The sequence below is a fragment of the Manacus vitellinus genome, unplaced genomic scaffold (genome assembly GCF_001715985.3).
Source record: "Manacus vitellinus isolate BGI_N305 unplaced genomic scaffold, ASM171598v3 scaffold_48_pilon, whole genome shotgun sequence".
Lineage (NCBI taxonomy): Eukaryota > Metazoa > Chordata > Aves > Passeriformes > Pipridae > Manacus > Manacus vitellinus.
In genome coordinates, this window is record NW_021940593.1 from 2,246,156 (window position 1) to 2,377,486 (window position 131,331).

The 131,331-nt window shown below is 48.5% G+C and overlaps 1 protein-coding gene across 1 annotated transcript; it reads left to right on the plus strand.

Moving 5' to 3' along the window:
- Positions 1-31,372: 31,372 nt before the first annotated feature.
- COL13A1 (collagen type XIII alpha 1 chain) lies at positions 31,373-121,490 on the plus strand. The gene is made up of 45 exons (XM_018079959.3): positions 31,373-31,445; positions 32,836-33,150; positions 40,498-40,567; positions 60,425-60,432; positions 65,681-65,716; positions 66,322-66,348; positions 68,020-68,070; positions 71,900-71,935; positions 73,392-73,418; positions 74,438-74,464; positions 75,518-75,544; positions 75,662-75,688; positions 75,975-76,001; positions 77,987-78,043; positions 83,092-83,208; positions 83,691-83,732; positions 84,566-84,592; positions 85,337-85,372; positions 86,637-86,699; positions 87,290-87,316; positions 91,036-91,080; positions 92,739-92,771; positions 93,358-93,384; positions 94,013-94,075; positions 95,915-95,968; positions 96,992-97,078; positions 97,536-97,589; positions 97,800-97,844; positions 98,433-98,501; positions 99,074-99,097; positions 99,521-99,574; positions 100,117-100,161; positions 100,462-100,614; positions 101,376-101,474; positions 101,784-101,837; positions 102,622-102,663; positions 103,152-103,178; positions 104,587-104,667; positions 107,291-107,326; positions 109,111-109,164; positions 109,440-109,493; positions 110,206-110,241; positions 113,053-113,139; positions 117,264-117,302; positions 121,093-121,490. Exons 1-45 carry the CDS (start codon positions 31,443-31,445, stop codon positions 121,123-121,125), a joined length of 2,445 nt encoding a protein of 814 aa, XP_017935448.1. The 5' UTR covers positions 31,373-31,442; the 3' UTR covers positions 121,126-121,490.
- The last annotated feature ends 9,841 nt before the right edge of the window (positions 121,491-131,331 follow it).

Consider the following 131,331-nt stretch of genomic DNA (forward strand, 5'->3'; position numbering starts at 1 on the left):
CTCTTCCTGACAGGCGATCCGGGGGAGGCTGGACGATGCCTGAAGTCCTGCTGTGCCGGCTGCCTGCAGGTGACTGGTTTGAAAAGCAGGGGCACTGAAATAATGTCACCCCTGACCCTGCTGCCCAGGAAGGTGCTGGGGTTTGGCAAGGCTGGTGCTTGTGGGTCTGGCCGACACAGAGTGTTCCATGGTGCTGTGCCTCTTCCCCTGAAGACACTGCTTATTCCTGGTTGGGTTATTGCTTCAAATCACCAAAATATTGCTGTTTGCACAAGGTGCTTTTCCAAGGGGCAACTCTAGCTGCTGGCTGCTGTGTTGGGGATTTCTGCTGTTGGTCTGGTATGAGCTGGGAGTGCAGAGCCTGAGCAGGCTTCATGCACCCTGTAGAGCTCAACAACCAATGCCATCACGGCTTGAGTAGGAGTAGCAGCCTGGCCACTCACTGGCCCCACTGCCTGATGCGCTTGCTGCGAGCAGAGAAATGTGACCTGCTGTCTTGCCCTTATCCATCTCTCCTCCTCTCCTTCCCTCCTTCTGTTTCCCTTCACCTGGAAAAAAAATCCACCATCGGAGACCCATCTGGAGAAGTCTTTTAGGAGGAGAAGCCCATAAATTTCCCTCTGGCTCCCCTGACCTTTTGTTTCCCAGGGGAGGCGTGTGGTGGGAGAGGAAGCATTTTCCCCATGGCAGTGACACAGGGGACTGGAGTCTCCCCTTGCTGAGCCAGATGTTACATAGATCTGCAGACCTGGGGAAGAAAGGTGCCCGGAGCTCTGCCTTGAAGTCTAGGAGAAGGATGCTGGCAAGTGGGCTATGAAAGCTTTGCTCTGTCCTGCTGGGGATGGTAGTGGGGGAAATGGCTTCGCCCAGCAACATGTATCCCTGTCCTGTGCGCAGGAGGAGCGGTGGAGGTGAACCTGATCCCAGTATTTCCATTTCACACATTACAAAGTGCATCGTTATTCTTGGATTTGATGTAAAAACTGGAAGCGCTATTCTCTGGGGAGGAAACCTGCAGTCCTGTGTCAGCCCCGGCTGTCACAGCAGCCTGTCCCGCGGCACACACGCCTGGGTTTGGCGCAGACACTCCCTGCGGTGCACCTGAGCCTGGCCTGAACAATACCTGCTTTCTTCCCTGGGAGCCGAGCGGGGCTGCCCTGCTTCCCTAAGGGGAGATTTATGAGGTGTTCGACTGCAGGGGACACTGACACTGATCTCCCCTGCTCGAGAAGAAAGGGAAGGAAAAGGGCTCATTTTCAGTAAAGGCTGAATAGTATTTGTCACAGTGGCACCTGGCTTTATCCTGCTCTGGAGTAATACAGAACAGTGCAGCACTGGGTAATGTCTCTGCCCATAAAAGGTGGGTTTCAAAGCTAAACTCAGCTTTGATTTCTAGCAGTGAAGTATTAATGCTGGGTCAATTAATTCAAGGCTTCCTGTGTGCTTCTCATGAAAACCAGGCAAGCTGCATCCTTGTTCTTCCATTGCACTCTGCTGCCCCAGGCCAGGCAGGCTTGAGGCACTGGGCTATTACATTGCTAATCTTAATATCACCCTCCACCTGTGCTAAGGAAAAGTGAGGGGTGGCCAGACAGCTGTGAACCTGATGGTGTCACCTGGTTCTTCCCTTGATGTGTTTTTGGGTGGACAGGGCTAGGAGGTGTCCCCAAACACAGCCTGAGCAGTGGCACCACTGGTCTGCTCAGTGAGGGCATTCGACTCTTGTTCAAGTCGACTTCAGGCCCAAAAGCTACTGTTGTCTTCCAGTTGTCCCTTAATTTTGCCTTGGGAAAGTCTGGGTCAGGTTTGTATAGGGTTAGATGGTGACACCCTGCCTGGGATGAGGGCAATAAACTACCCCCCCATACTTCTCTTCCAGTGTCCTGGAGGATGCTGCAGCTCCACAATTGTTTTTTAAAAGGAGATTTCTTTGGGGATTCCCTAAGGATAGGTGCCAACTAACCTCCTCCTAAGGAAAAAAAAACAGGGAGTTTTCAGAGAATCTCAAGTGGGCAGTGCTGATCTGTGTCCAGAAGAGTTGTTTTATCCTGAAGGAGACATCCCCACCTCTCTGCAGAGGAATGACGGATGCACCCCAGCAAACCCCCATGGGATTGCAGGCTGAGAAACAAGGTAAGAGTTGCTGTCCAAGCCCCATGTACACCGCAAATGGCCTTTGCATCCTGTCCTGAGCATCTCTGAGAGAGCAGGTCCCACTAAGGCTGCATTCCTGGGGTGGCAGTGGAAGGGCAGCAGTGATTTATTTGCTGAAGTAGCCAGGAAGGACCCCCTTGGGCACGTGGGGGTGTCCCCAGCTGGCTGTGACCCCTCTGAATGGCTGTGTGGGCTGAAGCAGGGTGTCTTTGTCAGATGTATTGCTTGTGAGGGTTTAATCTACCCATCAGATCTTTACTGTGTGTTGGTCTGTGTCCTCCTCCCTGATTTTATCCATGATAGGGATTTAAAAGGCCTGGTTCTGTCCTCCCTCATGCGTGTGTCTGTGCTGGTGTATATAACAGCTTGAGGCCTGGGGGGAGTGTTGCTGGCCACTGTTTCACGGACAACTCTGCACCTGTTTCTCCCCACTGGTTTAAAGCACAATAAAAGGATATAAATACTTTGGTGACGCTGGCTGGGGCCAGCTTGGAGCTCCTGGGCCTTCAGCTGTGCTGTGGCAGGCGCCGCTCTTCAGGGAGGGCAATTTGAACCCCTCGGACTGGTGGCTTCAGGAAGGGATGGTTTAGATTTTGTTTGGGTTTTTTTTTTTTTTTAAATGGGAAAAAGAAAAGCCATCCCAACCCTGTTTGACAGATGTGTTTATGAAAATGTATATCAGTGCCAGAGGGAGGCTTCTGAGACTGCCAGTTATCTCTGTGTGGAGTTGTGGAAGTGGCAGGTTGAACTTTGGTGGGTAGCTGTGCATAGCCCAAGGGGCACTGCAGAGGAAAGGAGACCCAGGGAGTTGCAATGATTTCCCCCTCAGCCTCCTGATGGTGATGGGGTCCTTGTGCCTGGTGTGGGAGAACCATCCTGCACTATTTCCTTCCCTCAAAGGTTCTGATTTTGCAGCTGGGAGATGGAGAAGGAAACCCTGGTGCCCAGGTGTTACTTGTGCTGGTTAAAAGTTATTGGGAAGGAGGGTGTTCCTACTCCTGAAGGGTGGCCCCTGCCCTTGTCCCCTGCTCTCTCTGCAGCACAAGCCTGTAATCCTGTTCTCTGCCATCACCCTCGGTCATTGGGGTGAGAGGTGTGGGAGGATCAGCCCATCCCCAGAGCAGCAGGTGCCCGTGGCCACAGGCCCCCTCTGTCAAATGTCCTGGTAGCCCCAGCATGCTCTCACCACTCTCTAGGGAAGGAGCCTCTTTCCAGGAGATGGCAGCAGCTTTTCGGAGCTGGGACCACATTTCCAGTCTGTTTCTGGGGACAGGCAGCTGGGAGGCAGGAGGAATGAATAGTGGGGAGAGAAGACCCAGCTGGGTGAGAGGAAGAGGATGCTGGGGGAGTTGCAGTAGTGGCTGTTGTGCCTGGGTTGATGGCCTGTCGCCAGTGATGCTCAGTGCTGCCTCTTGGTACTTAAAGGGGTTATAAAAAAAGAGGGAAGAGTGACTTTTTACATGGGCAAATAGTGATAGAACAAGTGGGAAACAGTTTGAAAGCAGAGAGAGATAGATTGAATGTTAAGAAGAAATTGTTCCCTGTGAGGGTGGTGAGATGCTGGCACAGGCCACCCCATCCCTGGAAGTGTTCAAGGCCAGGCTGGATGGGGCTGTGAGCTGGTCTAGTAGAAGGTGTCCCTGCCCACAGCAGGAGGGTGGAAACAGATGATACTTAAGGTCTCTGCCAACTCAAACCATTCTATGATGATTCTCTGCTCCTGGGGGGTGGCCACTCTTACTACACTCATCCCTGCTGCTGTGGTGGGGTCATTTGTTTCCACCACCCCATTGTCTTCCCTCCACCTAGGCCAGAGCACCCAGTTTTGCTTCGCTCCTGCCCACTCTCTGCCTTGACCATTTTGCTTTTCTGTGACAAACAGCTGCCAGCAGCCCTGTTGCTTCCCATGGCTGCCCTCCTCACCCTACTTTGTCCCCACCAGTTGACTGTGCAACAAGACCCGTGGAGGGAGGGCTCCCCCAGCCCCAGCTGACACTTTCTGGCCTTGTGGCTTTGCAAGTGGCTCCAGAGACAGCTGGAGGCTCGCTGGGGTGCAGAGATATGGGTTGCTCATAAAACTCCCTGTCTCTCAGTCCTGGTGCCTCAGTGCCTGTCTGCTGCCTGAAGTGGGGAAAGATGGGGTTAACAGAGGGCTGGTTCCCAGCAGAGTGCACCACAGTCCTTCCCTGAGACATGTCCCCATGTGGTGCTGGGCTCCAGTACCGCTGTGGGACTCCTGTGTGAGGCACCAGCCACTGCTGGTGAGATGGTTTAATGGGAAATTTCTCTGGACTGAGTCAAATGCTGTTTCATGCTTGGTGAATGTGGTTTGGTTTTGTTGGAAGTCCCAGCAGAATACAACAGGCCTCAAATGCTGACAGAGAGGGACACGAAGAGACATAGGTGCTATGTGCATCCATGGGTTAGTCACTGCTGTTGTGGTGCTCTTGAGGTCTTACCAGCTCAAAGGCTTTAGGATCATGGCTTTTGAGTGTACATGTGCACTTTGTTTTTCCTTTTATAAAATGAGGATAATTATATGGAAATGCTTTTAAAAGGGCTTTGAGATCTAAGGCTATGTAAGCAGGGACTCCTAGAGTTCGCTGTGATGAGTATTATTCAGTGCCCTGCCACTTTTGCAGCAGGAGGCATCAACTTCTGCGTGCCAGGAACGAAACGAAGGCCACGACTTGGATCTTGGGATCGCTGGCAAATCCTTATGCCTTTGATAAAGAAGAGTCAAGCCCTGCCTTTTAACCAAACAGTGCAATCTGTGTGCCTTATGATGCCTTTTTTTTTTTAAAAAAACCCCAGTGAGTGGGAAGGGAGCAGCCCCCCCGGCGGCGGCAGGGGTGCGGTGGGGCTGCCAGGAGACAGTTTGCAAAGCGAGGGGAGATAAGACGCCAAGTGACAGCCGCTAGTGAGCTGCTTCCAGAGGGCAGGGTATAAATAGACAACAAAGAGGTTTGGTGTCAGAGCAGCTCTCGCACCTTTCTGCTGCCCAGCCCGGCAGGCGCGAGCAGGGAAATGCAGCTGGGGAGCCGGCGAAATCTGCCCTGGGATTTAAGGGCATATGGATAACGTAATGATGAGATAAGGCATTTATCAGCCTGTTGTGGACCTCTGTCCATCTGCAGTGGGCTTGCTCTGCAGTGCTGACTGGTCATGGCAGGTGGCACTTGGATGGACCTGGTATCTGCTCACCCCTCAGCCAGAGCCCGGAGCCGCTGGCTCCTGCCTTGCCTGCCCAGACAGCTCTTACACAAGGCTGTTGCTGTCCTAAAATGGTGTTCTGCTTGTCCCAGCTCTATCCCTGGTAATTTATGGTGATACTTGCCATGTGCTGCTCGAGATCGAGGCTTATCCAGCCCTAACCACCTCTCCTGCAAGGGAATTGGGCTCTGTGTGAGGTCCTGGCTTGTCCCCCTGCCCTCTGGTCAGCCTTGCCTAGGCTTTTCCTGCCCTATTTCCCTCCCTGGCTGGGCTGTGCTTCCCCCTCAGGTGCTGCTGTGCCCAGATGCTCAGTTTCTATCCCGTTTCCTACCTTCTCTCAGCGTAGGAACAAAACCACCAGCCTAAAGATACTGTGGCCACGATGAGGTGTTGCAACAATATTTTGTCATAGCAGCACCAGCAGTACAGTACTGAAAGAATAAGGATGGTGCACCAGCAGGCAGCAAGTCCTTTCCAAGCTTGCTGACAACTTCCAAAACCACCATAATTTTCATAGCATTGCCCGTGGCAGCACTTTGATGCCTTTTAGGCAGCTTTGTGCCTTTTGGGGTCTGGGTTTGTTTCCTAGCTTGCTGTTGCACCAGGCAGGTTTTGGCTCCCACGATAAGCACGTCCTGCCCCGAGTAGTTTGCACGGATGTAAAGTTGCAAAGCACCACCATAAAGACTACAGTGACTTGGTGAAAAGAGCAGATTTAGGCTGAAGAAGGAAAATGAATGGAAAGACGTGTGTGATGGAAAACCAGCCCAGCCTGTGAGCATAGGAGCCCAGGTTTGCGTGTGCCGGTGTAAATCCGTGCCGGCTTTCTCGGCAGCAGGGCATGGGCAGAGGCGTCTGCGGGGGCGTGTGGGGCTGCCGGGGCTTGCAGCGAGCTCAGCTGTGGGGACGCTGCAGTGCTGGGCAGGGACAGACGGGCCGACAGCGGCATTCGGGGCACAAAGCAGGGCTGCTCCCCTGTCTGTCAGCCATGTGAAATTCCTGGGATACGGAGGGTCCTTTGTGTGGGGATCAGCTGTCGGATGGCTGCCTATTTTTAGGATGGCAGATCCCGTGCTATGCAAGGGGAAGGCTGATGGTGAGAGAGGTGTGTGGGGATGCTGGTGCCTCTAGGCAGACCTCACCTGTCCTCCTGTACTGTCATTTATCCCACTCTGTGTCTGGATGGAGGTGCATAACTGAGCAGAGACTCAGTATTTACACACAGTCATGTCTGGTGACGGGTTTGGTCTACTTGCAGAAATGAAGTGGGATATGACAGCAGCACTTCTGTGTGCAGGTGTCTGATGTGTCTTCCCCACTGGCTGGCTTCAGCCTAAGCTAAGGGCAGGGACGGAGAAATCCCTGGGCCTTTTCACTTTCTCTCAGGGTTTGGGGAAAATGGGTGACCTCGGAAAAAGGTTAAAAAAAAAAGGCAACCTTTCTGTGTTGTGCTTGAGGGGAACACTGTGTGAGTACAACTTGTATCAGACACCAGAGAGGCTAAGCCAGGTGTCTGAGGATGTAGTAAATGGGGTTTTATAAACTCCACTGCTCCACAGCTGTGTACAACACCATGTATCTTCCTGTGCCAGTTGCTCTGTTCTGCGTAGATGTACTTGTTCTTTTATGTCCAGGTGTATGGAAGTGCATCTATGTGTACAAATACAGATTTGGGTGTTCACTCATCTCCAGGCATGACCTGAAAGCTTTGCTTTCACTTGAGGACAAGTCATTCATTGAGCAAAACCAGTCTGTGTAACTTTTTTTTAATCTAACATATAGCATAACAAAGTTTTTTCCACCGGCTCGCCCCGTGGATTCATCATCCACACTGGTGATGCTGAGGGAGAGGGAAAAGAGCCCATAGCTGCTCTTTTTAATATTAAATCCTTGCAAGTGCTCTGACAGAGAAACCTCTCTGCCAACAGCCTGCACACTTTCTTCACATGTGCTAAACTGCTCGAGGTGCAGCTGAATTTCTCTAAACAATAGGCATTTGTTTAAAAACATTTTGACGAAAGTGTTACAAATGTTTTGTGTTGGTTTTTTTTTCCATAGGAAGTGAACGTTTATGTAAGTGTCTTTACCTGAAGTGGCGTTTTCAGTTACATGGAATTTACACGTTCGCATTCCTTTGTTATTTTTCTTACAAAAACGTTTACATTTGTTTTGTTGTTTGAAAGAAAGAAATATTTTCTCTGGATTGGGTTTGGGTTTTTTTTGGTCCTCTTTCTAGTAGATAATAAGAGAAAATAAGTACAAAGGAAAACCCTGCAACAATCCCTCAGAGAGAGGGGAATGGTTTTAAGCTGAAGGAGTATAGGTTTAGATTAGGTATTAGGAAGAAATTCTTTACTGTGAGGCCCTGACTCAGGTTGCCCAGAGAATCTGTGGCTGCCCTGTCTCTGGAAGTGTTCAAACCATGTTGGACAGGGCTTGGAGCAACCTGATCTAGTGGAAAGTGCCCCTGCCTGTTGCAGGGGAGTGGAATGAGATGGGCTTTAAGGTTCCTTCCAGCCCAAACCATTCCAGGATTCTATGAACAATTCACCTGCCTCCCAAGCTTGTTGCTGAACATTCTGGATGCCTTTTTGAAGGCCTTTTCCTGTGGAAGGATCGTTTCTTCTGCACTCAGTCCTGATTAGAAATTTAGTATTCTTGAAAAAGATTTCCTAAAAAGGAAGACAATTGCCATATCATCTAAAGCTTATCTAAAAATACACAACCAAAGGTCTGGGGTGATCAGGGTGTAAATGTCCAGCAATGTGCTATTGAGGTGGGGCTTGAAAAGCTGGCTTGAAAAGCCAGCAGGAGCAAAAGCAAGGAAGACTATGGTTGCTTTAGTTTGCTAATTGCATCCATCACCTATCGAGGCTGGAAAAATACAAAGATAGGAAATCCTCTGCTCTTAAACTGCCGTAATTGCTGCAGCAAGTGAACCTTTGGTTTTTACCTGGTGTAACAGTTTGTTTATAACAGGAATGACAAATGCCTGTAGTGCTGGGATGCAGCAGTGTTTGGATTGCCAGACCCAGGTGGGGTACAGCTCCCTGCTCTCCTGCTCTGGTGGCAGCACTTGATGTCAGCACTCTGCTGTGTTACAGCTCTTCGTGGGAATCCTCTGGATTTGTGGAATGACAGAGAGGATGCGCTCTCCAAAGGGGCAATGTCTCAGAGGCTCCAAAGCCTCAAACTCCTGTCAGTTTTATGTTCTTACAGACTTCTGCCCCTATCCTGGAATAAACATACACATATGTACAAGCCTGGGAAGAGGAAGCAGGATCAGTACCTAAAACCTCTCCTACACTGAGCCAGGAGATCCTGGCTCATGAGTTTTTGAGGCAACTTCTGTGAAAAACAGGGCTGCCTGGGTGCCCCTTCCAAGCAGCACAGGTTAGCAGTAAAGCATGGAGCACTTTGTCAGCCTGGTGATGAAGCCTTGACATATGGGGATGTGATGGTCCTGGACTGCAGATCCCCTCAGAATAATGCCAGCCATCAAAAACAATAACGGGGGGAATGAGAAATTCAGGAAGGCAACAGCTCCTCTTTTGAAAAAACAAAACCTGAAACAACAGAAAAAGTCCCAAATCCCCAGCCTTGGTCTGGGCAAAGAAACAGCAAGGGCTTGCCAGCACCAGTGGCTTGCAGCAAAGTCTCGGGGTTTGCAGAGCGGTGGCCAAGGTGTTACGTTTTTGACTCTAAATGAGGTTAATGAAAGTTGCATGTACTCAAATCCCCGTGCGCCACTTTGAAAATGCAGGAGCTAACAGTGGTTATTTATTGATTTCATTTTGTCCCCCTGGCTCATGTGGGAGGTTGGGAGGGAGAGAGCAGCCGCCTGTGTGTGTGTGAGAAGGAGGGGGAGAAAGTGTGTATGGATACACAGAATGTAGGGCTGGCACCCGAGGAAGTTTGCAATTCCCCAGATTTGGCGATTTTTCCAAGCACCAGTTCGGATGGTCCACAGGGGGCCTGGCCTCTATGTGCCTGTGCTTCCATCCTCAACTACACAGCCGTCCTGGGCAGCTCGTTCCACCTCGCCTGCAAGCTGCCCAGAGCTGCAAAAACTGGCAGGGGAAGGAGGAACAGAGAGCCACTGGGTAAGCTTCACTCCACAGGGACACTGGGTCAGAAACCCAGAAAGTCTGAGTCATCATAAAGGTCAATTTTTAAAAATATTTCCCCCCCCTCTAATTTTTCAGAATCTCAGCCCATAAACCTCGGAGGTTCCTCAGGATGGAGGAAGGGTGACTCCTGGTTTACATGCAGCTGTCTGTACCCAAGCATGCCCAAAACATCTGTCATCGGTGGAAGTGAGCATTGTTCTGGCAAGGCTCTTCTTTCTTTGCAGTAAAGAACAAGCAAATTTGCTTATTTGTGGTTAATGCGTGTTCCAGATGGACAGAAATAATACATGACACACAGTCCCACTGTTGCCCAAACTACTGAAGCGCTGTGGAAGATGTTTGCAGCACAAAGACAAGCTGGGAAGATTGTTTAACTTACTGGTCTCCAGTTTGGAGCAAGTCCTTCAGCCACAATATAAATGCAACCTCCCAGCAAGACTAAACTTTCTCACAGAAATGAGCAAAATTCTCAGAGGGGAAGAGCTGTTCTCCTCTGTCCTCCTCCACTGAGGTGGCAGCCTTCATGACATCTTCTTGGTGGCCACTTTCAGGCCAGTGTTTGCCATGAAAGAGCAGATACAGACCCCTTGCTTGCCACTGCAGACAATGGTTTGCCCCTTGTGTCGGTGCTGTGGCTTGTATGCACTTTGTTTATCACACCAATATGCTACCTATATATGTGAATTTTTGCATGGATGCTCTTGGTGAAGCTTGGCCAATTTTCCCACCTGTGCTGTTGCTGAAATTCATGAGAATGGGGGGAGTTCCCATCTTAGTGCCCTGATACTTGTTCAATTTACCATTCCCCATGCTGAATTCAAGCTGTTTCAGGGTTTTGTGTTGCCAAATCCTTTCTCTGTGAATTTTATAGGAGAGGAATAGAGGTTTCCAGAGGAGAAAGTCTGTCTTCCTACACTTCAGTTCACCTAGGAGACCTGCTATGAGGTGAGACATCTTTTCCTGCCTTATGAACCGCCTTTCTGGCAGCAGCGATGTGGTACAAGTAGTCTCAGTCAGGGCATGAGGAACAGAGGGGACTCTGCATGTGCACCCTTTTCCTTGCTGTGGAAGCATGTCAGTGGCTTTTCTGGCCCTTGTGCCCAGTGCAAGCTTCCTCTGTCATGCCTTGCAAAAAGTGACATGGAGAAAGGGGTCACTTTTCATGTTTCAAAAGGAGCTGGGAGGAGACAGAAAGGGGCAAAGCTAAATATCATTAGTGTCTTAAACCTGCGGAGTGACAGACATGTATGATGACCCTCTGATACTCCAGCACCTGTAAAATACAATTATTCTCAGAAGTGTCCCTAAATGAAGAAGCATTCTCTTAGCTGAGCTTTACCTTTCATGCCCTGGCCCAGCACTCTACTAACCAGGGGTGACGTCCAGCCTCGCTGCCTCTACCGCTTCCAGAAACCTATTTTGCAAACTAAACCTGTGCAGTGCCCTTGCAGGCAAAGGGTTACTTGCTAAGGTGCAGCTCTGCCTGATTAAGAGCAACAGCATCTTTCCCTGCAGTGAGATTTGGTTTTTTGGAGAATTCATCATTCCAGAGCGTGACCCTGAAATAACTGCCTGGGCCGGACTTGGGATCCTGTGCATTAACCCTTTGCTCCAGCCTGGCCCCTGGGACCTACTGCCTCTTGCTCCCAGCTGAGTCCTGCCCTGTGCTGTGATCCAGGCCCCTTCTGGTAGAGAACCACAGCCAGGGTGTCTCAGGTGTGCTTGCAGGTTGGAGCAGAAACAGGGCAAAGCCTCCATGTGTCTTATGGCTTTGACCCCAAACAATACGCTGACGGCATAAATTAGGAGTTGGCTCAGGCTCACTTGAAGCTCAGCCCAGGTCTGCTTGAAACTCAGCCTAATTTTTCCTGAAAACAAAGCTGAGTGGGAGAGGAGTGCTGGGTCAGGGAGGGGGTGCTTGGCAGGTCACAGCTGCCTGAAGAGCTGCAGTTTATCAGCTCACAGCAATTATCAGCCCACAGAAGCAAGGCTGCCTGTATGTCTAATTTCTTGCCTATATGGGAGCATGCAGGTGATAGGCAAAGATGCCCTTGGCATGCTGGAGTGAGCTGGGGGTCACTTCTGGCTGCCTGTGGATCTAAACACAAACACCTGAAAATCCTCCCTGATCAACCCACCTGGGAAAATCTTGATTTTTCCCTATTGCTGCCTTTCCATGCAGGTGCTATGTGTCCTAGCTGATGACTGCACCAGCTCCTTGAGGCAGTTCTCATCTCTGGCAGTGCTGCGGTGGGAGAGAGGCAGGGAGTGTGTGGACCCTTATTTCCTAGAAATGGAGAAGAAAAATGATGGAAAAAGTTTATAGAGGGGCTTACTGCTCTCTGGGTTAGCAGCTGGGCCCTAAAATGGGCTGTAATTTGGTGGGTTGGTCTATAATTCCAGGACAAGAGCAAGCAGCAAAGCTGGGAAAAAGCTTTCAAGCTGAAAAATCAAGTAGAACTGGTAAGTTCTCTGTGTCGGTGGGCTCTGCCTCCAGGTTCCTGTTGGGCAGGGGCTTTCAAGTGGAGGTAGAAGGAAACATATGGGTGGGAGGGCACTTACAGAAACGGGGGAGCTCAGCTTGTACTGCTCCAGTGCAGAGAATGGATGCCCAGAGCTGTGTGAAGGGTGCTAGTGGGATCAGGGGCTGTTGTGTGCTTGGGGCAGAGGGGTCCAACAGTGCTTTTTGGCAGCTCTTGCCTCAGTAAAGCTCCTTTGGATTCCAGGCAAGCAGTTTCCACATTCTGCTTTCTGCAGTAATTTTGGTTTTATTGCCTCAGGGAGAGGATTCCTGCAAACAAGTGAAACACCGGCGGGGGGTGATAAAAGGTGCAAATTGAACTGGCCTCATGCAGTCCCTAGGAAGCAGCAGTGGATGAAGAGACTTCCCAGTCTTTTACAGCTCTCTCTTCTTTGTAGTAAATTGGGCTTGAGGTGTTACTGTAAGGAAAACAATAATTTTTTGATGGCTCCATTACGGTTGTGACCATCCCCCGTGGAGAGCCCTATGGACTGGTGTTTTCTGTTCATTACACCTCACTTTGCCAAGACCTGGTTTCCTGCTGGCAGCCTCATATCCTCCATCTTTGTTTTCTTTTATTTCCCTAAAAAAATAGGAAGGTAATTATTTTTTTTCTTGCACCCTTGCTTATCTCTCCTTACCAAGGGAGGGGTGCAAAAGTGGAGGGCAGCAAGGAATCTTAGAGCTCTCACCCCTCATACCTATGGGCCCCTTAGATCTAGCCTTTCCCCTTTTTTTTTCTGGAGGAAGATTTTGGGGAGAAAAAAGGAGGGAATGAAAGAGAGGACCTTCTACCCATCCCAGGGTCTGATGCTGCACCACATCTCTGGCAGGAACCACAGTCCTAACAGGGATCTCTCTCTGCTTGCCTTGGGCTTCTCTTCAGCATCAGGTCCTAGCAGATGCTTTGCAGACTTTCCACAAATGTTTGGGAAGAGAAGCCAAAGTTAGGCTCTTTTGGCAGCATTTCCACAACAAATCCCTAGCTCCCAGGGAAGATGGATGTTATTAACCCAAGCTGAGTCCATGGAGGGGTCCCCAGGCTGGTGCCAGGGGCTGCTGCGGGGGGGCTCGCCTCCAGCCGGCAGTGTAAACTGGGGAGGGGATAAAGGCAGTGGCTCTCCCCCATCCTTGCCAGCTCTTGTTCTCCACAAAGGGCTGAAATCCTGAGTAGCAGGAGCCCCCCCTCCCTCCAGGGCTATCCACTTTCCATTTAGTGGGATTAAGGTCAGACTGTCCGCCCCTGTTTGTCTGGCCCTCCCCAATTTGGCAGGGCTCCTTGCTACTCGATTCTTCCCTTTGAAAGTCCGTGTTCAGCAGTGGTGAGGGGCTTCTGGTTTTGGAGGCAAGAATGTCCTTACTGAGCTATGTCCAGGTTTCAAGGCTAACATTAGACAACAGGGAGGTGACTCAGTCCTTTTGATACATGCTTCCATGTTCCCAGCTGGTGTAGGAAATAAACAGCAAGTGGTTAACATCAACAGTAAGACATATAGAAGAAAATGTTGTCCTAACAACGTTAAATCTATGGTTTAAATTGGGCAATGACAGGAAATTTGGAATTAAGAACGGACGCTTGTCTCACGCTTCTCCATTTGCCTTGGGAAATAAAAATAATTCAGGCACAAAGTGAATGAAATGGCACTGGAAATGCCATATTACTGCATTTCCTGGCTTTTATGGCAGAGAATGAAGAAGGAAGAATAAATGAGGTCTTTTGTGTCCTTCAGTCCAAAGTGATGGCAAAAAAATCCATCCAGGTCTCAAGAGTCAACAGAGACTGAGACCAGTGTTACTCAGTTTTATCATTGTGTTGTGTAGCCATGACACTGGAGAGGTTCTTGCTTTTGGGGGCAATTATTTGTTTCTTTTAGTTGAGCAGCTTATTGAGTTATTTTTGGTTCAGCTCCACTGGGACTACGTGGATGCCAGAGAACAGGTTCAGTACAAAAAAACCCTCTCACATTTACTGAGGTACAGAGACTTCTGAAGGACAGGAATATTTCCAGATCAAAAATAAAAGTGAAGCTGTTGAAGTTCACTTGTGGGTGCTGTCTGGGCAGAAGGTCTGAAACTCTTGCACTATTAAAATAGGTCTGTAAGTCCTGTGTGTTCCTACAAAGTCACCTTCTGGTGCTCTTGTTGATGGCATGGAATGTTTGTTCAATGATCAGCTTCATGGAGGTTGCAGAACAAGAGATGTGGGATAAGGACCAAGAAAGTCAACTGAATGACTGAAAGATTTAGCAGCCTTTAACTATTGAGTTGTTTGGGTATTTCTGGAAGAACCTGCTGGTCCAGAGGTGTTAAGAAACCCTGTTGACAAAAAGGTAACTTCTGTAGACTGGAAATGCCTCATTCATAGTTCAGCAGCTAACTTGGGAGGTCTCTACTAATAGCTTGGTTCAGAGGATGTTCAGGTTTTTTCTCAACACCTAAGAGTGGGGAAAAATCAGGTTTGAAAAGGATGTTGGCTGGGTCCTGGGTCAGGGATGCTGTTTTCTCCCTGTGTCTCAGCATGGAGGAGGGGTTGATGAGTCTGGAACACAGACAGAAATACCAGGAAGGCCTTCAGCCTGGAAATGAATCGTACATGTTACATCGTTTGCTCTTTATCCTCTTTTTTTTTTTTTTTTTTAAGAACTGTCTGTGGACATTTGGAGATTATGCTGTTAGCTGAACGAACAAAAGGGATTAATGTTGGGCTGGTTCATTCTTCCACCCTCCACCCATCTTGGAATTCATTACCATTCATTGCCACTAACCAAAATAACATGGGGACCAGCCGTGCACAGCGCAGCTTCCTGTGTCCCAGTTTCCCCATAGCGGCAGGCTTGTCCTTGGAGACCACCAGGCACACAAGGGCAAGGGAAGGAAGGAGTCAGACTTCCCCAAAACAGCTTGGTCACGCCAGTATCCCAAAACACAAGGCTAGCATCCGTCCTGATTCCTTTTTACTAGAATCAATAAGGGCTGAGGGATGTTAATTTTATCTTTGCCTGTATGTATTTAAATGTGTGCGTGTGCACACATTTAAATGCACATATGTCTATGGGAAAGGCCTGAGCTTGGCCTTGTCCCACTTTTGGGCACAATGTCAGTTGAGTTATTACCAGAGTCTCCTACAGTCCTGAAAACAACCTTCCTGTGACCTGCTCTCCTTCCTGCCAGAGTCAACTGGAGGAGCCACCCCGAGGGTCCTCTCTCCTGCCACCGCATATTGGAGGTACCAGCCTGAATGAGAGCAGGTCATGGAAGAGTAGCTGTACATTTCCAGACGCCAGGAAGGATGAAAGCAAACCTCCTTCCACCAGAAAGCAGCTAAATTCCCTGGAAGTGCTACAGAGGATCCAGCCTGTCCTGAGTGTCCCACTTGCTGTCCCATAGGTGTTAAGCCCATGTCAGAGTTCCACTGGTATCTGCTGGCAGGGAGCACTCTACCTTTGTGTGGGGTGGCAGATGGGATGTCACATCTGAGCCTGTGGGTGTCTGGTGACATAACTCCAGGCAATGTATGGAGACAACCATCTCCCTCTGCCATCAAGCAGAGGGAGCAAGCAAGGGAGCTGCTCCTGCATGAGATGAATCACTCATGAGCCCACCAGAACCTCAGGGAGATCCTCAGTGTGTGGATAAGTCACATTTTTGATGTGTAACACCAACTTTCACCCATGCTGACCCCACCTGCAGCTGAGCTGAATCGTGACCAAGAAGGCAGTGAGGTCCTGGAGAGCAAAGCCAGCACCCAGCTCCCATGCTGGCATGTCATGGGGATGCATTACATCCCCTCCAGCACTGGGGGCTGTGGTAACCATCCTGCAACACTCACCACTGCAAACATTTTGGTATGCAACTTGAAGTGGTCTGGGAATTCGGCTGCCTCTGGGCCATGGTGTCTGAAACAGGGGTCTAAAAAATTGGTGTGCATGCACTCTGTGGCCGCTCAGAAAATGCTGCCAAATTCCTTCCTCCAACTTGCATGCAAACAAACCACTAATTTCACTGCCAGTTGAATGTGCATATCTGAGGGCAAAATTTGGTCAAAATCCTTTGAGCAGAAGTTTTGGCATAATCACTCAGCAGAAAAAGGGTGGGAATTGCAAGTGGCATTTTGCAGAGAAAGAAGAGAGGAAAAAAAAATAGAAATCAAAGCATTGAAAAGCTTTCCAGTAACAAAACTCTTCTCAGTCCTTTAAACAGCACAATAGCTATTGATGGATAAAAAATAAAACAGGACGGCGTATCCTCTTGAATTTATTCTGGTCCCACTGGGCAGTCCTTGGCATTTTTTTTGGAAGAAACCTTTGATTAAACATGTCGTCCAACGTGGAAAGACACAAAGCATGTCATAAAAGCAATTTGTAAAATGTTCTGGGAGACACACCAATGCTGTCAGGGCTGGGGAGCTGCTTAGCTTCACTTTGATTTACAGATAAATACAGTGTGTCTGGGGCTCCCAGTTGCCGACTGCGCGGGCGAGCTCCCGATTACGTGCTGTGTTCTGACTCTGTGGGATTAATTGGGACCACCGGGAAGCGTGGCAGCGAGAGTAACCTTCCTGATTGCATCTTGGTGTAAGAAGTAAGGAGGAGAGTTTGCGTGGAGAGGTGGGGCTCAGCTTCTCCCATCATGGGACTGGGGACATTAGAGTAAGATGAAAGGTAAAGAGGATATTGTAAAATTAGGATTTTCTGGATGTTCCCACACAGGCAGAGCTCTGAGTATTGAACATGGCTGTATCTCCCTGGTTTTTAACTGTGATGCATATTTTAGTGGTTTTGGGGGTTTCTTCTGGGAATTGAAGTGAAGCACGTGGCCAGTTGAGATATTTTGTTTTCTGTGGCATGATGAAACCCATGTGAGGACATTTGCCCTTCAAGCCCATGATTCAGGAAAGCAAATGTTGGAGTGGCCTAGAGGGGGCTGGGGGGGACCTGGCTTTTATAGATGGGGGGCTGGGGGTGTCCATAAAAGAGGGAGGAGGTTTTCTGGAAATGCAAGTGCAAAGGTAACTCATGCGGAATAATTAACTGGTGCTCTTATGGTTGTTAATTACTGGGCTTTCCCTCTGGAAATGTCAGGCACTTTTCACAATGCTATTGTATTTCAACGTAGAGGCTGGGACACAGCGGGAGTGTGCTTCAAGTGTAAATAAACGTCAGCTTTTGGTACAGGGTGAGTTTGGCAGAAAAGCTGTTCTTGTAGGAGCAGGGAAGCCAGGAGGATATGCCATGGAAAACAGCTTTGTGCTGAGGCCTGAGAGTTTTTGGTGTTGGCTATTTTGTTTTGTTTTTTAATATGTCTCAGCAAGGTTATGAAAAAGAGTACAAGTGGATCTGCTGAAAGATTTGTAATATTGAAGAGAAAACCTCACGTGCAACAGATGGAAAGATAAGAAAATACACTCTATGTGTGCATGTGGAGAACAGGGGTGAGGTGAAATTAGCTTGTAAGAGCAAGAGTTACTCATAGGTGATACTTCACCACCCCATCTTATATCACTCTCGTGGTTCAGGCCAACTCTGCGCAGGAATGTAATGGTGTGAGTCCTTGCCAGCAGAGAGGAGCTGTTGAGTTTTTGTCCAGGGCTCGGTTTCTGAATCCAGCTCTAAGTGCTCCTTGATATGCAGCAGGTCTGGATCCTGATCTCCACCTTACTGAGGTCTCTGATTTTTCTAGCCCTGATCTTCAGCTTGCAACTCCTGCCTCCTGCTCCTGGTTTTGGCCAGGGAGGTTAATCCTTGGCTCTCCAGCTTGCATATGAGTGCACAGCAGTGGGGATGTGCGTGTTGCCTCTGTGCTTTTTGCAGGCAGCAGTGTTGTGATGAGGCCAGCATGGTATTTGCTAAAGTTACTGTTCCTGGTTTGGCTTCTGCACTGGTATCCATTGTGCTAACTGTGGGAGGGATTCTCCTTGTTTGATTTCAGGCAAGGAAGCATGCAAGTGCAGATAAGTACCTTTTCCTTATCATGCAGAAGTGAGCAGAAATCCCTGGGAAAGATGAGAGCTCATTGCAGGAAAACATGAATAAAGCCAAGACAGCATCACCTTATGCCTCTTGCTGCCAGCAGGGTCTACTGACCTAATACAGGAAATTGCCAACAGGGAAGAGGCATTTTGAGGGATGCTTCTGGTTTCCAAGGCTTGGGAAGTAGTGTGTGAAAGCACCTCCTCACCCCCAAGGCAGAAAACCACCTTTACCGTTGTACCGTTTCTTGAAGTCAGGAACCTTGGAGGGATTTGTCAGTGGGTTGCTATTCCAGACAGGTTTCTGCAAAGTTTCTCTACTTCTTACATAGATTCTCTGACCCCAGCCATAGGGACTCTCCTTGCTGCAGCTGGAGCAGGAGCAGCCATGTGCAGGGAATGCTGGATGCCCAGGCTTTGCCACTGGAACCTGAGGTAACGGTGCAGGCACTCACTGCCTGCCTTCCCCATGGCTGTTCTTAGCATCATCATCAAAAACTGAGCAATGACACCTTTTCTCATCCCTTCTTCCCCTTTTTTTCCTTCTGAAGAGGCTCAAAGAGCGCGGGTCCCTTCTGTGGGTCTCCTCTCCACCAGCTCACCTCCCTCCCTGCCCTCAATTGAAGACAGCTGCCAGGAAATATTTTTGGTGTTTGGCTGAAGTGAAAACACATGGAGGTGGGGGGGAAATGAAAGGCAGCCTTTACAACTTAATTTCTGTCATTTCGGGAAACTTGGGTTGAGGCAGGGAGAGCAGTATATCGAGCATCGAGTGTTCGTGTGCACAGGGTGAGGCGCTCAGAAGATGGCGGCTTTGTCTGAGGTGAAGTGCCACAGCCCTCAGTGGTCCCTGTGAAGAACTGGGGCTGCTACTTGAGCACAGACACCAGTTTATCCCAAGCATCCAGACCACCAAGGGTGAGCATGTGCCCTCTGCCCAGGGCTGTCAGTGGGGCTGAGAGATCTTTGAGGAAAGGCAGGAATGCCCAGGGATGATAGTGAGGTTGAGGGGTCTCTGTGAGGGGAGGTGGGAACTGCCTGAGGATGGCAGAGGGGCTGAGGGGTCTCTGTGAGGAGACGTGGAAACTGCCCAGGGATGACAGTGGGGCTGAGGGGGTCTCTGGGAGGAGATGTGGAAACTGCTCGGGGATGGAAACAGTGTTGAGTGGTCTTTGTGGGGGATGGCGGGAACTGCCTCAGGCACAGCCAGTTCCAGCTGGTTCTGGCGGCTGCGCAGCCCTCACAGCCTGTTGGTGTGGTGCCTTGGGGAAATTGAGGTAAAAACGGGAGAAAATGCTGGAAAACGGAGAGGAATAAGGGGGGGGAAAGTGAGGAACAGCCCAGTGAGCACTGGGGGGTGGAGGAGGAGGTGGTGGTCCTCCCCTGCCTCCTGTGGAGACGCCATGAAGGGGCAGGTCTGTGCCCGCCATCTTCTCCCTGTTGTGCTGAGCGCGATGTGTGGTGACAGCTGGGCAAACCGCTAACAAAAGCACAACCTGAGCTTCGGCTCAATGTCATTTAATACGAGGAAAGAGGAGGAACAAGCCCAGAACCGTGAAGTTTCCATCTGTGTGGGCTGTTGGGTTTCAGAATGGACAGACCGAGGTGTCTCAGCTCAAGCCTACCGGACACTAAGTTCATGCTGCTGAGTTCCACGCGCAAGGCTTTTTTTTTTTTTTTAGTTCGGTTTCCTCACTGAAAGAGTATCAGGGGAAGTGTTTGTGTGGGTTTTTAGTTTCATGGCACTAGATGCTCTGATGACAACCCAGGTTTAGTGCTGAAGCTCACGGGTTTCTCTTTTCATGTAAAAAAAACCCATAATGGTTCATTTTCTAGGGCAAGAATGTGTTTTGTCTACGTAAGGAGGAAGAAAAGTTGCTTTGGCACTTGCAACTGATAATGTATTTTGTGAGACAACCGGTTTTGACTATAGGCTAGATTTGATAGGTTTGTGCAAAGTTAAATGAAGATAAGATAATTTTATTGCTATTGTGATGTAAACCGAGACACAGCTCTGCCAAGAAAGGTATCCCTCCCTCTGGTATATTGTAAACTCACATATAGTTTATGAATGTGCAGATTAGCCAGTTTAGGGCTAAAAGGGGATATTGAAGACTACTACTTTGGATCATTCATTGTGGTTTTGTCCTTGGGAGGGTGGGAGAATGAGGCAGCTTGATGGACTGATATTGCTGTTACAACAGCATAGCTTTTCACCAGAAACAATATTTAACTGCTTACTGGCTGGCTTCAAACTGAAAGAGGAGAGATTTAGATTAGGTATTAGGAAGAAATTCTTCCCTGTGAGGGTGGTGAGGCCCTGGGACAGGTTGCCAAGAGAAGCTGTGGCTGCCCCTGGATCCCTGGAAGTGTCCAAGGCCAGGTTGGACAGGGCTTGGAGCAACCTGGGCTAGTGGAAGGTGTCCCTGCCCATGGCAAGGGGTGGAATGCGATGATCTTTAAGGTTCCTTCCAATCTAAACAATTGTGGGATTCATTCTGTGACTCTATGCACTTCCAAACACCGCTCCACACAACCCTTGTTTGGTAGGGTAGCCCCAAGAAATCAGTCAGATGAGGATATTTATGAAATAAGTTCCCTGAGAGAAGGAGCTTTTGATCCACAACGGATGCTTCTTGAAGTGGAGTGGAAAAAGGTATTAGACTGCTGCTGCAAACCTGCCTCTGTCTATATGAAGGCAGAGCAAGAAGAGAGAGCTGGTGTGTGGCAGGCAACAGCTCAGCATTAACAGATTGATAAATATGCCTACTACTGAGAGGATACCACTGACAGAAATTGCAGACAATTAGTATAAATAGTGGAGGTGTGAACTCCAAGCCAGGCTGGGATTTTTCAGTGACTGTTGCCAGCAATGGGCTGTGAGGACTCTTGCTGGTGCTGAGACACATCTGACATAGACACAGCAGCATGGCTGGCCAATATGCTTTTGTCAAAAAAACATACTTTATTTTTCATTATTTCTTTCTGCATTTGGGTATTTTTTTTTTATCAAAACCATCACTGTTTTCTTTCATTTTTCCAAAGGCACCAAACAAACAAGCCTTTAAAGTGAAACAAGTCTGAGTTTTCTTTTCCCTCAAGAAATTTGTTTTCCATATTTTCAGAAACCAGTTCTTGCTAGTCCCTGCTGCTAGGCCTCCCAGGCCTGTGTCAGGGGAGCATCAAAGGGGACAGGGCCTGGGAGGAGCTGTTTACAATCTGAGAGTTTTCAGGACCAGTTTTGGGTTCACTGTGCTGCAGTTTCCACACTTTCCAAGATGCTAGTTTTTGGGGAGAATCGCCTAAGTTTGGCTTGGATCTTACTGTATAGCTGCCTAGTCCTTCAGACTTTTCAATTTTTTAATTTAATCCAGTGCAGCAATTGAGTATCAGCCCTGGAACTCTCTTGCACACCTGCAGTGATTGCTCATAGTTTAACATGTCAGTCCTTCTGCGTATGTTATTTTTTTCATGTCTGCTTTTGCACACATTATTTGATTTACTCTGCAGAGAAGTCCAAGGACTTGGCCACAGCAGCACAGGAGTCCAAGGCAGAGCCTGTTAAGACCACAGTGTCCTTTGTGAACTCAGCCAGGAAAATATTGCAAGCCTGCAAATATCCCAAACAAACAGAGGGCAGTTTCAGAGAGATGTGGGCAGGGGAGTGAAACCAAAACAAACTACTCCTTTAAAGTAATATATGGCCCTGGTCTTTGCTGCTGTGGACTCTGTGTAATTGTTTGGGCCGGAGCTGAAGTGGCTGTAAAGTGCAACCACTCAGATTTGATGGTGGTTTACACTTCTTTGCTAAATGTGCATCCCTACAAGAGGTACTGGGAAATGGAGACTCGGGAGATGCGTGGGCACTGTTAGGCTGTGCAGGGGAGACCTGGCAGCAGATCTGCTGGTCTCTGCTGGGTGTTGCTCAACACCTTGGCTCTCCCACACAAGAAATGTGCCTGGCTGAGCCTCTCCATCCAAGCCAGCCACTGTGGTCTTGTTCTTGTGTAATGCAGTGCTCGCTGTGAGGCCCATCAGGCCTGAGTCCACCCAAATGCTCTTAGCTGCAGCACTGGCTTTTAGGTGTGGGCTTCACAAAGTCTTCCAGGAATGATCTTGCCCATCCACAGCATGACTGACATTCATCTGATCTTCTTTGCAAGCTCTGGTTGCCCAGAGATGATGGCCCCAAGTAAGCTTGTTCTCAACCTTTCCCCAAAAAGCTAATTTCAGTCCCATGCATGTTGCTAGGCTGACAGAGCCTCTGAAAACATGAAGACACTTAGGAAGGGCACAGGGCATTGCAATGGGATGGTTGTTCTTCTATCAGCTTCAGAGCATTAAGAGTGAGGGAGGCTTACTCATTAGTGTCCCTATGGGCTTCTCAGGTCTCCCTCAGCACCACTCACTGCCTTTCCCTGGACGACACATGGCACATGTCTCTTGGAAGTGTGAGTTGAACACGAGCAGGCTTTTAAATACTGTCCTGGTGACAGGAGCCTTTCCAGATGATGATGAGGATGTGTTTGTGGGTACCATGAGGTTCAAGACTTGCAAGGTAAGGGTTTGATAACTCTGGCTTGAAACTCTTTGTGGTTGACGGTTTATTCATCTTTTTTTCCTTGACCCTGGTCAGCAGTTTATCTTAAAGCAACTTATAGTAGCCTTGTTTCCCTGCAGAGGAAAGGAAGCAAGACTCAATGAAAGGCATTCACTGGTCACCAAAGGCCACCAAGCAGCAGAGTGGCATACGTGGGAAAAACACCAAGTTGCCTATCCATCAGGCCACACAGCCCTAGAATTATATGTGCCTTGTAACAGAAAGGCTAAAAGGACAAAAAATGTCCCGGGGACCGAGAGGAAGCCCCAGACTGTCTATCTGAGCTCTTGTGTGAGCTTACACCAGCCACTGCTGCAGATGATGGGTATCTTCAATGCCGTTTCCCTACAAGCGGTCAGCCCCTGGCATTGCACCTGCCTCTGAGATAAAGTTTGTTCATCTCAGCCTGAGCTGCTGTTCCCAGCAGCTCCCCAAATTGGACACATGGAACAGGGCAGCTCAGAGACCTGCTCCCAGCCACATTTGGGGGCTGCCTCAAGGCACTTGCCACCTCACCTCACTAGCCCTCAGTGAAGCAAATGATAGCTCAGGCTTGTCGCTGTCAATGGCAGCATTTTAACACCCTGTGGCTGTCAGCAATGTGAGTGTCCCATGTGTAACGTGCCACTGGCCAGACCCTGGCTGTAACCTAAACCAGGGTTGAATGTATCCTTGATTCTGCCCTGGCAGGAGACAAGAGGATCTTGTGCTATTCAAATGCAAAAGCAGCGTGGTGTTTGCTTTCTTAAAATTGTTTTTGATTTGGGTTGGTGTTAAAACAGGTTGAGCAAGCCCAGCAGAGAGAGTCACTCTTGAAAAAGGCAACCTGAAAGGACTTTCCCAGGGAGACCAATCCCTAATCCGGCAGTTACAAAGCTGCTGCAGCTGTCGAATAGGCTTCTAGGAAAAACAACAGGACAGCGAGGCGGGGCTGAAAGCTGAAGTGATACAGGTGATGGAAAACAATGCTGCCTCACCAGGAACTGAAGTGACCGTTAGCTGTAAAAAACCAAATTGTATGCCAGGGCATGACTTGGGACCTGAATGCGCTGGGATATCTGCTGGTGAGTGCAACTGGGTTTTCCATCTGGAAGGCATGACCCAGAAGCCAATTTAAAGTACAAATTAGATATGTCTCCTCCCTGAAATGCAATAAGGACAGGGTGGTTATATAATATAAACCATTCTTGGTAATTTAGTGGTCCCGAAACAACAAACAAGCCAAGAGGGGAAAAAAAATGGTTTGCAGAAGAATTCAAACCGAAAGAGCTGGACTGAGGAATTCAGTCCATATGATCCGGCAGAGATGTGTGCTGCTATTCCTGTACTTCTTGAAAGGAAACTGCCACCAGATCCTCTGCTATTTTCTGTCCGCAGGGCCCTACTGATAGGCGTGATATTTCAGCCTCCACGCTAACCCCCCATGCTCCAAATGTGCAGGGGCAGTTGTGTGCTCAGCCCAGCAGTGTTCTCCAGTGTGCCCGTGACAGGCAGCTCTTTCCTTGCTGATGCACAGCAGAGCCCTCAGGAAAGGCAAACCTCTGTGGATCACACGGGTTGTGTCAGCTTTGCCCTGATCCATTGCAACATCCACTGACATGGGCAGGATGGGCATTTCGGGAAGAATGTCTTCATTGAAAAGGGTTGTCAAGCGTTGGAACGGGCTGCCCAGGGAGCTGGGGATCTCATTCCTGGAGGTGTTCAAGAAATGACTGGACATGCACTTAGTGCTGTGGTTTAGCTGGACAAGGTGGTGATTGGTCATAGGTTCGACTCAATGATCCTGGAATTCTTTTCCAACCTAAATGATTCTGTGATTTGCAAGGTGGGTGGTGGGCAGCAATGCCTCCAAAGAAGGGGTTCCATGCTCTCTCCCTGCTGACCCCTTTTTAACAGAGAAGTGTATTTTATTCACTGCATTGGTAGCAGCATATGGCCAAATTAAAAAAAAATATAATATTTTGAGCCTGAAGGAAGTGAACCACCATTTCAGGTGAATCCTTCAAGGACCATTGCAAGGTGTGTTTACTACTTAATATTGGTCTACTAAGTATATATGCTTTACTCCCTGCTGTTTGAAATCAGCAACAGGCCTCTCAAATTTGAAGCAGGTATGAAGCACTCACACAAAGTGGATAGCACTGGTTTATTGAGGAGAAAGAGGAGGAATGTTACAATGCATCAAGATGCAGTTTCAGATGCCTGTGGTAAAAATGGGGGGCTTGGCTTTGCCGTGTAGAGACTTGAGTTTTGTGACCAGAGGACCAAGCTCTCCCCTCTTCTCATTGGGACCTGTCACAATGGATTCCCTTTTTCTGGACTGGCATAAATCTGGAGTGACCACACTGACGTCAAGCTGCCGTGAGACCTAAGTGCCAAAGACTAAGGAGGCTAAAAAGAGCTTTTTTCCATTGACTTTAATGAGTCCCAAGCGAGAAGAACTGGACCCTTTCTCTTAAAACAAGTTCATTTATTGGCACTCAGCTTCAGACATGTCCCTTGGGTGCCGAGCCTGATGGGGATGCAGAGCACTGACACTGCACATCCTGGAGCACTGCAGCCATTGTGTGAACTGGTCTTGCCAAGTGTGCCTTAGGGATGGAAAAGCATCTTTCCATAGTCCCCTTGCAATGCTGCTAAAAGGAGACAAGCCCCTGGTAGCAGGCAAAATCCCAAAAAGCTGGAAGAGACTCCATAGGTGGCTGAAGGTTTGCTGATAGAGCTGCTTTGAATAAAGCAGGTTAACTACCCTGCCAGGAGGGTTTACATCAGGTGCTGAGAAAGCAACTGTGGTGGGAGCCATGCTGCTTCCTGACACCATCAATCTGCTTCCAAGGATGGCAGCTCATGTCCTTCCTGCTTTGCTTTGGCTTTGCTCTCCCTCACACTGGAGTGCCGGGGGGATCCGCAGGGAGCTGCGGCGTGGGAGGCAGAGGGCGCAAGTGAGGGCTTTGCCCTGCGCAGGGGAAGCACCGGCGTTGCAGAAGGACATTAGCAGTGCTCCTTGTCTCCTGGCTTTCCTCTGCGAGCAATTTCCAGGGAAATTGAACCCGACTCCGCTCCATTAGCCACTAACCTCCTGTCCGCCGGGCCTGTCTTTTGCATTACGATGGAGCAGAACTGTTTTGCTCGCTGCTGTCAGGGTCTGAATCAGCTTTGATAAAAGACCAAGTGCTGGAGTGAGAGGAAGTATTTACCCAAAGTTGTTTTCAATTTCCTGAGCTTGCTGTATCCATTCTCCTTCACTTCTGGACTCCAAAACAATCAGTCTTCTAGGGGAGCCTCGCTTCATTATTTTTGCTTCCCCTAGTGCAGTTGACACTTAGTCTGGGTTTCCCAATCCTCCCAGCTCTGATTCATTAACTTCAAAGTCCATACAAAGCTGCTGCGGGTTCCCCGGCTGCTTGCACAGGGATCCCCGCCTGCCCCGGCACTGTAGGGCTTGGTTTTCCTAGACAGAGCTGTGACACAACTCTGCCAGCCTCTGCACATGCATGTGGCATCTGGTCTGCCCTGGGCAGGATTTTGGGGTTTCCAGATCACCCTATAGCGTGTTCACCCCACGTGTGGGCTGGTTGTCCCAGGTGGGTGGCAGCTTGAGCCTCATCTGCATCTGTCAAAGGTGAAGGGTTATTTTAGCGATGTGTGTGGAAATAGGCAGTGGAGGATTAATGGAACTCTGTACCTGGCAGAGGTGAGGGGGAGGCAGGATAGCCCAGCTGTGCAGTGAGGCTAGAGGCATTCAGCAGTAGCTTCACACCAAACTGTTTAATGGTAAATCCAAATGCAAATCAGTGCTCTGGCTTATCAGTGCCTCTCGTGCCAATGCACCGCAGGGAGCACCTCGGTGCACCAGTAACTAACTGAGCACACAATGCCTGAGCTTGGCCTTACCAGAGGGAGGTTTTCTGCTCAGCAAGGAGCTGAGGGGGAGTTGCTGTTGGGAACAGAGGAGCTTTTCTCCAGAGTCCCAGCCTTGTCCTGGAGAACATTGTGCCCTACTGATTTCCTGCCTGAAAATCTCACCCTTATTTTTCCACCTGGCTGAGCAGATTTTGAATGTTCAGTCTGAGAACCTCTTTGCTACAGCTAATGCTTTGTACTGCTCTAGCTGTGCTGAGAGCCTGTAGTGGTGCTCTGCACCAGGGGTTTCCCAGGTTCACCAAGAGTTTCCAAAGCAGCTTTCCCAGTGTAGGCACATCTCAGTCCTGAGCAAAACACATCTCCCCCAGGCTGCTGTGGGAATTTTTAAGCTTGCAGCATATTGGAGAATAGTACTGTAAGGGTGGAGGCTTTTTCTTGTCTTATTTGTAGCAATGTTGTTCCTTTTAATTTACCATCTCTTTCCCACCCAGGTTCTGCAGGAACCAAGATAACAGCGAAAAACAGGCTAGAAGAGATGACCTTCTCTGCAGACTGCAGCAGCACTGAACACAACCCATTAAAAATCAGCTCCAAACACGGAGGAAAAAACCCAACAACAAACAGAAAACCCCAAACCACTGCTGAAAAGAAGTAAAACATCTCCATGTGAAATGCTTCTTGGCTGTGAAATGCTTTTTCTGTGAGAAAAAAGTTCCTTCCGCCATGAAGAAGAGTGCAGAGCCTGGTTTGCTCGGAGCCATTCCCCTCGTCATCTGAACAAAAGGTGAGAGGTTAGTTAAAAACACAGGGAGAAGCGTGGGCAACTTAACTGTGTGTCCACCACTTGCTGCCTCACTGTCCTCCTGCAAAGCCTTCCCTCTGCGGGGGGTGCGGGAGAAGGGCTGGCCTTTCAGAAGGATTGGCCCCAAACCGTGCACAACCCGGGTTTGCTTCACCCTCCCTTGGAGGCTGTGAGCCAGCCTCTGCAGGAGCTGCTGGTGGCTGCATTCCCGCCCTGACGCAGCCCAGCTCTGCTCGGTTGTTCTCACACAGCTCCGGGGACAGGTTCCCAGCACTGCGGCTGCACGAAGCCAGTTTGGCTTTGATGGGAGGGAGGCAGCAATGAGCTCAGGCATTTCAGGGTTATGAAAATATAACCCCCCAACCAGATACTACGAACTCTGTTTCTTCCCTACTTTCCTTGCTGCTACCAATGCTAGGAGTTCATATTGTGCAGTGAGCCCCTTTGTTTTGTAGGAAACCAAGTGATTGAAAACAGCCATGATATTACTATGCGTGGACAGTACATTTTTTCCATGTATTTTCATAACTCTTTTCCCAAAGGATCAAATGTGTCTTTATTCTATAACTCTACAATGGGTTAGAGCAGCTCCTCAGGCGGGAATTGTTCTGCTCCATAGGCTACTTAATACTTCCTATAAACAAATGCCAAATTGGGTAGGTAATACTCAATATTACTGACCTTCCTAGCAAAGTATGTGTAGCTGCCCATTAGAGAGACAGGGGTGGAGATACCTATTGTGAACCTAGGGCTAGAGATGACAAAATACTGGTTGTGGGTATTTCTTTTTTGTTACTGTTGGGTTGTTGATTTTTTTTGTTGGTTTTTTTTTTGGTTTGTGGGTTGGTTTTTTTTGAGTTGTTTGTTGGCTAATTTTTTTATTTTATTTTTATAAAAAGCAAGGGTGTGTGTTCAGCTGCATTTCCCACAAAAGAAATGCATGGAAGCTTTGATCTCAGACCTCTATTGTAACTTAGGCATCTCTGCTACCTAAGCTAAAATCTATCTAGTTGAGTTTCACAATAATGCTATAGGATGTATTTTTAAGCTTGCATTTGCCTGCTTGCTTTTGTCCCTAGTTAACACTATGTAATTCTCTAAATATTGTCTAAACTTGAACCATGACATCAAGACTCTTCATCAGAGCAGGACCTTCACAGTCCTTGGGATGGGAGGTTTCCACTCTGCCCTTTGAGAAAGAGCTGCTTGGGGCAGACAGGGCACTGGTGGTGCCCCATGGGGACCCTAGACCAGTGGCAGATGCTGCCAAATTGTTGTGGAGGTGACATTACCCCACCATAAGCCTGGCAGTCTCTGGGACATAGAGCAACTTAGGATGAGGGAAGGTCTGTGGCAAGGAAAGGAAAAAAAACCCAACTAAATCTCTCTGCCTCAGTATCCTATTTGTGTGAGAGCACTATAGCTGTTCTTCACAAGGGCCTTGAAAACTGATGTGAGTTTTTCTATTCCCCCACTGCTGTTTCTCTCAAGCAGCCCCCCTCAGACATCCTACTCTCACTGCCTTGCCTGGGAGGGACACGGCTGCGCTCGCCTCGGCCCCTTGCAGTGCTCCATGTGAGCAGCATTGTGCAAAGGGACGGTCTGCAGACCATGCACTTCCACTTGCAAGAGTCCTCCCCTGGCCTCGTTTTTTTACTCTCCTCCCTCCTCGCCTTTGCGCTCAGAAAACATCTGTTTCCAGATGTTGTTCTTGAGTCTAATAAACGCAGCGAAAGGCCTTGAGTTAATATATTTACAATAGCTGGAGATGTCGGCTGCTAGTTAATGGCTCATCGAGCACACTAAGACCCCCACGTTTCCTGGGCAGGGGGAGGACAAGAACAGAAAGGAAAAAGAGAACTGGGGTGGGGTTTTTCCTCCCTAGTAAATGACCTGAAAAGGGGAAGTTCTCCTCAGACAGTTTTGGAGGTCGCTGGTGGGATTGAGCACACAGCCATTTCCATGCAGTTGGCTTCAACTTCCAGTTAGTGACAGGAAGGGCACATTATTTCTTGAAGGAAAGGTTGTGCTTAAAGCGAAGGAAGGTGAGGAAAGCCTGCTGCTATTATCCACCCCTTTCCAGGCCAAGTGAAGATGAGCTGTAGATACCTGGCAGGCTTGAACTGTGCTTATGGAAGTAAGAACCTCATCCGTGCGCAGCCCTTCTATTTCTGGCCTGTGGCATGGCGTGGTTCATGTCCACAGTGCCTACCTTGGGTCAAAGAGGGTCTGTTGCAATGATACCACATTGTGCCCTGCCTTACACATTGTGCCCCTTTATGAGCACTGTGTGTCCGTTGCAGAGCAGTGCTGGGCAAACTTTGCCCACGTACCAATGCCCCCTAGAAAGCTGAACTGGCAGTGCCAGCAACAGACTGAGCAAGCCAGAGGCTTGCCAAACTCTTTGTCACTGATCAGTTGCCCCAGTGCCATGTGCTAGATGGGAAACTCTTTCTCTGAACAGAGGAATTCAGCTGCTTTGGGAGGTATATATGGTTATATTTGCTCCAGATATCATTGTATGTTTGTGCTGAGGTCCATAACCGCCCCAGAGGACCTCCTAGAAGTGGCGGAAGTGTGTGGTTACTGTCCTTGTAAAGAATTGCATCAACCTCCCTGAGGAGAGAGGGATACAGCCTCAAGCTCAGCATATCGAAGGCGGTCTAAGAGTCACCGGTTAGTGAAATCACTCCTGATTGTAACGGAGCATCTGCTTCTACTCAACGAGCCTCAAGAGACACAAACCTGCAGGAGGTTTCAGGCCGGCACCCACCTCCTCGGGGGCTGTGGGGAGAGCTGAAGGCTGAGCTGTGCTCACCTCCTGGAGCGATGACTCCACATGCTGGGGCCCGTCCCTGGAGGCAGCTCGTTTGTCGAGCAGCGCTGCAGACGAGACATGCGCGGTTGGCTCAGGTTCGTAGCTAAATTAGTCCATTTGTATTGGCATGGGATGACAGGGCTCCTTAATGCCTCATGGATAGAAAAATTGCCCTCCTGCACATCTGCAACTAAGGCTTCCGCATGAAACCCGGCTGAGTGCGGCTCTCCAGCCTGCGGCATCCATGACATACCCCCTAAATGAGCTGATCAGCTGGAGAGGGGCTGGTGGGGAGTCATTCAGCCGATGCTTGTATCTGGACAGCAGGGTCTCTATCACAAATAAGAGCGAAAGAGCAGAGACCTCTCCTCAGCCAGTGTGGGGAAATGAGATGTAGACACCCAGCAGATTTCCGTTTTCAGCTTAGAGGGTGGCTTTTTGTGATTTTAGTGCTTAGACTGGTATAAAGGGGACATAGAGAGAGACAGCCTGAGGTGAAACAATGTATAGCACAGGCAGGTAGCTGCAGTCATCAGTAGCTCAACCTCAGTCTTAGTGTTCTTCATTACTCTCTAGGATGCTCAGCACCCCAGTTGCCAACTGACATTTCCCCGATCTCTGCTTCCCAAACACTGCATCATCAGCCTCTAAGCATCTCCTCTTCATTTCTTGCTGTCTGCTTATTTTTTGTGATTGCAGATGGTATCTTCGGTAACTCCATGGACCATGGTTTACCTCTGGAAAAGCCACAGCCTCAGGGACTCCTTTTCCTTTTGCAAAGAAATTGGCTGCTAACGTAGGGAAGAGACCGAGCAGGGGGTAGGAGACGGGGGTGGCTGCGCCTTCCGAACAGACACCCAGTGTGTGCCAGGTCTGTGGGTAACACGTTTCTGCCCTGCTCATATGAGAAACTGTTGAAAGGCTGCAGCCATCAGAGAGGTGTTTTCCATGCGTGCCGGAACAGCAGCGCAAATTGGAGCAGCGAGATGACAAGAAACCTGCTAAAAGAAATAAAGAAAGGATTTCCTGCCTTGCAGACACTAAAGCCCCGTTTTGGGAAGCGAGTGGCTGTGAAAGGCATGAGGCCATTCAAAGAATTGGGGCTGTGTGCTACCGGGTCCTCCAAGGGTTTGTCTGGTGGAGGAGAAACAGCTCATGCTCGCGTTAACCTGCTCCCAGAAGGTCTATTTCTTCCAGCCCTCTGAAACAGAGACCGGGCCAGAGATGAATATGAGTTTTCTCTGCCAGTAATTTCCAGCACAGACTGCACGCAAAATCTTCATTTAAAACGTGTAAATGACAGCGAAAGAGCCACAAGGGAGCCAGATTTTAAGAGACCAATTTGCTGCCTGGGTTTTAAGGACTGTGCACCATGGTGAGCCCTGTGCTGCTTTGCTGCTGAGCGTGCTCAAGGAAGGGATCAAAGAATGGACAGACAGACAGGCAGGGGCTCAGCAGAGCCTGCATGTCACCCTGGAGGATAAAATATTGTATGTTATGCTCAGAAAAATTGGGAGAGGTGGGCCTCCCTTGCTCCTGAAGAACAGAAAGAGACTTTGTTTCCCAGACGCGTGGCTCGGAGCTGCCCTACAGCACGTTTTAGGGAGACTGCTCCCTGCCAAAGAGGGTTGTCTGTCTGGTGCCCTGCGCCCGCCGGGACACGGAGGAGATGACGAGAAGCTCTGCTTCACTAGAGGGCCTCAGCAGATTATTTCCTCTGAACGCCCTTGGCAGGCTGTACCCCCAAATCAAGCCCCAAAAGTTCCCCCCTTGCACTGCAGCTCGCCTGCCTGGGGTGTTTCTCCCTGTTGCCCTTCGCTTATTTCTTGCAGAGCCCTCAGCTGCCAGGTCTTGTTTCCAAATGTTTCCCTCTATTTCTCACCCTGCCTGGCTGATCTCCTCAAAATATCAGGGTCAAAATACCCCGCCGCTGGTGCCTCGGGGATGCCCCAGGATCTGCGTGAGGGACGCGACAAGGCTTTTGCATCATCCCATAAAGTGCTCTCGGCTGCGGGGAGGAAAGGAAGACGCAGGCTGGTGTGAGCCCAGCCTCTGCTTTACAATCTCTTTCCTGCCACTATAAATAACCTCGGCGAGAGTCACTTCAAAGGAAGGGCTGGCGGCGGAGAGGTGCTTTGGGGACCGAGCGGGACAGGGGCGTCCCACTGCCCGATCCCACCCCGGCGCTTTGCATAAATAAATAAATCATGCAGCAAGGGAGAGGTGGAGAGAGAGGGCGAGCAGAGGAGGTTACTTTGGGAAGCCGCGCAGCTCGCTCATCCCAGCCCCGTAGTTCGAAGGGAGTGTGTCATGTTACAGGGGAGCCACGATCAGCCAGAGCACAACGTCGCCAGAGCAGCTGAGAATTACCTCTCTCTAATGGGGACTTTCATGTGCAAGCTCCTGGCCAGTTTGCGAAGGAACTGAAACGGGCAGCTTAGAAGGAATCAAAAACCCCCCAGCGAACCAAAAGACAGAAACACAGGAGGAAAAACAAAAATCTTGATCAGATTATTTTTCCCCCTCGCACTCTTTGCTGCAGTTGGATCTCTTTTTTTCTGCACCTCTTTTATGTGTGTGTGGTTTGTTTTTATTTTTTTAAAGACCCCCCACCCCCCCATCCACTTTTGTCATTATTGCTGTCATTTGTCATTTGCTGGCACTGGGATCCTCTTGGATGCTCTTTTTCTGTGCCTTCTGGATTGTGCTTCTCGGAGTAGGAGTGAGGCTTTCTTTATTCTATTTATTTATTTATTGTTTCTCAGGACAGGGAGGGAATGTTGGAGGAGAAGAGCTGGAAAGGCGTCGACGAAGCAGCTTTTGACAGGGGGTGTGTGACTCCCCCCAGGACCGGCGATGGGGAGAGATGCTGCCGCCTCCCTCTCCTGCTGGGCTCGGGGCTGCCCGGCGTCTCCCTGCTTTCTCTGGTGCTGAGCCTCCTGCTGTACTTTCGGACCTCCGATCTGCAGTCCCGGGTGTCCCACTTGGAAGCGGACAGACCCACACAGCTCCCTGCCTGGCTCTCAGCAGACCAAATGGAGACGGCTATTTTGGGAAGAGTTGACCAACTGCTTGATGAGGTCGGTGTCCTTTCATTTTGCATGTATAGTTTGCAGTGCTGTAGATTTTAGGCACGTGCATGCTTGCATAGTTGTGTTAGCCGTTTTTTTCCCCCCCTGCCTTAAAAACCTATCTCTGCACAAGTGATGCTGCTTCTAGGTTGAATTCCCTGTGTCTCCAGGTCCCTCCCACCTCTCAAACTCACCTGGTGTTTGCTTCTCTCTTCCCTAGCCCACACTGTGGCTGAACCCTGCACTTTGCAAAGAGGAAAACCTCATCCCTGGTCCTGGCAGGGAGGGAAGAGGTTAAACCTGGGGATTCAGTGTGTGTCTGAGCCCCAAGAGAGGGAGAGACATGGCACATTGCAGCTAGGGCTTCTATGGGAGGAGGTAATTGCAAACACCCCAGTGTTATGATGGGCTGGCTTTGCTGCTGTGCCAGCCTTGACCCCTTCTACAGCTCCTGGCTCAGGAAAATGAGGCACACTGGCATTGCCAGGATGGCTTCTGGTACTGCCAGAGCATCAGTGCAGAGCATATGCCTGTGTTATGCCTGCTTGAGCCCCATCCAAGCTCCACTGGACCCTGTGGGTTTTCCTCTGAGGATGGGGGAATGCTGGTGCTGGCTTCAGCAGGTCAATAAAGAAGCAGATTTTTGTTGGTGACACCCTTTACTCTGTTGGTGCTGCTGGGGGCTGTCTGGGCTTCTCTACCCTCTGCGGGATGAGTATCCTACAGTATTCCTTGCCTTGTTGGGCTTTGAAGCAGTGTTGACATGTCTGGGAGCAGATGGTGGTTCATGTCTCTGAACTCTTCAGATGGGTCCACACTGACCTGTTCCCACAGCTCTGGGAGAGGCTTGGGGCTGAAATTCAGGGCTGGAGCTGTTTCCACCCACCTCTCATTTTCTCTGTTTACTCCAGCTTTGGCTTGAGTCATGCTGGAGAGATCCCTGGGGCTAGCCCAAAAACTGTTTGTGTCTGAAAAAAACCCCTCTTGTGCTGCTACTGCCAAACGAGGCGAGGAATGGAGTGATCCGAGTGGTGGCTATAGGGACCTGCCTTGGGCAGTGCTGCCTGGTACCTGGGGTGACCTCGGCCCCCCTCCTGCTTTCCAGGAGCGGCAAAGGTCTGTGGTGAGGAGTTTAAACCTGCAGCTGACAGGCTCGGCTTCTGTTTATGAGTCTTGTGAGAGCAGTCCCTGGATCGGCTGGGGTTTGCAGCCAAAAGCTGTGAACCTCGAGTTAGCAAACAACGCAGGAGCTGAAGGATTTGGTTTTGAGTTGTCTCTTTAGATGAGGAATAAGGGGAAGATAGGGTCCATGGGGTAGTACCCCACTTAAAAGAAGGTTTTTGAGGAAACAGAAGCATTACAAGTGGCTGGAACTCCTTCCTCACTACCAGGCAGGGGATAACGTCCAGCGATCCCCCTGTTGCTGCTGGCATGAGTCTGCTGGGAAGTCGCAGTTTATCTCTACCAAGTGATTTGAGAAGTGCTACAGGATGCCTGCCGGGAGCAGTGCCCGAGGCCGGATGGCCCCCTGTGTCCTGCGGGCTCTGCTGGCCACGGCACCTTTCCGCCTTTTTATAGCTCGGCTTAGCGAGGAAATGGGGCTCTCATGGTGCCCGTGTGCCAGGCAGCGCCCCTGTTTTCTGAGCAGCCCCTCCTGTGCCCCTGGGCATGGCACAGTCTCCCTCGCAGCCGGTGTGGGGAGCAGCCGTGGAACAGGAGCGATGGCTTGAGGGGCCAGCACTTGCTCCCGGGTACCACCAGGGTTAACAGCTCCATGCTGGGTCACAGCTTCCAAAAGAGCTTGGAGGAAAGTGCCAGAGCCTGTGGAGGAGCAGGGATGCCTGGCCCAGGTCTCCTGTCCCTTTACACCTGGGAAGGGCTGCTGCCAATGGAGAGAGGAGAGCTGTGCCCCCTGGGCAGGAGACCTTCCCCAGCTCCACTGCCCACTTCCCCTAGGCTCCTAAACCTCAGGTCTCCACACTCAGCCAGAACCACTGTCATGGGCCAAGTGGCTCGAGGTCCAGGGTGGGGGTCTGCTGGTGGACAGATGGTGAGATGGCATATGGGGCTTTTGCTTAGGAAAGAAAAACAAATCCCCCTGGTCCTCCTCTTCATTGTGTCTGAAGTGGGGCTAAGTGGGATAGGTCTGGCTGGCAAGGGGCAAGGATGGAGAAAAACGGGGAAGATAAAGGGGAGCAGGAAAATGATGGGAGAAAAAAAATAAGGAAGGCAAAAGACTGTTCTGAGCACGACTGGAGGAGAGGGGCTGTGAATGGGCTGCTGTGATGGACGTGAAATTCATTCCCCCCTGCTCAGACCCTCGCTGCCTCTCATTGCCACATCCTCACAGAGTTTTCTGGTGTTTCGACCTTAATGGGTTTCACAGCTGCCAGCTCAGTGTTATCCATCACAAAATAAAACAGCAAAGCTTAAAGGAACCCCAGCTTTGGAAAAACCTGGTCTGAGGCAGGCAGGGAGGTGGGAGGTAAGGGGAGCCACGGCACAGGAGCACATTTCTAGCTCTGATGGCTGTGAAGATCAGCTGGAGAAAAATGAAGAAGCCAAGTCTGTAAGGGCTAATATAGAGGAGCTCTGAGGTTATGCTCAAAACCGGTACTGCTCTGTACTCCAAGCTGGAGTGTGTAATGCTCTCCAGTCAGTGCCCAGGTGTGCCCTGGATGTTCCCAAGGGTCTGTGAGGGACACCATACAGAGTGCAGTGAAAAGTGCAAAATGCCAAAGCTCTGTTAGGTGCCTTTCTTCTAGACATGCAAAAATAAAGCAAACTGGCAGGGAGAGGAGATGAGTTGGTTTGCTTAAAATGTTAATTTTAAGGCAGTTGGTGGGGGTGTTTTCTTGATCTTGGAGCCTGGTTTTTGAGCATCACTGGTGCTGTGTCAGTGTTTCCATCTCAGTTCAGGAGGAGCAAGGAGAGGGCGGCAGATGCTTTCCCAGAGGCAGCCTGACCAGTGCTTCACTTGCTACTGTGTAAACCTCTTGCCTGGTGTAGGCGAATACCCGAGGGGAATTTCTACCAGACACAAATTGGCTGGGTTTTCCCATAAAAACATCTGTGCAGAATGGGCCAGAAATAGATAGTTCAGGGGGAACTTTACCTTCACGTAGGAATTCCTCTGCATTTATGGGACATCATAAAATCATACAAAGAGCACAAATAAACTCATATTCGCAGGAGAGGCAAAGCTTTCCAAAGAAGAAAACAAGGTCCTTTCCCATGCTGGGTAACATTTGGTACTATTTCATTTGCCAAAAGCTCATCAGGGTGGAGAACAGGATGGATTCAGTGCTGCTGCTAGGAAAAACAATCCCCGAATTTGTGAGCTTGTAGAGATAGAAGTGTGTATGTGTAACACAACAGCAGGTATCCTGTGCAGCCTGGAGGAAGGTCAGCTGCCCCTCTGCACCGTGGTGAGCATGCTCAGCTTCTCAGGGGTTTGTGTTGAAGGTATTTGTGTGACTTTAGTGATGCTGAAGGGATTCAGGGACTGTGCCCGTGAGTGGGGAGGGAGCATCGATCCTCACTGCTTTCCCAATAGTCTCATTTTGCTGGGATTCTTTCCTTACTTGTGCAAGCAAAGGAGGGACAGCTGAAAACTCCCTTTCCCTCCCAACTTAAAGCTTTTTTTCTTCTGCTTTTATTCAGTATCTCAAAGCACACTGCTCAATTCTACTTCCCAGTGTCTGCAAGCTTGCTCTCAACCTGGCCTCCATCTTCAGCTTAGCGTTTTCCATCCCAAAATACCAGATCTATTTTTTCCTTCCAACTTCTCTGGTAGCTAAATCCTGCTTCTTTTCAGCTGCTTGCAATCCCTGCACCTAGATGGTGTTATTTCCAAGCTTTTTGCTCTATCTGGGAGGACTCCCTGCTTGCTTTTGCTCTGGGCCACATGGTCCCGTGATTCCAGGAGCTGGGCCTTTAAGAAAAAACAGTGAAATTGGAGATAAAACAATAAGAGTTAACAAAACCACCCACCCTTGAAATCCCCCTGATGGTTGTAATAGATTATCTATTTAAGATGTGTTTCTTTTAGCTGTTGGAGATAGTGGTGGGAAATGATTTCACCTTCCCTGGGTGACTGCAAACAACTGGGAATGCTAAAGAGCTATTAATCTGCCCCCTTTGAAAAAGTGCCCTCCCTCTCCCCTGATCTCAAGTGCCCCTCCAAAACAGACAGGCACTTGCAAGGTTTAGGAGACCACAGCCATGGTCCTTTAATGCCAGAAGAGTTCTTGCTTTCTCTGCTCTGTCTGCCCTTGTCAGCCCTGTCCTATCATGCTTGCAGTAAGTTCACCCACGGGAAAACCCCACGCTGGCTTTACTGCCATTCCCAGCACGTGTGTCAGCCCAACCCTCCTTGCCTTTCCCTCTTGCAGACAGAGGGTTTCCCCCTTTCCTTGATGCTCAGTGATGTGTGATAGCTCCCTAAACACACAGGGGTGCCCAGTCGGAGCTGGTCAGCTCTGGCTCCAGCGCTAGCGAAGGCTTTTTCAACCACGTTCCTATGTGCAGAGGGAAGGTGCAGCTGTTATGTCACTGGAAAACATGACAGGCAAGAGCAAGCTGGCTCTGCTGACAAGGCAATCCTCTCCAGAGGAAGTGTTTTCAGCGTTTCTGCCAAGGCAAGAGGGAACCAGTTCCTGCTCTTGGTGTTACATGCTCCAGGTATCCCCCAGGTGAAAAAGCAAACCCCAGTTCCCAGGAAGGAGATCACAAAGCCTAGACTTCCAGAGCCCCACCTCCTTTTAATTTTGCTTACACAAGTCAACCTTGCCCTAAAATTGAATGGTTTTGTGTTGCCTGGGAATGAAAGTTTTCCCTTGAAAACACAATTTTTAGAGGGAAGCCCATTTGTTTTGCTGTCCTGAGCAAAGGCAGCTGCTTATGTTGGACCAGGCGATATTTTGTACAGTGGTATGAGGGAAGCAGAAAAGGACAGAAAATTGTTTTGTTTCACCATCTCAACCTAAAGTTGAATTGAGGTCTCCAGAAGCCAAAGATTTTTTTCTGTGTTTCAGTCCGTGTTTAATAGACTGTGCAGGAAACTGAACTCCAGGTGCTCCTAAATTCCTGGTAGGGTTTGCCTCCCGCTGAAGGGGAGCAATCCCACGGCACCACTGCCCTTTGTATTCCCCAGGGATGTGCAGAGCTCTTGGACTCAAGGGAGGCACCAAGGATGGGGAAAATGCTAAATGCCGGTGAGTGCCTGATGGCTGATGGTCATGGTGCACAGGGCTGTGCTCCCATCCCTGCCCAGCAGCTCCTGCCCTTCCTCCTGAGGGGCTCCCCATCCTTAAGGCTATTTCAGTAGTCCCAGGTCTTTCCAGGACTCTGACCCTGCAGATAAAGTCTTGGGGAAATGTTATTGCTCCGGTTCCGTTCCCGGTCATGCTGAAGTCCTGCTGGGTCATCACTTCCCTGACAAGTCCAATTGCTGCTCTTCTCCTTCTGTGCTGGCACGGCAACCCAGCCAAGGCTTCTTGCAGCCCACCCAAACTTGGCCCTTTCCCCTTAGCCCCTCCAGTGCCTCTGCACTCAATGGGGCAGCGATCTGTTCCAGGTTTCCTTGCAGATTTCTGTCCTACAAAGGGTCCTGCTGCAGCCAGGGTGTTTGGATCCTTACTGGTTAGGAAATGGCTTTCTGCTCCTGCCTTTGCAACCCATCATCCCTCCCTTGTGCTGAGGCCGATTCCCAAACATGGGAAAGCCACCCAAATGTGGCGGTCTGATGTTGAGACATTTTGGTTGGCATGTGTGTAGATGGAAATGGGAATGTGTATGCCTACATACCAGTGTGAGTATCCAAATAAAGGCTCCTCTGTCCTGTTTGTGCCCATGTTTGACCATTAGCACAAAGTGATTCAGTGCTGCAGAACAGAACTGTGCCATCGGGGAGGTGGCAGCTACATGGGAATGTGCCCAAATGCAAAGATTCACATATCAGTGCTTTTAAACTGAGAAGGTAAACACAGATAAAAATGCTCTATGGAAACTGGCAATTCTCACCTGAAACCCCCTCATCACCCTGATATCAAATCAACTCTCTATCAATGTTTCAGCACTGAAAATACTCAATTTCTAGTCAGTCACAACAACCCTTACTGCTTTTGACTTGCAATAAGGAAGCCAGTCATTTCAAAGTGAAAAAAATGGAAGTGTTCCAGCCAGTTCTGCCTTCCCTCATCCAGGCAGAACCAAGTTGCTCTACTTTTTTCCTCTCTAAAAGGAATTTCCCCCTAACTGATGTGTTCTTTCAGGAAGGTGCTCGATTACTTGTGAAAATTAAGTCATTTCTGTATGATCCTGGGCATGGGCTTCTGTTGCACCCACTACTTCTTTTGGAATGTTGGCCCAGTTGTGAAGTAGGTCAAACAACAGGAAGGTGTAACTGGGATGGGAAGCTGGGCTTGAGGGTTAGAAGGGAACAGGGAGTGAGTCATTAGCGCAGGCAGCCCAGCAGCTCAGCCTTCTCAGATCATCTCAAATCATTAACCAAGTGTACTTTGCAGGTATTAATGAATAACTTCTTTGGGTTGATTTGCATTTTCTTTAATAAATTACAGCTATTTTAATACAGTCTATGAGGGGTGGTGGGGATGCTGTCCCTAAAGCACATTTGGCTCAGGACATGGGTTAAGTTTAATGACATTTCCAGTGAGGGAAGATTCGGTGACCTCAGGTGGACTCTATTGGCCCTTTAAGAGATACACAGGTGGGCCCAGAGAGCAGGAGACTGACATGCTGGCACCATTAGAAATCCAAACTCATGGGAAATGAACATTCTGATGCAATTTGACATTGTGGAAGCTCTTGATAGCTTTTGTTCTGTTCTGCACTTGGAGAAAAGTTAAGTTTCACAGCCTCTGAAGGTTTCAGGAGATGCTGTTGCTGTTCTCAGTTCACCTTCAGCCACAATATTTTGGTGGGACCCTCCTGTCCATCCAGGTGTCTCCATGAGCATAAGGAGCCACAGGGGGGAAGAGTACCTGCTTCAGATCCTCGAGTTTTGTTTGCTGAGTGAGTCTGCTGAGAAACGCAGCTTTTTCACAAGGACACAGTCACCAATTTATTTGCCAGTGCCAGCTCTTGGTTTTGTAATGCCTGTAAGGACCACATTTGGAGGCCGTTACGAAACTCCCTCAGCCTGCTTTTAATCAAACTCCACATTTCTAGTTAAATACTGTGAACTTTAATGCCTTTCTTCATTCCCAAACTGTTCTGCCCTGTCTTTCCCATCTCTTGGGCACCACCCCCCCCAACTCCCACTTTTCCAAGAATTTGAGGCTTTGGTTTCAATGGTATAAATTAATCCTTTTCCTGTTTCTCCTCTCTTGACAGAAATTGAAGTTTCACTTGCCGAGACATCGAGAAGTTCGAGACACACACCAGCGATGCAACTGCCCGGCAGGTAGGGATGTGGGGAAAGCTGGCACTTTGGAAGGACCTTTTTTGTCCACATCTTATTGAAGGCTTTTTTAATGCTGTGTCGTGTATGAGTGCAAAGTTGTGCACGTTTGCATAACAGTGCGCTCTAGATATGGGAATTCGATGTGGAGGGGTGCGCAACAAGTTTGGTATGTGCCTAAATACCAACAGGTAACAGGAGCAACAGGGCAAGTGTCAAACGTCCAGATAGATTCTAGACAGACAATAAAGAGAGAAAGATAAGCTCTAGAGGGCAAATATTCCCAGTGATTTTAGACATCAGTGTTGAAGTGGGCAGAGTGGCTCTTGGGGAGGTGCATCCTTCTTGGCTGGTTTTGGAAGGTTTGAGACATGTAGGCTAGACCCAACACCAAAGCTGAACAGATGGATTTTGGTGAGCCAGAATGCCTCTGGGATGAGAAGATTTGAATTCCTTCGTGTTGTACCACTATCTGAGGCATCTTGCAGAATAACAGCCTTCTGCTAGAACTGTTCATTTGTGAGGGGGTTCAATGAAGTGGTCACTCGAGGTCCTACTTGTATAACATACAGAAATATTATGGGATTGCTTAATTGCATTATGTTTTTAATCATGCTAATATCAAAAGGCTCTTTGAGACACATCTGAAGTGGTTTCAATACAATAAGTGACAAATTGCTATGGAAAAAACATTTGTGAATGGCATTTCATTCCATGACTGTGAATCATTCAGCCTTCCTCATTGTCTTTTGATGCATTGGACTGTGTAGAAAAAAAACAGAGAAGTGCCAGCTACCACTCACATCCTCAGCTGAATTTTTGGGAGAGTTTGAATTTGTATATCCAAACTGGGTATCTGAAGCTCATTTTGCAAAGAAAGAGGCAGGGGAAGTTGTGTCTGGACGAGCACATGCAAGCAGCATTTCTATTTTCTGTGGTTTCTCCTTTGGTTCTCTTTGGTGCCCAAGGTGAGGTGTTTGACAGTGTCTGGTGGTACACATATCAAAGTGTATTCAAATATAGTCAGCAGTGGGATAATGGTGGAAATTATGGGGGGTTGTCTTTGCTGTAAGTAATGTCTCAAAATCATTGTATTGAGACCTGTGTAGAGACATAGGAGGCAGTCTCTTGCCACATTACAATGGATTTGCAAGGTGGCAGCTTGTGAAAGCAAGAGGTAAAGTTGTACAGGTTTATAATGGAAAAGAACTAAAATCCAGGATCCAGACTTGTAGAACATTGGAAAAAGCCTGATTTGACTACTCTGGATCAGGACTGTTGGACTTCCTTTTAGTCCCAGAAAGAAACAACTGGAGCTATTTTAGTTTAAATTTAAAAGATAGTACAAATGAAATGTCATCTAAGTGCCTATTCTTCTAAGTATCTATTCTCTAAAGAACAGATCAAAACTGAGCTCAACTGTTTTTAAATGTCAAACTTTTTCCTCCAATGGGAACACAAATCATAGCCCTACTCCATTTTCAAGTTCTTGCCTAGACTCGACGTATAAATGCCATAAAACCACAGGAATGAATATCCTCCTGGTGTTTCTGAGCCAGCTTGGAGAAGGAAACTTAGAACTTGAATGCAGAGCAGAGAAAAAAGAGATTCACTGATTTTTGAGGCCATCTGAATGTGACCCCCTGCACCAGGCATGTGATAGATGAATTGCCCAAGTATTTCAGCATCAAGGTCATAATACTTGGTTACAGATACCCACATCCCGTGGGAAGGCTTGGCAGCAGTTGGTGATGGATTTCTCCTAGCACTTGGGTGCCCACTCATCCAGTTAAGCTCATAGTATTGCTGAATGACAGCTTTGATTCAGGAGGACTGTAGTATCATCTCACTCATAAAGGTTCAGGCTGCCTTTTTACCTGTTAAACTTGCTCATCTTCATCAAATATTCTACAGGTACGGGTACTGTGTGTAAATTTTTCCCCCACCCTGTCACCTAATCTGTCGAGGGAAATGAGACCACGGTCTAAAGCTGATGTTGTGGCAGGTGAGGTCTTGATTGTCTTGGATCAGTGCAGAAATGAAGGCACCTTCAGCCAACTGCTGTCTCTTCTCGGACCCTTTGCTCCAGGGTATTTCCCTTTGGTCTCCAGGCCAATGCAACACAGGCCACCTGAACGCACTGTCCCGCTGTTTCAACGTGGTCTCTCTTCCAGCCCGAGACCTTGGGAATCCTTTTCCCCCTTGTGTTTAAAATGCCCCAGGGACCATACAATGTGACTTTTGCGGGAGACCAAGGTATTCAGAAGCGTCAAGATGTTGCAAGACTTGGCGCATGCCTGTTGCTTCTCACTGGCCCACTTCACTGCCTATAAACACATCGTACTCCTCAGCAAAAATAAATGTTTATCAGAAGTGACATTTGAGTTCATCCCGAGCTGCGAGCCAGGTCCCTGCATGGCAGAGAAGGGGAAAAGGAAGACAAGTTCATTTGCTGACCTGTTCAGTGCGGATGTGGAGGTCCAGGGCAGTGTCACCCGTTGGGCAGTGTCACCCGTTGGGCAGTGTCACCCGTTGCCATAGAAGAGCTTCAGAACACAGGGGGATGTGAATGTAAATGGTTTGGAAACGCTGGGAATAGGAGAGCAAGAAGGTTGTGAAGTGTGTGACTGTGCTGTGGATATCTGAGTGTGTGTGATAAGGACTGTAGGAATAACACGGTCAGGAAAACAGCACAGCTGTATTTATAGCAAACGATAAGGAAATATAAGTTTCCTTTGACTGGGAAGCTGCTACTTCAGATCACTTGGGCTGGGGGTGGGTGTGGCTACCTGTGACGCCTCGCTCCTTGGCATTGAGTTTTTTGAGCTCAGGGGTCACAGTGGGCTTTTCCAGCAGTGTCTTGGCAGGGAGGACACAGCCTCCAAGTTTAGCACAACCTTTCTGGGTAATTAATCATTCGGTTCCCTCTGTCTGATAGGTAACCTGCGTGATTCCTTCTGTCCCCACTGTCTGCCAGACTGACCTGGGACAACTTTGCACAGGTTGGGAAAGAGACCCTAAGGCTCAATGGTAGTAATGACTGTAGCTATTCACCACCCCCAGAGCCTGCGCCGTGCTGGGGCCAAGTGTGGGGAGGGAACTCAGCACAGGTTTGGTCTGAGGTTTTTGCATGCTAGGATGAGACTGGGGGAGGTTTTCTGGGGCTGAGCAGATGCTTTTCCATATGGTATGTGGATGTGGTTGAGAACTACCTGAGGCTGGAGGATCCTCTTACAGCCAACTGGCCTCCCTTGATTTCTTCCACATAGTAACAAAACACTGTGAGGGAAAGCATTGTCTTTCAAGTTGACAGAGCAAAAAAATCTAAGCTTTCTGTAGATTAGGTCTAATCTAAGATTTCCTTAGATTTTTTCTTATATTAGGTCTAATCCAAGATTTCCGTAGATTTTTTCTTAAATCAGGTCTAATCCTGATCCAGTTACATATCCAGACTGTGTCTGCCTGGACAGCCTCAATAGCCAGAGATTACACCAAAATCCGTTCCCACAGCCGTCCTGGTGGAGGTGGGTGCTTGTGTATTTTGTATACTGTGACTTTTTATTAGACCTTTCCCATCATCCTCTCTTCAGCTCTGATTTTCACAGTCCCCACGTGGCTGTTTTTCACTCTGCTGGCTCTCTGCTCCAGTCTTCAATATCCCTGGCTGCTTTCTGTCTACCCCCACAATGCTTGTTTTGGTCCAGTTTCTCCTTGGGCAGGTTAGGAGCCTGCGGTGCTGGAGGCGGTCAGCCATGCAAGCAGGGAAGCAGCTCGGAGGGATGCCGAATGACTTTTCCATCTCTCCCTGTGGCAGCGCTCGCGGGCAGAGGAGGGACCTCGGCTGCAGGAGGAGGCAGCTCCTGGGAGCTGGGACTGGCAGTTCAGAGGGAGGTTGCACAACCCGCCCACAAACCGGGCGTACCTTTTGCTGTTACAGGGGCTTGGAGGATGGTGTGGGGCCAGCCGCAAGGATTTTGGCAGTGAATGGCAACTGGGGTATTCTCGGGAATGTCTGTAAGACTTTACAAAGGAATGTCCCCTAGGCATTTCTTCTGCAAAATTCCACCCACGTTCCCTGTCTGCCCCAGCCTGGGGCACAGGGAAAGGTGCTTGGCCACTCTTCAGCTGCGATTGACCTTACAGAAATTACAGCAGGAGATACTGCAACTCAAAAATGTTGCTGCTGTTCCCCTTCTTGCAGGGAGGCCTGCAGAAGTCAAGGTGCAGTGGTGGCCCCAGTTGCACCCGGGAGACAAGTGCCACATGCTGTGCACACTGGATCCAGGCATTCTGGTCTCCCCCTTGGGCACCCCCCCGTCCATGCTGTCCTGACCCCTCGGCACACTGGCAGCTGCTGGAGGAGCCCAGCAAGAAACAGCGTAGGGCATCAGTGGGGCTCTGGCTCCCACCCAGGATGTGTCACCCAGAGCCAGCAGGGCCAGCTGACGGGAGGCCGCAGGATTAGAGGCATATCCTGACCCCTGCCTGGCCCCATAGGCAGCTGCAGAGGGAGGAAAAAACGCTGGGAAAGGCAGGATTAGGGGTAGTGGGGATGGCTGAAGCAGGGGTAGACCTCTGGGCAACATGGGCTGAGCCTCAGCTCCGCAGCATGCAGGCAGAATATTGCATCCAGGTAGATGCATCTGTTTCTCCCTTGGGATTCATATCTTCTCCCCAGATGTCTCTGTGGAGATGAGCCAAAAAAGGGGACAGTGACTGAGTCTTGCCTGCTCCCCACATCCCAGCTGACATGCTCCTCTCTTGACAGGTTGTTTTCATGGCTTTTATATTTTCTTGTTGTCATGTTTGACATGATCCTTTTTCAGCTTGCTGGGGCTGCTTTGGCAGATGATAGAATCACAGACTGGTTTAGGTTGGGAGGGACCTAAAAGATCATCTCCTTCCGACTCCCTGCTGTGGGCAGGGACATCTTCCACTAGACCAGATTGTTCCAAGCCCTATCCAGCCAGGCCTTGAACACTTCCAGGGATGGGGCATCCACAGCTTCTCTGGGCAATCTGTGCCAGTGTCTTAATGCTTCTCAGGGGCTCCCGTGAGATGAAAAGCCTGAATGCTCTGGTGAGCACTGAGAGGTGGAGAAGGTGTTTGGGATCCCTGGCGTGGGGTGAGGGTGTGGAAGCTATTTAAACAGCAGCAGCCATGAGCCGTGTCGGAAGCTCTGGCTCAGAGCCATGAGGAGCATGAGGTGGGAGGATGCAATGAAACACCCATCCCCATGGCCCTCCTGTCAGGAGGTGCAGTGAACTAATTGAAATGATACAGTTTTGTGTTTGACCCCTTTTCAGGATGGTAAATCAACGTGGCTTCCTACGCTGACCGTGAAAAAGGTGTTTTCAGCTTTAAAAGTGTCTGAACACAGCTTTTTGACAAGTGCTAACAAAAAAAATTGGAAAAGAGGACTTTTATCTCAAGCAGCCACTCCTTGCCAAAAGCTCTGACCTTTCTGATTTGCCTGTTTTCCCTTGAATGCACTGGCAAAGCCCTCATGGCCAGGCTGGCTGGAGAGCCGGGATCTGGAGGGAGCAGTGCCCGGGCTGCTGCGGCACCACCGCAGCCACAGCAGCGTGGTGCTGTGTCAGAAAACGTGGTTCTCTGGCACGCCATCCTCATGGCACAGCTGGGAGAAAAACTGCAGCATAATCATTGCTTTAATAGTACTCCTCCTTTTTCCCCCCCTTTGTAAGACATCTCCCTGGGAATTCCCTGAAATTTAAATATATTCCCCCATCCACATATTTTGGGCCCTCCAGAGTATACACACACTTCAGCCTGGAAGGTTGTTCATGCACCCTGGACTGCTGGCTGTATTTTTGGATTGGGGTTTGTTTGGTTTAGACATACTGTTGTTTCATTTGTTTTGAAGATGCAAACCACACAATGAATTCCACAGATTCTGTGAGCAGTTATGAATAGATGAGGATGAACAATTCAGGAAAAAAAACAAACAAATAGTTTGCTTGGTCACTTAACTCTCTTTCTCTGAACATGTAGGCTGCTGTGCTCTTGCACAACTGCCTGGAGCAACTCGAGGAGTCACCCCCACCTTGGCTCTTGTCACCTGGAGGTTGCCATATCCATGGCTGAGGGACAGTAAGAAAGAGGAAGCCAGGATGTTCCTTATGCCTTTAAGCACCATCTCATCCAGCTTAGTCTGTGTATGGGATTTAAGCTGACTTTATTAAGGAGTGTTTAATTGATGTTAATGAACCTGCTGTTGTTGTCTCAGTGCAGACTAGGAGGGCTTGCATATGCCATTAGTACAGCTGTGAGCATGGCCTGGGCTGGAGGACTTAGAACAGCCCTGTGGTGCTACCATGCTGATGGAGTTTGGATGGCAAAAACCTCGGCCTCTCCCTCTTTGTCTTTGGTTTGGATGGCAAAAACCTCGGCCTCTCCCTCTCCTCTTTGGTTAGAAACAGCCAATGAATTGAAAAGGGTGGGCTCTGAGGCACAGTAATGGGCACAAGTGCTCAGCAAGAGAGAGGCCTGCTTATTCACACTCGTCTGCTTGTTGGTATGATTCCTTCTTGCCATTCTCAGGCCTGTGTCTGGGACACCCCAGGGCTCCTCTCTTTGTCCTTCTATGTGTCTTCTCATTTTAAACTTTTTATTTTAGTTTTTATTATTTTAAGCTGGCTGGAAGGTGGGAGGAGTTTGCTCCAAACACACAGAATTGCTGTGGGACTTTTTCTCTGGCAGCTGAGCTCTGCCCAAAGGTGCAAACAGGTGAACCTTTATGTTCAGGCGTGCATGAGTCCTGGTGGCAGAAACATTAATTTTAATGGTGCTTGTATATTATAGCCCAGGTGTTATATCCCAGCCCTGTATAAACCTTGGTTGTTCAGTACAGCCATCTATGCAAAACCATAGATAAACTAACCTCTTCTCTAGGCAAGGGTATGGTGCAGAGAAAGACATTGAGGATTAAATGCACGGGAAGGAGATTTCAGAGCAGATACCCACCACAGTGAGCTCCAACTGGAAGCACAGACTGAGGCAGGAGAAAAGCATTGTGGTTGTGCTGATTTTTATCAGGTAATGGTCCCACTGTGACCTTTACTATCCCTATCCAGCTGTGTCCGAGTAACAGATCCAGTGGCCCATGGCATCCTGCATGCAGACCAGGGCCTGACAGGTTGCCTGTGGGGCAGCCGGGATGCATGTCAAGGGCTGCAGCAGGGAGCTTCTGCATATTTGACGGGTTTGTGTACAGATGTTTGGTAGAAGTGTTTACACCATTGCGTGCCTTGTGCTTACAATGTATATGGTACATATGGGCATAAATCAGCGCCTTGACAAAGCAAGGCAAAAACATCCCAGCTGGCTGAGGAAACCCGAGGAGCACATTTGCTGCTACTGTACGGCGACGGCTTTGATTGAGCACGAGCGTGCTACCGGGGTGGAGGATTTTTCCCAGGCCTGGGCTGTGTGCACATGGCCGGGCTGGTTTGCGTCAGCCGCTGACGCACGTCCGGGCGCCCGCGACGCGGGCCTCGCGTGTGCTGAGGCCTGGCAGCGCTTGCGGCGGCCGGGGGAATGGGCGAGCCCGTACGACGGTCACGGCCGCCAAGCGCGGCGGCGGCGCGGCGCCCGGTGGCGGCCAACCCCTTGCGCAAAGCGTGGGCGCCCGCCAGCCGGCAAGGAGCACCGAAAATACCCGGCATGGGCCAAGGGGGACGTCGCAGGTGCCAAGTGGCTCACTCCAAAGTTGCTTGTGAGGGGACTTCGTGCCAGCGCCAGTGGGACATGCTGCCATGTGCTTGAGGGCAATGGGGAAGTAAAAGGTGGGCTGCTGGCCTAGCCAGTGGCAGGGGGGGGCTGCTGGTTTTAGGGTTAGGTGTCCCTGTGGTGGGGCAGAGAGGGGCTTTACGGTGGGGTAGAGAGGCTCGTGAGGAATCCTCCTCTCCAGGGTGTATGGTTTCAGTGTGGTGATACCCTCTTGGCTCTTCCGGGCATCTGCCCACACCTTTTCCCTGTGGAGACCAAGGACCAGGCTGATTCCCTAGTGCCCAAGGGTGTCCCAGGACGCAGATCAACAGGAAGAGTGGAGGAGCAGCTTTCCTTCCCCCGGATCGTCTTTCAGCCCTCGTGCCAAGCTGAGGCCACAGGTACGCTGACGGTACAGGGGCAGAGGCAGCCTTAAAAAGGGAGAGGTTGCGTCATGTGGGGCTGGGCAGGCTTTGGGAGGCAGAAACCTCATCTGTTAAACACATACCGCCCCCCCTCCGCCAGGGAACATTCAATCCTCTCTTTGATGGACGTCCAAGAAAATACTTCTTCCACATCCTAAACTTGTTAGCACCAGTTAATCATCTTAACCTTCTTCCCCTCTGAACGCACACTCCAATGAGTTTCCCATCGCTGGCAGCTGTTAAAGATGCAGCAACGCTTTTCTCACCGACCTTCGCAGGCGAGTGTGCAGCCATTAATTATTGAACATCCAGGCTGATCCCAGGTGGGAGAGCAGAAACCCATGTCTTCTGCTGAAGGCTCTTCAAAGTGACTGTCCAGTGCGTCACTTTGAGAGTGGATGCAGTTGATGCAGCTCTCCCCTTGCAGGAGCTGGACCAAGTCTCTACCCCTCTGGGTCCTGCCTCACTGACATTCATAAGCATAGTAAAAGAGAAGCCTGGAAAATATTTGTCTGCATTAGAACAATGCTCCCAGATTAATGTTGCAGAATGCCAGCAGCATGACAACCAGAGAGTTGGAGAGATGTGCTCACATGAGGGGGCTGTGCCATGCAGCTGGTGAGGGGAGGGGGGCTGGAGCATGACACCTCCTAACTGGGCATTTCCATTTCATCTGGCTATTTCTCCCCTTTCCTGTATGAAAACCCCCTTGTTGCCCATTGCATGTCTTTGATTTTGCCTCCAAAATAAGCTTGTGTTTGAGATAGAGGAAAGGTGACTCCTCGGTGCATCCATCCCCTCTGCAGTGCCTGTGGCTCCAGGGGGGCAGTGGTGCCCTTTGATGCTATCTGGCTCTTGTACACGTGGGACTGGGAGGCAGCGTGCTCGCACAGGCTCCCTGGACCAATTCACCCCCTCACTCCTCCCACCGGGGCCGCGATGATTCCTGCTCTGCTTGCCCATCCTGTTCCAGCCTGGCTGCTGCAGCTCAGTGTCCGTTTCTTCCTCATGTAATGTCTTGGGTGAGCAGCATCACAGACGGACTGTGCAAGCAGGAGGTAATTAAATCAGCGTATTCCCCAGGGAGGGGAGGCTGATTAACAGCACATTTTCCCCACGCCGGGGGGCTGAGACACACACGGGCAGCAGTATCAATCGCTTGCCTCACTCCTCTCCCTTAGGATGTCTGGTTTTTTTTCTTTTTGCTTTTCTTTTTTCCCTTCTTTCAAAGGGAAGGTGAAGATTATATCAGCTGAACTGGAATCTGAACTGACAGAGCTTTGTGCGAGGGACTTGTTTATTATGATTTGGTGTTGCTCCGGGCAGTGTGTGCGCCTCACTGGGGACCACCCAGCTATCCCAGCCACACCAGGCTCCCCTTGCCATGCGGCTCAACCAGCAGCAGGTAGAGGACCATGGGGCTGCTTTGCCTTTGGGAAGGGGTCTTACAGAGGCCAAATTTGATTCTGGAATGTGGCACTGGGTGGATGTGGCCAGATCCTGGTGGCTGCTCTTTTCTTGGCCTTCGCCTCTGTCATCTGCCACTGCTGTCCAAGGGAGGAGATGTTGCTGGAGGCAGTGGCAGCTGCTGGGAGTTCTGTGTTGGCCTCGTCCCTAAGCTGAAGCACACAATGGGCTGGGATTTTTTTTTATCCTTTTTTATTTAGTTTTTAAATATTAGCTTCTTATTAGAGTAATTTTGGCAGCAAAGAGGGAGTAATTATGTCTCCCAAAAAGGCAGTCATTACCTACAGATTAACTTCCCCTTAAACCCTACTATATACAAGTGCCACACAGATGAAAGAGGGGTTGAAACCCCAAAAGCAGCCCACAGAGCTTATGGGTCTTTGGCACTGCCCTGGCCACAGCGAGGAGCCATGTCTCAGCTCTCTGCTCACCAGGAAGTGAGGTACCTGGCTCGGACCTGTCAGAAACCCAGGGAAAAGCTGTGGTATGGCAAGGCTGTTTGCCATCCCCTGTGCAATGGGATCTAACGTGGGCTTAAAAACAGAAAGAAAGGAGAGGGGGAAAAAAACCCATCTATTTTTGGAAGATGTAGCCTCATGTTTTTTAGTTTATCCCAATGTGTCTAGGGATCTTTTGCTTATGGATGACCTGAGTGCTTATGGAAAATGCTTTTTTTCTGGGAAAAAAGGAGGAGATGGGAGTTATCAGGTGTGGTTGTGCATAGTTCTCTCCTTGAATTCCAAAGCCATCCTGGATAAATCCCCATGCTCTGTTATTGCACTGACCCCTATCTTAATGGGCAGAGTCCTGGAGTTTCTTGGGACAGTGATGGGAAGTGCCTCTCAAGTCCTCTAGGAAGGGAAGCTACAAACATGTGACTCTTGGACTGGGGGCTGGTGTGGTGCATGCACTATCCCCAGCCCCACATGGTTTAGCATGCATTCAGCCATTCCCCCTTGCTCTACATGGGTTTCTCCATGTGCCTTTCCCCTGCAGCAAACTGCTGCAGACCTCAAGTCCTCATTCCTCCTCTTTGGTCTCTTTTGTTTCTAGAACAGTGAGGATTTCCTGTTTTGGTAGGACTTGGACCTCTTTAGTGGTGGCTGAGAAGCCTCAACAGTTATTTACCAGGTGTAACACACACCCCATGTACTTTGGAGAAGTTTCTCTCTAAATGTAATGCCCTTTTCCCCTTATGCCCTCAGGGCCTTTCCTTTTGTCTGGGAGGAAGAACTTCAGAGTAACTGGTTTCTAAACTTGCTTGGGTTTCTTCCAAGTTATTTTTTCTCTGCCGCGGGGAGAGGGGAAAATATGTCTTTTCCATTTTCATTGTGCTCTCTTTTCTTTTTGAGATTATAATGGGATCTCTCACTACCTTAAAAACTAACAACCTATATGCCTAAATAAGAAAAATCTTTTAGTCTCAAACAAGATGGAGGTTCTGACAGAGTTTAGCAAACTTATTGAGTCAAATTTGCCATGTTGAGAAGATGAGAGAATACAGGTGCCTTCCAGACCGTGCTCTGAGGGAGACAGCATTGGTTGGGGTTATTTTTTGCCTTTCCAGTTCGATGGCTCTCTCCACAGTGTGTGCTCTGCAGAGCATCTGGTTTTGGCACTGGGGGCGGCAGGGAAGGGATCCGCACGCTCAGTTCATTCTAGGTAAGGGGAGCCGTGAGTCCTTCGTCCCTGTGAGCCAGTGCGGGTTGTCTCCATATGTGCAGCTGTCCCAGCCTGGCTCCCACCAGGCAGAGCCCAGTGCTGGAGTAGCCAAGTGAAGCCAGCCTCCCCGAGTTCGAGACGTGCTAAGAAAGCATCAGCTAGATTTGGATGAATGAATGAATACTCTCCTCTTCCTGCGCCATAAAACACGCTGAGCAAACCCACTTAGGCTCGTAAACTCCATCACATTTTTCCTTTTGAAGGGACTAGCACCAGCCCCACTCTCCTCCACATGCTCTGTTTGGAAGCAAGGCAGTGCATCAGGAAGGAGCCTGAAGGAAGAATTTATGGTGTCTCTAATTAGTCAGTTTGTTCCATCCTTGAAGAAGAGGATAACGAGCGACAGGGATGCATTGCTGGCCTCTGGAGGAAGAGTGCTGTGGCTTAGGCTCATGTCCAACTGCTGATAGGGTAATTAGTGGTAACTGGGAGCTATCAATCATCTTGGGTGGAAAAATGTCTGGGCGAAAGGAAAGACCCTCCCAAACATTTTCATAACTCAAAAGGGTGTGAGACAGGGTCTGGAAGACAGTACTGGCAGTCCGTAAGGTATTTGAGGAAGGAGTCTATTAAAAGATAAATTGAACACAATGGCCTTTTGTTCGTCCCTGGGTAGGTGACAGAATTTGCTGTTATAAAAACTGAAAAGTATTTTGGAAGGAGGAAGGAAGAAGAAAAGAGTTAGCAGATGGAAAAGAGGGAAGAATAACAAGAATTCGGGGGAGAAAAAAGTAACAGCGCACTAGTTATTAAAATCAGCTGCTAATTGCAAAAATGATATAGGACAAAAAAGAATTATGCAATTTGACAAGTAAATAAAACATGTCATTTGCATTTTAAGTGCATGATCAGAGAATTTATTTAAATAATTATTAGATATAGTAAGGTCCAACTTTCTACTTTTCCCAGACAACCACATTATGAGAGAGATTTCAATTTTCAGCAGGAAGTAAAAACGCCATGGATTTGGGTTTTTGCTTTACCCAGTCATGATTTACTTTGGCCAGTTTTCCCCTGTTGTTCCTTCCTAATTCTGAGGCTCTCTGAGGAGTAGGACTTGTGCAGGGCCTGGCCGAGTGCTGAAGAAGTGGCCAGCTCCTCGATGGAGGAATGTCAGACTCCTCCTGAATAACCAACTGCAGTTTTCAAACTGGTTTGGATCTCCAGAGTTTTCAGACACCACCTTTTTAGTCCTACCATGGAATAGGATGTGTTAGCGAATGTAGGGTGGGAAATGCAGAGAGATTATCAAACATCTACTCTGCCAAGAGTAGGGTTTTGTTGGAGTGGTAGCTCGCTGCACTGGCACGTGTGTCTTCAAGCTAAGAGTTGTGAGGTGCTTCTGGAAATGTCCAGATATTTGAGGTGGATTTCAAAAACACAGAAGGAGCTGGAGAATTGGTGGGGTAGTGCCCCTGGAGAGCAGGAGCTGGGGAAGAAGTTGAGGAAACTCAGCAACCTGGCAGGGAAACTGTTGGAAGCATGAGGAGCTACAGGAAGGGATCAGCTAAAGAAAATAACGAACTCCTCAGCAAGCTGAAATTCAAGACAGGACAAAAGTAAAGCTGAAAGGATTTAAAATGTATGGGTATGCAAGATGAAAATCTGAGAGCCTAGGGTCAGGTAGGACTGTGAATGACACTCGAGAAAATGCTAGAGTTGTTTATTGTGAGTGAGAAGGAGACCTTCCTTCTCACTGGAGCATAAATGCCAGTCACACCAGACAACAAGGACACCAACTTCCTGAAGAAGTCTCTGAGCCTTTGAGGGCTTGTGAAGGACAAGTGACATGTCAGAACACAAGGGCAAGGCAGAGGTGGTGACAGGGAGGAACTTCGTGTCCCTCTGTAAGACTCTGCAGATAAAGTAAATAGACAGTGTGTCTTCTGCCTTCACCACGTTGTGTGCTGTTGACTCCTGCAGTGAGCCAGAGACCAGGTTACTGTTTGAGAACTACACTTCAAGGTGCAAACGGGCCACTGACGGGGAGCAACGAGAACAACCAGGTCCAGAAAACATGGCTTCTGCAGAGAGACTGAAAGAATTAGGTTTTGTTTAGTCTAAAGGCAAGGGAAGACTGTGGGGAACAGGACAGCAGACTTCAAACGTGTAAGAGGTAACCGCGAGAAGGAGGGAAATAAAAAAATCTGTTCTTCAAGTTTGCTGTGCATCAGAGGTCACTGACTGACTTAAACAACAACACTGGAAATTTTGGGTAGTCTCTAAGAAAGATAATAAATATGGTCTTATGAATCAGGACTTGGGTATCGCCTGGACTGGATCACTAGGGAAGCATGTAGTGTCATCATCCCCAGAGGACAGCAACAGGTTAGAGAAATATTTGCCCAAATGGGTTAGGTAGAGGCTTTTTATTCCTTTGGTTGCTTTGAAGATGTTCCCTCCTCGATTTCGTGTCACTGTCATTCCACAGGAATCCTTTAATCTCTGTTTGGTTTGCTCAGGGGAGGCAGAAGGGGAAGAGAAAGGGGATAGTCAAGAGCAGCAGTTTTGGGCTGGTGGTTTGCTGTAGCCTGGGGGCACGTGGGCTCTTCGGCAGAAGGTGGTGTAGCGGAATGAGCCTGCCACCATAAGGTTTCAATTTACTGTCCAGGGGTCCGCACCGCTACTGGAAAACCTTGAGGGGGCCTCCAAGCATGAAAACCCACTGGGGGAGCTGACCCCGGGGGTCCTTCTCTGCTTTCTGTGACGCTAAGTGCTTCAGCATGGCAGGGACAAATGCGATTGTTTGCTGCTTGGAAAGAGCTTGCTGACCCACGGATGCCTGCCCAAAACGAGCATTGCTGCCCAGCCCTGGCCATCCCTGCATCTCTCCTCTGGCAGTGCTGGAGGTGCTGTACTTGTCCTGGTGCAGCAACGCTGTGTGGGCCATCTGCTCTTGACCCTTTCCTGTCCTTTGTTTTCACAAGGGGCTCTCCCAGATGTTTGTCAGACTATTTCTGCTTGCCTATTGTTGAACCCTTGTCTTTAAGCACTTTAATCTGCCTAATGGGCTGCCTGCTGTTATGCCAATGGCCCCAGTTATCCTCATCAGATTCTTCTGGCTCTGGAGGCCCACTGACTGCCATTGTCCTTACAGACATTTCTTAAAACAAGCAGAGATGCTTGGAGATACACTTGGAATCTAAACTAAACTCCACTATCAGACCCTCTCTCTTATTTTTGAGACTGCTGCCTAATCATGTTAATTTTGCTGTGAGGCTCCACCTCGGTGTTCACTTTGTTCATGGCATCCTTTGGACTTCTCTCGGTGCTCTGCTTGTGGCCTTCTCCTTGGCTTGGACTGGTGGTGGTGATGGTGTGCCGGGATGCTCAGAGTGCCTGAGCAGCGACTTTTATCCTCAACAGCTGCTGATATTAACTGCCGAGTCTCGGTGATGTCATGGGTTTGATTTCGGAGGCGAGCTTGAATGACTGGCATAACCTGGTGCCTCAGCTTAGCGTTGGTCAGATTTTTGGCAGTGAAATCCTGTAGCCCTTTTGCTGTCCAACATTGCTGCAATCCTTTGAAGAACCTCTTGCCACTCTGCAAGGGTGTAGCCGAGAGGGGAGTGTTCTGGGGACGGAGGGGCCTGGCCTTTGCAAGGGATTCGCACTCTCTGGAGTGAGTTATAAACTCAGATTGGCTGCTACTGCTGACAACACCTGAAGCAAAATTTCTGGAGGTTGTGCTTTGGGTTGTCACTGTTGCTTAAAATTTTTCTTATTATTTTCAAGATTTTTCTTGTCTTTAATTTCCCCTGCAGCTAATAATGAAGCTCTCTGAGTTAACGTCCCTCTGCCTCCCCTTGTATCATTTGTCCCCGGATGGAGATGGGGAAAATGGCTCTTCATGGCTATGAGTACTGTGGGTGTGTTGTTTGAAAACTGTAGTGTGGCCAGTCTCTAAAACAGGCCCAAGCCACCATTTGGGCTCCATGCACCCAACTGGGGTCTGCCTGCTCCAAAATGGGATCACTCTGCACTGGACACCCAGGGATCCAGGCCACCCTGGATAAGGTCATGCTCAGGCCACTGACATTTTAATCAGCATTTCATAACTAATTGCCTGGCCACAGCTATCTTATTATCAATTAACATAGTCCTGAATGTCAGGAAGTAACTGTATCTCTCTAACTCGCTAAGGCTGCCTTCTGGGTCTGTGAAATGGCTGGATTTCCTCACAGGGATGGATTACATGTTTACATCTTCCCTGCTGCCAGAGTGTGTAGTGCGGATGACCCAAGTAAGCAACAATAATGTCTTCATGTTCTCTCTCTGTCCTCCTCATCTTGTGTAAGCTAAAGAGGGGGGAAAAAAATCCCTTGTGTGTGAGCTTTTGGAGCAGGCTGGAAGACACCCACATTGCAGGCACTGTACTGCCTGAATCCAAGAAATTAGAGAGAAAAAAAAAAAGCTCCAGCATTTGAGAGCCTTTTTAGAATGGACATTTTTCCAGACAGCAGGAAATGCCCTTAAATGGATGGGATCATTTCAATGATCCTTTTGGTCCAGAGAGCATTGCTGTCTCTCAAGCTGGAGGATATCTCTGCCATCAGCAGAAGGTCTCTTACCAAACTGACCTGCTCCAATGCTCCAATCTTTTAACATCTGCTATTTTGGAACACGGGACTTTCCGGATTAGGATAAATATGACCCACTTAACAAAACTAAGCATCCCCTCTTGTGAGGCTGAAGAGAGTACAGCATGGAGGGTGGCTTTTTATCTCTCTGTGTGGGTGAGAGCAAAGGGTTCCTTATAGTTCTGTTTTCGTTAGTCACTGGTTGAACGGGCCATGTGGAAGGTCAGGTGAGGAGAGGGCTCTGTGGCATGGCCTTGCTGTTCATCGCAAGTGTGTCCCTTCTGTATCTGCAGTAAGGTGGGTTTAGCCTATCTGCAGACTGTGGCTGCCCATTTACTCATTTGGGCTACAGGGAAGGCAGAGCTGCTTTAAGGAAAGCTTGTCTGCATAAAAACCAGAGCAACTGAGAAGGGACAGTGCAGATGGTGCTAATTTCCAGAGGCCATATGTTTGGAGGGACCCCGGGTACCCCTACAAGAATTCTTTGTTTTCTCAATGTTCAGTTTCAAAGGTGCTCTGGGGGTCTCCTCTTTGCAGGAGACCGCTGCTTCCTCCCACTCATCCACTCCCGACACGTTTGCTCTGTCCCCTCCTCCGTCCCCCGCTGCTCGCTGAGCCCTGCAGCTGGATAAACAGCGATCCAGTGCTTACAGCCCTCCGGTGCCTTCCAGCGAGGCGCCGGCACGGAGAGAGGCTTCCTGAGCTGCCCGTCGTGGGCGGACGGCCGTGCTCAGCCCGCGTGCCAGCGCCAGCATCGCTCCAGGCCCAGCAAGATCAGGTTCAAAACACATGGCATCTGGAGGTGCTAATTGCAAATAGGGGTTCTCTGTCTGTGCACGGCTGAGGGATTTGGTGGTCTGGGAGCTCTGGGTCTGTCTGCTGCCCGGGCTTAGCTATGGAATGGGCTTAGAAACGTTCGCGGTAGCTTTGATCTCTGCTCTGTTGACTCATTGTCCCTTCTCTGTTGACTGTTTGTATGGAAAGGGGATCTAGCTCTTCTCCTGTGCAGCACCACCACTATCTCACCCCAAAAGAGTCTGCTGTAGGGAGAGGAGGAACGCCCAGAGGCGTGATTTGTACTTGTGGCTGTTGATAATATTGGCTCCTGGTTGTTTGTGGAACTCTTTGGAGTTCACCACCATCAGGAGCTGGCCCACTTGGGGGCAAGCAGGCCTGTTTCAACACAGCTGCCCCAGTCCGGCTGGGGATGCAGGACACTGGTGACATGAGGGACAACGTGCAGTGGTGTTGTGGTGACTCTGTTGCAGTTCAGGTGGCTTTTGTGAAGGCTCCCATGCAGCCTGGTGGACTTGTGAGTTTGCCCCCTTGGCTTACAGAGTTGTCAGTGTCCCTGACCAGGCCAGACCTCTGGCCAGGGGCAAGTCCAGTGCACTGCCCAGGAGAGGCTGGCTCAGCCTGGCCACCAATGGTTGGAGCAGTTGGGGGTGGAGGTGCACATATCCCTGTCCTCCTTTGCCAGCTACTACTTGTTTTATTAAGAATACACTTTAGAACCTCTGCTCCACCTTCTTGTTTATCACTGGGACAGAATATGACCAGTGCATTTTGCTGGAGCTTTATTTTGCTTTGTAAAATCCCCAGTGCTTTGCAACAGCTTATCCAGCAACACCTCCTTCCTCCCCGCTGTCTTTGAGACATCTTGCCTCCTCCTCTTCTCCCTTTTCCTCCTCCTCCAGCCCATGTAAGATGATGTTGCTTTTGGAAATGACTCTGTCTGGGGGCTTCGCTTTCTCCTGGGTCACATGGACGATCCCGGCATTTGAAGCCCAGTCCCTGGATGGTCTCTACCAATTGACTTATTGCAGCCAAGACTCTGTCCCTGCAGCTCCCTGATGTGTGTTTACACAAGACTGTGCAGTCCCCCCTTCACACAACCATTAATTTTATAGAGGGCATATAACAGAGATGGGCCTCCACTATGCCTCCTGCCTTTGATCTGTGTGGGGTGTGTGGCCTGGTGGGCCCAGAGCTGCCGGCAGTGCTGATTTACTCTGCTCTGTGGACAGAGCTTCTGGAGCAAACAAGAGCCTATGTTTTCTCGCAGTGGTAATAGCAATACCGTTACAGGCTGTGCTGCTGGCTGGGTGTGTTGGGGCTAGAAGGGCAGGGATGGCTCAGGGTTTGCTTGTCTTTAAGTTTTTCTTTTAATATTAGCTCAGTAGTTTGGCTCATGCAAGTCGTGAGTGCCCCAAGCCCACGCAGGCAGGTAGGCGGGTTATTAAGGGTCTGCAGTGTTACTAATGGAAATAAAGTCCGTGTATTGGCAAGCCATAAGCATTGACCTTGTGACAGGGCGCTCACTCTGAAACAAAATCTCTCCAGAACAGTTCTCTCACAGAACTTCATTGTCATCCAAGCCAGACTCAGAAAACTTTCTTTTTTTTTTTTTTCTCCCAGTCTGGCATAAATTAGGATTCCTGGATGTGAGTCTGACCTTGCCCTCCAAAATGAACTCTCTGATGAGGAACCCTTTTGTTGTTTAGACTTGATGTACCAAGTAGGACACTGACCTCAGCATGAACACTGGTTGTGGGGCAATTGCCAGACCAACCAAATCTGGGTCGCCCCTGAGATCCTGTCCTAAATTTGATTGGAGTTGAGTTGTTGAGCCTTCTGGCTGTGAGTGTTGACCTTAGCTCTCTCTGTCAGTCATCACGAAGGTGCTAAGCTTTATTATTTTTTAACCCAAAGGTACCCTTTAGAGGTAACCTCTTCTAAATGAACCACGATGAAAGCTGTGTCTAACAGTGGCATTTGACAGGGCAGTTTTAGGTCACCAAAGCTTGATAGCCAAACCATTTGCTGAAGCCCCTGGTATGAAAGAGTCATGCTAAGTGAGAGATTTCCAATGTGGAAAACGTTTGTTCATCCAGAGTCTCCGGTTTCTTTTATGGACTTTCAGCCAGGGGCATTTTCAGGATGACGACGTATTCCGCAGGTGCTCACTGTGACATCCGCCTCCCGTGCAAGGAGGAGGCTGCTGCCTGTTATCTGTCAGCTCGCCTGTTATACTGCTTAGCCTTAATTCTTGGCACTCTGTATAGAGAAAAAAAAAAAGAAAACAAGAGTATCTATAAAGTATGGAAAATGTAGAAGCCCCTGACAGTTGTATGGTGTGTCTTGCTTCTCCCACAGAGAGGAAACCACAAAATAGTGAGTCCAGGGGTTTCTTTCCACACACACAATATCTGTCAGGATTTTGAAGAATTTTCTGGGAACTGATGAAAGAAGCGTGTTCTTTAAGCCCTGATATATACTGTACAACTGTTCTGTACAAGGGAGTTGCAGCACTCCACACTGGCAGGTTCCAAAAAGCTTTCCAAAATAAAAGAAACCCCAAGGACTTAAGGGAATTTCTTCCAAGAGGGCAGATTGGCTTCTATTGGAACATAGGCAGAAGCAAAGGGGAAAATTTGCTTGTATTAAAGAGAAAAGATACCTGATACGTTTAATAGCTGTAGTTTCCTAATTACCTTTTCACACCTTTGCAAGATCACCAATGCTGGTTGGAAGTGCACAGGAATTTTAGCAGCAAAGGGGCTCTTGCCTCCCTAGATTCAACTTTTTCAGTCACCAGGGGTGGCATGGATGTGAGGTGGAGTCACACAAGTAACAAGACCCCCACTCATGTGTGCTGAAGGACCAAACCTGTGTGTAACAGCGTCAAGAGCCTGACTTGCATGGCCTTCCTGACACAGGGCTGTCAGAGGCTGCCCTGCACTCAGTGATTATTAGCAGCTGCTAATTGTGGGGATACTTTAATTAACAAGCAGAGAGTTGGTGAAAGTGCATCAGCAAATGGGAGCAGCCTCAGGATCAACCCCAAAAGATGGTGCAATGTTTTTATCTAGTCCTTCTGGTTAGCATTTATTACATTAAAATAATTAATGATTGTTAATTTTTTTCCTCTCTTTCAGGTCCGCCTGTAAGTACCAAACCTCTGTGGTTTTAGAAGCTGTTGACACAGAGTTTGTGGGGCATGAACTGATACAGTCTCCTGTCTGTGGTGTCTGGTGTGGTAGTCAACTTTGCAGTCCTGGTACCCTGAGATCTCCCAAACAGCAAGTACTGTGGGTTGTCAGGATCTATACTGGAGTGGGATTTCTCTTGCCTGCAATTCAGCCTGTGAGGGGGAGATAGAGTGAGCCAGGGATGGGGACACAGCAAACCCATGGGGTACAGGTGTCTGTGTGTTACCAGTTGGCCCCACATACTCCGGGGGAACCGCCTGCATGTGCTTCACATGCACTGGGTGCCACACACTGAACAAGACGTGTGTGCAAAAAAGGGAAAGACAGATCACAAACACATGGCAGGAGCTGAGCTGGAGGGACTTGTTCCCTGCTACTTCACCCAGGCTGGCTGAACTGCTGAGCTCTCAAGTATAGCTGCACAGCTATCAATTTCCAAGGAAAAATTGTGTTGACAGCTTCCTTTTCAAATGTTAGCTAATGTAAAACCTCAGTGCAGATGATTTAGGCTTCAGGAAAATAGCTAGGTTATTGCAGAAATTTTCTTGTAGCTCTTAAGAGACCCACAGTAAACCAGCAGCAGCAATGCAAGGACTGAGGCCATGTATCTCTCAGGATTATAAAGAAACACTATATTGTCTCTAGCACAGTCCTTCCAGGGGAAATGGTTTATATTCGTGTACAATAGAGTGACTATAGTGGGTTTCTGTGGAGGAACATGAGAAGTTAAACATACGGTAGTCATCTTTTGTCTGTTCATGCAAAAATGTCTTAAACAGTTTGCAGATGACGTTCTGAGGAGAAGTAGTTGCTGTGCACAACCTATTTTCTTTCCCATTTCATCAAGCTGAAATGCTATAGACTGAACTCCCCCAGATATACGAACACAGACGTATTTAATGACAACAATCTTCCAAAAAGTTGCACCTTCTAGGCCAAAAGGTCTGAAAGTGTTTCACAGCTGGAAGCCCTGATCCACACAAACCTTCAGCTTATCCCAGGGGCTTTGAGGATGAGGACAGAAGTGGATGTATTTCAGCATTAACTGTGGGGTTTTGGGAAGAAAGCACTGCTTTGGAGGGGGCTGCAAGTGGAGTCCATCCATGGCTGTCCCTCCTACTCCAGCCTGGGCAGCCAGACGTTGGCATTAAATAGACGGGGCGGGCACAAAATTGGTGGTGGTGTTGGTATGTCTGTTATTGCTGTGAGAAATTAAAGAGAAATTAATAGCTCAGCACAGACATCTCCTAGAGAGCAGTCAGTGCCTTGTGGGGTGAGGAAGACGCACGCTCCAGGCTTCCTCTGCAGCACTAAGGGTTAGAAACCTAATATTGTAATGAGAGATTGAAGCCTGGCAGAAACACATGAGACCACCAGAGAAGTGCTGACATTATTTGCTACTGTATCCTGGCTTATTGTGACCCCTGAACCTGCCTCCGCATGCAGACTTCCAGGACAGGCCATAAGGAGTGCTACAGCCAATGGAAATAATAAGAGGAAGTCAGGCAGACTGAGTGTCGTTAGCCAAGGTGGAATTTGTCCTGGGATAGCAGCACCCTCATCTCATTCAGGACCTCTTGGGTTTCTGATGGCTGGTGAGCGAAACCGCTGCGAGCGAAAGTTCACCTCTGAAGAGCCAAATGGAATCCTCCATGTCACCATAGGAAATATTTTCCCCCTCATATTTCTTGTGATTAAAATGGGAATGGTTTTATGAGCAAACAGACCTGGGCTCCTGCCTGGCTGACTGTCATATGCATTGTTCTGGAGAGCAACCCCAAAGTGCCGACCACCTCACATCTCTCTCCTGTTTTTGTTTTCCATCTTGCAAAACACAGCATGCAGTGTGGCAGGGCTTAGCTCTCAGTGCTGGTGTTGGCTTGAGTGTGGAGGTGGGCAGAAGTTCTCACTAGAAATGCACTGGGCCCTGCTTGTAGTCTAGGACAAGGAGGAGAAAAGCCAGGGAAGTGGATGAGCAACATCACAGCAGCAGAAGGGGTGTCCATGCTCTCCTCTTGCCCAACTGATGCTCCCCCCCTTATTCGTGAAGTCAGTTGAGGCTTTGGTGAAGGCAAGGGCAACCCGCAGTCACGTAAGATATTTGGTGAGATTGAGACTAAAAGGGGCAAAGGAAGGAAGGAAATTATGAAATCGTGCAATAGTCCAGAGGTTTCCAGACTCTTTCACTGTCTGGACCACATCCGAAGCAGAAGATCCTCTCATGGACATTTTCTCTCCCATTTCTGATCATGCAACATTTCTGTGGCAACTGCAGCAATTCCATACATGAAAAAATAATATTTAGCAGATGGAAAGTAAGGAAGAAAGTCAAAGCCCTGTAATTAGCTTGTTCTCCATGGAGTTGCAGATACCTTCAGAGCCCGTGCAGAGAGCTGTGGGCAGAGCCATGCCAAAAGGAGAGAAAACTTCACAAGCAGGAGATTAGGAAACCAAAGCAATCAGAGCTGATGGTCAAGGAGCTGTGGAGAGTTTTTTAACCATTCTGTTTCCTAAACCCTTCCATGTGATTTCATCTCTTTATCAAGCCCTCCCTTCAGAGTTTGAAGGTAGTTTTTGCTGTTTCTGTGTATTTGTCCCAGGGCCTCACAGAAAGGCCTGGGCTCCCAGTAGGTACTTCATTCTTTCCGTCTCATCCCCTCATTCTCTCTGTCTGGCAGTACTTTGATCAGGAGGCCTCCAGCATTCATAAACTGGGAGAAGTAAGTCTGGCATAGAAAATGTGCTGTGGAACAGAGTATTGCAAACAGGACATGGCTCATGCAGAACAGGGACTGCAGGAGCTTTGTAGGACCAAACCTGAGGGTAACATAATCCCCATGAGCCCTCCTATGTGTGGGAAACACTACTTTTGAAGATACCTTTGTCAGCTTCAGAGTCTGGTTGAAGAGGCAGGGTGTGCAGTATTCTTGCTGACGGGACTTGCTAGTTGCAGCAAGATTTAGAAGGCCTAAGTCACTCTGGGACAAATGCAAAAGTCTGTAATAACAGTATCTGCATCTGAGTTAGTCATGAGTGAGGAAGGAGTGTGGGTTTTGGAGTTAGAGCTGTGTGCTTTCCTGGTGATGGCTCCCTGCTCCCCAGGCTGCTGCTCACCTGGAGACTGCACGAGTTGCAACAGGCAGTTTCCTAATGAAGGAAATGCAAACTGTGCTGCTGGCTCTCCCCTGGACTCAGGACAGAGGCTGCTTGTTGCCTTTCGTGCTCCTCTAGCTCCAATGTGGGAGCTTCAGGTGGCTTTGTATGACTTTGTAACCAACCTACGTGGTATCATCCACCCACGAGTTCTCTTTCCTGGCTCCCTGTCACAGACAACCTTTCCTTATAAACATCTGGCATTTATTTGCTGTCCTACTGGGAGCTCCCCCTTTGCTGTTGTTGCTCGGAGGGCTGTAATGCTGTGCAGTCACATACCAGATACGGTGCCGTCATGTACCACTCCGACACCAGGTACTCACGGGAGACCTGACACGGCTCAGCCCTGACCTTGGGCTCTTCCTGTTCAGGCACCAGCCACAGCAGAGCCAGGAGAAATTAACTCAGCTTTTACCTCAAACCACGAGGGAGATCAGCCTGGGCTCAGCTGTGGAGGAAAGCAGCATTTAAGGGACTAAAAGCAGAGGAAAGCTCAGCGTTACGTTTTCCAGCAGCCACAAAGGAATCCCAGGGCAAGATGCTGACACCAGGAGTTTTGCTCGCTGCTGGCACACAGAGATAGGCAAATATTAGCAGGACTGAGAACCCGCCTAAAACCTTGGAAGAAAGAAGTTTCCCATAATATGTCATGGACAAAATTTAAAATCAAGCAGCTGTTTAGCGTTTGATCCATCTGCAAGGGATGCTTTTGCAGAGCATGTATTGCTCTTCAATTTATCAAACCATGGGCTGCATGGGAAGGTATGCTCCCCACACCGAACAGCTCCACAGAGGGAAGTGGCTAAACTTCCACCAAGGAACGGTTTGATCCCAGGCAATAATGTCGGAGTTTGGGTTGTACAACCAGAAGAACCTTTGTGTACACCCAGAAAAATGAATATAGTGAAGTGCCTTCCCTTTCCAGAGATTTCAGAGTATGTTCACATGCACCAGAGCTGAATGTGGGGGAAGGCATGAAGAGGTGGCACCGATGAGGCCGGTGTCTCCAGCTGCAGAAACCAGAAAACCAGGTTTGTGCCCACAGACACAGTCAGCCATGGGCAGGAAAACTCTGTTTTACATAAGGAAACCCCAAACATTGCTGGAAACAGAACTGAGAGATTATTATCATGTCATTTTTGCAAAATATAGAGCAGAAGCTGCATGACTGCTGAAGCCATAATCATCAAGATCCTTTAGCAATGAGCTGCTGTCTTCCAGATCTGCACAGCCTTCAGTTTTGGTGACCAGGAATGCAGAGGGGGGTGGTTTGTGTTTTTTTAATTGCATAGTTAAATTTAACTGCAAGAGGCAGCGAACTGCCTTGTAGGTAAGTGGCTGAAGAAAATTGCCACCGGTCCTGTGTTCATGTGTTTACGAGGCTCTGTCCAGTGTCTCCTGACCCACAGTCATTCCCAAAACCACTGTTGGGATCGTTCACACCCTGACAACGCACTGGGAAGTAACTCAAAGGGGTAGAGGACACTGAACACAGCTGCTCGTATGTCTTCTTCCAGACATGCTTTTTCCTGTGTCAGCTTGTGTTCTCACATTTTTCTGTTGCTTCTGGACAGGACTGTATTTTCAAGTCTAAGAGAATTGTGTTTCAAAGTGATAACTCTATAAATAAGTAGCTAACACCCAGCTGACTTTGGTCAAGAAAGAGAAAAACGTGACAGTCGGCTACTTCAGGAAGCCAGTTCCCAGGACCTGGATTTTATGAAGTGTTGGAAATTGGGATTACACTTTGTTTGACTGGAGACTCTTGTCCTTCTTTTGCCACCTAAATTGCAGTGTGTGATTTCTGTTGTGAGATTTGCTGGTTTGTCATATATACACATGAACTGGTGGCTCATACTTGTTCTTAAAGACAGGTTTGGGCACATGCAAATGCACTTTCCTCTCTTTAACTTTCTTTCTACCCCTCAAAATCCCTCGACACTTGCACCACAGCACAAAGCTGCTGCTGTGGCACACTTCATTTGTGCTGTTTTATAACCTTGCTTTTGGTTAGTTACCAATTGCCTCTGATTTTGCCTTAATTGCCAGGGAGACAAAGGTGCGATGGGGATCCCTGGGCGGCCGGTAAGTCAAAACCTCTTGTGTGTGCCTTATCCTCCCCATTCTCTTCCAACCCCCAGGATTTGGCAGGGGGAGCTTTCAGGATGGTCCTTGGCAGGTGTCAGTGTTCTCTCTGAGCCCCACATCTGAGGGGCTCCCCTTGTTGCAGCAGGGTGACCAGCCCTGCAAGCCACACACGTGCCAGGAGGGGTGTTTCCATTCCCTCTGCTGTGCTATCCAGGTCCTCCTCTGGTTCAGCATCCCCCTGGTTGGGTGCCTCCTGCTCCACCTCGTGCGCTGGCCAGGCTTGCTAACTGTGGGCTTGCTAACACGCACCCCTGCCTGCCACCAGCAGCTGCCCTTTCCAGATAATTGTGCCCTGAGTGAAGGGGACCATCCCCTGCCTGGCTCAGGGCTGTATTTTGGAGCTGCTCCTTGCTCGGGCATCCCATGATGAGGATGGGGAGGAGGGGTGGGGCAGGAGCTGAGGCCACCCTGCTCATCCCAACCCCATAGCCAGGGTTTTGGGGTGGGAGAGCGTGCCCCTGCCGCTGACGCCTGTGTTTGTCTCTCTTTCTCTCTTCCCTGCACCCTCTTGCATGTGGCTGCGGTGGGTGCCACTGACCCAGGGACTAAAAGGGCAATCTGGAGAGAAGGTGAGTCAGCTTCTCATAGCCTGTAGCACCCCTAGACTCTAGGGCCTCCTCTAGGGCCAGCCCAAGCTCCCTGGTCACAGTCATGGCCACTGCAGTCAGCTTTGGGCTTCCACACCCCCAGGCTGCCCCATCTTCCGTGTCAGTGCAAGTATATTTCCCAAATTCCTTCCAGGCTACTCAGCCTCTGAAGACGCTGCGTTTCTTGTTTATGACAATTTACTAACAGCATAAGAGCCAGCGGGCACACGCAGGGCTTCCCTCCAGGCTTCCTGGGTTTTAACCATTGACTTTCTTCCCCACTGGCAGCTCTGCTTGACCTAATCAACCTGCAGCTCCCCTCCACCTCCCAGGTTAGCCTGATCCCTGGTGCAAGCAGGAGCAAGGAAGAAAATGGCACAGCATGCTTCTATTTCTGACACAGTGGGACACCATCTCAAAGACTGCTTGCTGTGTAATGAGTTGGTGTTTTGTGCCCACAAAGAACTGGTGGTTTGCAAAGCACCCTACTGCTGGCCCCTGTTTTGACATTTCAGTGTTAGCGTATTTCCCCCAGAGCTGTGAGTACTTCCCACCCGTGAGAACAGGGAAATGGAGGTGTTTGGGGTGTGTGAATAACTGAGTAACAAGGTGTAGGAATTAGGATAGGGATGAATATTCACCTGACAGGGGCATCACCTGTGCGCTGCCATACCAGGCCTATTTGCTCCTCTTCATAGTACATAGAGAGAAAAATACAACAGGGAAGGGTAAGGTAGGAGAGAGATTCTCCTTCCTTGCTTTCACTGCTTGCTCATTGGAGCCAACCAACATTATCCAACAGACTAAGATTTCCCCACCTGAAGCCATCCTGCTTTTTCTCTGCATGTCCTTGCATTTTTCTCTGGCGAAAGTTTTCAACATGAAGGAACAGCAGATACATACAAACAAACAGTGGAAAAAATCCATTGTCCCTGCTTCCCCAAAGCACTCTGTGAGAGCCCTAGGTCCTTGGCAGGCCACAGCTTTGTTTTGCAGAGAGCTCTGCTTGCTTGCAGGCTGCTTGGTTTATGGGATGCTCCATCCCAAAGATCCCCAGCCCTGGGCACTTCTGGAGCTGCCTCTCAGGAGTACACTGTTTTCCAGAGAGAGGGACATGTCTTGCCCATCGCACGCCGTGGGTGGCAAGGAGCTGGAGAGGCAGCTGTTTTCTTTTCCAGCAAGCACTTTGCTCTGTTTTCATCCACATCTCAGCTGAGTTTGAGAAGTACACAAGCTGCCCACAGCTCAAATTTCCCTGAAGCCCAGTACCTCCCTCCTCCTTTTCTTTCTTCTGCAGGACACAGTCCTCCTGGACTCACAGTAAGGAAACAGCAAGGGTTTCAGGCCATCTTTCACACTTGCAATGGGGCAGAACCTCTGTTTTGCCAGAAAGTGTTTTATGTGTTTATAGTTCTCCTTGCTGTGCAGATTCCATTTTCTGGCACTTCTGAGCGGCTACAAATGACATCTCTTTTCTCCTAAAGTGTGAGGCAAGAGCCGAGGGAGGCCAGAACAGCAGCTGCCCCATAAGCCCTGAAGGTCTCACACCTGAGGCACCCTCATTTAACCCCAGTCTTGACAGGAGTATCATTGTCTTTGTATTTTCCTTTCCTCCTTTGCTCACTCCCCTTCCTCTCCCTCGTGTCTCTGCAGGGTGCTCCAGGAGAAGCCGGCATGTCTATCATCGGGCCCCGCGGTCCGCCTGTGAGTGGCTTTTTCTCTCTATTTTTGGCTGATGCAGGATGTGGGCAGGTTACTGGGAAAGACTGAGGAGGGGCACTAAGACACAGCATCAGCTGGAAAGAGCAAAAACCCTGTATAATGTGGTTCCCATACTGAGCCAGCCTTGGTTTTATACTGCTATTATATACTATATATAATGAAATTACAGCTCATTCTCCAGAACAAATAAGGAAGCCTTTCCTTGCAAGGAAACCATATTCCTGCATTTAAAAGGAAGAAGCATCCTTTCTTCTTGCAACAGGGCTGCTACCACTTTTGCAGAAAATGCCTGGCTGATCTCAACCTTAGTTTCTTCAGCAGGGGACAAACTCCCTGATTTTGATGAAGGAGCAGGATCAGAGCTAAGCTGATGAGTGGAGAACTCACAAAGATGAGTAGTTTGGAGGTCTTGCCAAGTACGCAAAATCTTGAAAACTCTTTGTCAACACATTTACTGCTATCTGGGCAGTCCCTTAGCTGTCTGGGGCGATGAGGAAAGTGCAGGCAGGATTATGCATCCTGTTCCAGCAAAAGTGTCCCTGCAAGGTGCAACGAGTCAGCCAGACAAAGCTTTTTGCAAGGATAAGGTCATAAAAAAAGACCAAGTTGAAGGGTTGGAGTGTGTTTACGTGCCCTAAACACTGGGTGTTTCTTACACTGCGGTTCAGCTGGCAAGCCTCTGCTTTTGTGAGGGTGCAGCCAGTCCTCTCCACTCCATCCCTGCACAGCCTCCACCAGAGATTTCCATGAAAAAAAGACCTGGAGATTCAATTCTCTCCCTCCCAGTGGGCACTTCCGATTTTGATTAACCTGTGAAGAGCACCATCCTTGACCTGCAGAGAGGATGGGCCGCTGGAGCCTTTGTTTCACAGCAGAGGTCAAGTGAGAGAGACCTAGGCAGTGAGAACACTTGGCTACATCTGGCTTTCCAATTAACTTTCCAAAAGCCCCATGGCAAGTGTTTCTAATAACAAACAGCTTTGCCGGTTCCCAGACCCACCTGCCTGGGATGCTGGAGTTTGAGAAGTGACAGAACCAAAACTCAGGACCCAAACAATATGCCCAGCAGATGGTCCCTGGCCATATGTCCAGGCAAGGAGGAACAGCTGGCAGGTCTCTCAATGCCAAGATCTGAGCAAGACCACCCTGCTCCACAAACAGCAGATTTTGGAGGGTAAGTGTCCTGTGGATTTTGCTGTTTCTCCCAGGCTGTGGCTCTCAGCCTTCTGGACAGTGTAGTTACAATAATCGGAGAGAAAAGCCATCAGTCCCTGTCCATGTAGGTCCTGCAGAGAGAGACAGGCATCACTGTTTTCTTGAAGGACACATGCCTGGTTTGCAGAACAGTTTTTAATGTCTGCTTTGGTGCTGCTGCCTTTGCTGTGGTTTGGGAAAGTGCAGAACACGTTGCATCTTCAAAGCAGCAGAAATGGCAAATGGTATCTAAAATGGGGCTTTGCCTACACCAGTCAAAGCCCTGATATGCCAGGACTGGCACAATTCCACACTTTTCCCGCTGCAAAGCCTACTGTGAAGATGATCCAGTTTCCTGGGGAGCTGGTGATAGGTCAAAAGGATGGCTGAGCACTGAAGACAAACACGGAAACCCTGGCCAAGGGGCCACTCGGAAAGACGTGGGATGACAAATAGTTTCCAGATTTTTGTTTGGAGGTTGAAGTTTTTGCTCAAGCTCAGAGCTGCTTAACTTCTGGCCAGAGAGGGACAGTGCAGCGATAGTGGCAGAAACAGACAGTCTCCATGATTTGGCAGCTCCCAGGATTGCATTCTTCATACAATCAACATTTTAAAAAGAAGACAAGGAAAAGCAGCCACCCAACAAAAACAGTCTCTTGGAATCACTCACTGCTGAACTGTTGTCTTGGCGTGATACTGTGCAAATCACGCTGCTGTCCTCCAGAGAAAGAGGCAACAGTCTGTAGTCTACAGAGGAAGCCAAATTGCACCATTTCCAGGTTTTTCTCCCTAATTCTTTTTTTAGCACTTCTTGTCCGGGGAAGTGTCCAACCGGGAACCAAAACTAATGAATTGTGGCTAGGCTCTTCTTGCTTCTTGCCTTTTCAGAAGCCAGCGGTGGACAGATCCTCTAATTTATAGCCTATCTTCCCTCCTGGTCACTGGCCAACAGGACCAGGTGGTTTTCTATGTATCTTGCAAAGCAAAGCTGACCAAGTTCAACTCTGCAGAACTAAAAAGCCAGTGCAAATGCGATAAGTTCCTGCTAGCATTGTGTACAAAACCAGAACTGCCAGTGCAACATGAGGCATTTTGTGGAACGGGCACATCCCTCAAACCCTGCAAAAGGACTGTTTGGCCCCATCCTCTGCAGGGTTAAACATTCACTGAGTCTCTCTGCAGATAGAGGGAGGAGATGTAACCTGAAGGTAAAGGTTTCCCCTGCCAGTGTAGCTCTGAGGTCTCTCCCAAAGGATGCTTATTGCTTCACTGTGGCAAACCTCAGTCTCACAGCCCAGAAAGCCCGTTCCCTCCTCCCCCTTCCCTTCCCTCATCACCACACGGGATCGCTCTGGTTAAGGCAGAGTTGCACACTTGTTTATAGCTCTTTCCTGGGAAACCCTTGTGGGACTCAAACAGTCCAGTTGTGGTGTCTCAAATTGCTGAAGAAAGCATTTTCTTCCCCAAAATGGGAGAGTACATAAGGAACCTGGGCTTTTTGGCATCGTAGCATAGCTTTCAGGGTAGGCAAGATGCCACAGTGGTCACCTGATGAGCATGGTACAGGATTTACCTCATCCTGCTGCTTCCATCTACATGAGTGCTTCAAAATCTGCTGAAGTCTGGACCATATGGACCATAAACTTCCTGACTTGGCTCACACATTTTTTATTTTTTATTTTTTTTTTTTTTTGAGATTGAAAATCCCTAAGTGAAGTGGTATCTTTACTGGATACCCACAAATCTACGGTCACTGTGACCTGGGGTGTCACAGGTCCCAAAAACTGAAGAACTGGGAAAAATTAACAGCCAGGACATTTTCTTTTTTGTCTGTGTTTTTAAGTGGGTGATGAAGAAGCTGCCAAACACATCCCAAGCCAGTGTTTGCTGTACCTGATCCCAAACTGGTAGCCAGTTCTGGCTAGCTAGCAAGAGGTGGGGAAAAGACTTGGTGCTCATGTTCCTCTCATCACACTACCTAACTCTCCTTTTTCTCTTAGCTTTCAGAGGACCAAAAAAAACCCAACCAACCAATCAACCAAAAAAACCAACAACCAAAACCAACCAACCAACCAAACAAACAAACAAAAAAAAACAAACCAGAAAAGAAAAACATCATCTCCAGAATTATTTGTGAGGAAAATGAATGTGCTGGGACTTGAGATTAGGGGAGGAGGAGAAGGGGGATGGTTGTGTTTAGACACCAGTGATCTGTGAGGCTTGTCTTGCACAGAGCAGCACCCTGCATTAAACGCCTCCGGTTTATGGCAGCAAGAATTGCCATAAAATGAGCTCAGCCTCTGGAATATACTCCAAAAGCCTAGCATATGGGCTAGGGACACCCATTTAATTAATGTAAAAACTTCAAGGAAACTGCTTGCAGTCCAAAATGGAGCTGCTCCAGCATTTTCTTGGCCCTATACAAGCTGGAGTGGGGATGAGAGATTTCCCCTCCTTCCCAAGACACTTTCCCCTTGGAGGAGAATTAGGTGTCTCTTCAGAGAGTACTAGGATAATTGGTCAGAGGCTGGAGGAAAGGCTCTGTAGAGAGTACTTAGGGTCTATCAAAATTCATTTCAGTTCCTCTAAACTGCTGTCTCTGTTTCATCCTTCCCAGGGACAGCCTGGAACAAGAGGTTTTCCTGGATTCCCGGTAAGTGTAACTGTTAATTTATGAGGTACGGGTGTGTGATGTTACTAGGAAGCCTCATTAGTGCCTGCTGTATCTCATCATTTCTTCCTGAAACCAATTACCTGATCTGATATCACTGGAAAAAGTAATTCTTTCTTCATTTGTTTTTCTTTTTTTTTTTCCTTTCAAGTGATACTTAGGGGGGAAAAAACTCCAAACCACACAACTCCAGAAGGAAATTAATTTAAAAAAAACCCCAAGTGTTAAAATAACATAGGTGAAGCCAGATCTGTTCGATAAAAGAAAACTGTCCTAAGAAATATCCCCCAAAAAGAAAATAACCCCTAGGTAGATGAAATTCCAACCTTAATTGAGCTTTTAGGTGATATTCCAATAGCAGGAAGTGCCTGGGATCCAAAGGGGGCCCTACATGGTCAGGGTCAGCTGGGGACTGTGCTGGGCCGAACACCCTGGTCATGCCAAAGGGAGAGTACATAAAACATGAGAGGGAATTCTTCTGAAACACTGTTGCAGATGGGCAAGGGAACAGAGAACAAGCCCAGGAGAGGACAAAGCAAATTTCATTTCAATCCTACAGCTGCTGGCAGCACTCTCTGAAGCACTGAGGCTGCTGGAGAACTCAAACCGTTGCTATTTATTCATATGCATTTATCCTGGACAACTAGGGAGCCTAAGGCAAACACCCCCCACACCCCTGCTCCCGCCAGGCAGCTCAGCTGCTGCTCCAGGACACTGGATGTGCCAGAGCAGGTCTGCGGGGGGAGACTCTCCTGCCTGGAAAATGGGAGGAATTGGCAGCCTCTGAGCTGTCTGACCAGGCTCCGCGGCTCTGCCCTGTGCTGAAAGGGGGGGCTGTGAGCTGCCCCGGGGCTGAGGAGAAGCAGATCTCCCCGGGCCGTTGTGGTCTTTGGCTTTTGGAGGAGCAGAAAACAAATCAGCCCAGCTCATGAGAAAGTGCCGAGTGGGACAGCGCTCTGTGGAGCCTGTTTCTCATCAAACAGTACCTTCAGCATGTGCTGAGCTGTGTGTCACCTCTTCCCAGGGACACTTTTATTATTTTATCACTTGCAAAAATGCCTCTTCCCCAAAGGCATATGCCCTTTTAAGTTGAAGTCTTGAGAAAACTGCTGATTTTCAACTAGTTTACTGGACACCGTAGGATTTTAAATTTTGAGGGCTTTTTGCAAATTGCCTATGAATCCCTCCTCTCTTCCCTTCTTGTGTCCAGCATTGCTGCTGAAATGGGCTGACAGTGAGCAGGTCCCTGCTGGAGCAATTGGGAATCTGGGCTTGTACTCAGTGGGCCAGGTACCTGCCAGGACTCGGCCAGAGGGCAGGGAGAGTCACCTCACCTCACCCCAGTCCGTGCAGTCTCATGGCACATGGTGCTTCCTGGGGCAGATGGACAGACACCCCGGGAAAAGCACTTCTCATCATTTTTCCTTTTTTATTTCAGGGCCCTATTGGCTTGGACGGCAAACCGGTAAGCAAACAACTTCTCTGCAGCTTCCTGTCCTGCCTCCTGCTAGGTCCCACTGCCCTGCCAACCTGTGTCTTATACAGTATGCTTTTAAGGGGACTATTTTGCAAAGTCATGCATGTGCATGGATTAAAAGAAAATTAGGAGATTGGCAGGTAGGAGGATGCCACAGATGCCTTGGGGGGAGATGCAGGAGTCGGGAGAACTCGGGAAGGCAGAGTGTGGCCTCTCTTTTATAGATCTAGGCAGATCTATAAAATAGCACGTCACAGGGAAAGCCTTAGCAGGCACTCCCAGCCTGAATCAGACAGCTGCCTCAGCCAACAGCTTCCTTTGAAGTTGACCCTACAGCATCTTTCTCTTCACTGCTTTGCTGAAAAGAGCTGCAGTAGAAGAGGGAAGGATCCTAAAGATCTCCATGAGACCTCCATGCTGTCCTTAGAGCCTCCTCATAATCAGCTTTGTAGTAGAGAAGTAGAGAAGTTCTTCCCATCCTTTGGAGAGCCAGGTGCAAACACAGCTACTTCCCCATGAACCCAGCAGACATGAAACCCACAGCTCCATGTAGCAGCCACACAGCCAAGTTCCCCACCAACTTCCTCTAGCCATGCTGCAATGGAAAAGGAGCTGGTAGCTCATACCTCTGGCATCTAATTTCCTGCAGCAGGATCCTGTTTTTGCCACGAGGAACATGATCCCCAAGAGAGACCCAGCAGCCTCTCTCTTGTACTGCTCTGTGGGTACACACTGCACCCAGCAGAAGCTGTTCTGCCAGCCCGAGGGGGGCTGAACTGTGTCCCAGCCATGCCCTGCAGAGCCTTTTCACCCTGTATTCAGCCCCCAGAGCTTTGTTCTGAGCATTCTGCATAGCAGGGAGTGGTGTCCTCTTAGTTGTGTGAGCAAAGCTCGGCGCTGCATCCCCCTTTGGAGGTACCTCCCGAGGTAAGGGGGAAGTGGGGTAAATCAACATCTTCTAGTGACTGCGGTGGCCGAAGCTGATGCATATTTTCCTTCTTTTGCAGGGTCATCCTGGACAGAAGGGAGAGATGGTAAAAATATACATGTTTGTCTGCAGGTGATGGGTAGGTTTGAAATGATGTTGCCTCTCAGCTGGAAACAAGCTCATAGGCAGGGTAGCAATCTTCGTTCAGCTGATGCATGAGCTGCATCCCTAATTCTGTAACTTCATAATAGCAGTGCTGGGATGCACGGCTGTAATTTTTACATTATGGCTATCAGATTCATCATGTCACAACAGCAACTCTCTAGTTATGCCTGGGATGTGTTTTCCTTGCACTTAGCAATTATGTTCTTTAAATATATTCTGGGAGCTGACATTTTTTGTGGTTGGCCTCATAGCAAAAGTAAAAGTTGATGGAAAGATTTCTCAAAACCCATCTGGCAGCTTTCAACTTATCTAACAACAACCAAAAACCCCCATATTTTTTGTATTAAATGTGTTTCTCCCCCCCCTTGAAGCTCTGTTTCATATGTGCATCATTCTTAAAATGCATTTGGTTGAAAATGATAAACTTAGGCCGCACTTGATGGAAGCCCAAATGCGGTCTTGTTCCTCTTGACATCTCTGATGATGAAATCCCAAACATGAGTATGCCGAGCTAGCAGCTCTGTAGTCACCTTCGCTCACTGGAGTGCTGAATGTTTTCTTCTGCTAATTCTGTTTTTTGAGCCCGAGTGTCAGTACACCCCTCTGGCAAGCACATGTTGAAGATCCCTGCTCCCCACTCCCATTGTGCAATCCTAGCTCAGGCTTCAGTCCTGGCTGCTTCTGGTTCCATCCCAGTGCGTCGGCCGAGGAGCCGCGCTGTCAACTGAGGTCCTGGGAACAATAAGGGTGTGTTTTCCTGATGATTTTTCCCCTCTCCTTTTAATAATTCCCCCCTGCAGTGCAGCCAGAACATGTGTGCATTTTTACTCCTCCAGAGTAACAAAAAAAGGGAGCCCAGACTTCTTTTGGGAGTTTTCTCCACAATTGTTTTTAAAAGCTGAGTTTTTCACCTACTCCATACACTGAGAGTTGTTGTCTTCTTGTCACTGTAAATGGGAAACCATCTCATGCTCACATATGTATTTCTTTAAAGGGTGCTGCAGGTCCCAGGGGACAACCTGTAAGTATCCAAGTATCCCATCTCATCCCTATCCCATGTCTCCCCCAATCCCTCTCCCTTGGCATTCACTGAACTCCTTAATTTACTGAGGCCTATTTCGTCACTTTTCTTTTATAGGGACCCCCAGGACAAAAAGGAGAAAAGGTAAATTCAATGGGAGACATGTTAAGAATTAAATGTAAAGAGCAGAAGGGACTCAGTGGACTTGGTGCTGCTTGGTCTGACTTTGGCTGAGAAGTACAGCAAGAGCAGAGGGCTCAGGGGATAGGTGACAGGAGGAAGGCTGTTTGTCAGGTGCAAATTGGTATAACTGCACTGAATTTGATATAGTCACAATGATTTACACCTTCTGGATCTGACCCCGTGTGCCTATTTCAGTCCCCTCTGTTTGTGGTTTAAACTCTTTCCTTTTAATCCTGTTCTTTCACAGGGTCAGTGTGCAGAGTACCCGCACAGGGTAAGTCATTAGTGTTATTATCCTCTGTCCCGTGCCTTCCTGCATGTTAATCCTCCCTCGTTTGAATGGCTTTTTGTTGTAAGTAGAGATCGTCTCATTAACAAGATGCGTCATCTGGGCCCCGAGGGCAGCGCTCGGCTGATTGATGTGTTTCACAGAAAAGCAGCAGATAAGGTTTTCCAGGAGGGATGTTGGTTCTCCGGTCTGTTCCTGCCCACCGGGGCTGACCCCTAGATATCTGCTGTCATTGCTGCTTCCTGGAGATTTGTGCTGGAGAAGGGAAGGTCTTTGTCCTCACCCCAAAACCCAGTGAAACCTGAGGTTTCTGGAGAAGTAGGGGTCACTCACATCTTGTGCTGCTGCACCAGCTCCGTGCTGCTTCCACAGCCTCTGCGGTGGTTGTGTGGCCAGGAGCAGTGTGGGGTTTGCAGACCTGGGGGAAACTATCATCATCCCTTCATTTTTTCTTCTCCCTCATGGTGGTTTCACCCCTGCATAGAGGCAAGAGGCTGTGCTCCCTGACCCACCCACAGTGCTCTGGCTGGTCCCTGTGCCGGTCCCCAAGCCTGGGGGACTTTCTGCCTGCAAGGAAGAGGCTGAGAGGGAGGGTTGATACCAGCAACCATTTAATGAAAGCCAGGATGTTGCCCCACTTGCCTCTTCATTCTGGCCTGGCCAGCATCCACAGCCAAGAGCAGAGAGAGTACATCATAGGGTTTGAGGGGATTTAACCAGTTCTAAAAACAACCAGAGTGCTGAAAATCCACTGGAAATGCATTGGAACGACATCATATGAAGTGGCTGGAATTTGTAATCTGGGTGTACAGGGAGACAGGCTTAAGAGCTTTCTGTTTATTTTTGACGGGCCCCTGGATAATTAGCTGGGCTCTGGTCCCTGGCCCCGAGGGAGCAGGGCTGGGATGCTCGGAGCAGCAGAGCCAGTGGAGAGAGAGCTTGGCTGGCAGCAAGGGAGAAGGGAGCTGTGCGTATGTGCCAGTCCCGGTGCAATAACAGCCGGTCAGCTGTGTTTATTTAGCGAGCGGGCTCACGAGATTGTTATGTTAAAAAGAAGCTAACAACAGTGCTCACCGAGCATCGTCCTGGGTCATGTTACAGCCCTTGGCTTCCACTGTCCCCAGCGCTCAAGGTGAAAAGCAGTGGCAGACCCAAAGCAATACTGGGAAGGGAGATGCAGCTGCTGCATCCCTGGAAGTAGCCTAGGCTCGGGCTTGGGGGCAAAGGCACGCTGGTTTGGTGGCCCGGATTGTAGGGTGACACACTGCACGGCTGTGACAGCGGGAAGGGGATGGGTGCAAAGCTTCACATCTTAGCAGTGTTTCCTTGGCTCTCAGGGAGGTACTTTTGGTTGCATGAGGCAGCAAGTTCAACATTTTCAAAAGCCTATGAGTTGTTCCAAGGCAGAGACATGCTCATGGGAAAGGTGACTGTCCTCAAATCAACTCAAGAATGGGCTGTGCTGAAGGCTCTGGTCACAGACTGTGCAAGCTCAGGGAGCCAGAGGCACAGACCAGTCAACAGAGGTGCAGTTCTCTTTCTTCCTCCCTGAATGAAAATTAGGATGTTGTAAAAATGCTACACAGCTGACTGAATTGCAATTTATTCTTGCTTTTCTGTTTGACAAGGTTCTTTGTCAGATGTTCTGGGCGAGGAAATGAAAACCAGCATCCTGAAAAACCAGGGATGTTGTTTCAGTTTTGTTTCATCTTTGTTTTTGTAGGAAGGAAATACAAAGTCAGGCTATATGCCTTGGCTCTTGTTGTAGTTTCCTATTTTTTTTCTGTATAAGTCTGTATGGCCTGCACTGCTGTGAGGGACGAGCCCAGGCATTGGGGTGAGATGGCCACTCGAGCTGCTCGAAGTGCTGCTTTGGGGAAGGGGGGACGAGCTGTGCTCCGTCTGCTCTCAGAAATGCCGTGTGTGTCTAACTGACCCCGTTTGTCTCACGTGTCTTCACTGTTCCCCAGGAATACCTAAGTACCACCCTTGCAGCCCTGCGCTCTAACCAGATCCTTACGCTGAAGGTTTGTGGGTAATAGTCTGATGTGACCCAGTTCTGAAGCAAAGGCATGAGGATGTGACTCCAATATTGCACATTGCCTTCTGAAAAAACTTCCCATTGGGACACAGAGGAGGCAGGGCAGGAGCTGGGTGGGAGAGCCTTCAGATTTCTTCTCTAAACTTTCCCACTTGCACCTGAATCCATTGCTGGGTCTTGTCTCGCCTCTGTTTTTTCCTCCTTATCCTTTTCAGCATCCTCCTTCTGCTTCTCTGTGAGGTGCATAATATTTCAGATACCCTTCAGCGCTTGAGGAGCCAGTCAAAGCCAGCTCAGCTGGCTCTCCGGAGCTATGGGGCCTCCTGCACTGTCTTTTAGAAAGGGATAGAATTGCCTTTGGATAAAATCAGCCCAGCTGAGTTTCCAGCAGCACTGCTTCTGGAGCGATAGCTTGTGGCTGTCAGGATCGAAGCATTCAAACACAACCACTTGATCACAATGCTGCAATATTGGGTTGCCTCTTCTCTTTGCAACAGGACTGGATCCTTGCTTTCACTGCGCACAAGAAGGACAATGTTCAATGGGATTAAAGTGCACTGCTTGGAAGCGTGCGGTGACTGTGGTGGGAGACGGGTGGGCACACCTCTGGGATCCGAGCACACAGCTCACACGGGGAATGGCGCACGCGGGCACGATTTTGTGTCTGAGCACAGAAAGCCTCTCCCTGTGTAAATCAAGAGCAGCTTCAATGGAAAACTGATAGCAACAGGAAAGTGGATCAGGCCAGAGGAGCATTCCTGGGCCTGGAGCCGGCACGGTGGGTGCCAGGCTGACAGCAGCGTGCATGCAAGTGGAAACTGGATACAGCAGAAGGATGAACAAATGCTCCTGAGCTTTAGTGCATTTGATTTCTGTGTGTCCGGGTCAGCTTTGTACCCTAAGGCAGCATTCCTGGCTATAAGCAGTCAGAGGGTGATGTTACTGTTGAGCAGAAAAAGCAAAGCACCGGCTACCAAGGCAATGTCCTTCTGCAGAAAACTGCCATTTGGATAGTTGCCCCAAATCTGATGATGAGAAATTAAGAGAGACAGTTTCATCACTGCAGATCTTAGCAGAGCCAGTGGGGGTATGTCTTGCAGTGAACAGTGCCTAAGGATATCAGCGGAGCTGAGTTAAAAACCCCCTGGGTAAGCTGTGTTTCTGAGCAGAGGAAGCTGTAAAAGCTCTGTACAGTGGGAGCATCGAGATGGTGAGTGGCCACCCTGCACTTGCCAGGCTGGCACTGCCAGTCCCTCTGTGAGCAGCGTGGGGAGCTCAGAAGTCTGCCCGCAGGTCCCTGTGCTGTGCTCATGCTGGGCTTTATTTTCATGGCAATCTCTCTGTTCCCCTCTTCTCTGTTCTCTCCCCTGGCTACTCTCTGACTCTTGGTGCCCTAATGGCCTCCTTTGCCCTGTGACCTTCTGGTTTGATCTTCTTCAGCTGTTGCCTCTCCTCAATTCAGTGCGGCTGGCTCCACCTCCGGTCATAAAGAGACGCACTTTCCAGGTAGACTTCTCCTCCTCATTGCCTGTTTCTAAGCTTATCCTGATGCTTGCCATTAATCAGCTTGCTACCTGTCTTTCTTCCCCTACAGAGGGGTTTCCAAGAGTTTCAGACAGAGCTGAGGGACTTTCTTTGAAGCAGAGGAAATCTTTGATGTGATAATGTTGCTAAAAAGAAATGCAGTGAAGCCAGTTTTTTAAACTGAAAGAAATGGGCCATGAAACTGTTCTTAGGGCTGTCGACAAGCAGCCTCCTCCCTAAAGGAGTCAGTTCCTGCATATTCAATCTCCAGAAGAGGTTAGAAACCTCTTGCTGAAATGCAGCTAATGTCTGTGAAATTTAACTGAGATGAATGAATAGGCAAACGCTTCTTCTGAGGACTAGTCTAGTCTGAGGCACTTGGGAAATGTGTTTAAATAAGCTCTTAGAATGGTTTCATTAAGTTGCATTAAATCTTTGTGTAAACACATTTATTTTTGTTTCCAGGACCATAATTCATGTTTAGTTTATTTTGGGAATTAATTCATAAAGCGAATTACGGACATATGAATAGTGAATAAGAGTGTCCATAGTCAGAGTTCATGTGGCTTTTAATGAGCCCACTTTAAGCTCCCTCATTCCATCAATTGGGATTAACTCTCCGTGTGGACAAACCGCTGTACTTACCCCGTGAAGTGTGCTGGGCACTCTCTATTAAGTGGCTGGGTTTTGTCACCCTGCTGCCTGTCTAGACAGTTGGATGCTAGCAGGGAACTGTAGGATGCAATTAGAGACCTTTACCATGAGGTGCCCGGTCCTTGCCCAGCGCTGGACAAATCTTGACCTGACCAGTTGAGCCTGTGCTTTCAGTTCAGTTTCTCTCGATTCAGCATTTGCACCACACAGAGCCCCATGGCTTGCACTGTTTGCCCTTTAAAGTGACAGTCTGGAGAGCCAGGCCAAGGACTGACCTCTTGGGAAGGCTTTGAAAGCTGAAGTTCCTCTCCAGGATGAAGTGGGAAACTTGAATAGCTGCCCTACGTCCTGTCGTCAGCCAGGGCTGCAAATTCCCTCTGTCCGCAGAGGCTTTAACTTCACCGGAGAGTTTTGCCATGATCTGTTTTGCTGTTGCTGTTTCGTTCTCCAAGTGCAACAGAGTGTAACCCGCCCCTACAGGTCTGCCAGCACCAGGCAATTTCAGGAGCCCAGCGTATGAATACTAAGAAAAAAAGTGAGGCTGCAAAATGAATGTAGTGCCAGTGCCTGGAAAAGAGGAAAGCCATGCTGCTGCCTCTGAGCACATCAGCTCTGCCCAAGGGCTGGGGCTTAGCCGAGAGAGGGGCTGAGCAGGGTCCTGTGTGAGGAGGCTGAGCAAGAATTGCAGTGCGGGGGCACAGTCAGGGTGGTTGCCTGGCGTTTAAAAGAACTGAAAAGTAGCTACAGTCAATGGCTAAAAATATAGAATGACAACTGAAGAAAATGACACCTGATCTCCCACTTACTGTATCCACCTACTGTCTGGTCAGCTCTGTGGGGGTCCTTTTGTGCTGAACACATTAATAAGACTATAATGATGTGGTAATAATGCTTTGTGTGTTTAGGGATCTGCGTGGACGGGCACTCTCCTCAACAAAACACGCTCTAAGACAGCAAAGCAAGGGTGATGTGAATGGGAGTTTGGGTGAGCTCCTTCCAGCTGCTCCCTATGCTGGGGCAGGGCTGCTGCTCTTCCCAGCACCTTGTCCCCTGCCAGCACCCCTTCCCAGCACTGTGCTGCATTAGTGCCCTAAATCTGGAGCATGGACTGGGCTGGCAGAGAGCAGCTGAGGTGGGAATAGGAGGGAGAGCCAAAGTGAGATGGGCAAAAAGCCCCCTTTGCCTTCCCATGGTGCACCCATGCTGGGGGTGCTGTAAGATGGAGTGGGAGGGAAGTATCTGAAGTTGGAATGAGAGGTCAAGGCATGAGGAAATCTAGGAATATACTCCAGCGTCCTCCCAACATCTTCATTAGATCCAAAATTACCTTCCACATTTAAAAGCTATGAGACCATTTACAGGACAGTTGAATAGCACTGAGTGTGGAGGATAGTGAAGCTTAGGAAAGATCCTGTGTTCCCTTGCATGGGCCATAGGATACACTTAAAAAATGGGGGAAAGTGAGGATGCCCCCCCTGCCTGGCCCAGCAGGCTTCCCAGTGTGGGCTGTGGGTCCAGTGGTGAGGAGCAGGAGAAGAGCTGTGGCTCTACACATGACTGAGCTTCTTGTGAGCCTGGCCCACGTGTTGGAAATTTTCTTTTAAATAAAGCTCATGGAAGAAGGGATGAAATTTGCAGCTTATTACTTTCATCTATCATTCTAAATAAAGCAAACATCCCTGTATCTGCATGTTTTACTAAAGGCAGCCAGGACAAACAGCACACTTGGTAGGAACACATGCAGGGCACAGATTTCATGCGTCCTCCTGCAGTGTATAAGGCTGTAGAGAGGATAAATGCAGTGGAGACCCAACCGCACACCTAGTGATTTTTAACTGAGAAACAGCCATGTTTGATTTCTGGCTTCCCATGGATCCACCAAGTAGCATTTTTCAAATTTAACTTGGATCACTAACAGTGATCACCGTCATGCTACTTTATCCAGGGAGGGGAGCCTGTGAGACGAACAGCGCAGCGCGGGTGCCACAGTGCCTCAGGATCTCGCTGGATTCATCAATTATGGATCAGCAGTCTGGTATTCAAACGTGGCGCTTCCAACCCACTGTCTCCTCAGCGCCGCTGGGTCCCACGTCCAGGTCCTTGGGGCCAGATGACATTGCTGAGGCATGAGCCACAGCCCCCGAACGGCTACTGAGGGCCTGGGGAGGAACCGGCTCAAACGGCCCCGTGGCAGAGAGCTTAAAATGGCAGGTGGCTCGGCAGCACTGCCTTGTTAAATCTTAGAAAAACAGGCTATGCCTGGTGCACATGGGCCTGCCTTGGGTGGGCTCCAGAAATGCCATGATGATCGTGTTATTTTCTTTTGGGTTTGCGGCATTTCTACTTTTGGTCCTTGGCAAAACAGAGGGAGTGTTGTCCAACAAATATAGCATGGGGGAAAAAAATAGGCTGAGGTAAGACACTGCGGGTTTGCCTGGAAGTGCCAGTGTGGTCATGGGAGGCTTTGCTTCACATGTGACTGTCAAGTGCTTTGGAAAGCCTCCTCAGAGGCTCAAGAGACGTCGGTCTTTCGCATAAATATTGTACTTGACCGACTCAATGAAGAAAAAGGTCTCTTTGGACTGCTCTGTCATCTATAGATCCCTTTAGAAGAGAGGTCTGATCAGGCAGCTTTGGATGTCTTTGCAAACCGTAGGGTGCTGGCTCCTGCCACCCAGGCAGCCCAGCCATCCTCAGCAGGGCTCTCCATCACTCTTGGAAACTTCTCCTGGCACTAACCTGTGACTTGCTTCTACCTCATCTGCTTCAGCCAGGCTGGTCTGCCTTGAGGCCTTGGGGTGGTGGTGTGAAGGGTTTGCTCTGCCAGCTGATAACCTCTTGCTTTACAAACCACAGGGTGAACAAGGACAAGCGGGGATCCAAGGTCCCCCAGGGCCCCCTGGACCACCAGGGCCCACTGGACCGGCTGGACCTGAAGGAACCCCAGGACGTCCTGGGCCAGTTGGACCCCCTGTAAGTCCAATTACTGAAAAACAAATTCTTCTGCTTCCCCTTCCCCTGGGGCACAGGCAATTTCCTCTGGCCTCTCTTGCCTCCGCTGAAGCTGAGATAGTCACGGACAGGAGACTTGCAGAGGATGTGGATGTGTGGAGAGGATGAAGTTCCCAGGAAGGAGGGGAGCGGGAGGGAAGGCGGAGGTGTGCACAGGGCACTGCTGCTATCTGGGCACACAAGGGGTGACACCAGGCTCATTTCCTCCTTCTCAGACCCTGCAGAGGGCCCCGGAGAGGAAGTAACACGAAGGGTGTAATTGTTGTGCTCAGAACAGAAACCTGACTGATAAGAATCCCTGCCACCCCTTTGAAGTCCTGTCCCTGCTCTAGCAAGCAGCCAAGGAGGGAGAGGACAGAAGCACCATTTATAAAGTCATACCATTGCTAAATGGCAGGGGACAGGGCAGAAAACCCTGCTAATGTACCTCTCTTTTGTAACAGGGCAGAGTGGGAGAACCTGGGAAGCCTGGCAGAGACGGAAAGGTGGGTACCAGGAATCAGCTCCGTTCCTGGGAGCTGAAGGGGGAGACATGGCACACTGGCTCTGCAGCCTCTGAGGAATGAAAGGAGTTTCCATCTCAAAGAGTTTTCAAGGCCTGCTAGCAGGACAAGCAGGTCTTTTCCCCAGAGGCAAAAGCACCTCTCCACATGTAGTACCGGAGTCAGGGATCCTGTAAGCATCCTATTTCTCTCTGAGCTCTGAGGAGCCAAGGATAGGATGGCTGAACACTTGAATTGCCATAAGCAGGCAACATCAAGGGTGGTATAGGCATCAGAGCATATCTAGAGTAGTTTCCCCCTTCTGTCTGCTCACATACAGCTCTGCCACGGATATTTTGTTTATTTATATTTACATACACACATATCTGGTATGTTTCATGGTTCATATCAGGTTTGCTTATTTCTCATTTAAAGACATGAATGGTTTGTTTGTTAATATATTCTCTCTATTTAGCTGCAAATGCCTGATTTACTCCAGAGCTGCACAGTGGGTACAAATTTCCCAGGCGAGCCAGAGAAGCAGAAAAGGTTCTAGAGCGTAATGCATAAGGCAAAGCAGCTCTTTGGTTTTCAGATTCAGCTTGATCAAACCTGGGGAGATGGAGCACTACAGACATGGATTTATTTGAGTGTATGGGTTAAGACAGTATTCATCTACATGAAGAATAGATTGGGGGTGTTTGAGCTCACCAGCATAAATCATCTCTGTAAATCATCTCATTTCAAACCAAAGCAGCCAGCGTCTCCTATCACCCTGCAGTCCATGTAATGTCTACGTTTGCCAACCCCAGTGTCTGTTTTGATTTTATCCACAGGGCTTACCTGGGCCTCCTGGACCAAAGGTGAGACATCTCACCTCATTTAGAGGTGTAGCACAGTGATAAACGGGGATGGATACTCCTGGTGAGGACAGATGTGTACATTTTGACGGATGGAGGAGGGGAAAGGAGGTTACATCAAATCGCTGAGAAAGATTTCTGACCCAGCTTAGAATTGCCTTTGGGGCCCAGCCCGTGTGCTGATTCATGGGTTTTGTCCAGGCGACACGTCTGAGTTGCATCTTGACTGAGCCAGGCACGCCTCATCAGCCCCTCTTGCAAAATTGTTTGCCACACACAGCTTTATTGGCTTCTTCCATTCTCAAAGCATTTCCCAGCGCTTCAGGAATGGATTTTGCAATGCTATTGTTAACTCCGCCACGGGTTCCCATTTATTCACTTGCCAAAGTGCGAGGAGGGGGGTGGTTGTTGTTGTTTTTCAGCTGCAGCCACCCACCCTAATTAGTTTTTATCTGAGATATGTAGCCAGGGTGAGGAGATGGGAACCATGGAGCTGGGGCACAGAGCTGGCACGTGTTATCCGGCTGCCAGGGCTTACTGTGCCTTTCCTGCCAGGACTCAGCCCAGTGCAAGTAATGGTGACCCGTGGGTTTGAAGGGTCAGGAGCTCAGTGGAGTTGCTCTGAGCAAAAGAGGAATTTCTCCCCCTGGAATGCCCTCCCACCCCAGCAGTAAGTAAGGGAAAAGAGCAGAGATTTGTCCTTCTCGGGCCAAGCCTCACTTTCTTTTGTCTTTTTGCCTTTTGCAGGGAGAGGCTGGGATTCAGGGATACCCTGGCAGAAAGGTAAGAAGGGGAGCTCCAGTGCTGTTAAACGAATTAAGTGCACTGATGCCCTGTGGAATCATGGCTGCAAATCAGTGGACTACTCTGGAGCCCTCTGTGGAGCTCTGCTCCCACTGGACATGGGGCTCTGGCAGGCCCACAGATCTCTTCCTGTCACCCACATCAGGAGAGCCTGGGCCCAGAGGTGTCTTTAACTCTCCAGCAGCTATGAAACAGAGTCCCCGTGTGTGTGCCCCTCTACACCCACATCCAGGCTGAAATGCAGGTCTTGTTTATCCAGACCTGAACAGGAGGCTGGAAAGGGCCAAATCCCTGGCTGTGTACTGCTCTCTGGAATACAGGAAAGAGTCCTTAACCTCCTCCAGGTTAAGAGGCAGAAGCTGGCAATGTCCGAATGCCTTCAGCAGCAGCTGATCAGCAGCAGGGTTGTCAAGGCTGGAGGGTGTAATGAAGAGACAGAAAGAGAGACAGGGGAAAGACACAAGGAAGATCAAAGGGGAGAGAGAGAATAAAGAGATGTTAGCTGGAGAAGGGGAAGGTGAATGTTCCCAGCAGGCAGGAGTCCTGTGTCCCCTGTTATCTCCACCTTGCTTTATGGGTGCTCTGCGAGTAAAATGGCAAGACCTGAGAGCTTTTTAATTAGATCTGTATAAACTGAGAAGTTTTTGTTATGTCAGGAAGTGGAAATTATAGCCCCTGCAGACCACAGCCCACTTCTGCAGACAGACACAATTTATTGCCCCTTCTCCCGGTGAACTGTTGGATTTTCCATTAGGAGCCCATCCTGTTCTGTGTGCGCTGGGCGGGCGGTCCCGGCAGCGACCTCACAGCGAGGGCTTCTGCTACCAGCTCCTCTTACACAAAACCACTTGTCTGGCTAATTTACTTCCGAGCAAAGAGCCTGCACTGATCTTGGAGGAATGAGCCCAAGGTTGTGACCTTTCTCTGGGAAAGGTGGAAGGAATAGATGAAAGTAGGGGAGCAAATCCTAAGAAAAGGGAAAAGAAAGCAAAATGTAGGGGAAAATTGTTAACTCAGATATAATACAGGATACGGGACCACTCCCTTCCCGACATTTCACACACATCTTTTGTGATGCAGAATGGCGCTCCTCTCCCAGAGAGACCCAGGTGGTAGGTTGGTGTGTGGGAGGCACCTCAGTGTGGGACATCCCTCTCACACCTCTGCTGATCTTCCTGGCAACCCACAGTTCCTTTTCTTGCTGCTGTGTTTTCTCCTTCCTCCATTTTCTTCTCTTCCTCAGGGTGAGGTGGGCGAGTCAGGCCTGCCCGGTGCCCGTGGCCTCCCTGGAGCCTCTGGCCCCAAGGTAACCCTTAAACTCGAGTCAGTGGGGGCATCTCCCAAGGGCAGATAACTGGCCCACAAGGCTAGAGTCAACTAAAGGATGTCAAAGGCTGGGGACTGGAGGCAGTTCTCTAGAGCCCGTCATGAGCCATGTAACCAGGAACACTTGCTCCTGAGTGGGGAGCCTGGGCAATTGTTGGCCAAGGTGATTTCATGCTATCTGAACCAGTACCTGCACAGGGTTTCATTATAGAATAAAACTGACCCAGCCTTTAGAGGCTTTTGCACCAGGGTTGAGGGAATGGGCCATGAAACATTTTGACGGTTTCTACACCCAAATCATGTGGAAGAACATTAGTATGGGTGACCTCCAGCATCTACTCCAGAAACCTAAACTGCCTTGCATTCCCCGGGAGGGGTGGGCTGCAGCCAGTGCTTGGGCTGGTACCGTGTTGCTGTCAGGAGAACCAGAGGCCTGGGGTTGCATTATCACACCCCTCTTTTGGCTGCTTTCTCTCTGTCCCTCACTGTTATGATTGCTTGCTCAGTTACTCTTTATGTTCACTGTCCCTCTCTCTGTTCCCCCCCCCTTCTCTCTCCTTTGCTGGGCAGGGTGAAAAAGGGGACGCTGGCATAAAGGTAGGCATGAGGAATATGTTTCTCTAAGGCGCGGTAGATCACCTGGGAGATAGATACTGCTCCTTGGGCTGATGGATTGCAAGGGGAAGTTGGGTCCGAGGCAGCTCTGTGGGGTATTTAATGGAGTGCACATCTGTGCTCTGATTAACCACAGACAGGCACTCTGAGCTCAGGCAATAAAAGCAGCCTTTATCCGTTCGGTGGAATTCGATTCTTACCAAAGGCATTTCTCTGACTATGAAGCTTGCTAGTGATTTGTTACATCTCTCTATTTGATGGGCTAGGTTGGGGTTTCCTCATAAAATCTGGTTAGCTGACGCATCAAATCCGCTCAAACTCTGCAACTCAGGCTGAGGTTTGGCACCAGGCGTTTCTGTCTGTTTCTGGACACTTTTTACAGGCTCATATGGTCTGTGCCCAGATGTTATCTATTTGACTGAAATTTACTGTACCCATATATTTAAAGTATATTACTCAATGTAGGCTGTGCTTAAAACATTACAACATTGGCTAGTGTTCATGGCAGTCAGAGCACACTGTGTCATTCCATACATCTTAAACATCACGAGGAAAGACCGGTCCTGTAATACTTGGAAAAGCATTAGCTGTGACACGTACATTTCAAGTATTTAGTGCGTGGCATGCGGCTCATTTATCGTGCAGCACATACACTTTCTATATCTTTTCCATCTGGGTGGATTATTGTTTGAAGGGAGAAAAGGCCCCTTCAGAGGTTACCAGGGATGTGTAACGTGGAGTTTAAAGAAATGTTCTTAGGGAATGCAGGATCTGGGTCCTTAGTTGAATAGAGCAACAGCAATTGTCTTCCTACAAGAAAACTATACCTCCTCAGAAATACTGAGATGCCTGTACAGTCCAAAGGTTCCCTGTGTTCATCTCCACATCAGTGTAATTCCATCAAGCACAAAGGCATCGCTCCTGTTTGTGCCAGTGTGAATAAAGGTGGAATTGCACTCAGAACTGATGTTTTGGGGCTCAGAGTTTGTTTTCATCTCTCCTGTTAAGCAGAACTGAGGGACTGAAGTCATCGAGTGTAGCCTGGGGGGAAGGAAAGGCTGGAAGGGGAAGTTGGGTTTCACCCCTGCTTATACTGCCATGTTTCACTGCCAGCAGACATCTGCTCTGCTTGTGCACATCTAACCAGCCCTTCACTAGATCTCTGGCAAAGGGAAGTCTCCAGGTATTACAGTGATGTCTCAGGGCCATCCACAGGCAAGAGCCTTCCCCCACTCAGGGTCATGCTGGAGACACACTCTTCCTACTTGGCTCCTTATTCATCCCACGTCGCAAAGAGCAGAGATGAAACCGGAGACACTTTTTTGTGATACTAAATTGCTGCTCCAAAGGGGCACCTCCCCAGACCCAAAGTGGCGTCTTCTTTCACACACAGACTTTAATTTGGTATTGTCAGGATCACTTTTCTCTCAACTTCCTTTCTTTTTGCTCAGAGGAGTTGAAAGGGAAGTGCAGAGGTACCCTTAAATCAGCAGCCAGACCTCACCCAGTAGCAGCTCTTGAGCGTCCGACAGCACGTGCATTTGTTTTCTTTGGAAATTGCTTCTTTCTGTTGTCTCCCACCTAAGAGGATTGATTTAGATTCTGGAAGACTTTTAATGCTTCCAATGTTGGATCCAATTATCTGGGCTAGATTCTAGCTTCTCTTAGCTTTGAGGAGCCCTGGACAAACACTATTATTCATGGTTTAGCTGTCATGACCAATTTTGCATGGGATATCACTGCTTTGGCTGGCAGTGAAGAACATCTCAGGCCTGAAGAGGTTTGCTAGCTTAACACAGAGCCGGTGCTAATTTAACCACCTCTCCCCACCCAGTGACAGATGCAGCACAGTTTAGATTCTCTCTCTGTGGCCTTGTACTTTGATCATGTAAGGACCTAAATCTGTGTCCCATAGAGGTCATTAGCCAGTGACTGTGATCACCTGGGCCTCTTGAATGAGCATTTGACTCACTGCCCCCAGCCTGTCACATTCAGCTTCACTGATGTTTTCTTTTTTCTGAAAGGTCTGTAGGATGAGGCTTTTTGTCATGCTCTGAGGAAGAGGAGCAATAAATAAAGTGCCCACAGCCTTGCTATATAACCCCCTCATAATCTGCCTCTCCCCTCACGGAGCAATAAGGAAGGGTGTCTGCTTTAATTGGGAGCTAACGAGCTAATCAGCCTGGGGCTTCACCGGCACCCCGTGGGGATAAAGCTGCTCACACCAGGTGGAGGGTAAGCGAGTGTGAGGGGAGAGGTGCAGCCTAACTTTTCGGGAGAAACGGGAGAGGTGTTTCCTAAGTCGGCGTGAAGCTTGCGAGAGCTGGGAGATGCTGCTGATTGCCTTCCTGGAGCCCACTGGGGACTTGTGGTGGGTGTTTTGCCTTTTGTACCCACCTTTGGTGATGTTTCCGAGCTCTTGGCTTGGCTGCACCGTTCCGGTGCTGCTTCTGATGGGCTGCTGCTGTCTGGCTACAGCGCCCTGTGCAGCTCGGAGGGCACCGGGGGATCACAGAGGGATCAGCCCAGCGGGTGCTCGCTGCGCTACAATGGCTTTCAAACACATAAGGGTTTAAAGATGTTTTGGAGATGTTTTTCTCTGGCTCCGGGATTTCATTCTGCTCTTCAGTGGTGCAGTGTCACGTTTGCTGCTCCCACTCTCTAATTAGCTCTAGTGCCTGTGTGATCCTGCCGGTGCCGGGGCAGTGCCAGCGGGCTGAGGCCATCTTCAGAAAACACAGGGTGGGGTGGTTGCTCTGTAACTTGCCCCCTGTGGGGGGTTACCCTGCTGCCTCTCGCTGAGGGGGCTCTGCTTGTGCAGAGCTAAATAATTAAGCATCTCTTCAGGCAGGCAGTTCTTCCAGGAAAGTCTCTGGGATGAGGAATTACTGTCACAGTCAGGGCTGCCCTGTGGGACAGCGTGGGTGTCTCCCAGCAGAAAGCGTTGGTCTTCTTTGCTTGATCTCACTTAAAAAAACCAGAGAGCATAATTGGGAAGGACAGTGAGAGAGTGGTCCCCATTTTCCATTACAAAGCATTTGTAATTATTGCTTTACAGCTGAAAATAGGGTAGTTAAGTATGTTGTACAGGGCAGGAGGTGCTCACACTGCCTCGATTATGTGTATTATGGTATTAGAAGGTATTTTACAAAATATAGTTCACAGGATGGCACAATTACAAACAGTGCTTTTTAAAAAAGCATACACATATATCCCTGCTGAATAGTCTTTCCAAGCAAGGACTAAACACCCAGAACAAAGCAACAACAGCATGCAGATTGCCTGAAGAGGTTTTATTTTCCAGTTATCACCAGACAAAATTCAGGTTAACAATACGAAGGCAAGCCTTGGATTCTCTGCTTCTCCAGATAAGTTTGTTTATCCTGTAGTCACTGCAGACTGACTCCCTGTGCCCCTGCAGTATGCCATGCCACGTGGCAGCAGGATACAGACAGAGACTGTGGCACTCTAGTGGGGTTGGTCATGCTATAAGCAACAGGCTTGAGAGGTGCCACTGAAGGGAAAGGTCTCTGGTTAGGACAGTCGGTTGGGTGAGAGTCAGGTGGGGAGAACGGGCCATGTCTCATCTCGCCCAGGAGGGTTTCTCATCACCTGTGCCCTGGGCACTCTGCACGGAGCCCTGAGAGGACTCATCTCCTGTCTCCTGCTCTCTTTCTCTGTGTGTCTTGCTCTGCTTCCAGGGGGAGAGAGGCATGCCAGGGCTGCCAGGAAGACATGGCTCTAAGGTACCTTGTAACCAGAGGAGTGATGCTTGTCTGCCTGATCTCACCCATAGCACTCGCCTGTCCCTGATGCACAAGCATCGCCTGGAGTTGTGTGTGTGTCCGTTAGTTAGTGACTGTCCTCAGCTGAATTATTTCTGCTTCTAAATTGCAAAACATAGGGCCTAATTTATGCAGGGGATGGTGGGGGAAGAAGTGTTTTAGCAAGCAAATGGCATGCCCAGTCCAAGGACGACTTGCAGCATCAGGATCTTAATGCTTTACGCCAGTGAGAGCGGCCAGTGCCAGTAGGGAATTGGTGTTTTGTAAATTGGGCGTCCCAGGTGACCGCAGCAAATGTGGGATCAGCAGGGCCAACCCAGACTAATGCAGTGGTGAATCAGGGTCAGTGTGTGAGCAACCTTGCATGTCTGTGCCTTGCAGTTTAAGGATAAATACTAGAGAATAACCTCATCCACACTCACTGCCATCTGAAGGCCGAAGAGTGAGGAACAGGCATCCCACCTGCACTGCAAAAGCCTAACCCAAAGCTGCTTGCTGCACGTTATCCCTTTTCATGGCTCTAGCCTGTATTCACTGAAACCTACTGACCCTGAGACAATCTGGAATGCTTTTTCCCCCCATTTATTGCATAGAATCCCTGATCTCCATCTTCTGTCCTTGTGTTTTTTAGCTTTTGTCCCCGATTTCTGTTTCAGAAAGCTGAGAGGTATGATCCTGCTGCTCTCTGGCTCCCCACTCCTCCTTGTTTGAACTTTTCCAAGCTCTTTTCACTTTCAACTTGGCTCCCAGTCCTCCTCTCTGCCTTGTGCTACATCCCAACTCCTCACGTTTCCTAACTTCTAACACCATTTCACTCCCTGCCCTCTCCTTAGTTGACCCTCATATTTGTTTTTGTAACTTGACCTTTTTGCCAGGACCTAACTACTACTAATACAGGGCATTCAGAGATTTCAGAGCAGAGGGTTGATAGGGAGACCTGCTTTTTGCATTAGTGCTGTTGAGGGCAATGTGGCAGTGCCTATGGGAGCAGCTGCTGGGGGCTCCGAGGCTCCTGTCTGGGATGGCAGGGCAGGCTGGACCCCACTGTCCTGTGGCGGTGCCTCGCTCTGCGCTGCAGAATGACTCCTGAATGGCAGATGTGTGGCTTCAGAGCTCTCCTGAAAATGTTTTACTGCAGGGTTTGTCTTCTGTGATAAAAACAGAATGATGGGAAATAGCAAGGCCAAGGCTCTGGGGTACGAGCTGGCCTTTCTCAAGATGCTCGAGCTGATGTATCTGGGCTCAAGCACTGAACTGGGGGTTTGGTCCTTAGTCTGTCTTTGCATTCCTCAGTTAATTTGACACTGTTCATCTTGTTGGCCTTTGCTTCATTTGCAAGACTAAAACCAGGATGGGGGGTGGAAATCTGGTTGTCTTGACTGGGTTGTGCTTTGGAGGAGCTTTCTGGAATGCAGAGCCACTGCCACAGGTGAATGACCTGCGCAGGGAAGGAGAGTGTGTGCTGTGTGGTGTTACAGCATTACTTCTGAGTTGTGGAAAGGAAAAGATGTGGATTTTTGCCTTTTTAGTTCCACCTGACTGATGCTGTTTTGCTTTTTAAAATTTTGTGTCTGATTAATTTTCAAACAAGGTGTTCCTCTCTTTCCTCTCTCTGCCAGGGCGCTCCTGGGATGGCCGCTGCAGGGATGAAGGTCAGTTTTACACTGCAGTGCCTTGAGTAGGGCACGGGATGGGGTTGGGAGAGCGCAAGGCGCTGGAAAATGGTCGGACAGCTCCCACTAAAGGGAAATATCAGAACTGCCATGCCTTTGGCAGAGGTACTGGACCTGTCTCCAGCAGCAGCCCTGCTACCCGGCACCGCTCTCGCAGAGATTGGTGAACTCGGATCATCACAGCCTCCCTCAGCCACAGCTGCACCCGCAGCCTTGCTCTGCCCCTCTGCACGCACAGCTGGGAGCAGGCAAATTCCAGGAGATGAGTCTTGTCTTACTATGCTCCCTGGTGCCTGGTAAGCCTCTTGAAGTACTGCAAGGTGATTACTCAGTTTTGTAGAAGCCATTACTCTCAGGTTTGCTGGTTTCTTACAGCAGCCTGGACACTGGCTAATGAAGATAAAACAAACTCCAGGCACAAACGTCTGCACCTAAAGCATTCTTGTGCCCTTATTTACAAGCCCAAAGGCCCCACAGATGAAGGCTCTTTACTCTGATAGCTCTAGGAGGATTTGTACTCTCTCCTCTGGCTTTTCACTTTATTTTCCTGTCTCTTCCTCACCAGGGCGAGCCTGGGACTCCAGGAGAAAAGGTACTCTCAGAAGGCTTTACTGTGAGCCTGCACTTCTAGTTGGTTTGTGTATCTTTATTTTTTTTTCCCTCCCGGAGCAGCTGAGGGATGGCTCTGTACTTCCCAGTGCCCAAATCCAGGCCCAAATGGCACCTGCTGGTGTAAGCAAAATGGTAATAGGATACAGGAATACCAAGTGAGAGAGGGACTGTATTGCAAACATTCCCTCCCTCCTACTTCTGTCTGTGTGGGTGGGAATACCCTCCTCCAGCTGCCTGCCTCCTCTCCTCCCTACTCCACAAAACATGCACAGCATGCTTTGCTTAGTGACTATGTTCCCTCTGTCCCTTCCCCATCCCCTTCTGCCTCCCAGGACTTCTGATCCCACCAGCGGCCTTCCCCTGTCCCTGAAGGGGGCTGTTCTGCTGTGCAGTGTCTGCCCATGCTCTCAGTGTAGCCTGACCTGGTCTGAGTTCCTGGGGCAGGCACAGTACAGAAGTACCCCATCCATGAGCTCTCCATCCCTAAGCAGCCACTTTGGCTCCCTGGGAGCAGCTGGCCCCTCTGGTTTGAGGCTGGCTGGGTTGTGTTATAGCGTGTGACAGCCACGTAACAGACACATTCTCTGTCTCTTTTCTTCCCCACAAAGGGAGCTCCTGGAGTCCCAGGGAGGATGGGCCCCCCAGGTTTGCCAGGGAAGAGGGGGCAGCGGGTAGGACATTGTGTGTTTGGACTGGGTGTCCTGGCAGTGCCGTGCTGTGTTCCCTGCGAGCGGGAGCTGGCGGGAGCCTGCTGCGTGTTGAATTATTGTGCTTGCAGGGGATTATGTGTCCTTTGCTGGCTCTTGCCCCCTTGATGAAGTGTGTTTGCATGTTCCCGCTTGCAGGAGTGGGGGGCTGGTGGCAGGCAGGGCAGCATGAGATGCCTGGGATGTAGTCTTGTCCTGGGAATGATTAAGGACAGTGCCGCCTCTTTTTGACTCCAGAAATAACACCCTACAGAGGGATTCAGTAATCTGACCTCCCTCCTCAAGAAATCTGCTGCTTTGCACCTTAGTTCTGGCAGCACAGGATGTTTTCAGTAGCCCTTATGGACATGTGTATTCAAAATTAGTCCTTGAATGAAAAGTGGGATACTGAGGCAGAATCGGGGATTCACAGAGGCCTGGGACAGGATTAGCCATTATATCTCTACAAAAACCCCAAATGCCCAGCCTTTTCCTTGGGTTCTGCAAATGTTTTTACTCTTTCGAGGGATAGAAACATTAATTTATGGCAGCAATGTGCACTCTCCAGCAGGGGAGGAAAGCTGTGGGGGTCTTACAGGTGGCTGGAGGCCAAATTACCTTGGAGAAAGGGGTCACTGGGACCCCTAGGATTGCCTGAAAAAAGGATTGCTGCTAGCTAATTATTTTCCATGGAACCACCAGTGCATGTCTGTTCCTGCAGCATTGATGCTCTAGGAGTCTCACTGAGACTCACTGCATGTCAGATGGGTGCCCTTGAGTTCTGATAAGCAGTACCAGCCTCTGCAGGCAGAGACAGGGCTCCAGGAGCCATTGTGGAGAGAGCTGGGCAACATGTGGGGGGAAAGAGGGTTTGAATTGTTCTGTGTAATCTGTACAAGTTGCTAAGTCTTGGAGGTGTGAGGGTTGAAGGTAAGAACACACCTTTCCCTGGTGATGCATTTGAAACATCTTTTCAGGGTAACAGAAACTTCTGATATCTCTCTCTGTCGTGGCAAAATTCGCACTCCCAAACAGGACACTGTGCCTGGAAACCATGGATTTAGCAGCTGGATGGAATGGGGCTGAATAGAACTTAACTTCAGCATAAAGACCACTAATTGAGTTCCAATACTGAAAATATGGCCCAGCTGTCATGGTGAACTAAGCAAAGCCACTTCACCAAGGGAGTGCTGGGTGCCCTCCATTGTTCACTGCCCGTGGCATCCTCTGTGGTGCCTCACACAGCCCAGCCTGCAGCCCTTGCTCTCCAGGCATCATCTTACACCATCAGCTGCTGTCTTAACCACTTTTGCTGCTCTTGTCTTCGCTGCTTTTCACGACCAGTGCGTGTCACAGAGCTTGGCTGCCAACTGAGGCGCTGCACTGCCTGTTTTTTGTAAGAGCACGATGAGACTGGGATTTGGAGTTAGGGAAGATGAGCAAGGCATGGAGAAAGTCCTGTGTGCCAAATAAAATTTGCCCTGGGCAACAACTTCTCTGTAAGTATAGAACAGGGAGATCCTGGGCTGAAGAACTGTCAGGGAAAAGGGTTTAGCAGCCTAGAGTGATAAGGAAGATTCTCAGGGGGACCCTGGATCCCTTTCCCACTCACCTTCCTTTGGAGAGAAATGACAATGATGTGTAGAGATAGTCAACAGGAAGGAAGAAAACATTCACTGCTGGAGGATGTCCTGGCTGTGCCTAAAATAAAATGCCTGGGGAGGGGAAGGAGAGTTTGAAACCAGGAGCAGCTCACCCTTTGGCTGCTCCTCCAGAATGAAGAGTCTGCAGAGGCAGCCCTGACCGTGTCTGCTTTGCCAACAGGGTGAGAAGGGACGAGCTGGTGACCCTGGGCTTCCTGGACTCCCTGGGCCGAAGGTTTGTCTCTTCCCTGATATTTTGTTTTTGGTGGGACCACTCTCCTCCCCTTTCCTTCCTCCCTCCTGTGTGGCACAGCTCTCGCACTCTTAGGTGACTGTGGCAGCGTGTTCCGCAGCACTCAGCTGGATGTTTGTGCCCCAGGGACGTGAGGGGGCACACAAAGGATGCCTTTTGGTGAGGAATTCCATGCGCTCATGCATGGGGGAGAGGTTGTGGTCCTGGGAATGGGACCATGGAACCACATTCCAGTAACTCCTTGTTAAAAGCATGACCTCAGATGTAACGTGGCATTTCAGCCTCCCTCCAGCTCCAAGATCCTTGTGTAATGAGATGGGCTTTTTGGGAGCTGCGCTGCTGTGCTCTGAGTTGGAGGAGTAGCCTTGTGCTTGGAGAGACCCAGGGCAGGTCAGCTAAAGCTAAGCCTTCAAACTGGCTTTTTCCTGGTGCTCTGAGGTTTCTAGATAGAAATCACACCTTTCAAATCAGACTTTCACAAAGTGCTTTTCCTTTGGGCGAGGGGACAGTGCATGGAATGACAGTGGCCATTTCAGGAAGTGATGTAATGGCAAAGGTTTCCTGTTGCTGCCTTTTTATCTGCTGTGTGCAAAGGATGTGGTGTGCAGGTCTGACTGGCTAATGACTACAGTTCCTGAGAGAGACATGGCAAAGGAAGCCACTCTCAGGTGGTTTTACCAGCTCAGTTTTAATAATACAACACAGTTGTGTTCAGGCTGGAGGCCAGGGATGAGGTCTGTGCACAGGCCCTGGGTGGTAAGTGCTGAGCAGCCGCAGGGATGAGGATACCTGTGGCTGCTGGCAGGGCTTGGCATGGACCCCTGGCAGGACTGGCCTGGTTCCTGGCCAGCTCCTGGTTCTGGAGCAGTGCCTTTCTGGGCTATCAAGAGTCCAGCTGATGGACCTTGTCTCGGACCATGGCTCTTGAAGCCAGCAGTTTGGCAAGTGAAATTAGAGGTGAAGAATCTGATCTGTGACACATGCCTTATTCTTCTTTGCAAACAGGGAGAGAAGGGAATTGCTGAGAATGCCTTGGTGGGAGCTAAAGGAGAACCTGGCCCTCCAGGTCTGCCTGGACCCCCTGGACCAAAGGTGAGTGATTTTTTTCCTTCAGGGACTTGTGTGTTGTGAGGGATTGTGCCCAGCACAAGGTGTGTAGAAAGGAGCAAAGGTTGCATTCATCTGTGCCCACCTCTGATTACCTGCTGAAGGGGTGTCAGGTGCTGCAGAATGTTTTAGTATTGTTGTTCTAAATGCTGAAGGTGATTTGTGAACTGTGTTTCTGGAAGGAAAATACCCTGCCTGTGCTCAAGTAACTCCCCTCTAGGCTCTGTGAAAAACCAGTCTGAACACTCCCTCTGCACTGGGTGGAACAGAAGGGCTCCTGGTGGGAAGTCGTGGCAGGAGATTTTGGCTTCCCAAGGAGAAGGGGGCACAGCAGGGGCGCTTGGCTGGTGCAGTTCTTCCTCCTGGAAATGCAAAGCCAAAGTGAAGTCACCCCTGGTGCACACAACACAGACCCATTCCTTTCCCTTTCTCTTTCTGCCAGGGAGAAGCTGGTGACGTTGGCCGGCCTGGTGCTGCAGGGTCACAGGGAGAAAAGGTACAGAGTTTCTGCATAAACCAGCTCCAGGTTCAGAGGTTCAGTAGCTGCAAGTTTGTTCCTACATGTACAAAATTTACTGGAAAAGGAGAATTTTTAAATTAAGCTGTCAAACCCTGACTGTTCCAAAGGACCAGCAGAGAATGATTCCTGGAGTTTGAGCAAGTGAAGGGGCAGGCTCTGTTTGACAGCATGTTCTTCTTGTTACAGGGGGAACGTGGTTCACCAGGAGACCAGGGACCCATGGGCCCAAGGGTAGGTGTTCCTTTACTAATGAGGAGTTTAGGCCCTTCAGAGGGGTCTGAGGATAGTGGGACCATACTGACAGTCCAGATTGTGTCTTCCTGTCACTAAAATGCTCATAACTGGGCAATGGCTGAGTTTGAGACAGGCCATTTATTTCTCCACTCCGTCTCCCACCTCCACATTAGAAGGAAAAAGTCTTCCAAGCCATCTCAGGGTGGCTTGTTTGTAGGAGGAGGTGGGTTTGGGCATCCCAGTCTGAACTCAGGCTCTTGGCCTATGAGAGAAGGGCAGCAGGAGGGTGCTTGGTGCGTGCCCGAGTCCAACAATTGGTCAAAAAATCCAGTTCCTGGATTCTGGCTTCAACTGTACCTCTTCCCAGACCTGCCAGCTTTGATGGTCAAGGCATGGAGATCTGGGCTGGGCTGGCTGCACTTCTGTAGTGTTTCTTACCCTACAGAAGCTTTCTGTAATAAATGAAGAACTGGACACTCATGAAATGGGTCCCTCTGAGCCCCCTTTTTCAGGGTGAACCACAGCTCTGAGCACCCCAAGGGAAGGGCAATCCCAACCCCTGGCTAAAGAGGTGGTACTTTGCAGGGCCCCAAAGGAGAGCCTGGGAAGGACGAAATGATGGACTATGATGGGAACATCAGTGAAGCTCTCCAGGTGAGCAACTACCCTCCTGTCCTGTGAGGTGACTGCTGGATGCTTTACAGTTTTGCAGGGGATGCAGACAGCTGGGAACAAGGTAGATCTGCTTCCTCAGCAGTAGCAGCAAAGGGAAGCACTTGGACTATGTGCCATAGTCCCCTCCATCCCACAGCTCCCTGCATGTAGTGTTTTTGTCAATACCTGGGCACCTTGCTGGGCTGATGGATTAACACCAGTGGGTGTAGAGGTCATGTGAATCCCCTCAGGAGTGGCCTATGGTGTGGGATAGGTGGTGAGTGAAGGTCACCAAAGCTTCCTGGGAAGTGTGCGCTGAGGATGAGCAGTGAGTGAGTGGCTGTGCCCAGCTCTGAGTTAGCCTGGGTTCCACTTTGGAAAAGGGGAAATTGTAGAATAACAGCTCTGTGGGACTCAGAGTGAGGGTTTTTTGCTCTTGTTAATTCTGTAGGTTCCTTGCTCACTTAGGCCAGTGTTACATTAGTGCAGAAGAAACTACCTCCAGGAAAAAGCTTAGTTTTCTGATAACTGTTTTAGTTTTTAATTTTATTTTTTTTCCTGTGTTTTTCTAGGAAATAAGAACTTTGGCCTTGATGGTGAGTTCTGGTCTTTGCTGTGGGGTTTTGCACGAGTAGCCTTATGCCCATCCTAGGCAGAAGGCCTGACAATTTAGATGCAGCTAAAACATTTGGCCTTTGCTCTTGGGAGATAAAGCTGGGGCAGCTGACAGCTGAAGGGAGAGCTCATCTTGCCTTCTGATCTTGAATTCTAATCAGGACTTTGATCTCTCTGCTTTAAGACATAATACATGCTGCTGAGAACAGGGAGTGCTCAGAAGGAGCAGGGAAGAGCAACTCTGAGGACTCTCCCCTGCTTGGCTTCCCAGCCAAATATGATTTTAGGAATCCCTTGAAAAATTCCCTGTGATTTCCCTTTAAACTCCAGAGAGCCTTTGGGTTTCAAAACACAAAAATAAAAGCCCTGTTGATAATATGAAAATGAACTTTTTCTTTATCTAGGGACCCCCAGGACTTCCAGGTGTGGCTGGACCTCCAGGGCCACCAGGACAGAAGGTACTGGCTCAGTTCAGCACTTGCAAAGCTTAAGGAAACAGGAGTAGCCGAGGAAGAATTCCCACCCACAGCTCTTCCCTGTGCCCCTATCTCCCTGTCCAGCGCTCTTGAACTGTCCTGCTGGTCTCTACCACTCCTACTCATGCACTATATCCTGAAAATCTCTTTTCCCACAATGATAATGCCTTATCCGAAAGATGAAGAATCCTTTCTACTTTCCCTCCCCTACAGAGAGCGGCTTGTGGGAACTGCACTCTGTGGGATTGTGTTGGTTGGGGACTGTGTAACAGTACTGGGGCTGTGAACTGGCAGTCAGGATCAACAAGACATGGAAAGTGCTCAGGCAGTCACACAATGTATTGTTTCAGCAGAGGCTTCCATGCTTTATTTTCTGTAAAAAATAAAAAACCCCGGGTTTTTCCACGCTTTTTCCCTGTGATTAGTCCCTGCAGTCATTTCTGCAATGCCTGTCCTTCATTGTCACCGTGAACGAGTCACAACAGCTGCTTTCAAACTGCCAGAGTAACAATTCTGTGTTTCAGGGTGAAATTGGCTTGCCAGGTCCTCCAGGCCATGATGGAGAAAAGGTAAGGCATGATGCTCTTCCCTTCAGTGGCCTTACCTGGAGTCAGTGTGTTCCACCTCTGTCACTGACAGAGCACAGTTGCTTTTCCCACAGGGGAGAACAGTATTTTGCTTGACAAAAGTGAGCATTAATGGTTTATCAATGTCCTAACATTTGTCATGGCAATGCTACTTTGTCCTGTCTCCAAAGGGCATATCCATGAGGGAGAGGATGAGTGCTGGGAGAGGCTCTGGGCCAGGCAGGAGTAAACTTTCTCTTATCTGTAAAAACTTCACTTTGTGTTGTGTGAATTTTTTTTTAGGGACCACGTGGCAAGCCTGGAGAAATGGGCCCCCCTGGCCCTCACGGACTGCCAGGAAAGGATGGACCCCCTGGAATAAAGGGAGAGCCAGGCCATGTCGGGGTCAGAGGAGAGAAGGGCGATAAGGGAGAGCCAGGACAAACAGGCTCACCGGTGAGTAAACCAAGGCCTCCCAGACTACTGGTGGCTACCCAGGTTATGGGCAAGGCCCTGGGACTCCTTGGGCACCTCCGAGCCCCTCCGAGGTGGGTGCTGCTGTGTGAAGTGTGACACTACAGAAGTGAGATCCTGGCATCTGGCAGATGTGCTGTCCCTGCTGCCTGCTCTGCCCTCTGGGCCCTGTGTCACTGCCTCAGCTTGCTGCCTGGCGTGTTGCTGGCACTGACTCTGAGCAAGGAGGCTGATGCACCAGTATGCTCCATCCTGGGAGGGCACCTGCATGGGGTAACCTGTGACATCCTGGCCACTAACAGGGGCACAGTGCCCGGGCTCCCAGCTTGTCTGTTACAGCTTCTGTGTCCCCAGCACTGCTCAAGGACAACGACTTCCTGCCTCTCTATAAGAGCACTAGGATAAAACTCCTGCTGTCTCAACAGCTGGCTGTTAGGGAGTGATTCCTAGCATGGACTCCAGCAAGCTGCATAACCACAAGCAGAACATGGAGGCAGGAAAGCAGTGCCCCATCCCTGCTCAGGGGATGGGCACATCCACAGTGGCAGGAGGATGTTCAGCCATTTGCTCATCCACTTCCAATACTAGTGAAGCCCAGCATTTCCCCGGGCACCTGATGGATGTCTGGGGTTTTCAGGGAGCTCTTGGGATGGCCAGAGCCAGTCTTGACTCCTGCAATGATGTCTTGTGTGTCTGCCTGACTTAGTCTTGCAAAAAATCCACAAATCTTTCTTGATCCATAGGGTCTAGATGGCCCCACTGGAGAGAAAGGCGAACGAGGTGACCAAGGGATGCCAGGACCATCAGGATTGCCGGGTCCCATTGGACTTCCAGGATTGACAGTAAGAATGGGAAGGACAGGCTGCTCTTTCCTGCTTGGTAAAGAGAGAACAGCACAGAGCAGCACACAAGGGTTCATTTCCCAAAGTGCTGAGTATCCTGGGAGACTCAGAGCCCTGCCCTTAATTAGGTGTCACAGAATGTCCGTCTGGTCTCCAGCAGCAGGCAGGGAATGTGGAATACACGGTCTGCTCACACTCCTCCTTGAAGGAGCTGCTGCTGGCCAGCACATGGGTGGTTCACAGACGGCTTCTGATGGAGGGAGACTCCAGAGCACAGCCAGTGGTGACAGGGTCTGTTGTTGTGTGCAGGGAGAGAAGGGTGAGCCTGGGGAACATGGAGACAAAGGAAATCCGGGAGAATCGGTAGGTCACCTTTCTCATGTTTCTTCTGCAATCTGGGCAGCCAGGGAGGGACGATTTGTCAGCAGAGCTGCTGGAAACAGGCACATCCCACCCTCTGGTGAAACCCCCTCACTGAGGACAGCAAGGCCTCATCTCCTGTGGCTGGATCACCAGCCACCTCTAGCTCCTGATGCCCCCCTTTCCCTGACACAAGAACAATCTATCTCACAACCAGCAGTCAATAAGGAATGCCTGGGGTAGAACAGAAGATCTTGGAAAGTGTAACAAATATTTTCCTCAGCATTTGCAGTATAGGGGTTTCCTAGCAATACTTGCATATATATATACACACATACATTTAGGGTTTTTTCAGTAGATTTTAGGGTTCTTGAATTTGCCCACTCTCCCCTCAGAACTCACCCCTAGGTTTTAGAATGCCCTGCAGCAAGGAGTCCCACAGGCTGTTGACATGTGTGGAGCCAGCCACCTTCTTCCCTATCTTTTGCTCTTTGACCCTGTGCCTCCTCGCGTGAACTGTGGTAGAGCAGTGAAAGCAGACGTTCCTTTGGCAAAAACCTCACTGCTTTCTTTCCTCCTAAATGTTTGCAACTGCTGCATAACCCTCCCCAGCGTCCTGCTGCTGCTTCCCAGTCACTCTGTCTTGGATCGCTGCTGCTTCCAAATGCAGTCCTTAGGGGGAGTCCAGGTTTCCCAGCCTGGCAGAGATCTGCTGCACCTTGTGCCCTGTCTGCCTTTGTCCCTAGGGCAGCACATTGACGGTGACTTCTCCTGGTTTGCTTTCTAGATATCTGGCCCCCCCGGACCCCAGGGTCCTCCTGGACCTCCAGTAAGTTTTGAGTGATTCACCTCAGGAGCAAGGCACTGGGCATGGGGGGGATAGAGTGGGAAGTGACTGGGGAGGATTCTGTGTGGAGAAAACAGGCAGAACCAGTGCAGTGTTGAAATGGGAAAAGTATCACTTCCAAACCCACCCCCAGGGTAGGTCAGAGCTGTGGTGGGCTGGGTGGGCAAAGAGAGGGGGTTATGTTAGTCTCAGATGAAAGGGAAGACAGTAGTAAGATGGGATGATGGGATTAAAGGGATCAACTGCAGAAATGGTCTTAACAGCACACCTGGCCCCCTGCCAGGGTGTGCTTGGCAAGAGCCTTCTCGTTACCAGATGAGAACAGTACATGAAGTGCCCGTGACACAAATAAAGAGGCCTCTGTGCCCTCAGAAAGCGAAAGCTCTGTACTGAACACTGAGCTGGGATACCTGGAGTTTAAAGCCCATCCTGAAACATTACTCATGTCTTGTCTCTCATCCCAAATACAGGGTCTTCAGGGCCTCCCAGGACCTAAGGTAAGGCTGCAAAATATTACATCCTGAAATTTAACTAAAGTTGTCGTAGGTGTTAGAATTCCCTTCAGTAACAACTTCCTAGTGTTCAAATAGTACTTTTCTTCCATCTTTGTAAGAGGACAAATCCTTCTGGATGTTTTCTTGAAGGAATTAGCAGCTCTCACTTTAGGGCCCAAAGAACTGATCGTTCCCTCCAGTTTTCATCCAGAGAAGTGGGAAGTCACTGGTCCATGGAAATCTTCCCATGAGAAAACAGTTGAAATCTTTGCCTGAAGGGTCAAGATCTGTACAGCAGGATGAACGTACATCATACATCTCTAAGTAACTGACCTGTAGCTTGAAAGGAGCCTTAGAATTACCCTGTATGTTCTGCTGTAAAGCACTCGAGAACTTCCCTGTCCTTGGTGGTGAGAATCTTTTTAATCTGTCTAAATGCTCGGCCCACACTATTGCTTTGCCTGCTGTAAAACAGCTCCTAGACAAAAAATAGTTCAAGGAAAGCTGCATCTTTCCTCTGAAATTCTGGGCAAAGATTGGAAAATGTGGCCAACATCTTAATTGTTCTGGTTATCCTCAGTATTTGGCCACCAGCACTGTTTGGGTGCTGAAGGGGATGGTGTCCTTATCCTGATTCTCCTTTCCTCCAGGTGTTATTACAGACACAGTAATCCGTCTGGTCTATAACTCAGTAGCCACTGCTATCAGGTGGCTGGGAGACTTGTGTAAGAGACTGTGCAAACTTGGTTCTTCTGACACTTCTGTCTCAAAATGCAACCAAAATAATGTCTTAAAATGCCTCATGAACAGGAATGAGGGGAAAGAAGCTTTGGGTTACACTTTGAGTTTATGAGAAAAAAATTATTTAATGTATTGTGTTTTGTTTACTATTGCTATATAGTTCATAATACAGAATTTAAAAAATACAGTTGGGAAAGGAATGATGAAATTATTTTCCCCAAATGTTTAAACTGATGCCTTTACATTTACAAAAGTCTTTGCAAAGATGACTTCTGCATGATTTTTCTCTGAAGCTTGTAGACACCTGTTATTTACTTTCAATCAATCCACATCTTAAAATGTAAACCTGCCCTATCAGATAACTTCTGGTTATTTGTCTATAAATATATATACAGCAACAACAGCAGGGAGAGCAGCACAGGAGTGAGCCCAGTTCCCCTTTCAACATCTTTACTCACAGGGCCTGAATCTCCTCCATCTGCCATTAACTTAGAACAGGTGCTCACACAGGGGGAATTTGACTGACAGTGGTTTTCTTCAAATTGGGCTAAAGCATTACTCTGGTGCCTCTTGTATCCCCCCTGCTGCTCCGGGGCTCTCTGAAGGGAGGAATGTTTGTTATATAAGTGCTGTTATGGTGAGTTTATTTTCTGCTCCATCCTTCCTTTAGGGGGAAGCAGGGATTGATGGAGTGAAAGGAGAGAAGGGTGCCCAGGGTGAAAAAGGAGACAGAGGGCCACTGGGATTACCCGTAAGTATCCAGGAAGCAAACAGCACTTTGTGAGCCAAACTTGTGTCAGCTGTAAAAAGATCCCTCAATAGGAGACGCATGCGGGGATTTGATATGTAAAGACAGAGAAAGAGATGGTCTATAAATAACTGTGCCTTTGCTCTGTACAGAGCCTTCAACTTTGAGATCGGTTGAGTAGATCAGCCATCACTTTATTTCTTCCTGCTTCTGGGAGGATTGGGAAAAACAAGCAGTAGCTTTCCTGGGGGTTCTCTGCACTTCAGGGCAAAGGGACAAAGCCAGAAACAGAAGTCAGAGATGTGGAAAAGTAAATGCCTTCCCAGCCACTTGTCAGCTGGGCCAAGCTTTGTACAAAGCGTGGTGGTTCTCAGTGCACCCAACTTCTTCAATAGCCAGAACATTCCTGTCACTTCTGCTGTGGAATCAGTGCTTTCCCTGCCCTGGCGTGTCCCTGCTGTGCGTGAACTCAGTCCTTTTAGCCTGTGTTAGTGCACTGCTTGGCAGCCAAAGGAATTGAGGCTCAATACATCACAGAGAAATTGCAGGAGCTTTAGATACAAACCTGGGGACTTGGTGAAGCTCTTGGCTCACATCTGCTAAAGCCCACTGTGTGAGCTGACAGCTGATAATGAGTCCCACCCAGTTGCTCCACTGGCCCCAAAGCCCTCTCCTCATAAAAAGCACTGGTGGCACAGTACACCCTCTCCCTTTCCTGAATGCCCTGGAATGAGCACTGCAGAGTGCATCTCATGTACTGTGTGACTTTGTTGTCCTGTGTTTGACCACTCAGATCCCTTGTCCCTGACTTTGGCTGAAATGTGCGTGTCTTTGTTTGTAAAACGTTTTCCTCCTTTAGTTGTGCTGTGTAGCAATTCCCTTCCAGGGCCTGAATGCATCCCCACTGAGTCTAGGCCCCCAGGTGAGCTCACATGACTGTATTCCTGTGGCTCCAGGCAGAGCCAGTGAGGAGAAAGCAGTGCTTTGGGAAGGCCACAACAACCCCCTGCAGCGCTACAGGCTGGGGACAGAGTGGTTGGAGAGCAGCCAGGCAGAAAGGGACCTGGGAGTTTGGATTGACAGGAAGCTGAACATGAGCCAGCAGTGTGCCCAGGTGGCCAAGAAAGCCAAGGGCATCCTGGCCTGGATCAGGAACAGTGTGCCCAACAGGTCCAGGGAAGTGATTCTGCCCCAGTACTCAGCACTGGTGAGGTCACACCAGTTCAGGAAGAATATTGAGGGGCTGGAGCACATTCAGAGAAGAGCAGTGAGGCTGGGGAAGGGACTTGAGCACAAGTCCTATGAGGAGAGACTGAGGGAGGTGAGCCTGGAGAAGAGGAGACTCAGGGCAGACCTCCTCACTCTACAACTCCCTGACAGGAGGTTGTAGCCAGGTGGGGGTTGGTCTTTTCTCCCAGGCAGCGATCAGCAAGACAAGAGGGCTTGGTCTTAAGCTCTGCCAGGGGAGGTTTAGGTTGGATATTAGGAAGAAATTCTTTACAGAGAGGGTAATCAGGCATTGGAATGGGCTGCCAAGGGAAGTGGTGGATTCTCCATCCCTGGAGGTTTTTAAGATGAGACTGGATGTGGCATCAGTGCCATGGGCTGGGAACCATGGTGGTAGTGGATTAAGGGTTGGACTTGATGATCTGGGAGGTCCCTTCCAACCCAGCTGATTCCATGATTCTGTGATTCTATGATCAAATGCAGAGGATTGTGCTGCAGTGAGAAGACAGAGCCCAGTCCCACGAGAAATAGAAACAGAAGCTTTCTGTATAGATGGTTATTCCCTCAAGGCTGTGGGGTATCTGGACAGGGGAAGGAGATCCGTGTGACAGTTTGAGAAGAAGATGCCCCAGCAATTGTCCTGAGAAGCTCACCAGCATGGCAGGGAATGTGCTGGCTGCTTCTCCTAGAGCCCCATTAGCCCCCAGGGTCCCTTGGCTTCTCATGTCACTCTTCCTGAGCTATAGAGAGGGGAGGGCTCAGAATTGTCCTCTGGGAAATATTTTGTGTTTGGATCAGCACTATCAGCTGGCCAACCAGGAAGCACAGTTACTGAGCTGCTGGTAAGATCAGACACTGTGGACCTTGTGTCCCACCTCAGAGCCACTGAACTCTGTTCCTAAGCTTTTTCATGCCTGATTCTGTGTGTCTTCAGCCTGTAAAACTAAATGCAGTGCCAGACAGGTACTGAACTATTTCAGACTCTGTAAAATCGTGCAGCTGGATCTGTTGCCTTTTCCTCTGTGACTAAGGGCTTGACATGATGCCAGAATTTCAACAGCCTTGGGCTTCTCTATGGCAATGCAGGTTCCAACTCTGCTGTCACATTGTCCTTTTGTGTGATCTGTCACAGAACAGCTGCTTCCCCAGGAGTTTTCTTGGTGGCATTGAGAGAAGGAAATTTACCCTCTTTAAGAGGATCTAAAAGTTGCGGGTCAATGTTATATGTATTCAGTGTTTCTGTGTTTTTGTTGGTTTGCTTGTAAGTACCATCACCTGTCCTTGAGATCTTAATTTTTGTTAATTGCAAGCATATGTTTGTCTCAAGTCACTGCTTCACTCACCTCTCCCCTCCCCTCTCCTCCTGCCTTGTTTTTGTGAACCCTCCCCGTCTGTTCAGGGTGCTTCAGGTTTAGACGGCAGGCCTGGACCACCGGTGAGTTCCATTTCTCCATTGCCCTATGTTCCTCCTCCCCAGTTCCATGATTTGTTTTGTGTATTCCAGCCCAGTTCTAGTTTACACCAGGAATAATTTGTTCCAAAGCAGGCTTGGGAGGGTGGCTAAACTTAGACTGGGGAGTGATGTCACACACTTATGTTTTTTGATGCTATGAGTCTGTCTGGATCCTGGGATCACAGCTGCCTTGTTCCACTTTGCCTCAGTAACAAGATGAATGAAACCTCTGCATGGTTCCATGATGTTCTGTTCTCCTGTCCTCTCTGTCCTGAGGGATCTCTGTCCTGTAGTTCTCCGTGGTAGCCTTGCTTGCTGCCTTTACACAGCAGGAGCTCTTCAGTTTTGTCTGAGGTGTAATAACGCCGGAGCGTTTTGTGCTGTGAGCAGGAACGTTTGTGTCAGCTGCTCTGACTTCTGAACAGAACCTGAATGGCAGCTTATACACTCACTTGTTTGGGGATGTTGTAGATTTAATTTTATAGAGGTGCAAGGGAGACCTCAGTGTATTCCAAGGCACTGAGTGATGCCGAAGTGCAGGCAATTAAGATTTCCATGATTGTATGAATTCAAGGAGAGCCCGATTTTTCTTACTTCCTTCACTGCACTGAAGTTGTGTGCTGCACGAGCTACTCCTCCACTTGTATTCTGCAGATCTTAACTTGTCTGAAAACCTCTCCTGATCCACATGAATCATCCTGCTCACATTGGAGGGGTTACTTCAGTGACTAAGGATTGCAGGCTGATGTTAAAAAATGCAAACCCCTTTGCCTTAAGGCTTTTAGAAAAAGACTTCTCAAGCCTTGGTTCTTCCTAGGAGGCAGGTAATATGCCTCAAAAGTATCCCTTTATTGAGGCTCCATGATGGAAGTGTAGATCCATACCTGTGTGGTTAGCAAAGTGTGGATGGAGTTCAAGGAGTCTAGAAATAGAGTTGGAAGTGCCCAAATCCTGTTCTTAGCCAGAAGGACTATTGCTGAACTGCTGCACTGCTCACATTAAAGATCAGCTTTGGCTGGTTCATTTCCCAAAGCTTCAGCAAGTTTCAGGAGCACTGGGAAAGAAGTTTGGTATGCTGGTGGGAGATGGCCCCTGTGTCAAAGGGTTAGGAACAACACTGGGTTTTCCTGTTGGCACGACTGGGAGCCTGGTGGAGTGACAGGAATGGCAAAGAGGGAACAGAGGGACTGGAGGGTACCCCTCTTAGTTCACATCTCTGCCTGTGCACCCCTGCATTCCTCGCTGCACCACAGGGTCTGTCACCTTGCATGCACAACTCACTGGCTGCCTGCCACCACGTAACAGGATGCTTTCCATCTTGCTCAGCTCTGCTGATTTGGGGGGGGAGAAGGGAAAATAAGGAAATAAAGGAAAGGAGAATTGCCTAACATAATTCTAAATGGCCTTTATTCTGCTACAGCTTTCAGCCTTGTCTGATATGAACTAGAGAGAAAGAAATCCTGTCTGTGGAGTTGGTAGAAATGCCTGCTGAAACAATTGTCAAGGGAAAGCTTCAAAATTAAAAATAAGGCTCTGTACAGTGGTGCTGGTGTGATCTAACTTAGCAGTTCCCATGTTGTTCAAACTGCCTGTACCAACTACTTCAGATCACCACCAACACTGAAAGCTGTAGTGGTGTGAGGTGCCCTCCACCACCAGACTGTCCTTCCAAGCTGTGCTTTGCCTCAGGGAGCAGCGGTGTCTCCTGGTTTAATGAGGCCCTTGAATAAAAGCATCCTGATGTGTTTTCCTTCCTACAACTGCAGGGTACTCCAGGACCAATTGGGGTTTCAGGACCAGCAGGACCAAAAGGAGAAAGGGTGAGTTTGCTTCAGAACTGACTGATGCTCTGTAACTTCTCTGAAGATGTGACAGCTCTTGGAATAGAGGAAATCTAGGCTTTTCCAGAGATGGAACTGCCCTCTCCTTGTGCATACAAGACTCTCAGCTGGGCCTCTTTGATATTTGAGTACCTCATCCTTGGAGGTTTTAGGTGCTTTGAATTGCATCCTTTGCTTTTTCTTCTCTAGTGCTTTGCTCCCTGTTTGTACTGAGTAGGAACGTAGCAATTTCTACTCTTTTGTCTCCATTTCAGGGCAGTAAAGGAGATCCTGGAGTTGCAGGACCAATGGGGCCAGCAGGGCTTCCTGTGAGTATGGGCATACAAGGGATTTATCTACAGGGCCTGTATCACTGACAGCTGAAGATGCTGCAGTAATCCAGTGTTTGCAATCACAGCTGGGTTGAGTGTAACTCCAGTTACAAACCTTTGCTCACTACCGGAGCGACAGAAAGAGCTCAAGAGCAGTGACTCAGAGGGAGGAGGAGGAAGCTGAAGGGAAATTGTTAATTCACCTTGGTCCTCAAGCTACCAAAAGAAGCTGAGTGGGGCTCCCAGCATAGGTATTTTAGTCCAAAATGCTGCTTTGGAGCACATCTGCTTTCACAGCCTGGCTGGGAAAGCCCTGTCCTGCCATTGCAGGGACAAAAGCTGCCTCCAGTGAGGTTAACAAATTCCACTGTTTGGGATTGCTTTTGGAAAAACGGGGCCAGTGTTGGAACTCTAGTGTAATGTAATCATGAAGCTGCTTTGTTGCTTAACACAAAAAAGGGAGTTTGCTGCTTTTATCAGGGACTGCCTTCTCTAAACTAGTTTGTTTTTTATCTGATGAACCCTTAGAGGAGTAGTGCTGTTACGGCCTGGATGGTCTGATGGAGCGGAGGTTGTCTGCTGGAAAAGTTTTGTTTGTTTGTAACATAAGTGGAAAAAACCCCAAATCCCTGAGCACACATTCTTCTTTTTGAGTGGGAATACAGTGGGACCTACTTGTTTTAAAATATTTTATGTTGATGCATTTCAGGGTTTACAAGGTCTGCCTGGTGACAAAGGAATCCGGGTAAGTTACCAGGCAAACTTCTTGTATTTAATTACTAACACCTTTACACAGGGACAGCCCAGTTAACTCTGAGCACCTCTAGTAGCCAGCATGTGTTTGTCTGCTAGACCTTCACACAAGTGACTTTGCATACCTGGATTTTAGAAGGTGATACCTGTAGCTTGTCCCATCACCTAGGACATTGTGGCACATCTGCCTGAAGGCTGAAGGAGGGATTTTCTAATGTGTTCATTGCTGTCACAGCTCTGTTCTCACCAAAGCATGGGACTTCATGTGTAGTTCAGTTAGGCCAGAGTGGTGTGCTTTAGGAAATCCTACTTATCTGCTTACTGATGTGTGTGAATTCCCATGAGAATTAGCTGAGGTGCAGCCACAAATCTTATTTTGGTACTTTTAAATTCCCCCTGAAGCATGAAAAAGAAGGTTGTCCTCTAGCAAACACTCCTCCAGAGAATTTGGAAGATGGAAATTTTGAAAAGATAAATTAAATTTGCCTGCCTTAAAGAGTCAGACATGAAATCTCTTCAGGCACTACCCTGAATAGATATGATGGTGAAGAGTTGGGTCAAAACCAGAAACATGAATGGCAGACTTTCCATTGTACCACCTGTGTTAATAGAAAGATAAATATTACCAAGAAGTGTATGTTGAGAAGCTCCTTCTTTTTCATCAGGTTTTCTTGCCTGTTAAAGCTCTGAATCTTTTTGATAAAGACACTTGAGAGCTATAGTTGAATATAATTTATATTTAGAAATACAAATGACTTCTGGATTTGAGTCTTTGTAAGATGACAATTGTCCTGATGTCAAGCAGTTCAACATAGTACAAGTGTGTGTACTCACACAACTCTTCATATGACTCTGGTATCACCTGAATTTATCTGAAAACGTAAATTTTGATAGTGCATGTGCCCATGTGGTGATTTATATGGGTTTGCTTTTGATACATAGTGAGTCCTCCATCTGCAATGGATTTCTGACCTTACTTTGCACAGAAAGGGCAGTTTTGTAAAGAAGCAGCCAACTGGCATCTTAAACTAGGGGAGAAAGGTTCAAGGGAGCCCCAAAGTTCTCCCCTTTTTTAATCATTGCATTTCTGGCTTTGCTTCTTAACTTCCTCTTCCCTAACATGTGTTTTGTTTTGTTTGTGTGGCTTCTAAACAAAAAGTAACTTTTAATTCCTAGACTTTTTCAGTTGGTTTTTAAACTGGGTGTCTTAGTTACAGAAGGATCTGTCATTAGCTGTAGATGGGATTTTTCTGAGCTCTGGCATAAAAGCAAGTGAAACTGGGAGAAATTGCAACTCCTTGTAGAGGATGAGTTCGAAAGCATGAGTGGGAGGTTGTGCTGGCCCCTTGAAATGTGCATGCACTTTGCATCACTGCAACCCATAATTTGCAATGATGAAAAAGTTTGAGAAACTTGAGTCTAAATGGGCAAGTGTGATATTTTAGCAGATGGGATCCTAGAAAATACCCCTTTTCCCACTGAGTAGAGGGGATTCCCCTTACTCCTCCAAAAGTCCCAGGCAATTTGCCAAAATCCTGTCTGTTCCTTTAGGCAGAGCAGGGCTCTTTAAACCCCAGAAATGTTCCTGCTGCCCTCTGCTCCGAGTGGGAGACGAGTGTGTTGTGGTTGTGCCCAGGGTCGGGGTGGGAACAGGCAGAGTTTTGTGTAACCCAGCTGAAAAAGTGGGACCCCTGAGCTCGTGCTGCCAACCTGATGCCTTCACTCTTATTTTAATGCCTGTGTTGTTTTTTTTTCTTGTGTGTATGTGCCTCTTCCTCGCTCCTACAGGTCCACCTTTGTCCCCTTTATCCCTCCATCCTGTTCCGCCTTTCTTCCTGGTTCCTTCCTCCTTCCTCCAGAGCAACCCATGGCGCACTTTTCCTGGATTATCCTCTCCATTCCTGCGCTTGGCTCTGGGTGACTTCTCCTCACTGCCTCTCCTCTCCCATCCATTTCTCTTGCCAGCTTTGGGTTTAACGCCTTTTTTTTTTTTTTTTTTTAAAAACAGCAGCCCGTGCTGTCTGACTTTATCCCTTATTTCCTTAAACGCTCCCCACAAGTTCAGAGTTCAGTTCCCTGTGCAGCAGCCCCTTCCCCTGTTTCATGCTCAGCAGCTCTGAGGATTTTGTGTTATACTGGCAAATACCATGCTATACCCTTGTGCTGCCAGGTAAGAGGGTCAGGGAGCAGCTGCTGCCCTGTGGCTGCTCTAGTCCCTGGTCTAACAGGTTTTTTGGGAGAGCACTACTCAGAGCATCCTAAGGGGCATCCAGGTTGTATGGACTCTCAGGGCTGAGTACTTCCTTTATTTCCTGGCAGAGAGTTCTCCAAGTGAGACTTTCGTTAAGAATGAGAATTCAGAGTGGTAAGAAAAGCATCTTAGTGCCATCCCAGAGGTGGAGTGGCAGAGGAGGGACCTTCCCAGCCAGCTGCAGATTGAGATGAGGTGGCACACTGCTGGCCAGAAGGGTGTTTGCCCATCCTGTGTGTCTGGGGTCAGCATGTTCCCTGATGTACCTCTCTCTGGAGTGTGGGAAGCCCCAAGAAGTCCTCTGATGATCCCTTTGATGCTGAGCCCTCCCAGTCTGTCAATGTGGGACTGCAGCCACAGCCAGTGTGTTTATGCAGCTCAGTTACAGCTTAGCAGCTCTTCACTTAACATCTCAAACAGAGATTTTTCTTCTTTTAAAATGTTTCCTAAATGTTTATCTTTTTTTTAAACTATCGCTGACATTTGTTTGAAATGGATGATCCTAAAGCTTTTGTGTATTCTTTTTTTCTCGGACTAAACTATTATTTACAGGGGGAGAGGGGCAAGAAAGGCTCTAGAGGGTCTAAAGGGGATAAGGGAGACCAAGGAGCGCCTGGATTAGATGCACCCTGTCCGTTGGTATGTTCTGTTTCATCAAATGTATTGTTTTAAGATGTGTTGATGGGGAAGACAGAAGGAAATCATAACATAAATAATGGTCTTGCAAAAGTACAACACTTGGATAAGGCCTGGCTGGGTTCCCACCTCAGCCTGTGGCAAAGCTGCTTTCTCCAGAGGGAGAACCCCTGATCCTCTGAGTGACCAGGCTGCTGAGTGACCACGGTTATGTTCCTTCCTCTTCCAGAGTCCACTGAGGTTTGGGGTACATGGGGGTGTCCCATGTGCTGGGAGCCCAGGGCTTTCTCCTTTGTGGATAGAGCCCTGTCTCCTTTGCTGCCAGTTGCAGCTCTTCTCTGAGATGGTCAGTGTGATCCTGTCTACGAGATGGCAAAACTGGAATGCTGGTTCCCCTGCCTCGGAATAAGGGCCAGCTGATGGGACGGCCTGAGAGCACACGGGGCACTTGAGCTGCAGCACCCAGAGGAAAAACAAATCTCACTTATCCTAAATGGGATGTGTGTCTGTCAAAACAGATTGGCTACAAATCTAGGCAAATTAATAAATATAGGAATATGTGTACACTTTTATCTAAATTCATATGCTGCAGCGAATTCTGCCAAAAATCTGTAGCAGTGCCACAAATCCCAGGAGTACCTGTGGATCATGCAGCTGGAAATCCAGCTGCTGGGTTTCCTAGTGAGGATCAGAGGAAGGGATGATTCTGAAACTGAGGAAACGCCGTTCCCATCCTCTCAGCTTCAGCTCAGAGAAGCATCTCCTGGCTCGCAGATCGTGGAAAATCCAAAAGGAAACTGCTGGTGCTGCTGATTCTCTAAGTGTGCAGACAGCTGTGTGCTGGGTGTGCAGCAGAGTGCCCTGTGAGGGTCCCGGTGGGGGCTCAGCCACCCCCGTGACACGGAGCTGGCGGTGACTGAAATAACAACAGTGGTTGATTTCATGAACAGGGTCTCCGAGGTTTTAAAGGCGAGAAGGGTGAGCCGGGGTTACCTGGGCTGGACGGCCTGGATGCCCCATGCCCATTGGTATGGCCTACCTTCCCTTTCCTGCATGCTCGTTTGCTTTTTGGGTCTTGGGTGCTATTTCTGATACCTCCAAATAGCTGCATGCCCTAGAAACACCTGGCAGCTCCTTCCTTACCTGTCTCCATCCTCCCTTCCTCACATTGCTGCTGTTAGAACTAGGCCCTTCCCTTCATGCTGTGATTCCCAGCTGCTGCCAGCACTACTTTGTGGCGTGAGGAAAAATAGTGGGAATGCAGATTTACTTACAACTGCTTCACTTCCTTTGTCTTCCCTTTGGCAACTTCCACTAAATCAGCCTGTGCAGACCCAGCTCTGCACTGCCTTTACTTCCTTGCAAGGAGCTGTGATGCTCGTGTCCTTCATTAACTCTATTTTTAAGTGCTTGTGTGTGGTAGGCACGGCCTGACGTGGCTCTGTATTGCCTCAGTCACCCCCTACAATAAGATGACTGAAAATAATAGTTATCCTGTTAGCAAGCCCATGTGAAACATATTAACTGGACACTTAGCCTCCCTGCGAGATAATTCTTATTTATGACTCTCCCCAGAAGTCCAAATTGTACTCATAGTGGCAAAAAAACTTGCATGTTTCCCAATATCCAACTTAAGTATTAAAATTATTATTGTACTAGTGCCTGATCTAGCCCAAGTGCTGTAAGACAAAGGTCTTGAGGAACACTTAATCTCAACTGATTTCAAAGTGTCCCCCTAAACATCACCAATTTATTAGTTTTCTCTGAGATTTTCTGAAGATGCAGTGTTCAGGTGAGGTTTTGGCTCCCTACAACAGTCTCAACATCTCCATAATACACAGAAACTACTGCCCTTCAGGCCTATTTGGCATGACAAAATTTGCTTGAGGATGGTCTGTCTAAGCTCCCTTAAGGATGTTTGATGCCATTTACAAGGGATGGAAGATCTGTTAGTTCAGCTAGTTGGAAAAATGCGTCCCAAAGCAAAAAGCCACATTTAATTTGGAAGGTTTTCTTAGTTCTCCCAGGGAGAAAAAAAGCTGTGAAATTGCCATCAAAAGCCTTTGTTATTTGAGCTTTGTGAAGAGCTAACCAGTTTTCCTCCCAGCACCCCCTCTGTTGGGCACTGCTGTGTCCTCTTTGGGGCACTGACTCTTGCAGTGGCCACTGGTAAAGTCTCAGTTGCTGCTCTGTAAATTCTGGGTAGTGGAAAGAAACTTGGGCCAGTCCCACAGGTGAAATCAGACCTGCCCAGAACGGCCCATAAAGGAGGAAAACCACAGAGCCATGTGTTCTGCCTCCTGATGGTCATAGCCAGGTTACTATGGAGTAAGTTTTGGCCAAGTAAGGCACCTGATTCCCAATCCCTGTAAGGATTCCACGGGTGCCTGGCAGACCACCCCTCTGTTTGTGTCACTGCTCCCAGTGAGGATTCACCCCACATGGCCATGTTGGAACACACACTTCTTGTCATTCCTATTTTTGTTAAGGGAAACTTGCCAGAAAATCTGATGAAATGCAGATGCCATTATTTTTTTATATATAGTGTTCTGGCATGCGAGCTAGCTTGGGAACGTGAATAAGCATGTTTTTGGATCCAACTAGGTTAAAAGCTTAGCATCCAGCTGACACATCCACGTTTGTAACTTATGGAGGCTGTGAACTAACGCTTTGCACATCTGAGATATGTGGAAGGAGATCCTTGATGCTAATAAGCATGTCATGTTTCCGTTCTCAGCACATTCGCCTGCAACAAACACTTCCTCGTGACCCTGGTCTTCCTTTGATCCCTAAGCTGTAACTCCCTGGCCTCCCATTCCTTCATACACCTAACTTCCCATCTCCTCCTGCGCTGCACTGCACCAGTCATTCCTACCACCACCAGTGTACCAATGGGAACACCGCAATATGCCCAGTAATTGACTGGTAACTCCATATTTCCACATGGGGGGAGAAGAGGAGGAAACAGCAAAAGGAGACCACAGTCCAAAAAATGCATTTGAAAAGCAATATTGTTGTGGCAACGTTCAGTTCGTCAGGCCCCTGAAAGTGCATCTCTGTTAAATAGTTCGTTTCTCAGTATACTACTGTGCATTTGCTTTTCTGTTTGTATTGGTTTTGGTTTTCCTGGGGAATAGTGATAGCCTATAAATGGGCCACATGGACACAGCACAAGTGTTTGATTTCTCATGTCAGAGATGTATCTCCTTACCTCTGACTTCACCTCCTGCTCAAGAGCACCTTAGCACTGACATAACATCCTGTTTTCTCCTGTCAAACAGGGCTTCACAGAGATGATATGAGTGGCAGCCACTCACAAAAGCCTTTCCCAACCATGGGGTCTCCATCTTTTAGTAGCACCGCCCTTAAAGTGTCCAACCTTCTTCAACCTTAAACAAAAATTAAAAAATAATAATGACAACGACACACCCACCTGGGGCTGTGCAGCCCAAGACGTCAGGGTTGCAGAGGTGCTGGGGAATATTCACAGAAATCCCACTGCTGTTATTAAGCCCAAGACCGTTTTCAGGGAGTCAGCTGAGACATCCTGAACCAGCACAGGCGCTGCCCAGCTGCTTACCTTCCTAATTTCTCTGGAGTGGGATCTCCTCAGAGGCAAGAGGGGACAGCTGGGCAGGATCTCACATGACAAAGCAAACCCTTTAGCAAACAGGGCAGAAAGGAAATGGAGGTTTTTTATAGACCCTCCTCAGGATCAGAGGTTAGTGCTGACTCTGGGGTTTGCTTATAACCTCAGCACTACAGAGCCAAGCATTAAGACACAGACCCACCACCTCACACCTTCCACTGCCTTCCTTCTTCCTTCCTTCACGGAAGCCTGGATAAACTATTCCTTGAGGAAGAACGAGAACAAGCCTACAGACCTCATGTGCGTAAGTCCCTTGCATAGCCTGAGGCCTCTGCCCTCTTCAGTCCCAGCCCTTGCTTCAGGTTCTTTGAGCCAGAAGTCCGGGTCACTCCAAAAGGCTGAGGAATATCTCAGACTATTCCTCCAGCCCTGATTCACACTGTTTGTTGCAGGTGTTATAGTTAACCCACGTCTTCTTTCCTCCGTCTCTGCACTACTGTCTGTGTCTAAACTGCTGTTTCATCCATCTCTTTTTCAGGGGGAAGATGGGCTTCCAGTTCAAGGCTGCTGGAATAAGGTAAAATAATCTTGGAAATGCTGCTGTGCTGAGTTGGCAGTGCCGTGTGTTCTGCTAGTGTTTTCCAGTGAGTCTGTTTAATAGCAAAAGAGGTGTGGAGGCATGGATGGGATTTCCAGGACTGTACCCCTGTGCTGGTTTAAAGGTAAACCAGCAGGGGAAATGAACTCAACTCAAAGGAGAGATTATAAATCAGAATAACAATTTAATAAAATAATACAATAAATACGATTATACAGACAATCAGTTGGTTTTAACCCACAAACCCCAAATGTATAACCCAGCACCCTGAGGCATGAACAGAGTGGTGTTCATTGGCCCCCCTGAGTCCAAAGTAAAAGGAGAGGGAAAAACCTGTTGGTGAGGGTGCTGGTGCAGTCTGGTTGAGAGCTGTGATCTGCAGTCTTCCTCTGAATCCCACGAGTGGTTAAAAAAGTCCCAAGAGTCCAAGATTATCTATCCTCCAGCTCAGGCAGGAATGCCCAGTACCTCCCTCAGGGCGGGGAGTTTCACAATGGGTGCAAGGAAAGGAGCATCCTCCTATCTGGAAGGCCTCTTAACACCCAGTTTATAGCCTGAGGAGTCAGGCTGCTCTGGGCAGATGGTATAAATGGTCTATTGATAACAGTTTTTGGGAAATGGCATGGAAGGCTATAGAATACACAGTTTAGGGTTACACCCATACAGTGATGAACCGGTCCCAGCTGTTCTAACCAGGACAACCGCTGAAAAGCAGCAACCAAAACTCCTCCTTGTTTGCTATCACGGTACAGCTCTATCTGCTGCAAAGGAGGGAACTATATGTGTGGCCTTTGAGCTGCCTGGCCCCAAAGTGCTCTAATCCTTACACAAAGATGAGATTTCCACATGGATTCCCTCAGACCCCCTGGGGTCTGGCCCACCTTCAGCACCTGTTGTGGGTGTAAATGCCAGGTCCTCAAGCTGCAATGGTGGGAAGATGGTGGAGGCAGAGTCAGCCCAAGCTGAACCCCCCACCCTCAATCAGGGAAGTGGAAAGGATCCCTGCTGAGATTTCCATTGCTCTTCCTCCTGGAGCCAGCTTCTCTAATGCTGTCCTTCCCTCCACGCCCTGTGAGCTGGCATTAACACTTGGTATTGAGTTGTCACTAACACTCGTTTATGTTTTCTTTTGCAGTGATGATTCTAACCTGGACTGGCCTGTGTGTGTTACTGTACATAGGATATTTATTTTTATACAGTGTTCTTCTCCAAAATGCCAAAAGTTATGCATTTTTACAAATTATCAAAAAGCTGCATATTTTTTGTACAGAAAATACTAGATTTTTTTCCCCCTGTTTGTCAGTTCTCTGTATGATTCTATGTCTGCATTATGCTTGTTTTGTCATGGAGTACAGCTGTAATATTTACATGATACTTGTGCACACATGATGAATATAGGAACTTAATAAATTATTACATTAAAGATGCCCGAAGGAACTGCCCTGTATAGATTTAAAGGTCATTTTCATTTTCCAAGCTGGGTCATTCAAGAATATTTCAAAATATTATGTATTTTTTATTAAAGTGAAATATAAACAGTTTTGCTGTGACTGAATTAAAGTGTTGCTGAAAAACCTGCTGGTAGTCACCGTGCACTGGGAATGTAAAGACTCCATGATTTATAATTATCCTCCCATGGGCTGGAATAACGCTCATGACAATGAGCCCTGGCTGGCAAGAAATTCTAACCCCTTTCTAAATTGTAGGCATGCAAGTAACTCAGTGAAAACCTCATTTAAAATGAAGCATAACGCAGCATTCCTCGATGATATCCTAATGAATGTTTGTTAGAGAAATCAATCCACATGGCTTTTCAAAATATTAACCAAAGGTCACATGCAGATTTGCAGTGTGCCATTACAATTTGCATCTGTACATCTTAATTATCCATCCTGACCTACCCTTGTTGATGTCTCAAGTCTAAACTACCCAGAAAGGAAAGTACTGCCAGGCTAAAGTGACTATCGCAATATGCTTTCCTTAGAAAATGAGTGGAAGCCTAAATCCATTCCCTAAAACATGTCCCCTGGCATTGGCCCTTCACGTAGGGGGAAAGGCAGTGGGCAACCCAGGAGATTCAGGGGGAAGCCACCATGTTTAACGATCCCAAGGGAGAAATGTGAGTGGTGGTTCATTAGTGAGCCTGATCCACTCAAGTCCTGCTCTTTGCATGATGCTGCCACTGAGACAGGAGTTGGGCTTCTCCTGGCTGCAGCTGTGCCAGCTGGAGTGGTCCCCACTACCACCCCTTCTGTACTCGGCTACGCTGCTCAATTATTCATCTGTTCATAAACCATTCGTTAGTTATTTTCCAGATGATTCCATACAGTCTTTTAGCACCATCAGAGTCAAGTGACAAGGTATAAGGGATGTACTTCCCTGGTACACAGGGACTGCCCAAGGAACCCAGCGCAGCCCCTGACTGCTGCAACCCATCTGTCACCTCACCCTTTCAGAAATTTATTGAATTTCATCTAAAAACCAGTGAGGTTTCTCTGCCTGTGTCCCCTCCCTCCCCACCCCGCAGGCTGTTCCGGCTCAAGTGCTCTCGCGGTTAGGAAACTCCTTGCAACTTTCAACCTAAACTAATTCATGGCATTTACAACCATTTCTTCTCATGCCAACATTGTCCTTGGGATGGAACTTTTCCATGCATGATGTTTTTGTGAGATGCTTGGGGTACTGGAGCTGAAATGGCACAGAAGGAAAATGAACCACAGAGCCATGAGGGATTCTTGTTGGTTTTCTCAGTAATAGCTATCGTTAATATAAGCCCCAGCTCCCTGTTACAAGGCTTTGCAGCTGTGGAGCTGAGCTAATTGGAACAGCCAGTGTTCCAGTCGTGTTTTAATTGCTCACCTGTTAAACAAAGCAATTCCTAAAGACCCAGATGGGTACATTGGGGGTGCTTTGGGTTTGGGAGTTTGTAGCAGCAGTGAATTTCTACTCTGATCTTGAAGCATTCAGCTGCAAGGTAGAATGTTTGAATGCTTCGCCGCTTCTAAAAATGCTGGCTATCCTTAATCCTTGAAAACTTACAGATCCCTAAGAGAGCCTGCCAATGCTTCCTGTCCCCTTTGGTCTCTGTAGAGTGTTTTTGGTTTGTAGCTGGTATTTGTGATTGCACTGCATGGAGTTGTTGTTGCTTGGTTTTATCTGATCCAAAAGCAAAGTGCATGTCTGTAACGTTGCCCTGGCACAGCTACTGAAAGGTCAAGGACTTCTGAGGTGATACTGTACCTGTTTTATTTCTTGAGCTGTTTTTTGACTGATACATTTGTGAGAAAGCTCTTGCCTGAGGTGCAGGAGGCCTTGAAATGTAGTTGCCAGAACTCTCGAAAGTACCTGACTTGTGTCAGCAAAGACTTATCTGTTTCTGGGGGAAATGTGTAAGGTACCCACTCACCTGTCCTAAAGGCGGGAACGTGGTGGCAAATGTTCCCTGCGGTTGCTGCAGCCACAGCCTGGGATTTTAACTGAAGAAGATGAGTGAACATTTTGGATTGCTCTTCCTACAACCCCCGTACTAACACAGTCCCATCAGCCACTGGGATAGACCGAGGGTCAGTGACACCACACTGATCCACTGCTCTTCCCAAACCTGAGCACTTTGCATGTCAAGAGAAACCCAAACGGTGGCAGCGGGGTTTGCACCACCCTGAGTGTGACAGTTTCCTTTCAGGGTCTGTCCCTACTAAAACCTGTAACCTGATTACTGTTGATTCTGCCTGGCTGTTTTCACATGAAACACTTTGTCTGCCACTTCAAGGGTCAAACTCCTTGGCTGATAGCCAGAAAGTGAGTCTGAGGGTGGAGAAGCTTGAGAAATGGCAGCAGAGTGAAAGGAGAAGGAGGACCTTCCTGAAGATTTGCTGGAGATGTTTTGCAAGTTGCCTCCCTGGAGCCTGGGAAGAGTTGTTGAGCTGCGCACCAGGAATTGTGCCTGCTGGGGCTGCGGGAGCTCGGCGTGCCAGCGCTTTCTGCTTTGCTCTCTCTTCTCCCAGAGGCCAGAGGCAGGGGTCGAAAATGACACCATTTATATTCTTTTCCTTTGGTCATTTTCGCTTCATTCGACTTTTGTGGTCAGACTCTTCAGAGGAAGAATTGAGCTCGTTTTCCAGCAGCGGCTGCATAAATGAGTGCAAGACAGACAATATTTCTGGGGGGGGGGGGGGTAGGGGAATCCTTTGATCTGAGAGAAATCTTTCTTGAACGATTCTCTTTAGGAGAAGCAGAGAACCCCCCGTGTTCTGCTCAGAGTGCTGCTCAGAGAGGACACGATCACACTTTTTGCTTTCGTTTCTGGTTACCAGGTGACAGACTTCCACCTGTATCACTGATGATTCCATCTTTAACCTTTTCATCACAAACTTTCTTCTCCTGTGAAATTATAAGGAAATGACATTGTTTTTTGGGTATCTTTTTTAACTGCTCTGGATTTTGAAGGCATGAACTATGTGTTCAAAGGAGGCAAATGTGGAGTGTGGAAAAAGTCTGGTTTCACTGACTAATTCCTTTGCTTCCTGTACTTGTGCTTTGGTCTCCACTGCACACACTGGATGTACTTTGCCTGGAGCCCTCCAGAAATGTTTTCTGCTGGCCCGTTAAGGCCCTTTTGTGGGTATCTCTCCGCAGACGTACTTCCAGATGGAAAATAAGGATCACAGAGGTTCAGTTCCACTGTCACATGTTTTAATACATTCACTGAAGGGAAATAAAGATTTGGCAAAGTACTGAGGGCTTCGGAGGATGTTTCCCAGCTGCCTGAAGGGCAGAATATACAATCCTGGATACCTCCTACCAGCTGCAAACCTGGCATCCCTTCCTCAGCCCCTGTTGCTGAAGATTAAATTCTGTTCACATGTAAGCTCTAGTGTCTTGCCACCCCAGCAATTTATTAAAAAACCCTCAAACCTAAAATAAATAATTAAGTATGTATCTTATGAACATGACTACTTCCCTGAGTGCATTGGGAATCCCGTTTGCCCAAGCACTAAAACACACATTTGACTTTGAGCCCGTGATTCCCGCTGGCCTAAATGATGCCATTTGCATACTGAAGTACTCTGGTGAGCCAGGGCCATTGTTATTAGAGCTAATGAATGATGTTATCTGAGTCATTAGGCAGAATTAAACGATAAGCAATTCATGTTACAGTTCAGAAAGAAAGAGCTGATTTCAAGCTCAAAGGGATGTATTTAAACCGGAGCAATCCCAGATTCGAACGCCCTTTGTTAGCACTGGAATCATCCTGACCTTCTGATAAGGACACCTGTACCTGACACCCACCTCCTCCTGCCAACGCACAGGAAGTCTACTGTTAAAATAATTCCAGGTTTACAAAGATTGGGGGAAAAGTCCTACTTTCAGTTTCATCTGAAGGATTGCAGGGTTTTTTCTTAAGGCTTCTAACAGATGTATTCAGTGCATAGAGTAACAGGGGAAGAAATTGTTTCAGTTAGGAACTAGACTGGTGGAAAGGTTAATTTATTTTATTTGTATTTTTTTATTTTTACTTTTTCGGGGGGGGGAGGGGGTTGGAGGGAGAACCTGACCAGAACTGCAGGCGGTAGGTGTGCTTTTTTCCTTCTTTTTTATTGAAAACATTTATATATATAATTTGATAATGTTACTTTTACTGTTCTTTTTATTAATGATTTTTGGGGGCAATTTGTTTGCTCTGTTGTGTTTTCTTCTAGGTATATTTTTAATGGGCTTTTAGAATAAGTGTGTAAAAGTTCCTCACCGAAAACGTCCTAAGGACATTTCTATCGTCTTTTTTTTTTCTCCCTAAGTTCAGTAGTAAAATGGTGCTTTCCACAGGCAAAACAGTTTTCAGTGGGAAAAACATATTCCCACAGGCCACACCGAGGGACCAGGTACCAGTGACCTCTCCCAGACAAAACAGCTCTCTCCACACTCTCCATTTACATTTACAAAGATGAAAAGGGCTATGTGAGGGACCAGCCGACTGGAAATGGTCCCTTCCCACCTCGGGGGTCTGTCGGGAAGCAGCTGGTCTAGCAAGAGCCGCTGCGTCCCCTGCAGCTGCATTCTACAGCCGGGCTAGAAAGCTCGTTAAAATTAAATTAAAAAGTCATGTTTATTTGAAGATGGCAAGTTCTTGGAGGGTACCTGCTACGGTATTGCTGTCTCTTGGTATTGTTTTCCCTCCTCGGAATCCAGCAACACACTCAGGCTCAAGCTTAGCTTTAGGCTGTGCTTCACCCTGAGCCTATCTGCAAATGCTTTGCTGGATGAGGGTCTCCCCTTCTTTTCCATATTTTTTTGTGTTTTTTTTTTCCCCCTTCTCTTGTTTGTGTCCCTATTGCTTCCAGATGTTTTTGTCCTGGACAAAGTAGTTTCCTCCCCCCTACATTTTCAGAAGATCTCTGTTGGTCGCATTTTGATCATTTCCCACTCACTTTTATTATCAGTCCTTCCTGCTATCCTTCTGCCCTCCGTGTAGGCCTGCTTTGTTAAACATTTTGATCTGATGAGAACATCGTGGCAAACATGAATTAAGATTAGATGTTTGTTGATATTTTTTAGAGTTGACTGTAAAGATTCTACCGTTTAAAACACATGGCAGCAAAACCAGTGTAGCTTTGTAGCTTTCTTATGATCTCTGTTTTTTTTTTTGAACAGACTCATTCTGAGTCCGAATATTGCAAATTTTTTTCATGAAAAACCTGCTAAACTTTTGTTTTTCCTGCAAAACGTGAGTTTGTTGAACTGCTGTTGCAAGGTTTAGTAGGTTAGACATTAATGACAGGTATGAGAGGACTGGTTGTGGAGCCTGTGGAGTGCCACTTACACGCTTGCTTTCCATTGTACGCCGTTTGTTGGTCTGTTGTCTCTGGTGGGGGTTTGCTGGGAGTGTGAAATTCCATTTTGTGATAATTCCATTGGGTTTTTTTTTCCACATTTGTGTTTCAAAGTGTTGCTTCAGTAAATCTTCCCTTACGCTCTCCTGCAAAGATTTGCATTTACCCTGATGTTGCACCCCGCCAGCAGTGCCACAGACCGAGCAGTTTCACCCGTGTTTTGAGCCTTCCAAAGGAAGTGTGTCATCTCCCTAAACTCCACAGCCTTTTCTGCAGCGGGATGATGTCCAGGAAAAGGAGAGAGGCAGCAAGACTGTGCAGGCCACCATAAGGAGACTCCTTCTCCGAGCCTGGTCCCTCACCATTCACTCATGACCTGCCCCATTACCGCTCCTTTCACTGTGTTATTGTTCTCCCTCACCAGTCAAAGGCAGAGAAAACATTGTCATGGTCTTGTTCAGCCCAGCCCCAGAAGGACTGAGATGACCCCCTGGATGCAGGGAGGAACCATTCTCATGGCTCCAGATGTTGGGCAGTGCAGGGATGGGAGGGAGTTCCTGGTCCTGGGGGATGGGCTGCAGATGTCACAGCTCTCCCGCTGGCAGTGCCGAGTTCCAGGCCACACTCCCACTGCGTGTGTGGAGGTATTGCTCCTGGTGCCCTGGCTTGCAGGAGTGTCCCCCATCCAGGGCAGTTCGCTTCACCAAGAAGTCAAGTTGTTGACCCTTGACAGGGTCCTCGGAGCGATAGAAAACCCCTCCCTGATTCCGCCTAGAATGCTTGTGTCATTGGCACTGCTCCTGTTTCTCATCTGTACATCAGCTGGACACCAAATTGGCCTAATCCCTGCAGGAGAATGATTTCTGAAGCAACTTTATGTTGTTACATATCTGGTTTCCTTGAATTTTACAACAGATTTTACTTTTGTTTTCCCTTTGGTGGCATAGACTGTAGAATATTTATTATAGCTGTAGTAAAGTGATGATTTATGAGTAGACCTTGACAGGGCATTGTTTCTGTGTTTCTCTTACAAACACTGATTAATTAAGATGTTTAAATCTGAATACACTTTTTACACTTTTTTTTTGTTTGTTTTTACATTGAACTTTTCAACCTGTGTATTGAATATCCAGTGTTATTTGGCATTCATTAATGTGTGTGCTGTGTATACTTTGTGTTACCAGGAATTTTTACTGTCATTGTGCTGTTTCTAAGACATTGTTTCAACTCCTTTTGACATAGTTTAGCTATTTGGAATTTTTTGGCCTTCCAGATAATTCTACACTAAGTAATTGCTAGAATGAAGAGAACAAAGGGCTGTTCTTTCCCACAAGCTTTTCAACCTCAGCAGGAGCTTCTTCAGCCAAAATGAGCATTTGATTTTCTTCTTTCACTTTTTCCTTGTTAATATGACAACGTTCTTTTGTTTTGGTTTTCAGTCCTGGGAATTCTGAATTCCATATTGGCCATTTCTAGCAATATTTTAGAAAAACAGAGATAGCTGTGCCATAAGGAGTTACTGATCATAACAGAATTGAAATACTGTAATTATTTTGGGGTTGTTAGTAAGTATTTTTTCCACTATTAAGTTTTTAAGCAAATCTTTTCACAGTGTGATAAAATATTAAAAAGACACTAAAGGACTAAGCACTCAACATGAGGAAAGGGATTCAGGTAAATGATTTCCATCCATAGGAATGAAAAATAGCTTAGGAATTTTAATGTCAGAACAAATGCTGGGCTTCAGTTACCCATTTCCTGTGTCCATTAATTAATCCAGTGATTTCAATGAAACCACACCTGGCCTGGAAACTAAGGGCACACTTACAGGACTCACTGAATCACTCCTCAGTAGAGTGATTTATCGGATAAAGAAACTAGTGCTGATGTTGTTCAGAGGTGCTGGTTTATACTGTGACAAAAACTGCTCCTCAGAGCTGTATGTTGCTATTTTAAATACCTTGGCCTAGTAATGACATCAGGAGAACAAAGATTCCAGGAGCAAGTTAGTCTGGGGAATGAACTTTTGGAAAATCAAAGGAGGGCTAAAAAACAAGCAGGAGGCAATGAAAAATGTCTCTGGCTGGGTAGTTGTTGTAATGGTAAACATAATATCTGGTGTCATCCTATTGTTTTCCAAGAGGAGTCTGATGAATTGCCCGTGCCTTCTGTTGAAGCTTTACTCCTTTGTGTCAATGTTTTAGTGAGGTTTCTGTTTTAATTTATAAATTAAATACATACATATATATTCCAGTACAGTCTGCATTTGTTACCTGTGATGTACATATCTTCTTCTCCCTTTTATAAAAATCCCTGTTTATGTACAACTAGTTTCTGTCTTTTGTAAATGACACCACATGCAGATCCATAACCCATAAATGCACATACAGGTGAATTCACTTCCCATTTGGGGTTTTAGGCTCGTATCCTGAGACAACCACGCCATCTGCTGTTTGCCATCAGGCCCGGGAACTATGGAACTCGGTGGGAAATGTCAACAGACTTAGTAGGGCAGAATTCTCCAAAGTACTGTTGTCACTATGAAACTGGACAGCTGGAGAGAGGACAGAGTCCTTCCCAGTGCCTGGGCAAGGGGAAAGGCAGCAACCCCAGCTGAGACACAGTGCTGGACACTGGGGAATGTGCCTGGGAGAAAGGCAGCCTGAGCCCTCCCATGGCACGAACAGCCTTACTGGAGCCCACTCTTACAGTGTTAATTAATCAGTCATAAAACACAAAGCCACACTAATTGTGGAACTGAGAGGGCAGGGGCAAAGAGGGGAGAGAGGGAAGACCAGAGGAAAGTAGAGACTGACTCTCTAGTCATGCCCACGCTGAAATGATCATAATTATCAGCCGTGGGTATTGTCTGTCTTTCCTCAAAGCAGACAGAACCAAAGGGAAGGTGTCCATCCATCTCTCCGTTGCCCTCGCTTAGGTGTACATCCCCTGCCTCCCCTCCTGCTCTCCTGTGAGCCCGGGTGTGTGTCTGTGTGAGCCCAAATCACAGTGGTGGTTCCTTGGAATGAAAGCCATGTGCTGAACAACCATTAGCTCCTGAACAGACAGCAGAAGTGTGTGCTTTGCTCCTGACCTCCTCTGGGTACAGGTACCATGAGCCTTGGAGCGCAAGGCAAAGCCCTCAAGGATCTGGATGTTTAGCAGTGACTGATGCATCAAGTTATTTAGGAAAACGGACATGTTTCGATGCTCCAGCTTGGAATGGACAATGTGTTTGAAACTTATGGCTTTTATCATTCCTGAAGGCTACAAGGTCACTCTTGCTTTATAAAAATGATGGCTCCTGGATGTGTATTGCTGTACCCTGGGAGAGTAGTGAAATCTTGCACTGGTGCAATAAATAAACGTTCTGGAGGGTTGCTGTGTGCTGCCTCAGACCCAAGGGTAGGCTTGTTCCAAGGCATTTTTATTTATTTATATGTCACAGTTGAGATTTTTTTTTCCCCCCTAAGGGCTCTGCAGTTAGCAGGAAAAGTAGTTAATGAAGTAAATTGTCTCGTTTTAAATCAAACTCAGGATCAATTATGAAAGCAGACAAACAAGCAGCGCTGTGCAGTCCTGACCTTGTGAAGCTTCTCTGAAAAGAACTGGGAGCTTAATGGTCCCATCCAGGGAGAGGATGTGCTTGCTTGTGCCACCAGAGGAGAAGGGAAATGTGTGTCACTGCTCCAAACTGCACCAAAGAGTGTAACTGCGAGGGGACAGACATCTCTGCTGGCACAGGAAAATCAATAAGACCCCTTTGCAACAACTGTGAGAAGCGGGAAATATGATACATTTCGTATGTGAAATGCCAGTTTGCTAAGGATGTCCCCTGCAGTACAGATCTGGAGTTTCCATAATTCTGAAGGATATATTTGTAAATCTCCATTAGACAAAAAAAAAAAAAGGTCATGATTATTGTGATTAAACATGACTCAGATATTTGTATTCGATTAATATTTTTACTTACGTGACTAAGGAATAATTAAGACAATGATCTCTAAAGTCTGCATTGCTGCATTTAAGGACAAGTGACAAGGATTAAAACCTGCTTTTAAATAACAAGGATGAAAACGCATTTTTGATATTTTTTTAATGTAATAACCAGCATTAAACCTTTGGAATCAGTTGGTATTTGGGCAGGAAAGACCTCTCTCATTGCTTACACATTAATCTGTGGCTGCAGCTAGTGAGCCTACTTTATACACCATATGTTAGAATCTGACACACAGAAAAAATGTTAAATTCTGAAGGATGTGGGATGGTCTAATTTAAAAAATGCTACTTAAAAAAGAGTTCTCCAGAAAGTTGGGATTTAGCTTTTCTGGCTCATTGTGCCCAACCTAGCAGCATAACAACCCCATAAGCAGTATGGAGGGTGGAGGAAGGGTTAAAAAGGGCTCAAAGAACTCCTCACAGAAGTAGAGAGTATTTGCAGAACTTGGTTATTACATCTGTGCTCTGCTGCCACAGTATTGACACACATCAGCTCTGATCGTGTTTGGTTATCCCAATGACAGGGCAGCGCTTACACTGGTTGATCAAATTCCTGGATTATATACTCCCTTGAAACAGAGCTTTTGGAGCACTCTGACGTTCCTGCCCTGCCAGGGCGACCCTGGACACCTGCCAGCCTGAGCGAGAGTGAAGCTGTAACTCCTGGTGCCAGAGCTATGAAATATTCATTACAGTGTTTGAGATGTAACAGCTTCTGGCCCAAAATGAGAGTGCCATAAACAGGCTGGCTCTCCCATAGCTGGGGAGTCAGGCAGCCAGCACTCTATAAATGCTCCTCCGATGGATCTGTTGTTTATTTTGACAAAGTAACAGATTGTATTTGCGCTCGGAAGGCAACCGGCAGATGGTCTTTGCACAACCTCGTGAGGGCAGGCCCCGCTCCCGCTGAGTGGGGAAAGCTCTTCAATCCCGTGCTGCGCGTTTTCCCCTCGCACAATGTTAGTTAGTAACAGTTCTTCCCTGAACAGCCAGGGCTAAATGGCCACAACACACAGCTACTGTGACCAAAAAACAGGTCTTTTAGCTGCTGGTTCCAAAAGTGTGGTTACTGCAGAGCAGTTCACACGTGTGGTAACTCTTCAAATGCTGCCTTGGTCTGATCTGCTAAAAAATTCTTTATTCTAGTGTCACAAAGCAACTGAGAATATTCCAGAAACACTTGAAGCAACAAAAAACATCCATATAATCCTGTTAATATTTAGGTTAAGGATAGAGGCTGTATCCACTGCAGAAATAAGGAGGGGAAATTGAGTTTATGGGACTATTAAAAATCACAGCAGTAGGAAAACTGGTCTTTAACTGCAGACATCTATGACTGGCTTAAAGATAAAAACTGTTATATTGTGAAAATCCTTTATGTCCTCTCTCACACTTCTCCAGAATTCCCATTTCCTTATGGAGAATGTTGTTTATAAACAGAAAAATGTTGCTGTAAACAGAGTGAGTTGTCCTAATGCTGAAAGTTTGCCTCACATTAAGACTTTTTTTTTTCCTTGAAAGGCCTCCCACACATTTGTGTTCTTATCACACAGCAACTATTTGATGTTAAACTGGGAATGTTTTCAAAAACTTGGGATGCTTATTTTGCCTCAAATTATTTTTGATTACAAAGCTATGTATCACATGCATGATTGTGAGGGTTATTGGATGCAATTATTTGTATCTGGAAATAAGACAAATGTAAATGCTTTACTTCCTTCTTCACATGGGTTTTATGTTGTCATTTATTTTTATGCTTAGTGCTTGAAAATCTTCTTCAGATTCCTCCTGCCCTCCCAGTATGGTTCAGTACACTGACAAGTCTTACAGGTATCTTTTTCCTTTGCTAAATTCCAAGCCTCAGCAGGGAAGATCCAGGTAAGACTTTCCATTACCTGTAAAATAAAAGTCACTCACACATGTGAGGTTTTTCTCTTATGATTTCAAAGCACCTTGACCTTGTTTTCAAAAAGAAGTGGGGAATAGACTCCAAAGCATTAATCCACAGAAATGTGTTAAAGCTCTTACTCATTGCTTAAAAAGAGGCAAGATATTTTTATTTCCATTTTAATGACAGTCAAAACACAGCTGTGTGTATGAAATGCCTTACTCAAGGTCACAGAGCAGCCCAGGAAAACACAGGTCCTCACCTCATGCCCTTTTTCTTCAGGAGATGGTGCAATCCATAATTAATATAACCTGAGGGAATATTCCATTGCTTCTTTTCCCCACCAAATCCAATTCTATACGGACACAAAATCGTTTACTTTGGCAGAGCCAAAAACCAAACTCCAGCGAACCTGTATGATTTTTTCACAGCAACAAAGGGAAAGCTGAAACCATGGATGACTCTTTATCACTCTGTTGTTCCCAGACACCCTCCTGAAGTAATACCGCGGGTTGGAGTGGTCTGGGTTAATAATGTATCTCCTAGTGCATTACAGTAGCCCTCAAATGTCTTTATTGTGAAATCGGTGCAACGGCACAAAGTATTTGTATAGGCATGATGATATAAACCCAGCTTCATATAACAATGTACCTGAGTTAGAGGTAACCTGCACTCTTCTGTCTGCACCATCCCGCGCTCAGGGATTTGGCGCTGCCAAGGCTCGTAACACAATCGCTTATTGCGTCTCTCGGAGTTCAAGCTCCTGAATCCGTGTGACTGCGGGGAAGAAAAGCAAAGCCCTCAGCTTTCGTTCGGAAGGGAAGTTTGCAGCCCCCGTGGATGAGTTGGAAAGCCTGCGAGAGCCCGGAACGCCAGACGACACAAAGAGCCGCCGACACTCTTTGTTACGGCCGTTCCCAGCCAGCTCGGGGATGCTGGAATATTTGGGCTGGAGGCACCGTGGCGAGGCACGCAGGTCACCTTGCTAAAGGGACAGAGGGACGGGTGGCTCCCTGTAACAAAAAACGAGCGACTCACGAGCTTTAGCCCAAGCTGGGGTTGCCTTGAAACCTCTCCCGTCCCCAAACTCCCCCGCCCTGGGAAAGGATGGGAAGGCTTTCTGCCTTTATGCTCCCGACCGCCAACAAGCCTGGGACGGGGCCGGGACCCTTTCCCCGCTGGGCGGGGAGGGGGTTCCTGCCCCCGCCGCAGCCCTGGGGCCCGGGCAAGGAGGGCGGCAGCCCACAGAGGGGGGTTGTTGCGGGCCCGGGCTGCAGTGACTCCTCCTAGAGGC

Excerpts from the sequence above, each read along its gene's own strand:
- COL13A1 (XM_018079959.3), top strand. Across the intron at positions 74,465-75,517 it reads CTGGACAGAAGGGAGAGATG|GGTGCTGCAGGTCCCAGGGG; the intron begins GTAAAAATATAC and ends ATTTCTTTAAAG. Across the intron at positions 85,373-86,636 it reads AGGGATACCCTGGCAGAAAG|GGTGAGGTGGGCGAGTCAGG; the intron begins GTAAGAAGGGGA and ends TCTCTTCCTCAG.